At 37.2% G+C, this 144,179-nt stretch overlaps 1 protein-coding gene across 3 annotated transcripts; it reads right to left on the bottom strand.

The window, feature by feature from the left end:
- Positions 1-27,621: 27,621 nt before the first annotated feature.
- On the bottom strand, positions 27,622-143,933 carry FAM184A (family with sequence similarity 184 member A; the record flags this gene model as incomplete). Of its 3 annotated transcripts, XM_080806859.1 has the most annotated exons (18): positions 27,622-27,752; positions 29,320-29,522; positions 32,165-32,269; positions 34,802-34,919; positions 41,172-41,318; positions 41,760-41,944; positions 43,630-43,757; positions 47,669-47,822; positions 52,887-53,099; positions 70,694-70,844; positions 71,298-71,419; positions 73,945-74,106; positions 83,588-83,710; positions 92,444-92,641; positions 94,948-95,129; positions 96,528-96,663; positions 97,355-98,209; positions 143,775-143,933. In XM_080806859.1, 18 exons carry the CDS (start codon positions 143,931-143,933, stop codon positions 27,671-27,673), a joined length of 3,423 nt encoding a protein of 1,140 aa, XP_080662985.1. In that variant the 3' UTR covers positions 27,622-27,670. The 3 variants fall into 3 exon arrangements, with proteins under 3 accessions (XP_080662985.1, XP_080662986.1, XP_080662987.1); XM_080806860.1 differs by lacking the exons at positions 41,172-41,318; positions 143,775-143,933 and having other exon boundaries at positions 97,355-98,008; XM_080806861.1 differs by lacking the exons at positions 32,165-32,269; positions 41,172-41,318; positions 143,775-143,933 and having other exon boundaries at positions 97,355-98,008.
- Positions 143,934-144,179: the final 246 nt, after the last annotated feature.

The following is a 144,179-nucleotide window of genomic DNA, read 5'->3' as shown; positions in this document are numbered from 1 at the left end:
CATGACTGAGGCTGTCCTTTGGCTGTTGTGGACGATGTCCACAGCTGCTTTGAAAGTGTTCCAGCCAAAATTATTTCAGCTGTACTTTACAACATGGAGCTCTGGAATTCCAGTAAAAAGTGATTTTAAGAGATAAAACAAATTCAGTTAAAATCTTACTGATGAAAATTTTCATTTTGCTCAAAATGAAATAGAGGAGACAGTCATAACACAGGTTATCTTAGATTTCATGATTTGATGTCAATTCTGCCATTTCCAAAGCATATGGTTCTATCATCAGTTAGAAATATAAACTAGCAGCATTCCAAATCTTGTCATTAGTAACTTGTCAGATTATAACCTCTTCCTGCTAGCCAAGACCCTAGCTGAGAGACATGGTATTTGAGGAACATTGTCCGAGGGACTTTTCACTCTTACATTCTCAATTCTATCCAAGGATCAAGTTATGCACTAGAAAGCTACTATTTAGTCTGGCACTTTTTATGGAATTTTTTACATTGAGTTATTCTTAAATATTGTAATTTTCCTTTTTATCACAGTTTACTTAAAACAGCTTTGTGAAATTCACCTGTTGTAATAGTGGAGAATACCATTTGCTGCTTTATCCAGTTGTCTCTTAAAATGAAGTTTTGTGAAAATTCCTTCTACAATTCAGAGTTATGAAAACTTTTTCTTCTCCCTAAAAGCCTTCCTCTTTTCTGAATAATAAGAATCAAATAACCATATATTTTTTCAGTCTAGTTTAAAGATGCCTCAGGCAAGCACTGAAGTGTAAGGCATTATGCTGGCCTTCAGTTACATGTTTCTATTCTTCTTTCAGTTATTCTTGATTTTCTACAACATAATTAGTAACTCTGTCTATCTACAGAGAGAGAGAAAGAGAGAGGAAGAGTGCAAGTAGAGGGTGGGTAGAGGGAGAGAGAGAAACTTAAGCAGGATACCCAACAGGGGACTCGACCTGAACCAAAATCAACAAGAGCCAGACGTGCTTAACCAACTAAGCCATTCAGGTGCCCTTAATTAGTAACTTTAATAAAGAATAAATATTTTTATTGTATGTCTCCTTTTAAAAAAGATTTTCTTTATTTTGGTGGGTGGGGGGAGAGAGCATGAGCATGAGCTAGAGAGGGGAGGGCCAGAGGGAGAATCAGACTGAGCTGAGCATAGAGGCCAATTTGAGGCTCAATCCCAGGACCCTGGGATCATGACCTAGCTGAAGGCAGACCCTTAACTGACTGAGCCACACAGGTTCCCCTGTATGTCTTCTTTGTAGTCACTTTCAATCTTTTTTAAATGAAGCAGTGTGTGTATATATTTAATGAATATATAAATGAAGTATAAAATGGCAATGAATTTAGAATGTAAAGAATTTCTGTGTATGTACAGTCACAAGTGTGTGAACATGTGGACACACACAGAGTCAGTTTCTTTTAAAGATATCGACCTATTTCATTTAATTCATTTTATAACCTACTAAGAGTTTGGCACTGTATCAGTAAGGAAAGTCCAAAAATAAATTACATGGTAATTGACTTTAAGACCATCTGGGGGGACAGAAAACCTATCTTTGCTCTTATATCACCTTTTAATGGGGGCTTACTTGGACTATTCTGTTTAATACTGCACCATGCCCATCTTTTCTCACCCCTGCACTGATACCCTAGCATCCTTTTTCTCTTTTCTGAATCACTTATCTCCTTTTAACATTCAGTGGATGTATTATGTTTATTGTTCATTGCCCATTTCCCCTGATTCTAATTTAAGTTCCATGAGGACAGGGATATTTGTACATTTCGTTCAATGACCTATTTATTCCAACTGCCTTAAGGAATGCCTGGCACATAGTAGCTACGTAATAAATATTTGAATAATGGCAATTTAAGTGCTATGGGTACACATAGAAAAGAATGACTAGTTCATTGGGAGGGCATTAAAAAAAAAAACTTCATTGAGGAAGTGACAACAGAGTTCTGTAGATGGCAACAGAAAGGTATTTCAGGCACAAGCCCAGAAAACTCAGGGACAAGAAGGATCAATGCCTTGGTAATACTGAAGGTAGAACCTTGGGTTTGTCTGCGTATGACCTTCTAGCATCTGAGGCAATCTTCGGTCCTTCCTCTCCACTTCTCTCACCACATATTCCAAGCAGCTTCAATTCAAATGCTGAGACTGAAACATACACAGAGGCACCAAAGAGCAGAAAATAGTATGTAAAGAAAAAGGAAAAGGAATGAATCTTTAAATATTTTTATTCAGAAAACAATTTAGAGCCACTGGGATAGTACTGTTCTATTAGATTAAAAAAAAAAATTGAGGGGCACCGGGGTGGCTCAGACAGTTAAGTGTCTGACTCTTGGTTTCCACTCAGGTCATGATCTTATGGGTCATGAAATCAAGCCCTGCATCTGGGCTCTGGGCTCTGTGCTCCACAGGAAGTCTGCTTGGGGATTCTCTCCCTCTGCCCTCCCTGACTCATGAGTATGTGCTCTCTCTCTCAATTAAATAAAATAAACCTGTAAAAAAAATGAAATTGAAGTATAATTTTCATATAACATTATATTAGTTTCAGGCATATAACATCAAGTATTTGATATTTGTATATATTGGGAAATGATCACCATAGTAAATCTAATTAAGATCTGTCTTCTTACATAGTTAAAAATTTATTTGCTTAGAACTTTTACTTTATTTCAATTTTTAATTTAAATTCTAGTTAATTAACATGATAAAATTGGTTTCAGATGTAGAAACTAGTGATTCATCATTTACATATTACACGCAGTGCTTAACACAAGTGACCTTCCTTAATACCTATCACCCAGTAGCCCATCTCCTGCCACCCTTCCCTACAGCAACCCTTAGTTTGTTCTCTATAGTTAAGAGTCTCTTATGGTTTGCTCCCCTCTCTTTTTCCCCCCTCCCCTATGTTCATCTATTTTGTTTCTTATATTCCACATGCGAATGAAATTACATGGTATTTGTCCTTTTTGACTAATTTCAATTAGCATAATAAACTCTAGCTCCATCCACATCATTGCAAATGGCAATACTTCATTCTTTTTGATGGCTGAGTAATATTGCTATACACACACACCACCTCATCTTTATCCATTCATCAGTTGATGGACTTTTGGGTTCTTTCCGTATTTTGGCTATTGTGGACATTGCTGCTATAAACATTGGGGTGTATGTGCCCCTTCAAATCAGTACTTTGTGTCCTTTGGGTAAATACCTAGTAGTGCAATTGCTAGGCCATAAGGTAGTTCTATTTTTAACTTTTTGAGGAACCTCTATACTGTTTTCCAGAGTGCTTGCACCAGCTTGCATTCCCACCAACAGTGTAGGAGGGTTCCCCTTTCTCTGCATCCTCTCCAGCATCTGTCATTTCCCGACTTGTTAATTTTAGCCATTCTGACTGGTATGAGGTGGTATTTCATTATGGTTTTGATTTGTATTTCCGTGATGATCAGTGATGTTGAGCATCTTTTCATGTGTCTGTTAGCCATCTCTACATCTTATTTGGAAAAATATCTAGATGTTCATGTATTCTGCCTATTTCTTAACTGGGTAATTTATTTGGGGGGTATTGAGTATGCTAAGTTCTTTACAGATTTGGGATATTAACCCTTTATCAGATATGTCATTTGCAAATATCTTCTCCCATTCCATAGATTGTGTTTTAGTTTTGTTGATAGTTTCCTTTGCTGTGTGGAAGCTTTTTATCTTGATGAAATCCCAATAGTTTTTTTTGGTGTTTTTTGTTTTGTTTTTTGTTTTTTTGTTTCCCTTGTCTTTGGCGATGTGTCTAGTAGGAAGTTGCTTCAGCTGAGGTCAGGGAGGTTGCTGCCTGTGTTCTTCTCTAGGATTTTGATAGTTTCCTCTCTCACATTTAGGTCTTTCATCCATTTTGAATTTATTTTTATGTATAATGTAAGAAAGTGTTCTCATCTCAGTCTTCTGTATGTTGCTGCATGGTTTTCCCAACAACATTTGTTGAAGAGACTGTCTTTTATCCATTGGATATTCATTCCTGTTTTGTCAAAGATAAGTTGACCATACAGTTGTGGGTCCTTTCCTGGGATTTCTATTCTGTTCCATTGATCTACATGTCTGTTTTGGTACCAGTACCATACTGTCTTGATAACTACAGATTTGTAATACAGCTTGAAGCCTGGAGTTGTTATACCTCTTGCTTTGCTTTTCTTTTTCAAAATTACTGTGGCTATTTAGGGTCTTTTGTGGTCCCATTCAAATTTTAGGATTGTTTGTTCTAACTCTGTGAAAAATACTGGTGGTATTTTTTTTTAAGATTTTATTTATTTATTTTAGAGAGAGAGAGCTGGAGGGAGGGGTGGAGGGAGCGAATCTCAAGCAGACTCCACACTGAGCATGGAGCCTGATGTGTGGCTCAGTCTCACAACTCTGAGATCATGACATGAGCCAAAATCAAGAGTCAGATGCTTAATTGACTGAGCCAGCCAGGTGCCCCAAATACTTGTGGTATTTTGATAGGGATTGCATTAAATGTATAGATTGCTTTGGGTAGTTTGGACATTTTAATATTGGTTCTTCCAATCCCTGAGCAGAATGCTTTTCCATTTCTTTGTGTCCTCTTCAGATTCTTTCGTAAGTGTTCTACAGTTTTCAGAGGACAGATCTTTTACCTCTTTGGGTAGGTTTATTCCTAGGTGTCTTAGGGTTTTTGGTGCAATTGTAAATGGGATCGATTCCTTGATTTTTCTTTCTGCTGCTTCATTATTGGTATACATAAATGTAACAGATTTTAGTACATTGATTTATATCCTGTGATTTTTGCCGAATTTGTGTATTCTAGTAATTTTTTGGTGGGATCTTTTGGGTTTTCTACACAGAGAATCCTGTCATCTGTGAATAGGGAAAGTTTGACTTCTTCCTTGCTGATCTGAATGCCTTTTAGTTGTTTTTATTGTCTGATGGCAGAGGCTAAGACTTCCAGTACCATATTAAATGGTAATGGTGAGAGTGGACATCCCACCTTATTCTTAATGATAGAGAAAAAACTCGGTTTTTCCCCATTGAAGATGATATTACCTGTGGGTCTTTTGAATATGGCCTTTATGATGTTGAAGTATGTTCCTTCTATCTCTACTTTGTTGAAGGTTTTTACCAAGAATCAACATTGTATTTTGTCAAGTGCTTTTCCTGCATCTATTGAGAGGATCTGGTTCTTATCCTTTCTTTTATTAATATGGTGTATCACATTGATTGATTTGCAAACATTAACCACCCTGCTACTTGATCATGGAATAAATCCATGGTGGATAATTCTCAAACTCTTCCAAAAAATAGAAATGGAAGTAAAATTTCTGAACTCCTTCTATGAGGGCAGCATTACCTTGATTCCAAAACTAGACAAAAATCCCACTAAAAAGGAGAATTACAGACCAATTTTCCCTGATGAACATGGATGCAGAAATTCTCAACAAGATATTAGCAAATCAAATATTATGGTAACTTTGAAGATTTACTCTCAGCAACATTAAAATATGCAATACAGGAGCACCTGGGTGGCTCAGTGGGTTAAAGCCTCTGCCTTCGGCTCAGGTCATGGTTCTGGGGTCCTGGGATCGAGCCCCGCATCGGGCTCTCTGCTCGGCAGGGAGCCTGCTTCCTCCTCTCTGTCTGCCTGCTTCTCTGCCTACTTGTGATCTCTGTCTGTCAAATAAATAAATAAAATCTTTAAAATATGCAATACAGTATTGTTAATTATAGGCAGCAAGCTGTACATTACATACCCATGACTTATTTATTCTTATAACTGGAAGTTCTCACCTTTTGAGCTCCTTTACCTATTTCTCTCCCTCCACACCTGTTTCTCCACCCTTCTCCCTCTTGCACCACCAGTCTGTTCTCTGTATCTATGAGCTGGGTTTTGTTTTCTGTTTTTGGTATTTTAGATTCCATATATAAGTGAGAGCATGTGGCATTTGTCTTTCCCTGTCCAACTTACTTCACTTAGCATAATGCCATGGAGGTCTGTCCATGTTGTGACAAATGACGAGATTTCATTCTTTTTTATGGTTGAATAATATTCTTTTGTGGAGTGTGTGTGTGTTTGTGTGTGAGACGTTTTCTGTATCCATTTGCCCATGGTTGGAGAGTTAGGTTGTTTCCATGTCTTGGCTATTGTAAATAATGCTGCCATGAACATGGGGCAGGGGGTGCATATATCTTTTTGACTTTGTGTTGTTATTTCTTTTGGATAAATACCCGAGTGGATTTGTTGGATTATATGATAGTTCTATTTTCCATTTTTTTGAGGACTCTCCATACTCTTTCTGTAGTGGCTGCACCAATTTTTAAAAAAGTTTTTAATGTGATAAAGTATATATAACAAAATTTATTTTTTAACAAGTATACAATTCTTTGGTATTAAGTATATTCACAATGTTATGCAACCGTCACCACTATTGATCTCTGGAATTTTTTATCATCTCAGTCCATACCGATTAAACAATAGATCTCTTTTACTTCCTTCCCTGATCTTCTTTCTGTCATTATGAATTTGTCTGTTCTAGGGTATTCACGTAAGTGGAATCATACAATATTTTTTCTCTTGTCTGGCTTATTTCACCTAGCATGTTTTCAGGGTTTATCTGTGTTGTAGCATGTCAGATTTTCACTCCTATTTAAGGCTGAATAATATTCCATTATATGTATATAGCACATTCTATAACTGTAAGATAATAGAAAATATGTATTGGTCTCTGCCCCCGATTCCTGGGCACAAAGCTCCTAAAACCCTTGTAATTTCCTAAGTTATAAGAACACTAGGGACAATCTTGGTTTTTTTTGTTGTTGTTGTTTGTTTTTTGTTTTCATTTTTTAAGATTTTATTTATTTATTTGACAGGGAGAGTACAAGCAGGGGAGTGGCAGGGAGAGGGAGAAATATGCTCCCACTGACCAGAGAGCCCTATGTGGGGCCCAATCCCAGGACGCTGGGATCATGACCTGAGCTGAAGGCAGACGCTTAACTGACTGAGCCACCCAGGTGCCCCAAGGGGCAATCTTGTTTTAATATTCAGTTTTTGACCCCATCCCTGACAGAGGGCTCCTAAAACTCTTCTAAATTCCTTAGTGATAAGAGCACTAGGAGCATCTTTTGTTCTAGTGAGGTAACTCTAGGTGGGCTCCTGGATAGGGGACTGGTCACCAGAAAGACTAAGCCATGATTAGAGGCTTAGAATTTTCAGCCTTATCTCTATCCTCCAGAGAGGCAAGAGGGGTTGGAAATGACATTAGTAATTGACCATGCCCATGTGAGGAAGCCTCCATAAAATCCCAGAAGTATGGAGTTCAGAGAACTTCCAGGTTTCTGAACACATCTATACTGGGAGGACAACTCCCTGGGGACAAAATCTCCTTCATTCAGGATGTCTGAGCCTTTATCCGACACATCTCTTCAACCGGCTGTTTACCTGTTATCATATCCTTCAATAATCTGGTAGATGTGTTTCCCTGAGTTCATTGAGCCACTTTGGCAAATTAACGGAACTCAGGGTCATTAGAACCTCCAGTCTACAGCTGGTTGCTCAGAATCCCAGCTGATCATCTGAACCTGCAGCTGGCTTCTGAAATGTGCATATGCATAGGGGGAAGTGGGTAGAAACAGTCTGTCTGATGAAACCCTGAAACGGTGGGACCCAGTGCTTTCTCTGGGTAGATAGTATCAGAATTGAGTTAAATCATAGGACACTCAGCTGGTGTCAGAGCCTTGTTGGTTGTTGAGGGGAGAAAAAACCTACACATTTGTTGGCTGCAAGTGTCAGAAATAAATGTGTATGAAACTACAGAAGATACACAGGAGGTAGACTGAATTGAGGTATTCCCTACAACAGAATGTAAAGACTGGGTTTTTTTATTTTAGTTATCCACTTGTCTGTTCATGGACATTTTGATTATCTTTCACCTTGTGGCTATTGTGAATAATGCTCCTGTGACCATTGGTGTGCAGGTATTTGTTCGAGTTGCTGCTTTCAGTTTTGCCTTTGTGTATGTAGCCACATGAAAAGTAGCTATGGAATGACTATGGGATGACAGCTACATGGAATGACTGAATCATATGATAATTCTCTTTAGTTTTTCAAGGAACAGCCAAACTATTTTCCACAGTGGCTGTATCATTTTACATTCCTATCAGCAGTGCAAAAATGTTCCAGGTTCTCAACATCCTTGTCAACACTTATCCTTCCCATCTCTTTTCCTTTTTCTCTTTTTAAAAATTCTTGTATAGTTAATATACAGTATTATGTTAATTTTAGGTGTACAATATAGTCTTTCAAGAATTCTATACATTACTCAGTGTCCATCAAGATAAGTGTTCTCTTAATCCCCTTCATCTCTTTCCCTCACCCTTCCACCTCCCCTCTGGTAACCATCAGTTTTCTCTATAGTAAATGATCTGTTTTTTTGGTTTATCTCTTTTTTTCCCCTTCATTTGTTTTGTTTCTTAAATTCCACATATGAGTGAAACAACATGGTATTTGTATTTCTCTAACTGATGTATTTCACTGAGTATTATACTCTTTAGCTCCATCCATGTTGTTGCAAATGGCAATATTTCATTACTTTTCATGGCTGAATACTAGTCCATTGTGTGTGTGTGTGTGTGTGTGTGTGTGTGTGTGTGTATTGATATATTGCTATATTGCTATATATATCTCAGTCACATCTTTTTTTATCCATTCATCCATGGATGGATATTTGGGCTGCTTCTGTAGTTTGTCTATTGCAAATTATGCTGCAATAAACAGTAGTGGATGTATCTCTTTGAATTAGTGTTTTGTATTTTTTTGGGTAAACATGCAGTAGTACAATTACTGGCTCATGGATAGGGTAGTTCTATTTTTAACTTTTTGAAAAAACTCCAAACTTGTTTCCACTACATCAGTTTGCCTTACACTGTGTTTGTCTTACACTGTGTTTGCCACCAACAGTGTAAGAGGATCCTTTTTTCTCCACATCCTCCCCAAAGCTTGTTTCTTGTGTTTTTGATTTTAGCCATTCTGACAAGTGTGAGGTCATAGCTCACTATGGTGTTGATTTGTGTTTCCCTGGCAATGAGTGATGTTGAGCATCTTTTTGTGTGTCTATTGGCCATCTGTGAATCTTCTTTGGAGAAATGTTCATATCATCTGCCCTTTTTAAATTGGATTATTTGGGGTTTTTTTGTGTTCAGCTGTAAAAGTTATACACACACACACATGCACACACACACACACTCTCTCTCTCTCTCTTTGGGGGAACACAGAGGGAGAGAAAGAATCTCAAACAGATTCCACACCCAGTGCAAAGCCCAACATCAGCCTCAATCTCACATCCCTGAGCTCATGACCTGGGCCAAAATCAAGAGTCTGACACAACCAACTGAGGCACCCAGGCACCCCAGTTCTTTATATATTTTGGATACTAACCCTTTATTGGATATGTCATTTTCAGATTTCTTCTCCCATTTAGTAGGTTGTCTTTTAGTTTTATTAGTTGTTTCCTTTGCTGTGCAGAAGCTTTTTTTTTTTTCCCCCCGATGTAATCCCAGTAGTTTATTTTTGCTTTTGTTTCCTTTGCCTCAGGAGCTGTAGCTACAAAAATGTTACAGCTGATGTCAAGGGAAATTACTGCTTGTACCCCTTTCTGGTATTTTTATGACTTCAGGTCTCATATTTAGGTCCTTAACCCATTTTGAACTCATCTTCATTTATGATGTATAAAATAGTCCAGTTTTTACATGTAGTGGTTTAGTTTTCCCATACCATTTGTTGAAAAGACTGTCTTTTTCCCCATTGCATATTTTTTTCTCCTTGTCAAAGATAAATTGACCATATAAGTGTGGGTTTATTTTTGAGCTCTTTGTTCTGTGCCATTGATCTGTCTCTTTTAATGCCAGTATCATACTGTTTTGATTACTACAGCTTTTTAGTATAACTTGAAATCCAAAATTGTGATACCTCCAGCTTTGTTTTTTTTGTTTTCATTTTCAAGATTGCTTTGGGTATTTGGGGTCTTTTGTGATTTCATACAAATTGTAGGATTGTTCTATTTCTGTTAAGAATGCTGTTGGTATTTTGATAGGAATTGCATTAAATCTGTAGATAGGGAGTATGGATTTTTTAATGTGAAAAATAATTTTAATTTTTTTACATTTATCATCACTAATATTTTTGGAAGAAAATACATTCAAAATTTGTACACTTTACATACAATTACATTTTGACCATGTACCTGTATTACTTTGAATTAAAAAATAAAAAAGAAAAGGGATGCCTGAGTGGCTCAGTTGGTTAAGCAACTGACACACTTAAGTTAAGCTCAGGTCATGATCTCAGAGTCCTGAGATCAAGCCCCACATCAGGCTCCATGCTCAGGGAGGAGTCTGCTTGAGGATTACTTTCCCTCTGCCATTTTCTGCTCCCTCTACCCTGTCCCCACTCTCTCTCTCTCTCTCAAATAAATAAATTAAAAAAATAAAGTTAAAAAGAAGAATAAAAGAAGTCCATGAAAAATAAAAATAATTTGGCAAATTGTGGGTATTCAGTAAATATTAGGGACCTCCTAACGTCACCCCATCTTCTTTCTCTAGCTTTTAACTTGACATCATAAAGCGCACCCTACTAAAGAATAAATGGGTCAACCAAGAAATTAAAGAAGAGTTTAAAAAATTGATGGAAACAAATGAAAATGAAAACATAACTGTTCAGAATCTTTGGGATGCAGCAAAGGCAGCCCTACAAGGAAAGTATATAGCAATACAAGCCTTTCTCAAGAAACAAGAAAGGTTAGGGGCACCTGGGTGGCTCAGTGGGTTAAAGCCTCTGCCTTCGGCTCAGGTCATGATCCCAGGGTCCTGGGATCGAGCCCTGCATCGGGCTCTCTGCTCAGCAGGGAGTCTGCTTCCTCCTCTCTCTCTCTCTGCCTGCTTCTCTGCCTACTTGTGATCTCTGTTGAGTAAATAAATAAAATCTTAAAAAAAAAAAAAAAGAAACAAGAAAGGTTCAAATATACAACCTAACCCTACACCTAAAGGAGCTGGCGAAAGAACAGCAAAGAAAGCCTAAACCCAACAGGAGAAGAGAAATTATAAAGATCAGAGCAGAAATCAATGAAATAGAAACAAAACAAAACAAAAACCAGCAGAACAGATCAACAAAACTAGGAGCTGGTTTTCTGAAAGAATTAATGATATTGATAAACCCCTGGGCGGACTTATCAAAAATAAAAGAGAAAGGACCCAAATTAATAAAATCATGAATGAAAGAGGGAAGATCACAAACAACACCAAAGAAATACAATTATAAGAACACATTACGAACAACTATACACCAGCAAATTTGACAATTTGGAAGAAATGAATGAATTCCTAGAGATGTATAAACTACCACAACTGAACCAGGAAGAAATAGAAAACCTGAACAGGCCTATAACCAGTAAGGAAATTGAAGCAGTAATCAAAAATCTCCCAACAAATGGGTAGATGGATATTTTACTAATATTTGTTCCTCTTATCCATGAATATGGACTATCTTTCCATTTGTTTGTGGCCCTCTCACCTTTTTAAAATAAAAGCCATTCAAATGTGTGTAAAGCAATATCTCATTGTGGTTTTGACTTGACTTTTCTAATGACTAATGATGTTGAGCATTTTTTCACATATTTATTGGCCATTTATATATATTCTCTGGAGAAATGTTTAAGTCCTTTGCCCATTTTTGAATTGGTTTTTATTGTTGTTTTTGAGTCTTAGTAGTTTATTTGTATGTTCTTGCTATTAATCCCTTACCACAAATATGCTTTGTGAATTTTTTTCCCATTTTGGGTGATTACCCTTTCACTTTGTTCATAATGTCTTTCGATGCACAAAGGCTTTGAATATTGATGAAGTCCCATTTATCTATTTGTGCTTTTGTTACCTATACTTTTGGGGTCATAGCCAAGAAATCATTGCCCAATCTAATGTCATGAAGATTTACCCTATGTTTTCCTCTAAGAGTTGTATAGTTTTAGCTCTTAAATTTGAGTTTTTGATCTGCTTTGTGTTAGATTTTGTATATGGTGTAAGATAATGGTCCATTTTCATTTTTTTTTTTTCTTATTGATATCTGGTTTTCCCAGTGCTGTTTGTTGAAAAAGCTGTCCTTTTTCCACTGAATGATCTTGGCACCCTTGTCAAAAATCATCTGACTATATGTGTGAAAGTTTCTGGGCTATTTTATTTCAAACAGATTTTGACTACTAATAAAAGTAAAATATTGTTAATTAAATATGACCACATTCAGATTATATTCCAGGGATTACCAGAGGTGGTTGATAGGTACTAATCTTCCAAACCAAAATTAATATGATATAATCCATTTTCACAGTGGTATCATATAATAGGGAATGTTAGAAACTTTGTGATAACATGAAAGAAGTTATGCATATCATTATTTCAAAGAATAGGTCTGTGGCAAAATATGCTATTCATTTTGTTTTGTTAGATAAAATAAGTTTCCCACTTCATATACAAAAATAATACTTAAGATACTTCTATGGATAATTTTTAGTTGGATTTAGTAGGATCTCAATATTTTTATACACTTTTATCATTAATATATTCTTCAAATCTGAATACTTAACTCAGAAACATTTTTGTTATATATTTCCAAATATCTATTTGTATTGTTTTTCTTACAACATTTTCCATATGGTTTCTGTGGACATGAATAAAGTCTTTCCAAACACGTTATGTCATAAATTTTTCTTTCTCCATCCCCTAATCCTATATCTTCTTTGTGATTCTCTCCTTAGGGCCTCTTCCTTCCAGATTTAAAGTTAAAGTGTTGGGGAAAAGCTAAGAGCTAGAAACTTACCATTTGATGATGAAAAGTCTTAAGTAAATATGTGAAGATATGGTGTTAGGAAGAAAAACAAGAGTTTTAATCATACCTACATACAGACTGGTTATGAAGGAGGTGACTTAATGTGATAAAAACTAAATATCTCAACCTCTATGTAAAAATCCACTTGACATCTTCCAAAGTAAGAGTGATATTGTGATTTATAATAAGAAATACATATTGAAGGGTGCCTGAGTGGCTCAGTGGTTAAGCGCCCGCCTTCTGCTCTGGTCATGATCACAGGGTCCTGGGATCAAGCCCCACATAGGGCTCCCTGCTCACCACGGAGCTTGCTTCTCCCTCTCCCTCAGGCTGCCACTTCCCCTGCTTGTGCTCTCTCTTGTCAAATGAATAAATAAAATCTTAAAAAAAAAAAAAGAAGAAGAAATACATATTGATCTTTCCTACAACCATTGGAATTTCCTAAGTGAGGAGAATGCTCAAGGTGTCTTTTGTTAGGTGATTCAGCTGATTTTTGGACCTCACCTAAGGATTTGTGCTCTGAAAGGGATGCCAATCTTGTGACAAGAGGGTTGGAACTCCTGGGCCTCCAGGGAGAGAAGAGGGACTTAGAGATTGGGGTCAAGCACTAATGGCCAATAAATTTAATCAGTCATGCCTGTGTAATGATGCCTCAATAAAAACACAAAAGGTTGGGATTCAGAGAGCTTTTGGGTTGGGGAACTAGAACACTCCGTGTGCCACTGTGCCAGGCCCCCAACTCCAAAAGGATAGAAGCTCCTTTGTTTGGGATCTTGCCTTTGTACCTTTTCATCATGTTCATCTGTAACCTTTAATATCCTTTGTAATAAATCAGCAAGCTAATGTGTAAACAGGTTTCCTGAGTTTCGTGGGTGGCTCTAGCAAATTAATTGAACCCAAGGAGGGGATTGTGGAAATCTCTGATTTATAGCCAGCTGGCCAAAAGCACAGGTAACAACCTAGGCTTGGGATTGGGGTGTAAAGTAGAGAGCAGTCTGGTAGAGTGAGCACTTAACCTGTGGGATCTGATGCCATCTCCAGGTAGTGTCAGAATTGAGTTGAATTGTAGGACACACAGCTGGTGTTGGAGAATTGCTAGGATATGTGGGACAACCCCACCTCCACCCTTGACACACATCGGAAATTGGTGATCAGTACCATTAGTAAGCTAATTAAGTGGTAGTATACATTCACTGTGGTTTTACTTCTAAAATCCTAGCATAAATATAATTATGTTAAAGATGGTAAATAGCATTTTTATCATTGTTATGCCTCTGCAAATACTCACTCTTCTGACCTCCCTCATTTGTCATATTTACCTAACAAAATCCTAAACCTGGTGAAGTATAACTACCCATTGATATAAACCTGCATCCAAGTAGCTGAAGATGGGCAAAGAGCACAGTTAGGCTGATGGGTTTCAATGTAAATATACAGCCTCCCATGTCAGTCACTGCCTGACAATCCTTTTACTCTTCTCTAGTAACTTCCCTCTTCTACTTTCCAGGACAACTATTTACTCACCTAGAGTAATTTATATCTTTCCCAAACTATCTCTTTTTATCTTTGTAGGAAGGTAGGGTCGAAGGTGTCATTTTATTACACAGACCTGGAGACTGAGTCACAAGAGGTTAAGATTTTGTTGGTGGCAGAGCCTGGTCTATGGAGCCTCAGAGGAAGTGAGCTTCCTATCACTGGAGTATCTAAGTTGTCAGGGATGTTCTAGGGGAGATTAAAGCATTCTATGGGAGTTTAGAAGAGTTTGTTTGTTTGTTTGTTTTTAAGATTTTATTATCCATTTGAGAGAGAGCACATGAGTAGGGGGGAGGGGAAGCGGGAGAGGGACAGTCTCCCTGCTGATCAGGGAGCTGGAGGATGTGGGGCTTGATCTCAGGATCCTGGGATCATGATCTGAGCCAAAGGCGACACTTAACCAACTGAGCCACTCAGGCACCTCTAGAAGAGATGGCTTTGAAGGATTCTTCTAACACTAAGATTCTAGGATTCCATGTTGCTTTTTCTATCAAAATGAATGTTTTTGCTGAAACTATTTTTCTCCAGTTACAGTGTTAACCATTTATATATGACTCCTTTGACCATTTGTGTGTATGTGTGTGTGTGAGAGAGAGAGGGAGAGAAAAGCAGAAAGGCTTTAGTCTCATCCTAGGGTTCTATCACCCCAGAGGCCTCAGTTGTCAGAGCATCATGGTGGCATAGATAAAGCCTCAAAGTATAGGATCAGCAAGAACATTCTCACTGCAGGTATCTTAGGCAATTCAGCTCAGGTTTCCTAAAGCTGCAGTCTTCTTTATTTTTTATTTTTATTAGTATCCATGGAAAATATTTATTTCTTTTTGTATTGATGTATATTTGACACACAGTGTTACATTAGTTTCAGGAAAACAACATTCAATAAGTCTGTATATTATAGTTTGCTCACCATAAGTGTAGCAGCCATCTGTCATACAACACTATTACAATATCATTGACTATAACCCCTATGCTGTACCTTTCATCTCCATGACTTACTCATTCTACAACCAGAAAACAATGCCCCCTCCCCTTCACCATTTTGCCTAAGCCCCTACCCAAATCTCCCCTCTTGCACCCATCAGTTCTCTGTACTTATGGGTCTGTTTCTGCCTTATGTTTATTTTGTTAGAGTCCACATATAAGTGAAATCATATGATGTTTGTCTGACTTATTTCACGTAGCATAATACCTTCTAGGTTCCACCCATGTTGTCACAAATGGCAAGATCTTGTTCTTTTTTATGGCTGAATAATATTCCTTTATATATAATGTGTGTCTGTGTGTATGTGTGCATCACATCTTCTTTATTCATCTATCCATGGACACTTGGATTGCTTTCATATCTTAGCCATTGTAAATAATGCTGCATTAAACTTGGAGTGCATGTATCTTTTTGAATTAGTGTTTTTGTTTTCTTTGGATAAATACCCAGTAGTGGAATTACTGGATTACATGGTAGTTTTGTTATTTTTTTGAAGATGCTCCATACTGTTTACATTCATATTTCCACCAGCAGTGCAAAAAGGGTCCTTTTCTCTCCACACGTTCACCAACACTGGTTGTTTCTTGTCTTTTTGATACTAGCCATTCTGACTTGTGTGAGGTAATATCTGCTTGTGGCTTAAATTTCCATTTCCCTGATGATTTGTAAAGTTAAGCATCTTTTCATGTATCTGTTAGCTATCTGTATGTCTTCTTTGAGAAAATGTCTATTTATTTATTTATTTTTTTTAATAAAGATTTTATGTCTTTATTTGACAGACATAGATCACAAGTAGGCAGAGAGGCAGGCAGAGAGAGAGAGGGGAGGAAGCAGGCTCCCTGCTGAGCAGAGAGCCCGATGCGGGGCTCAATCCCAGGACCCTGGGATCATGACCCAAGCCGAAGGCAGAGGCTTTAACCCACTGAGCCACCCAGGCGCCCCGAGAAAATGTCTATTTAGATTCTCTGTGGGGTTTTTGGTGTTGGGTTGTATTTTGAATGTTATGTTCTGTTATATTTTGAATGTTAAACCTGTATTGAATATGTCATTTGTAAGTACCTTCTCCCAATCAGGAGACTGCCTTTTGGTTTTGTTGTTTCCTGTGCTATGCAAAAGCTTGTTTAATCCCAATAGTTTATTTTTGCTTTTGCTCCCTGCCTGAGGAGACCTATCTAGAAAAATGTTTCTAAGGCCAATGTCAAGGAAATTACTACTGATGTTTTCTTCTAGGAATTTTATGGCTTCAGGTCTTACATTTAAGTCTTAAATGCATTTTGAGTTTATTTTTGTATATGGTGTTAAGAAAGTGGTCCAGTATCATTCTTTTGTATGTATGTAGTTGTCCAATTTTCCCAGCACCATTTATTGAAGAACCTGTCTTTTCCCCATTGTATGTTTTTCCTTTGTCACAGATTAATTGACCATAGAGCACGGATTTATTTCTGAACTATTTATTTCTGAACTATTTCTGAACGGATTTATTCTTTTCCACTGATCTGTGTCTGTTTTCGTGCTAGTACTGTACTGTTTTGATTACTACAGCTTTGTAGTGTATCTTGAAATGTGGGATTGTGATACCTCTACCTTTCTTGTTCTTTTTCAAGATTGCTTTGCCTATTTGGGGTCTTATGTAATTCCATACAAATTTCAATATTATATGTTATAGGTCTATGAAAAATGCTGTTGCTATTTTGATAGGGCTTGCATTAAATCTGTAATTGCTTTTGGTAGTATGGACATTTAAACAATATTTTTTTTTTAAGATTTTTATTTATTTATTTGACAGACAGAGATCACAAGTAGGCAGAGAGGTGGGCAGAGAGGAGGAAGCAGGCTCCCTGCTGAGCAGAGAGCCCGATGCGGGGCTTGATCCCAGGACCCTGGGATCATGACCTGAGCCGAAGGCAGAGGCTTTAACCCACTGAGCCACTCAGGCGCCCCTAAACAATATTCTTCTAATTCATGATCATGGAATATCTTTCCATTTATTTGTGTTGTCTTCAATTTCTTTCATCAGTATTTTACAGAGTTGCTCCACCTATTTGGTTATGTTTATTCTTAGTTTTTTGTTTTTGTTTCATTTTTAAGATTTTAGGTAATCTCTATACCCAATGTGGGTCTCAAACCCATAACCTCGAGATCAAAAGTCACATGCTCTACCAACTGAACCAGGCAGGCTAGTAATAAAGCCCCTATTTTACTCTTTATGTTGCTACTGTAAATGGGATTTTTAAAAATTCTGTTTCTGCTATTTATAAGGGCATAGAAACACAACAGACTTCTTTGTATTTTCTATTCTGCAAATTTGTTGAATTCAACTATTCTAACTTTTTGGGGGGGGTCTTTAGAATTTTCTATATATAGCATCATGTCATGTGCGAAGAGTGAATTTTATCAATTTGTATGCCTTTTATTACTTTGATTGCTGTGGCTATGACTTCCAAGAGTTTATCAATGTGGCAAAAGTGGACATCCTTGTCCACTGATGAACATGATGTTAGCCGTGGGTTTTTCATATATGGTATTTATTCATTTGAGGTATGTTCCCCTCTAAACCTACTTTGTTGAGGGATTTTGTCATGAATGATGTTGTACTTTGTCACATGCTTTCTCTTCATCTATTGAGATGATACAAACTTTATCCTTTGCATTGTTAATGCAGTGTATCACATTGATTGATTTGCTATTGTTGAACTACCTTTGCATTCCTGGAATAAATCCTACTTAATCATGGTATATGATTTTTTTTTTTTTTTTTTTACAAATATATTGTTGAATTTGGTTTGCTCAAATTTTGTTGAGGATTTTTGCATCTATGTTCATCAGGGATATTGGCCTGTAGTTTTTTTGTTTGTTTGTTTTTTCATAGTGTCTTTGTCTAGTTTTGGTATCAGGGTCATGCTGGCCTTGTACAATGCATTTGGAAGCTTTTCTTTCTAGTTTTTTGTAGTAGTTTGAGAAGAATGGGTGTTAACTGTTCTTTTAAATGTGTGGTAGAATTCACCTGTGAAGCTGTCTGATCCTGGACTTCTGTTTGTTGGGAATTTTTTGGTTACTGAGTCAATTTTGTTACTAGTAATTGGTCTGTTCAGATTTATTATTTATTCCTGGCTCAGTTTAGAAAGATTATGTTTCTAGGAATACATTTCTTCCAGTTTGTCTAATTTGTTGGCATAGAATTTTTTTACATTATTTGCTTACGATTCTTTGTATTTCTGTGGTGCCAGTTCTTTCTCCCCGCCCCCCCTCCCCCCGCCCATCGGATTTATTTGGGTTCTCTTTTTTTTCTTGAGGAATCTGGCTAAAGGTTTACCATTTTTTTTTTTTTTTCTTCAAAGAACTAGTTTCTGTTTTCATTGATCTTTTCTGTTGTGGGTATGTGAGAGTATGTGTATCTATTTCATTTATTTGTGTTGTGGTTTTTATTATTTCTTTCTACTAACCTTGGGCTTTTTTCTTCTTTTTCTAGTTTCTTTAGGTATAAGTTTAGATTGTTTGAATTTTTTTTTCATTTAAGCCTGTATTGGTCTAAATTTCCCTCTTGGAACTGCTTTTGCCTGCATCCTAAAGATTTTGGACTATTTTATCTTGTCTCTATGTATTTTTTAAATTTCCTCTTTGGGTTTCTTTGCTGATCTATTGGTTGTTCAATAACATGTTATTTAACATCCATGTGTTTGTGGGTTTTTGTTTTCTTGTGATTGATTCCTAGTTCCATACTGTTGTGGCCAGAAAAGGTACATCATATGATTTTAATCTTAAATTTATGTGATTTGTTTTATGGCCTAACATGTGATCTGTCCTGAGAATGTTCCATACACACTTGAAAAGAATGTGTATTCTGCTATTTTTGGATGGAATATTCTGTATGTATCTGTTAAGTCCATCTTGTTTAATGTGTCATTCAAAGGCATGGTTTCCTTATTGATTTTCTACCTGATCTATGTATTCATTGATATAAGTGGGGTGTTAAATTCCTCTCTAATTGTGTTACTGTCAGTTTCTCCCTTTATGTGTTAATATTTGTTTTATGATTTAAAGGCTCCAATATTGTGTGCATAGGTATTTGTTTTTCTGTGTTTCATTGGAGTATCATTATGTAATATCCTTTTTAATTATCTCTTGTTACAGTCTTTGTTTTAAAGTCTATTGTCTGATATATGTATTGCTATTTTGGTCTGTTTTATGTTTCTTCCACTTGCATGGACTTTTTTCCATCCTTTCATTTTCAATATCTATATGTGTCTTTAGGTCTAAAGTGAGTCTCTTGTAGGCAGCACATAAGTAGGTCTTTTTTTTTTTTTCAGCCAGTATGGTGATCTAAAAATTTAAATCTAATCATGCTATTACTTGCTCAAAATTCTACAGGATCAAGCTGAATTCCTTACTGAGCATCTCAGGCCCTTTGGAGCATAGGTTTTAACCTTTACTACTTGTACATTTGTACTCTTCGAATTGTTAATGTGTTAAAAATATTAAATTCCAATAAAAGGCTAGGTGCTCTAGGAATTGTTGCTGTCTTAGGCCATATTCTCTAGCCTACACACTGATCCCATAGGATTGCCCTTAATTCTCTGGATGTAGCTCACCTCTTCTATCTTGATACTTGTTCCAGTTTGTGCCTCAAACAGCTCTGCCCCTGTCTGGTTAATTCCTACCCATACTTCAAAATTATAATTGGGTACCATTTCCATGTCAAGCTTTCCCTGACACCACCTAGGTAGAATTAATCACTTCCTTTCCTCTTTTCTCACTGTACACTCCATAAATCTAGTGTCCCTTCTGATATTGCTCTGATATTGAAAAAGTTTGGTCCTTGGCTATTTCAGCAAGTATGTGGTTAGCTATTGAGGACAGGTGTTCATCATCTCTGTATGTCTGTGTCAAGTCAGTCACCTGCATGAGTACTAATCATCAAATCCTTGGTAAGTAATCTCCAAATTATTAGGTAAAATAAAAATCAGGGACGAGAATATGTGCTAATAACTAGATTTGTTTTCTGAAATAAGAATTAACCACTTAGGGGGGAGGAGTCAAGATGGCGGAGAAGTAGCAGGCTGAGACGACATCGGGTAGCAGGAGATCAGCTAGATAGCTTATCTAACCATTGTGAACACCTACAAATCCAACGGGAAATCGAAGAGAAGAAGAGCAACAATCCCAGAAACAGAAAATCGATCACTTTCTGAAAGGTAGGACCTGCGGAGAAGTGAATCCAAAGCGACGGGAAGATAGACCCCGGGGGGAGGGGCCGGCACCCGGCAAGGGCCGGAGCAACAGAGCACAAAATCAGGACTTTTAAAAGTCGGCTCCACTGGGAGACATTGCTCCAGAGGCTAAACTGGGGGGAAACCCAGGCGGGGTCAGCATAACCCCAGGTCCCGCGGGGTCACAGAAGGACTGGGAGTGTCTGAGTGCCGCAGAGCTCGCAGGTATTAGAGCGGGGAAGCCGGCTATAGCGACAAAGCCGAGGAGTGAGCTCTAAGCCCGGGGTTACCTTGTGCCGGTCGCAGGCTGGGTGGGCTCGGAGCGCGGCCAGAGGCCACAGAGACAAAAGCGACCCGGCGCTTTTCTCCAGCTCCAACAATTGACTGCTATCCTCGAGGCATGACCGCAAGCCAGGGAGGTGGGGCTGTTGGGCGCTTTGCTCTGAGAGCACACTGAGGAGCGGAACCCCAAGCTCTCGGCTCCTCCGGGCCGAGAGATTGGGAGGCCGCCATCTTCATTCCCGTCCTCCGGAACTCTACGGAAAGCGCTCAGGGAACAAAAGCTCCCGAAAGCAAACCCGAGAGGATTCCTTAGCCCGGCCCCTGGCAAGGGCGGTGCAATTCCGCCTGCGGCAAGGACACTTGAGAATCACTACAACAGGCCCCTCCCCCAGAAGATCAACAAGAAACCGATCCAAAACCAACTTCAGTCACCAAGAACAGCAGAATTCCACAGCAGGAGAAAGCAAATCCTACCTGGACAAAATGACAAGGTGGAAAAACTCACCTCAAAAAAAAGAACAAGAGGCCGTACCGAAGGCTGGAGACCTAATCAATACAGACATAGGTAGCATGACAGATCTAGAGTTCAGAATGACAATTCTCAAGGTTCTAGCCGGGCTCGAAAAAGGCATAGAAGATATTAGAGAAACCCTCTCCGGAGAGATAAAAGCCCTTTCTGGAGAAATAAAAGAACTAAAATCTAACCAAGTTGAAATCAAAAAAGCTATTTATGAGGTGCAATCAAAAATGGAAGCTCTCACTGCCAGGATAAATGAGGCAGAAGAAAGAATTAGTGACATAGAAGACCAAATGACAGAGAATAAAGAAGCTGAGCAAAAGAGAGACAAACAACTACTGGAACACGAGAAGAGGATTCGAGAGATAAGTGACACCATAAGACGACACAACATTAGAATAATTGGGATTCCAGAAGAAGAAGAAAGAGAGAGGGGAGCAGAAGGTATATTGGAGACAATTATTGGAGAGAATTTCCCTAATATGGCAAAGGGAACTAACATCAAAATCCAGGAGATGCTAAGAACGCCCCTCAAAATCAATAAAAATAGGTCCACACCTCGTCACCTGATAGTAAAATTTACAAGTCTTAGTGACAAAGAGAAAATCCTGAAAGCAGCCCGGGAAAAGAAGTCTGTAACATACAAGGGTAAAAACATTAGATTGGCAGCGGACCTATCCACAGAGACCTGGCAGGCCAGAAAGAACTGGCATGATATATTCAGAGCACTAAACGAGAAAAACATGCAGCCAAGAATACTATATCCAGCTAGGCTATCATTGAAAATAGAAGGAGAGATAAAGAGCTTCCAGGACAAACAAAAGCTGAAAGAATTTGCAAACACCAAACCAGCTCTACAGGAAATATTGAAAGGGGTCCTCTAAGCAAAGAGAGACCCTAAAAGTAGTAGATCAGAAAGAAACAGAAACAATATACAGTAACAATCACCTTACAGGCGATACAATGGCACTAAATTCATATCTCTCAATAGTTACCCTGAATGTTAATGGGCTAAATGCCCCAATCAAAAGACACAGGGTATCAGAATGGATAAAAAAACAAAACCCATCAATATGCTGCCTACAAGAAACTCATTTTAGACCCGAAGACACCTCCAGATTTAAAGTGAGGGGGTGGAAAACAATGTACCATGCTAATGGACATCAGAAGAAAGCTGGGGTGGCAATCCTTATATCAGATCAATTAGATTTTAAGCCAAAGACTATAATAAGAGATGAGGAAGGACACTATATCATACTCAAAGGGTCTGTCCAACAAGAAGATCTAACAATCTTAAATATCTATGCCCCTAACATGGGAGCAGCCAACTATATAAACCAATTAATAACAAAATCAAAGAAATACATCGACAGTAATACAATAATAGCAGGGGACTTTAACACTCCCCTCACTGAAATGGACAGATCATCTAAGCAAAAGTTCCACAAGGAAATAAAGGCCTTAAATGACACACTGGACCAGATGGACATCACAGATATCTTCAGAACATTCCATCCCAAAGCAACAGAATATACATTCTTCTCTAGTGCACATGGAACATTCTCCAGAATAGACCACATCCTGGGTCATAAATCAGGTCTCAATCGGTACCAAAAGATCGAGATCATTCCCTGCATATTTTCAGACCACAATGCTCTGAAGCTCGAACTCAATCACAAGAGGAAATTTGGAAAGAATGCAAATACATGGAGACTAAACAGCATCCTTCTAAAAAATGAATGGGTCAACCAGGAAATTAAAGAAGAATTGAAAAAATTCATGGAAACAAATGATAATGAAAACACAACAGTTCAAAATTTGTGGGACACAACAAAGGCAGTCCTGAGAGGAAAATATATAGCAGTGCAAGCCTTTCTCAAGAAACAAGAAAGTTCTCAAATACACAACCTAACCCTACACCTAAAGGAGCTGGAGAGAGAACAACAAAGAAAGCCTAAACCCAGCAGGAGAAGAGAAATCATAAAGATCAGAGCAGAAATCAATGAAATAGAAACTAAAAAAACAATAGAACAAATCAACAAAACTAGGAGCTGGTTCTTTGAAAGAATTAATAAGATTGATAAGCCCCTGGCCAGACTTATCAAAAAGAAAAGAGAAAGGATGCAAATAAATAAAATCATGAATGAAAGAGGAGAGATCACAACCAACACCAAAGAAATACAAACAATTATAAGAACATACTATGAGCAACACTATGGCAATAAATTTGACAACCTGGAAGAAATGGATACATTTCTAGAGATGTATAAACTACCACAACTGAACCAGGAAGAAATAGATAACCTGAACAGACCCATAACCAGTAAGGAGATTGAAACAGTCATCAAAAATCTCCAAACAAACAAAAGTCCAGGACCAGACGGCTTCCCAGGGGAATTCTACCAAACATTTAAAGAAGAATTAATTCCTATTCTCCTGAAACTGTTCCAAAAAATAGAAATGGAAGGAAAACTTCCAAACTCATTCTATGAGGCCAGCATCCCCTTGATCCCAAAACCAGACAAGGATCCCACCAAAAAAGAGAATTACAGACCAATATCCTTGATGAACACAGATGCGAAAATTCTCACCAAAATACTGGCCAATAGGATCCAACAGTACATTAAAAGGATTATTCACCACGACCAAGTGGGATTTATTCCAGGGCTGCAAGGTTGGTTCAACATCCGCAAATCTATCAATGTGATACAATACATTAATAAAAGAAAGAGTAAGAACCATATGATACTCTCAATAGATGCTGAAAAAGCATTTGACAAAGTGCAGCATCCCTTCCTGATTAAAACTCTTCAAAGTGTAGGGATAGAAGGCACATACCTCAATATTATCAAAGCCATCTATGAAAAACCCACCGCAAATATCATTCTCAATGGAGAAAAACTGAAAGCTTTTCCGCTAAGGTCAGGAACACGGCAGGGATGTCCGTTATCACCACTGCTGTTCAATATAGTACTAGAAGTCCTAGCCTCAGCAATCAGACAACAAAAAGAAATTAAAGGCATCCAAATCGGCAAAGAAGAAGTCAAACTATCACTCTTTGCAGATGATATGATACTATATGTGGAAAACCCAAAAGGCTCCACTCCAAAACTGCTAGAACTTATACAGGAATTCAGTAAAGTGTCAGGATATAAAGTCAATGCACAGAAATCAGTCGCATTTCTTTACACTAACAACATGACAGAAGAAAGAGAAATTAAGGAGTCAGTCCCATTTACAATCGTACCCAAAACCATAAGATACCTAGGAATAAATCTAACCAAAGAGGCAAAGAATCTATACTCAGAAGACTATAAAGTACTCATGAAAGAAATTGAGGAAGACACAAAGAAATGGAAAAATGTTCCATGCTCATGGATTGGAAGAACAAATATTGTGAAAATGTCTATTCTACCTAAAGCAATCTACACATTTAATGCAATCCCTATCAAAATCCCATCCATTTTTTTTAAAGAAATAGAACAAATAATCCTAAAATTTATATGGAACCAGAAAAGACCTTGAATAGCCAAAGGAATATTGAAAAAGAAAGCCAAAGTCGGTGGCATCACAATTCCAGACTTCAAGCTCTATTACAAAGCTGTCATCATCAAGACAGTATGGTACTGGCACAAAAACAGACATATAGACCAATGGAACAGAATAGAGAGCCCAGAAATAGACACTCAACTCTATGGTCAACTAATCTTCGACAAAGCAGGAAAGAATATCCAATGGAAAAAAGACAGCCTCTTCAACAAATGGTGCTGGGAAAATTGGACAGCCACATGCAGAAAAATGAAATTGGACTATTTCCTTACACCACACACGAAAATAGACTCAAAGTGGATGAAGGACCTCAATGTGCGAAAGGAATCTATCAAAATCCTTGAGGACAATGCAGGCAGCAACCTCTTTGACCTCAACCGCAGCAACTTCTTCCTAGGAACATCGCCAAAGGCAACAGAAGCAAGGGCAAAAATGAACTATTGGGATTTCATCAAGATCAAAAGCTTTGGCACAGCAAAGGAAACAGTTAACAAAACCAAAAGACAACTGACAGAATGGGAGAAGATATTTGCAAACGACATATCAGATAAAGGGCTCATATCCAAAATCTATAAAGAGCTTATCAAACTCAATACCCAAAGAACAAATAATCCAGTCAAGAAATGGGCAGAGGACATGAACAGACATTTCTGCAAGGAAGACATCCAGATGGCCAACAGACACATGAAAAAATGCTCCACATCACTCGGCATCAGGGAAATACAAATCAAAACCACAATGAGATACCACCTCACACCAGTCAGAATGGCTAAAATTAACAAGTCAAGAAATGACAGATGCTGGTGAGGATGCGGAGAGAGGGGAACCCTCCTACACTGTTGGTGGGAATGCAAGCTGGTGCAACCACTCTGGAAAACAGTGTGGAGGTTCCTCAAAAAACTGAAAATAGAGCTACCCTACGACCCAGCAATTGCACTCCTGGGTATATATCCTAAAGATACAAACGTGGTGCTCCGAAGGGGCACGTGCACCCGAATGTTTATAGCAGCAATGTCCACAATAGCCAAACTGTGGAAAGAGCCTAGATGTCCATCAACAGATGAATGGATCAAGAAGATGTGGTATATATACACAATGGAATACTATGCAGCCATCAAAAGACATGAAATCTTGCCATTTGCGACGACATGGATGGAACTAGAGGGTATCAGGCTTAGCGAAATAAGTCAATTGGAGAAAGACAACTATCATATGATCTCTTTGATATGAAGAAGTGGAGATGCAAGGTGGGGGGGTTTTGGAGGAGGTAGGAAAAGAAAAAATGAAAAGATGGGATTGGGAGGGAGACAAACCATAAAAGACTCAATCTCAAGAAACAGACTGAGGGTTGCGGGGGGGAGGGGGGACGGGAGAGGGTGGTGGGGAAATGGACATTGGGGACGGTATGGGCTATGATGAGTGCTGTGAAATGTGTAAACCAGACGATTCACAGACCTGTACCCCTGGGGATAAAAATACATTATATGTTTATTAAAATAAAAAAATTAAAAAAAAAAAAGAATTAACCACTTAGAAAATTCAGTCTCAGTTGAAGAAAAAATTCATAGCAAGTATTTTATATACTTTTTTTTTTCCAGGATAACTTAAAAGAGTTTGCTGACTGTGCAAACTCATATACAATGGTTTGTTTTTCTAATGCCCCTCAGCATAGTGACACATAATAACCACTAAAAAAACTGGTCTTTATTGTTACAATCATTCATAGATCAGGTGTTTGTATTCATCTTGTTCACCCAAATTCTTCTAAAATCTACACTGCATGGTCAACTAAATTTGGCACTAATTGTTGAATAGTAGTTGATATATCAATAACAAACTTTTTTTCTTTCTAAATTTTAATTTAGACTTAATTAACATATAGTGTATTAGTTCCGGGGTAGAGTTTAGTGATTCATCAGTTGCATATAATACCCTGTGCTCATTACATCAAATGCCCTCCTTAAAACCCATCACCCACTTTTTTTTTTTAAATTTCTTTTCAGCATAACAGAATTACCCACTAACTTTTAAGACAAATTAAGACAGACCTGTCTCTTTACCAAATAACTTTTGGCCATAAATCATATTAATCATAGATACTAACTATATTAGAAGTCCTAGACCCTCAACTATCAGAATAACAAAATACACTATAAATAAGTCAACAGTATTTTTATAGCTGGAAGTTTATAATTTCCACAAGTGTTTTCATTATAGACTTATAGAGGACAGAGCTTATAGTTATAGTTATACATAATGGAACAAAGTAGATTATTTATCCTGTATTTATCCTGATTTTGTTATGATTATAAAAGTCAAATAATATTTTATTATGCAGTAAAACGTTTTTTTAGAAAACACCTTTTTAGTAAGACTTATCTAGAATTTAAAAATATTTAAAATGTCTAACAAGCTTACTAGAAAAAAATGAAAAGCACTGTTTGTTCTAACAAAATTTATTATGCAGTAATTACAAAGGTTAAAGACTCTTCCATCTCAAATAAAAATAACTGTTATAATTACACACATAATATAGTAGACTGATTCCAATAAATATCACAGGAAATAGTGTATTTTCAAATTGGAAAGACAAATACTTTCTCATTCACAGTGTTTGACATAGGAAAGCCTGTACACGTAATGGTCTGTATAAGGTCATGCTCTTAGTAATTGTCCATACAGAGCTAGCTGTTGCCAACAAAATTCTTTCAGAATGTGAAGTACCGGGCAAACCACTCCTGGCGCTGGGGATCTGGAGAAGCCACCGGGGAAGCTTCACTCTGAGGAGGACTGAATTCATAAAAAAAGAGAGACATGTAACCCAGCATTAAGCTGTTTTGCAAAACGAAGGGAAAAGCACAAAAAACATCAGCATAGATGACCACAATATGTTCCCTGTGTTAGATGTGTTCTGTAGATCCCTCTACACTAGATTGGTTTCTCCACTCCATGAGAGCATGAGAGTGCATCAGCAGCTCAGATGAAGTCAGTTAAGGAGGAGCCACATCAAAACAATTACAAAAAATTATAAAAAGACAAAAATCAGACAGCTGAGAAAAACTTTGAATAAAAAAAATTCAGGAGGAACTATCAGAAATAAGAAGGTAACATTCCTCTTTTTCAGCACCTTTTTACTTAATTAAAATTTCAGAATCTGACACAAGCATTTGATTTTTTACAGATGTGTCCTCAAATATAACTAACTAAACCATGGCATAGTATTTTTACTATATGTATAGTTATACTGTATATTTATATTAAACTTTCATAATTCCATAAACAGTCTAGGGCGAAAGGAGTACCTTAAGAAGCCCATTTCCCCTCCATCTTCAAAGTTATATCATTTATACTTAATTATAACTAAAGATTCTTTGGGCTAGTTGAGAAAATAAAAGAATCCCTACCGTCTTTGGGGGAAATTACAAGGCACGCAACAATGTGTAATGGAAACTCCAGTGGTCAAGTTCCTTGAGCTCATGCACATGCATCTTACTGATACCTGAACATACCCATGCACAAGGGAAAATAAGCAACACAAAATATTTAGCAGGAAGCACATTCAAAAGTGTATGTGACTATTTTTATTCTTGCTACTTTTTTCTATTTAAAATAATTAGTCATTAACTATGTCATCACTTACCCTAGAAAAAGACTGTGTCTACCTGTAAGATTAGTACTAGTGACATTGCTGAGACTTAGTAGGAATAAATTAAAAAAATAAATTTAAAGCAGCACAGACTCAGTAAGGCAAACCTAAAACAACAATACTTTCTGACATTATTTAATGGATAAACAATTGGGTTTCATTTAAATTCTCCTTGTTAATACATTTAATTAAGTCTGAGGTTAACTTCAAATTGGAATATCACTTGTAAAATTTTTTTTCTAAATTTATTTTTTGCTTATATCTATTGTTAAATTCCCAGAGCTTACATATTTTTTTATTTTGGCAGTAAGCATATATATTTGTAAATAAGCCTGGTAAACAAGAAAGTGAAAAAAATATACAAGAAAAACAAAAAAAAATTTAAAGTTCTGTAATAAAGATGGATTATTAGTGAAAAATTTGCTACAATACTCAAAATGAAGCAGGTATCAATAAATATCAAAATTCTAAGCATACAAATTACATTAGCACCTCTTTCAGCATATAGAAAAATTGACAAGAAATTAGAAAAAAATCTTCAGAGCCAAAAAGGAGTTCTCTAGAGAAGTGATAAATGAATTTTGAAAATCTTTCACAGTAATATTTCTTTTCCTAGGCTGGTCTTAAAGTAGCGAATTTCTGCAATGTAAGAAGGTAAATTTCTCAAGTTAAAAAAGAAAAGAAAAAAATCGCTGGTGAGACGGGGCTCACCTCAAAAATGTCTTGGGCTCTTTAGGTGGCACTGGCTGTGGAAGTGGTTTGCTGCTGTTGAACTCAATATCGTGGACTGGAGAATTAGGAATGGGATCCAGGCGGTTAGGATGTCCATTGCCCACTCCACCAGATTCCAGAGCACTTAGATTGGGAACACTCACAAACCTGTTTGTTGGTGACTTATCATTCTTCTTCTTTTGCTGCATTAAAAATAATACATGTGAGGATAGTCCCTGCATAAGGACAAATGAGAAAATAGGAATAGTAGAAGATATAATTTGGCACGGGAAGATTTTGGAAACTTTATGTTAAATTGGATGTTAAAATGAACCAGTGTTACCCAAAGTGTGGTCTGGGGATCCTTGGAGGTGTTCTTTATCTACATGGAATCCTTAGGACAGACATGCTGCTGGGCCAGAAAGAATGAGGAAGAAACACGGAATGGTCTTCATGGGGAGGGGAAGAGATGGAAAGAATGTCAAAGGGAAAAGACTACTTAGAGGAGAGGGGAAGGAGCAGATCTTGCAGATACCATGAGGTTAAACAGATTTAGGCTAAAATTAGGAGAAGAAGGTTATAAAGTTAAATAGTTTTAAAAGGGAGGTCGGTGAACTTTAGCCTTCTGTCAAAGGGAGGCATTCCTTGCCTGAAAAAAAAAAAGGGAATGGAAAAATTCTTGGCGAAGTAGTTTGAAACATATCCCACATTCCTACTTAAGACCTAAAGCTGACTCAAGTAACTGGTTTCAAATTTGCTGCACCATCTTTTTGAAGAGATAAAATTAAATCTGCATAAATAGGTCTCTTTTCCCAATTGGTGGTATCAATAATTGGATCATAATCTTTTAAAAACATTTAAATGTTATAAAACAAAAGTGATCCATTTATTAAATTTCTTAGTTGGGTCTTTAAAATTAACAGCAAGAGAAATACAATCAGATTATCAAAACCCATCAGGCTTGCAAACCATTAAGTCTATTTTATTCACACCTCTAGAATCAATGAGCATTATCTTGCTGTACACAGTAAAATTTTACATTTGCAAGATATTTTTAATACCATCTTTTACAAGTTAAATGTGTGCTAATTAAATTTATGAAATATTTTTCTGTAAAATGATTCAAGTGTTTAAAAAAAAAACAATAGCCTAATTGGCCTTTTTCCTTTATTTACAAAGTAATGATCTTACTATCTAGACATTGCCCTCTTTCTCTACGTCATATTCTGTGAATCACAGAGTCTCTGACAAAAGGTCTATTTTGCATAACTGAAAAAACAAGGGAAGAATAATGTCTTCTAGAATCACAATTATTAAAGCTGAAGTATCTCAGAATTGAACAGATGTATCTTTTGCATTTTCTTATTCTAGTCACCAGAGGGCGTAAATAAACCTACTGTAGGTTTCTATTTGAAAGAATCAAAAGTCTCGTTGGTAAAGTTCTACAGGAATGGTTTTGGAGCTAAAAATTTAATTACAAAAAATATATTAGAAACATTTTCATTTTATTGGGGCACCTGGGTGGCTCAGTTGTTAAGCATCTGCCTTCGGCTCGGGTTATGAGAGTCCCAGGATCGAGGGTCCCAGGGTCCCTGGATCCAGCCCTGCACCTGGCTCCCTGCTTGGGGGGAAGCCGCCTTCTCCCTCTCCCACTCCCTCTGCTTGTGTTCTCTCTTTTGCTGTCAAATAAATAAATAAAATCTTTAAAAAAAAGAAAATATTTTCATCTTATTTGTTTCATCAAGTCTCGTAATCTTGCTTTATAATTAAAAACTTATTTCACCCTAAAATATGAACTTAAAAACTAACTATATTAATTCATTCACCAATTATGAGAGCCTTCCATGTGCCAGGTAGTATTTTAGGCTCTGCAGAATCAGCTATAGGCATCCCTACTTCAGTCGTTCTGTTTCATAAAACATTAAGTCATTCTATGTTAAAGGCTTAACCTTAAAATTTGGAGCAGTTTAATTTGTGAAGGGAAGATAGAGTCCATGTTCTTAACAGAGAAGTTTTTATGAGCACTGAAAGTAAAAATTTCTGGCTAAGGGCTCAATAGAAATTAAGCATAAGGGGCAAATTAAATCTGAATCCAAAAATAGCTTTAGTACTAGTACTTTATTTCTACTACTGATTTCTGCCAAAAGATATGTAATATCTTTAATATTAAATTAATATGTAATATCTATAACAAAGCCAATATACATAATTAATTCATTATTTGCTTTATTCAGTTATTTGTGGCCACTTACAGAAAATGTGATGAAATTTGCAACTGAATACCTACCATACCATAGGAAGCTATGGTACAAAGATGTGTAAGACTTAGCCATGTCCATTTCACTTGCCTATAATGCTCTTCTATCTGTCCTGAGTGAGTAACAAAGTCTCAGAATAGACCATTTTCAATTTTAAGTGTCAAGAAATGTACTAAGACTGAGAGAAGTAAAGCACTTCTCCAAAGACTGGTAAGCAACAAGGCTCATTAACATGGCAGGCCTAAGGCCTTAAGTTAGGGAGCGCTGTTAGGTATACAGGGCTAGAGTACCTTTCCGGACCCCATAGAGGATAGTGAACATCAAGAAAACGATGTTAGTTTTCTTTGGAGAAGTGAAAAACCAAATGACAGAAACCAAGGTTTTACAATAATGTCTTAAGGAGTATGAATTCTCAACAAAAAATATTAATCTCAATCTGTGAAAATATATACATAAAAAATTCATAGATTTTAATCCTAAATACTAAATTTAAGATTTGGAAGGTTTATCCTATGCTGCTCTGAATATTAAAAATTTTAAACAAGTTTTAAACTACATCCCTGTTTTATAGTGTTTATAGCACATACCTTAGTCAATGGATTAATAACACCAACAGTAGGGCTTGAGTTAAACACTTTGTTGAAGTTAGTTTCTCGATTGACTAATTCCAGCTGATAAAACTTATTATCCTCCTAAGCAAAAGAATTATAAACACCACTTAGACATTTTCTATTGAAAATTTAACACTGTTTAAATGCCATTTCATTCAGAATTTACTATAAAAACTGAGTGAGGATTTATATACCTCGTTCATCAAAGATTTCTACATTTGACTGCTAGTGACTTAATGACTGCTGGTGGGAAGGTTTTCAAAACTTTTCAAAACCGTATGCTTTGGGGTTCTTCTCTACCCATTAATAACTTTTTTCTCCAGGACTGGATCTAAATATTTTATTTGGCCCTATTCTCTGTTCCAAAGGGCTGACTATGCAGTTTGAGCAGCTTAACTTACATTCATGGAGTTGTGTATATGGTTTCATTGTTTCTATAAAGGTGACACTGATTACCATTATTCTTCAGTACTGGAAATACGTTTGACCTTGCCTAATCTCCTCTCTGAGACCTCAATGTTGACTTTTGAACAACAAAGGTTTGATCTGCATGGGTCCACTTACATGCCGATTTTTTTTTTTTTGGATGAATGAAGTACTATAAATGTTATTTTGTCTAATGATTTTTTTAGTAACATTCTTCTCTCCAGCTTACTTTACTGTCAGAATATGGTATATAATACATATAATATAGATAATAGGTGTTAATTGACTTTGTTATCAGTAAGGCTTCCAGTCAATAGTAGTTTATTAGTAGTCCAGTTTTCGGGGAGTTAAGTTATATGCGGACTTTCAACTATGCAGGGCGTTGGTGCCCCATAACCCCTGCACTGTTCAAGGGTTGACTGTACTACAGCAGTTCTAATCACTGACCAGAGAAAAAGTGACTACATACAGTTAAATCCTTTGCCTTTTACTTCACCACCAACATGTGTCAACTGAACAGACTGTAAGAAGTAAACACATGAGTGTGAAATGCACGACTGTGCTCCAGTAGAACCAGATACTTCATCCCCTTCTTAGTTACCACTGTCATTTGCACCAATCTAGCCCATGTGCTTCAGAGTCCGCAGAATTGGTGTGTAGTAGGAAGAGTGTAGAACAACCCTTACCCGGATTTCTAATCTGTCACCAACTAGCTACGTTGCTTTGTGTTTGCTTTATTCTTTGAAGTCTAATACCTATCCTGTTGTGAGGATAAAATACAACTATATCTTTAACATCTGTTCACTAAAAACTGGAAGAGCTATTTCTAGCATAGATAAAATAAATTACATTTAATCCCTCTGCTAACTTCATGTGTGGAATATGAGGTAATCAGAGGAATCTATGACTGTGCTCATGTTCACAATGCCTGGAAAATCCTGCCAATGTCTGCTCCTGGGTTCCATAAGGAACCCCAATTGATAACCGGCTGCTTTTAGCAGGAACTTAATAGTCCCAGCCAACAGGATGACTTTCCTAAATGCCAAAAAAGAGAAGTTAAAGAAAAGACTTCAGAAATAAATGCTCCTAGGCTCTCTTTGCATGCTAACATCCATAGTTTTCAGTTGAAGAGATCAATGAACCAGTAGAGTGATTAGCATGCTATTTTTAGTTTTACCCTGAAAAAAAAATTTTTTTTTTTAGTGACTGTAAAAATTATTTTAAGTATTGATCAGGATATATAATTTTAGAAAACCCTAAAATGTTTTATGAGTTATTAAGACATTTGCGTATTTCTTATTCTTCTATCCAAGTACTAACTAGGCCCGACCCTGCTTAGCTTCCGAGATCAGATGAGATGAGGTACGTTCAGGGTGGTATGGCCATAGACTGTATTTCTCATTCTTAAAGAATAATGAAGTCAGTTTATTTATTGTTAAAACTGTATTTCCTTCCTTAATGGACTGCTCAGAGATCCTAACACCTCATTGGACCAAGATTCTCAAGAGAGGGGCGCTGGGTGGCTCAGGCGTTAAGCATCTACTTTTGGCTCAGGTCATGATCCCAGGACCCTGGGATTGAGCCCCATATCAGGCTCCCTGTTCAGCAGAGAGCCTGCTTCTCCCTCACCCACTCTCCTTACTTGTGTTCCCTCTCTGTGTGTCTCTCTCTGTCAAATAAATAAATAAAATCTTAAAAAAAAAAAAAGACTCTGAAGAGAGAGCCTGTAGCTTCTCTTAGTTAGAACCCTAAGAAAATGGATCCCTTTCCCCATGGAGTATCTCCTTAGATCAGGGTAAAATAATACGACTAGCTGGAAGTACACAGTGCAGGCTAATGTATGCATGTGTTCCTTCCTATCCAATTCTAATTCTACATGAACAATACATACCTTCAATAACATATTAACTGTATGTTGCCAATGACATTATTAAACATAAAATAAGTACTAAGGACTTTTCAAAAAATACTGAAAAGAGGCACAATCCTCTTACCTAATACCAAATTTAAAATTACTTTATATTTCTTACCCTTATTCATGAACATTTTTAATAAACTTTTAATCACAATGCACATATCTTATACTTTCAATTTTCATTTAGCATTACTTAATACTTAGCCAATAGATTGCTGATTGGCAAACATGGTAACTAACATGGTTACATCCCTGCCACCCCCAAATCTTACAATTAGTTTCTTTATGACTTGGTCTCTTTCTGTAAGCATGGCTTTTAATTCTGTAATCATCTGTATATCTTCTGGTTTTGATTCTCTCATTAGATATTTTTCTTCCATTTCTTCTAGTCTGAAAACAAGAAACCTTTTAGTTCATTGACAGGATTCAGACACATTCTTCTGTAATATCTACATTATTCAAATTAGTCCAATTGAACACATACAAAATTTAAAAGCAAACTTTTTTCCTTAAAATTTTTCAACATAATAACATGATTGTCTCAAATAGCTGTAGTGTTATTAAAGGTTCTAAGGGGGTAGATGATGTTATTAAAGACTTTACAGATTACTTTCAGAAGAATTCACCCATTGTAAGTCATTCAACAGTATGTCAGGTGAGGTAAGCTCTGTAGAAGGTGAGGTAAGATAAGGTAAGAAGATGAGGTGAGGTAAGCTCTGTAGAAGAAATGATATACTGAATAATACTAAGCTCTAAACATAGGTATGATGCTGGAATTGTGGTTTCACCATCAGGAGAACTTACCAAAAATACACTCCTGTGTGATGACATAAGGCTTGGTAACATATAGAAAAAGGACAAGAAAAGATACAGAGGAAAGGGAAACAAAGGACACATACACGACATCATTCTTTCCTGGTTTATGGGAAACACAATTTAAAAATTCTGTATGATCAGCTAATACATAAACACTGTAAAAAAGATTCATCAGATAAGATAATTATTTTCTAGGCTGCTTCTGCCCCGAATGAGATGAGAAGGCAATAGGCCTGAATGCCATTTTAAGACTCTAGAACAACGAAGTTTCAAAAAAAAAAAAAAGACTCTAGAATAGAGGCCACCTTTTATGAGCAGAGGCACCACAGGCCCTGCAGAGTCTAAAAATATCGATATCGGACAGGGCAGAATGAAGAGGATGCAAATGGAAACTGCTGGCTCAACTGGGGGTTTGGGCGGGGGGAGCAGAAAATTTAAATAATGACAGCAATTTAAAAATTTACTGTTTTCAAAGTAAAAGGACAATGTAAGCTCGATAAAAATCATGGTGAATGAAGATGTACAGAGAAATGTATTCAACACACACTGAGTAACTTCTAGACAATCTATCATCTAGGAATCAGTGATCTACTCCCACTCCCCAATTCTAGAGGGGTACAAGAATCTCTGTATTTTAGGAATTTTAGTAAAAAACTCCACTAACTTGGCCCAACCTAAAGATCTCATCTCTTGGGTTCGGGAAGATATGTGGGTAAAGGGAGGTGTGGGGTTGGAAGTCAATGTCTCAGGGTCAGAGATGACTTTGTCAATTCAGTTTGAGGTTAGTTTCACTATCTTTTATTCTTTTGTGATAATGCAGGCTGAGTGAAAAATCTGCTTCACTGTTTCACACAGAGGGACCTTGCATTTTATCATGGTATGGCGTTTTACGGGCAAAATTTTAAGAAGCCTGAAAAACGACGATCTGGTTAAGGAAGAAGGCATTGGGTTTATACCAGAGTCGCCACAAGATGTCACTGTGGTACTTTATCATTAAAAGCAAAAGAAGATTTTTGAACTGCTTCCTATAGCTGAACAAACATACTTGGCGGTAAGTAAATAGCTGCTAAAAAGCTCAATTTAATGCCTTATTTAAAACTATTTATTTTTTATTTTGTTTAATAAACTATTATTTCTATTCTTTTGTTCTAGTACAATGAGAAGTTAAAGTAAAGGGAGTCTAAAACAATCACTTAAAATCCCTGAACCACCTTTTTTACTCTGGTGTATGTTCTACATACATTCTGCATACATATGTTCTACATAAACCTCAATTCTAGTGTATGTTTTCATTTACCTACAAAATTGTTATCAGTTAAATATCACCAAAAAAAAACTTTAAAAAGATACCTTGATATTAAAAGGGAAAAAATAATTGATCACACTGAAGAAACAATCCATATAAACACAAATGGGAAAGCATTAAAGGAGAGAACAAGTAATATGATCTAAATTTAAATTGCAAATATACTTCCAGAATTGCTAAGTCTTTCAAAATTCTAATAGAAAGAACACGTGGTATTACTCTGATCCATTTCAAGTCAAAGCCTGGTCCCTTCAGCTGCCCCCAGCAGCTCTCTAGACCTGCCTGGTTTCCCGAAGATTAGGTGTGAACAGCTGGTGCTATAGGGAATGATCTTACTTTGTTCTCCTTTAATCTTTCTGGTCACAAGAAGGAAGTGTCTTAGTGTGGTTCTGTATCTGAAATGGCCTTCGCAACATTTGCTTATCACCTTATTTCACAGGGTTCAGGCTGGCCTGCAGCATCAACAGCTAGCTAGAATCTAATAACACTGTTTTATTGTCACAGAATTTACATATTTATAATTATGGCCTAGCTTCTGTTTAGAAAATGGATACAATTTTTCAGTAGTGATAATGGTTTTACTGCAGAAATAATCAAATCTTCCTGTTAAATTTTTAAGTTACAATGAATCAATTAGAAATATGAAAACAGGGACGCCTGGGTGGCTCAGTTGGTTAAGCCGCTGCCTTCGGCTCAGGTCATGATCCCAGCGTCCTGGGATCAAGTCCCACGTCGGGCTCCTTGCTCAGCAGGGAGCCTGCTTCTCTCGCTGCCTCTGCCTGCCTCTCTGCCTACTTGTGTGTACTCTCTCTCTGACAAATAAATAAATAAAATCTTTAAAAAAAAAAAAAAAGAAAAGAAATATGAAAACAGTATTAAAGATAGTCAGAAATGACCAAATTCTGAAAGAATAAAGCCTGGAAAACACTGTTTTGAGGGAAACATAGAAGTTCGTCTTTTACTCAAAATATAGATTTCCATTAAAAGAAATACAGAGAGAAAACACAAGTAAAACACACATAAGTCTAATTAGGTCACTGTTGGATTCTCCCTGGGCATGCATGCCCTGATTTTTTTTTTTTCTCTAACAATATATAGGTCAATGCTAGGGTTCGTGAACAAGGCAAACCAAAAATATGAATACCTAAAAAAGTTGTATGAAATGCATAAAAATGTTTTCAAGGTGGCAGTTCTCCTGTGTTTTTTTTTTTTAAATAATTGACAAAGTCAGTAAATTGAGATTCTAGGCCAAACAACAGTATTGGCACAGAGGTATTTTAGACTAATTGCATAAGGATAAACTCTATTATACCATCCTCTCTGGAATTTAAGAAAAGAAATATATAACTGAAGAAATTTAATGTTGCACCTTTCTTTCCCCATAATTTATGGGCATGGACTCTGATGCATGACAATAGAAATACTTTTTCCTTACCTCACAAAGTTTATGAACACACCAGGATGGTAATTTAAAAATCAAACAACAACAAAGAACAATAAGGTATTATGGATAAAAGAACTCAAAAAACTTTCAAAGAGTAAGTCATTCTGGCATGGTAGAGTGTTACTTTTCAATTAGGATTCCTGACCTACTTAACAGCCTGTACAGAAAATTTGATGTTTCCCCCAAGAAGAAACTATCTTTTGTTCCAGTACAGTGAGAAGTTAATGTAAACTTAGACAATCAATAATTATCTCTGAACCCCCTTTTCTGCATAAAAAGGATCTATAATGATTCCAAGTTCTATATATGTTTAGATTTAGCTTAAGTTCTTAAAACCGTTCATTCTCTCATTTGTTTCTAAAACAAAAACTGCGACATATTAGACACAAGGTTTTTACTACAGTATCACTCAAAAATAAAACTATTTCTATAGAATATCCAAAAATCTAAGACTTTAGTACCCAGCATTAGAAAAGAGGCTTTTTAGTAATCATTCCATAAGAGCTACAGAACTCATTACCATTTCTACAATGTTTAGAGGATACTTTCTGGTCTTTAAATTTCTAGCCCCCTCTTCCCTGATGTCCGAACAGGATTTGGGGTGGGAACAGAAGCAAGAAGCTTCCAGGTGCCCCAGAGGCCCCTCCACTCCAGGATTCAGCCTGACCCATGTTCCAGTCCTTCCACGACCACCCACTTCCACAAATCCACAGGGTTTTTCCAATTTCAAAGATTTAAAGTCAATCTGCAGTTGGTTAGGAACTTCAGTAAGGTGCCCTTAGTCCTTTGCAACAGGCTGAGTACATTCAAGTCTTGTCCCCCAACCCAGCTCCTTAAGCTGGGAGGCACTCTCCTTGCTCACCACCTCTGATCTAAGCTATTCAGCAGATTCAAGCAGGCTTCATTTAGGGATACGGAACAGAAATATCCAGTTGTATAAAACTGTGCTTTCCAGTATGGTAGCCAGTAGGCCATATGTGGCTATTTACAGTTGAATTAAAATTAAATAAAAAATTCAATTCCTTGGTTGTACTAACCAAATATAGGACATTTTCATTACCATAGAAAATCTACTGGACAGCGCTGGTCCAAATACATTGGTATGTATGTTTGGCTTCAACTAAAAGAATAAATACCTAAGCTAAAGAATAGTTATATGATAGTGGTAGTTTTCTGTTGAAAAAAGAAATACAGTCAGTTAGCATGGACCTAATCTAACCTAGCATAAAACAAATGGTAGATCTAGAAAAGCAGATAAAATATTTGACTCATGAATAATATTAGTTCTTTGATCATTAAAAAAAATCACAATATAAAAAAGTAATTTGTTATCTACTGAAAATTCATAATGTGTAAAACCACATAAAACAGAATAAAGTAGAAACAAACTTTAATCTTTGTAAATTAACATTCCTTAGGAGACAGGACACATGGACAGACAGAGGTTATTCTTTTTGTGAGCATGTTTTTTCAGACTGTGAAGAGGAGGATGCCAGGACTTCAGCCTCTGTCCAATGAGGCCAAGAAAAGGGAAAGTAAACAGTAGGGTTTATTCTAACTAATTTTTGCAAAATGCCCAAGATTATGAGCACTTACTGTGGCTCAAAAGTATTTAAAAATTACCTCCCAAACACCAAACACTAAAGAATCACTTTGACTGGGAAAATGATCTCATGAGTCTCCTCAACATTTCAAGTGTAATGTCATGAAGTGGTACATGCAATAGGGAATCCTCAAAAAAATTCATTCAGGAAACATTCGAGTGCCTATTAATGTGAAAATTCTGTGTGTATCCAGGAGAGGGTATCTCACTTCAGGAGCTGCTGAAGTAAACGCCAACCACTCGGGGCTGGGGGAGCAAGGTGAGGGGAGCATGGTAGGGGGTGTCTGTTTTTTGTTTCAGCTTAAGTGAGTGTGGGTATATATACTACATATATGTAACAAGATTTACTATGAGGCTTAATTAGTTAAATGGGTAAAATGTGAGAAGATGAGTTTGAGATTGGGAGAAGAGAAGTTTGAGATTGGGGGAAGGTAATCAGGTAGTAATGACATAGATTATTCTAGGCTGTAAATACAGAATCTTAGAAGGAAACTGAGGTCGGTGTGGCTGACATGGGAGGATAAGGCACAGTGACACTAGGAGTTTTAAGTTTTACTTGGAGACTAAGGTTAATGGGATTAGTCACTATTTTGACTTTACTGAAGTATGTGGAGATATCTGTATATTTTTATGCAGCTTTTTTAACTGGTTAGAAGAAGAGAGATTAAAGCTGAATAAATCATTTGCAGCAGCAGCTTAGAATAGACTAATTCTGAGATCATTTAAGTTGAACTAGAGTTCAGGTCTCAGAGATGGGAGTGAATGCTATTTGCACAGTGGCTGTTAACAGTGTGTAGGAAAGAGAGGGGCTGTTAAATACTTCCTTAAAACATTAAGCAATAATTAGAAATCTTGGTTTTAACAATATTGGAGTTACTATATATGAATAACTATTTCTGATGTTTTATTTTCATTAATTTTTAAAATCAAAATTAAATGCTTGTTTGTAGGAACTCCAACAATATCTATATAGAGTATAAAAAATAAAAAGGAAGACTTTGCTCTTCCCCACCTCTAATACGGTGTAATCTACTTCCTAGAGGGAAGTACTATCATTACAATTTTGTATTTGTTTTTTAAGCTCTTTTGATTATTTGTATATAAAACATGTATTATTAGTGTATGTATAGGATCATAATATTCCTATTGGCCACAATATGCTCTTTTTCCTTAACATTATACAACGGACATCTATAGAGTTTTCAGCATAGCGTTAACAGCTCATGATTCTGAGGGACAGGCTTTAGGCAAGGCTTGTCCTAGTGGAACTGCAGCCGTGGCAGCTGAGAGCCACTCAACTGCCTTATCCTCGTTAATGAAAATATCACATTACAATTACCATCTGTAATACAGCACTTAAGTTTTCTTTTTAAAGTATCAATTAGATTTAAAAGAGTAGCTAATCTGAGGTTAGACACAGTCTCCTCAGTTTATTTCCCACATATGAATTTTCTTTAATACAATATGACTTACGACACTTGTAAAGCTGCATTTATTTCCTTGAGTAGCTCGTTAGTCTTATTAAAATCTGCCCGCATGATATTTTTCTCTCTGAGATGGTCTGCTGTCATGACATCCAGCTCTTTTTCAAGTCTCTTGTTTAAATCTTGTTCATGCAACCTGTTTAATTTATTTTTAGTTAAGAATATGTTATTCTGAGGTCAAGCTTTCAAAACTTTCTATACTCTACCAAATTTGAAATGGTTTTAGGTATAATATATAGAAAATTAATGGAAACAGCCTAAAGTAAGTTACTTACTTACTTGCTCTAATCTTCTAGCTTGTTAAAGTTGTCTCCTTTAATGCTTTTTAAATTCTATTTTATAAAGAGTTTAGTTAATAATACAATTTCCAAAGTTACTGAATGCATACACATTGTTCAAAATACAAACACTTCATCTATGTTCTAAATTATAGCAGTCAAGAAAAAAAGTAAGTGGTCTTCAATATCTACTAGAAGACAGTCTAGTCATAAAAATAGGCTTGTATTTCTAACTACTATACATAAAACAGTCTTTTAGATAATGCTGTATATTCCTTCTATTGTAATTAATGGCATACCTCATCTGTTGGTTAGATTCACTTCGTATTCTGAGAATTTCTTTCCCCTTAAATTCCAGTTCTTTGGTTAGGGCACTTATGTTTTCATGAAGGTGCTGCACCTCCTTATCCAAGTCTGAGATGTGATGCTCTCTGTGCCTTAATTCCTCTTGTAGATCTGTTATTCTACACATATGTTCCTTACTCTGCAAAGTACAAATAATTTCTTTTAAGTAACCTCTATGCAGATTAAGAGTCACATGCTCTACTGACAGAGCAAGCCAGAAGCCCTACAAATAATTCTTAAAAGTTTCCTAATATTTGCTTTCTGCATTTATCTAAGGGAAAGAAAATGACATACTGGAATGCCAAATGTAATGACACTGCTTTAAAACCAAAGTGCTAAAATAAAACCTAAAGGCCTCTTCTCTTCCCATCTGTAAGAAGTGTTTATACGGATACAGTTTATATGGATAATATCAGGGTGACAAGAAGCCCAAAAGACCATAAAAGCACATCTCCTACACACTTTACAGATGAGGAAACAAATACCCAAGAGATGTCTGTCCAAGGTTGATTTATAATGAACAACAGAGCTGATATTAGAATGCAGGGCCCCTACACACTCACCAAGTTATATGGGCTTACAATAAAATGCTGGCACCATTGTCCCTCCATTTAAAAAGGCCCTGCATCATGGAGGCTAGGCCAACACACACACACACACACACACACATCCTATGGCTCAGGAAGCAGACTTTCTGCTTAGTGTTGATGTAGCAGTTACCTTGTCTGAAAGATAAGCTCCCTTCCGTTTTCCTAGAAGTTACCATTTTCTACAATGTCTATCTACACATTATCAATTCCAGTGTTGGCCTAGTTGGGAGAAAATAAAACTTCCCTCCATGGTTATAAAGTGCCTCATTTAAAACTTCATAGCAATGAAGAGAAAATTTGAGCCGATCATTTAATATAGCTAAAGACTAACAAAGTCAAAGTTTTAAGTCTAACAAATGAGGGCCTTCATTGCACTATGCCTAGAAATCCATCCATCCATCCAGACATTTAAGATCATAAACTCTCTAACTGAAGGAAGTACACTTGGCCAAAGAGTAAAGTTTAAAAAGCATAAGCAGTACCTGTGTTAAAGTGATATGGAAATACCAGTTATCTTTTTTCTTGAGCACCTGCTACCTCTATAGTTATGCTATCCAGTATGACTATTTAAATTCAAGTTTAAATTATTTAAAAATTAAACAAAACCAGACACATAGTCACACTAGACATATGGCCATGTGGCCAGTGACTACCATAGTGGATAGAACAGAAATAGAACATCATCTTGGAAACAGAAATATCATCTTGGAAAGTTCTATATACGATGCTGTTTCATAGTGTTCTGTCTTCACTCTTTTTTTTTTTTTTAAAGCTTTTATTTATTTATTTGACAGAGAGAGATCACAAGTAGTCAGAGAGGCAGGCAGAGAGAGAGGAAGGGAAGCAGGCTCCCCGCTGAGCAGAGAGCCCGATGCGGGGCTCAATCCCAGGACCCTGAGATCATGACCCGAGCTGAAGGCAGCGGCTTAACCCACTGAGCCACCCAGGCGCCCCTGTCTTCACTCTTCATATTATTTATATTCCATCCACTTTCTCAAAATGCAAGTAAAACTCAAAATATTCAATTAAAAATTCATAAAATAAAATGAATTTTATGACCAATATGCTAAAGTCAAGTTATCAATTTCCCTTTAAAAATAAGACTCTTCAATATAGATGTTAAATAATAACTAGTGAAAATACTAGTTATTACAAAATAATTTTCAGAAAACTGTCAACATTCAAATCTATTCACATTTAAGGAATTATCACATAACAGAATGTCCTCCTTTACCTGTCTTCTGCTGATGTCTATGCTTCGCTCTAATTCCATTTTAGCAGCTGCCAATTCTTGATGATGACTATGCCGTAACAAATCAATTGCAGCTGCATGTTGATGGTTTAATTCTGAACGTAAGGAAGCTGGAATACAAGGGGAATAAAAACTGTCCATGTATTTTAGAAATATTATTGATACTTCACATAAAAATTATAGAAGTCACAGAATATTATTTTTTTAAATTAGGACACTTGTGTATGCCCATTTAGATATCCTAGACTATCACAGAATATCATGAATTTAAAGGTCATCTAGTTTTGGTAAGGATAAGAAAATTTTCAACTGCTCAAATGGATCAAGGTGTTTCATATAGGCTTTTGATTTGCCAGTAAGGTGTAAAAGGAGACAAATTTTTTTTTTTTAACTTTTCTCATTCACTATTGGAATACTAACATTTTGGAACTGAACAGTACTGTAATATATGTTCATTTAGGAAGCACCTTCCCACCCAGGTAAGAATTCTTCCACATAGTTCTGAAAGATGTTAAACACTGGCTGGTGAATGCTTTGATTTGTAAGTCATGAGTTTTATTTGAATTTGAGATTATTTGATACAATCCACATTTATTGCATGCCAGGTATTACACGAAGGGAGAACAAAATATAACCCTGTCCTAATAACTGCACAGGTTAGAGGGAAAGGCATCATGCCAGGAATTAAGTGGAATAGCAGAGATGAATATTAGCTATAATGAAAGCACAGTGGTAGAAGAATCCAGATGTCCTAGGAGAAGGAAATTGGGAATGCTATCACAAAGGAACTATCACAGTAACTCACTCTAAATCACTTGAGTAAGGTTTCTCCCAAGTGGAGAAAGAGAAAAGCATTAATGAGGAAGGGATAACATATGCAAAAGCAGAAAACCAAATCTACGAGGTAAACTGTAAAAAGATTGGTATGCTGGGTGCCCACAGAGCACGTGGTCAGAGTAGAAAGAAAATGGAGCCCAGTCTGAGAGAGTTTTAGCACAAAATGCTGTTGACTTTGAGTTCATGGTTCTCAATCTGGGATATATGTGGCAGTACATCTGAGGGAATTTTAGAGTACACATGATCATCTTCTGAAATATGAATTATACTTGAAGATTTTGAGGAAAGCCATTACTTTCACGTTAATACAAAAGAGATGTGAATAAAAGGCAAATTGTACATTTTAAAGCTAAAACATTAGACAACTTCAAAGAAATGCTGTGCTTGGAGCTAGTCATGTTAGGCTCTTCCTGAGACCTCCATGTAGGTTCAGTCTCCCTGGTGTTAAGGGCTACTTCTTTGGAAAAACTTGACAGGCACTGAGGTAGGACACGGGAGTCACTGAAAGATTTAAAGTTGGGAAGTCCAATGGTGAGATTTGAGTCTTAACAAAGATTAGCCAGATGGGAGTCTGGAGGGTGAACTGCAGGAAAAAGATCAATGAAAAGGTTGTGGTAATAACCCAGGTGAAAAATGATATGACCATGAACTGCGTATGACAAAAGGACTCAAGAAGAGAGAACAGATATAGGGAATATCTAAGTGAAGGAACTAACAGGATGTGGCAGCAGAAGAAAAGAAGTTAAACGCATCTTCTATCTTTCTGGGTTGGGCAACTGGGTAAACAGTAATACTCTAAATTAAAATGGGAGCCATAGGAATGGCAACACATTTTGGACCTGAGGGAGATGGTAAGCTAATATTTAAAAATGTAAAATTAGAATATCTAACTTCCTAATATGCCATAAGAAACAGAAATCTAATTCACAAGGAAAGCAGTTTGGTCTTAAATACATATTTGGAGTCACTAGCAAAACAGATGGTACTTAAAAGCCATAGCTGTGAATCCAAACAACCAGGAAAAGCCTGAAAACCAAAAAATGGACCGGAGCGCTGGGAACTAAATCCTGGGAAACTGCAATATTTAACAGATGCATGGGAAACAGGACTAGCACATGAGATTAAAGAGTAGGGAACAGAAAAGTGGGAGTGCAGTGGAATTTTGAAGTTCAATGGTGACCTCAGGGAGGGTAATTTCAATGGAATAATGGGGGCAAAATTAGACCTGAAGGATCCTGACAAAGGACTAAGTATCCAGAATACATGAAGAACTCTCAAAACTCAACAGTTTTTATAAACAATCCACTGAGAAAATATATACAGATGGCAAATAAACACATGAAAACATGTTCAACATCATTAGCCATTAGAGAAATGCAGAGTAAAATACACAACACAGTGACATCAAATGCTGGTGAAGATGTGGAAGAAAACTGTCACTCATTCACTGCTGGTGAGGATGTAAAATGGTACAGCCATTCTGGAAAATAGTCGGGCAGTTTCTTAAAAAAACAACAACTAAGCCTACAATCATCATATGACCCAGCAACTCCACTCCTGGGCATTTATCCCAGAGAAATGAAAATTTACACTTACACAAAACTGGAAACACCAGATGTCCTTCAGTGGGTGAAGGACAGCAACTGTCCTTCAGCAATAAAAAGGGACAAACTGCTGATACATACAACAACCTGGACCAATCTCTAGGGAATTATGCTGAGTGAAAAAAAGCGATCTCCAAAAGGTTACACGCTATTACATTTAATAACACTTTTTAAATGACAAAGATACAGAAATGGACAACAGATTAATGGTTACCAGGAATAAAGGTGGGGAGGAAAGGGAAGTGGATGTTGCTATAAATGGGCAACAGGGATCAACACAGTAATGGAAGTATTCTATGCCTTGATAATGTCAGTGTCAATATTCTGGTAGTGATAAGAACTATAGTTTTCGGGAAAATGGATAAAGGGCTCAGAGTTTCTCTTTGTATTATCTCTTACAAGCTGATATGAATCTATGACTATCTCAAAGTAAACTTTAATTTAAAAAAAATCATAAAAAGTCCTTTTGCCTGTAAAGAGGCATTGAAATCAAGTTTCAGTGGACTAAACAATAGTGCTAACACTGGGCCTGTTTTACTTCTCCTCACACAGCTGTGGAAAGTCTGTGCTTCCCATGGACAAGAATTTTATAGACTACCTCTACATTTGACTATAAGCTGCTTCTTTATAAAGATAGAGCAGCAGTTCATTTTTTAATTCTTTTTTGCTTAGCAGTTTCTGTAGCATGTAAAGAGGTATCCCACAAATGTATGATAGTCTCACTATGATTTTCACCCTAGCTATCTCAGTGGCTTGTAAAGGAGGAAAAGGAGAGAGCTCTGATGACTTGGCCTAGGGCTCCCAGCAACAGTAGAGACAATGAACTGGGTCAAATGGTTTTCCTTTTGGGGCCCAAAGTATCCACAACACTTTGTCTTTTTTATTTCCAATTCCTACTTGGAAAGGGTACACCACTGAAATGTGACAACATACAATAAAAACTCTTAAGAGAATTAGGGGAAAAAAAACAAACAAAAGGAAAATGAGATGGTAGGAATAAAAAGTTCTTGAACAACACCAAAACAACTCTTTAAATACATATGCAGTTTTCCTTCAAATCTCAACTGATCTCCTTATAAAAAGGGCAGTGATTTGATTACTTCAAAGATTAAAATCCCATTAAAGAAATATCTGAAAAATACCTAGACAAAAAGTCAGACCGGAACATGAGTTTTCTTCTAAAAACAAAATCCTGAAGTGGAGAATACCCATACGACCATCAAGTCTAAGGACATGTGGCTCCATGCCTATTTACTCCTTTCAGTCACTAGAGAATGGAAGGTCTGAATGTCCTGACTCCGTTTAGTCCCTTAGGGTAGGTAGAAGCACCAGTGAGTGTTGCTTACACAGCCAGAGTATGGGGAAAGTTGAGGGGACCTCACCTCACTGTTTCTGTTCTATCCATTCTACTCCTCCATACTCCCTCCACACTCACCTCTTCATCTGGTAACTTCAAATATACAAAACACTTAGATATTCATTTTGGTGTTTCAAAAATTAAAAAAAGCTGTGATTTCATACTGAGTTTTAAAGTAGAACATGCAAATAAATATGACAAGATTATAATCCTTTCAAAATACCAAGCATAGCCTTTCCTTCATCTTCTAATTCAAACCGAAGAGTCTGAAGTTCCTGTTCCATTTCTATCCGGAAGCCCTCCATTGATTCTCTGTGTGCATCTTTTAATGACTGAAGCTCTGCAGAATGTTTTTGTTGTAAATGATTTTCAAGAGCCTAAAACAGGAGAAACATACTCAAATTATTCAGGAAGGAAATGCAAACAAAATAAAAAATTACTAAAACTCAGTTATTAACATTTTTTTTTAATTAACATATAATGTTTTATTTGTTTCAGGGGTACAGGTCTGTGAATCATCAGTATTACACAATTCACAGCACTCACCACAGTACATATCTTCCCCAATGTTCATAACCCAGCCACCCTATCCCTCCCCCCACCCCAGCAACCCTCAGACTAAAAGAAATGCCTTAAGAAAAGGCATTTGTAATTCATTTTCAGGAAAATTAGATAAAAGATAATGGCCTTTAGAAAATAAATTAGTAGGGTCACTTCAGTAGAACAAGCCTTATGAAATCAGTTTAATTCAATATAGCATGTCTGAATTGGGATATGGGTGGGCCCCTTACCTAGGTTCCTTTTCAAATAAAGTCATTGTCTGAAGTTACCCGAGGTGGGTAAGCCACCTAAATTAATGCATAATTTCTCTGTGTGCACAAACTTAGGAAAAAGGAGAGGAGAGGGGCATTGATAAGAAAAGATCTGTTGATCAGAAAGAGATGGTGATGAGATGGCGATGGCTTTTACAACTGCAACCTTATCAAATGTTTTGTAGCACCTTTCTATAGGCATTTACAAACAGAAGCAAAGGTGTGAAAGTAGGTAACTGGAAAAGTAAACAAACGTCTCATGTGATTAGTTCTACAAGACTGACCAGAGGAAACATACCGCATGTCGCTGAGACTAAGAGAAGGTGTGTGGTCACAGGAAAAAAACAGAGCTCAGGGTACTTCAAATTTAGAGACTAATCTGTGCCAGGAAGGGTTTTTCTTAGCATAATCAGCAACATGACAGGTTTCTGAGAAAGATAGGGTTATATTTCTTTAACCATTACTCTAAAATACTGTTTTATAAATTAATATTTGGCTACTAATGCTCACTATTTCTAAAGTGTTTTATTTCTGAAAAATAAAGCCTAAGTTTCTTCAAATATAGCAATATAAAGGGCTTTTAGTTTAGATGTTAGCTTGGCTACCTAATGACAATAAAATTGCAGGTTCTGATTTCTTTTGAAACAGGATTCAGGTTTCAAAGAGACTGAATATATAAAATTAAAGTACTGACACAAGAGCTGATGTGTTCTAATTCACAAATGTTATCAATGAATAGGTTATTTACCATTGAGAGCTTATTGTGTGTTTATGGTCCATACTGAAGAACAGTTGACATAAAATATTAGGTTCAGCTATACAACATAGTGATTCAACACTGATGAACACTAGGAAATAATCACCATGGTAAGTCTAGTTACCATCCATCACCATGCAAAGTTATTACAATATTATTGACTACATCCCCATATCTTGTCTTATAACTAGAAGTTTGTACCTCTTAATTCCTGTCACCTTTTTTGCCCATCCCCCCACCTCCTCCCCTCTGGCAACCACCAGCTTGTTCTCTGTATTCATAAGTCTGTTTAGATTTTGTTTGTTCGTTTGTTTTGCTTTTAAAATTTTCTACATATAAGTGAAATAATGCAGTATTTGCCTTTCTCTAACTTATTTCACTTAATAGCCCCTAGGTACATCCATGTTGTCACAAATGGCAGATTTCACTTCTTTTTAATGGCTGAGTAACAGTGCATCACTCAGATTCCACAGCTTCGTTATCCATTCATCTATCGATAGACACTTAGGCTGCTTCCATATCTTGGTTATTTTAAATAATGCTGCTATAAATGTAGGGCTCCATGTATCCCTTTGAATTAGTTTTTGTATTCTTTGGGTAAATACGCAATAGTGCAACTGCTGGATCATAGAGTAGTTCTATTTTTAACTTCTTGAGGAAACTCCATACTGTTTTCCATAGTGGCTGCACCAGTTTACATGCCTACCACCAGTGCAAGAGGCTTTTCTCCACATTCTTGCCAACGCCTATTGTTTTCTGTGTCACTGATTTTAGCTATTCTGATAGGTGTTAGGGGATATCTCATTCTAGTTTTGGTTTGCATTTCCCTAGTGATAAGTGATGTTGAACATCTTTCCATGGGTATGTTGGACATTTGTGTGTCATCCACGGAGAAATGCCTGTGCATGTTTCCTGCCCATTTTTAATTGGATTATTTGTTTTTTTGGGTGTTGATTTATGTAAGTTCTTTATATATTTTGAACATAAACCTTTTGTCAGATATGTCATCTGCAGATATCTTCTCCTATTCAGTATTTCCTTCATTGTGCAGAAGCTTCCTTTTTTGATGCAGACTCAAGAATTTATTTTTGCTTTTGTATCCTTGCCTAAAAGGAACCTAGCTAGAAAAAAGTTGCTATGGCCAATATCAGAGAAATTACTGCTTGTGCTCTCTTTTAGGATTTTTATGGTTTCAGGTCTAACATTTAGGTCTTTAATTCACTTTGAATTTATTTTTGTATATGGTGTAAGGAAGTGGTCTAGTTTTCCCAATATCACTTGTTGCAGAGACATTTTCCCATTGGATATTCTTTCCTGCTTTCTCAAAGATTAATTGACCATATAACTGTGGATTTATTTCTGGATTTTCTATTCTGTTCCATTCATCTGTGTGTCTTTTTTTGTGCTAACAGTGAAATGTTCTGATCACCACAGCTTTGTAATATAACTTGAAGTCTGGAATTGTGATGCCTCCAGCTTTGCTTTTCTTTTTTAAGAATGCTTTGGCTATTCAGGGTCTTTTGTGGTTCCAGACAAATTTTAGGATTGTTTGTTCTAGCTCTGTGAAAAATGCTGTTGGTATTTGATAGGGACTGCATGAAATGTGTACTTTGCTTTGGGTGGTATAGCTATTTTAGCATTATTTGTTCTTCCTACCCATGAGCATGGAATGTTTTTCCATTTCTTTGTGTCATCTTCAATTCTTTCCTCAGTGTTTTAACGTTTTCAGAGTATAGGTCTTTCACCTCTTTGGTCTGGTTTATTTCTAGGTATCTTATTATTTTTGGTGCAATTTTAAATGGGATTGTTTTCTTAATTTCACGTTCTTCTGTTTTGTGATTAGTGTATGGAAATCAACAGATTTCTGCATATTAATTTTGTATCCCATGACTTCACTGAATTCATTTGTCGGTTCTAGCAGTTTTTTGGTGGAGTCATTCAGGTTTTCTCTATACAGTATCATATATATCAAATCATATCCTCTGCAAATAGTGAAAGTTTTACTTCTTTCTTCCCAATTTGGATGTCTTTTACTTCTTTTTGTTACCAGACTGCTGTGGCTAGGACTTCAGGACTATGCTGAATAAAAGTGGTGAGAGCGGACATCTTTGTCTTATTCCAGACCTTAGGGGAAAGGCTCTGTTTTTCCCCATTTTGGATGATATTAGCAGTGGGTTTTTCTATGTACAGCCTTTATTATGTTGAGGTAGGTCTCCTCTAACTTTGTTGAAGATTTTATTGTGAATCAGTGTTATACTTTGTCAAATGCTTTTCTAGCATCTACTGAAATGATCATGATTCTTATCTTTTCTCTTTTTGACATGATGGGTTTTCTGTATAAAATATCATGTCATCTGCAAATTGTGATAGTTTTACTTTTTCTTTATCAATCTGGATGCCATTTATTTCTTTTTCTTATCCAATTGCTGTGGCTAGGACTTCCAATACTATAATGAATAAAAGTGGCAAGAGTGGGCTTCCTTGTTTTATTCTTGGTCTTAAAGAAAAAGCTTTTTGCTAAGTATGAGGATAGCTGTGGGTTTGTCACATATGGCCTTTATTACATTGAGGCATGTTCCATCTATACTAATTTTATTGAGTTATCATAAATGAATGCTGGATTTTGTCAAATGCTTTCTCTGCGTCTATTGAGATGATCATGTGATTTTTATCCTTCATTTATTAATGTAGTAATTACTCTGATTTGCAGATATTGAACCATCCTTATATCCCTGGAATAAAACCCATGTGATCATGATGTTCAGATTTTTTTCAGTGTATTGTAGAATTTGCTTCATTAATAATTTGTTAACAGTTTTTGTACCTATACTTATCAGGGATAATGGAAATAAGGCCTAATTTTGACTAAAGAAACTTCCTTAACTTTCTGGACCAGACTGAGAGACTACAACTTACTGTATAGGCAAATTAATGGTTTTTAAAGGAATATGACTTTTTTGTTTTAACAATTTCTTTATAGCCTACCAGTTCTTAAAATTGTTCCACACCCAAATAAAGGATTAAGAGCAATCTATATCAGTAACAGCTACATATGGTGAAAATCATTGTTAGTAAAACTTCATTTTTCTATCAAATATTTATTTTAATTATCACAAGGTCCTTAGAAGAAACTGAAAAATATGGTATAAAGAAAGAAACTGAACCAAAATTAATTACACTAAGATTATGTCAAACTAGTGTTTTCATAAGAAGGAAATAATGGATATGGGGAGATTCTAGCATACAATTTAATTACCCCAATAATGTCTCTATTTGATTTAAATCTCTTTTGCATGATCTGTCCGTATCACTGCTTTTCACATAGCCTTTGGGGCTGTATATAGGGAAAGGTATCATTTTAAAAATGTCTCCAAATTTAATTTCATTGTGAATTTTGTATATAAGGGGGAAGAAGTGTAAGGAAAAAAATGCAGTATTAAAAAAAAATAAATCCTGGATTATGTAAGTGTCTTTTGTAGATCCAGCCTGAAAGAGGAAAATTAAAAACTTGATGAAAAACTATTATAAAAGTTCAAAATTATACTAAGTGATTACTGTGGTTACAGCTCAGTAGGACCATGCTATATTTATTTAACCGCTGTTAACTATATGACAAAGCAGATGGTGTATTAGTCTCATCATGAACTCAGCATTATGTTGGGAAACAGAAATAAAATGTTGGCCTTATTTTAACTGTGTAACTGGTGTGTATGTTTAATCATTCTGACCCCCAGAAGAAGTCAGATTCTAGAAAACACAATGAAATAAAGCAATATATAATTTGGAGGCAAAAAATGAATTCTTAAGAATTTGAAGGCTGGTAATTATTAGGCTGTTGGATTACCCTTGAACATATATCATATTAAACTTACTCTTTGTTCCTTTTCTTTTTCTTCTTCCATAGTTTGAAATGCAAGGACATGTGCTTCTTTTAAAGATTTATGTCTCTGTTGATGTTGTTCCTCTAACTCTTCAAGCTCTTGTGTAAGTCGTTGTCGTTCTTGTGTAAACTGGGCTTGCAGTTGCTGCAAAGAAGTCTGAGACTGGGAAAGCTGCATCTCCAGGTTCTGTTTCAGCAAGGAAATCTATGCCACAGAATGGTACACAATGAAGAATAAGTATAAGGCATATTTCACAAACTGCCAGTCTAAGGGAAAAAAGCATGTCAAAATATTAACTACGGTAAAATAATTGCCTTAAATAAGTATCCACTTAAAATGTTTAAAAATATTTCATAGACACTTAATATTTAGGTATCACCACTTTAAAATCGATCTTTAGTAATTATCCTAAAATATAGACTGTTTTAGTGGTATTAAGTTTGTGGACTCTCTAAAGAACACTGTAGCCCATGTTTAGGAATACACCTATTTGTTACAATGAACACCTTATGTTACATTGCAATAAAAATTTATAATATGAAATAAAAACGGGACAACAAATGTTAATGTATTTATTAGGTTATGGTTACCTCAAAGAGACAGTATAAAAAGCTAAACTGCTTATTTGTGAGGTGGTAAGTAAGGTTGAGTAGTTAAGAATGTGGGCTCTGAGTTAAAATCCTAGCTCTGCCACTTGCTCTATTAATATTTCACCAGGCTGCTTGAGTTGAAGAGTGTTACTATACACATAGTTCACTTAGAATGGCCCCTGACATGTAGTAAATGCTCAATAAATATTAACTAAGATTATTTGGGAATTTAAAAATTACTCTTTAACAGATTTATCCATTTATAACTTAGAATCCTTATGTAAACAAAAAGTATTTTCACTTTTGAATTCTGATTTAATTCAAAGTATCTGCAAACCTTCAAGCTTTTTTAAAAACCACAAACATCCCCAAATCCTCTATTTATAGCCTCGCAATGAGAGGTACTTTTCTTTAACTAAGGAAAACTAATCTGTTACTCCTTTTGTACACAGACATCACCCTTAAAATGTCTGCATATTATGTGAATATGCAGAATCAAAATATGAAACACTTGTATATGTATGTGTGTGTGTGTGTGTGTGTGTGTGTATATTTCACGTATACATTTGATATAACCATTTAATTTTATCTATTTCTCTTCTCATAAACAGGAAACTGTAACTTGGAATTAGATTACTCAACCATATTCTAATAGAAGTCTGAAGCTAAGGAGGACATAGGAGAAGCAGATAAAAGTTGTCAAATGTGTTCCAGTCAGTAATTTAAGATACATGTTTATACACAAGTAAAACAGTTTCTATGGCCAAGAAGGCTAAGGGAGAAAGGATACTTATAAAGTGAGTATATGTAAAGGGGAAAAGATTTTTTGATTGATGGAAGGCAGATATAGGATGCTTCAGATGTTTCACAAAGGAGAAAGGGTCTGGGTAAGAAAAAGGGGGAGAATCACCACAGATGCAAAAAACAAGAAGGAAAAATAAGGACAATATTACAGCAACAATTAAGGTCATATCTGTACAGCTGGAAGACTAAGACAAATAATACTATGTGACTTACCATTTTATGCAAGGAAAATCAGAATGAAATGAATATTAAGAACAACCCAGAAAGAAAAAGTAAATCATAAAAGGGTAAAGGGCAAAAAAAATGTGTGTTTGTGAACACTAATGTGTAATTGGTAGAGTCATTTTCTTCCCAGCTAGCTGGTTCTTGAAATAGAAAAGGCACCTGCCTACCCTACTCTCTTCCCAAGTTCAACCCTTGTCACAGACCCAGCATGGGGACCCATGTGACTGCTTTGTCTGTGGTGAAAACTTTTAAAAAACATATATGGGAACATCAGGAAAAGACTATGTTACATGTAGAATAATGACTGATATTGTCAAAGCTACTAATTGGCCCCTGGCTAAGTAGGGACTAAAATTCAGCCAGTGAACAAACTGCTCATGAAGCTGTCTACCCTGACACGCATTTGCATCGACTCAAAAGGGAAGGGGCATGTTTCTCCAATTTGCACACAGTGCTAGATGCACTAGTAGTAGCCCTGGGTCCAGTACTCTAGTTAAGTGTGCACTGAGGGATAAGCCAGTCAGTTCATAGCAGTGTATCTGCTGCAATACCCACTTCAAAAATTCACTGCATTTGTGGAATTTGAGCAAAGGCTGAGGATCATAGGGGAAGAGAGGAAAAATGAAACAAGAAGAAACCAAAGAGGGAGATAAACCACAGAGGACTCATAATCTCAGGAAACAAACTGAGGGTTGCTGGAGTGGAAAGGGGGTGGGAGAGGTGGGGTGGCTGGGTGATGGACACCGGGGAGGGTATGTGCTATGGGGAGTGCTGTGAACTGTGTAAGACTGATGACTCACAGACCTGTACCCCTGAAACAAATAATATGTGTTAATAATAATAAAAAAGAGCTCTTATATGTTAATCTGACTACAAGTGACTCACACTTTAACTATTTAAGGATGAAAGTTATGAAGAAATACAACATTTAAAATGAGGTACTATAGTTGTATAGTTATATATTGAAAATCAAAGCACACTTTCAAACCTCTCTAGCTTAAATAAAATATCCTTAAATATTTTACTTAATATTTTATACTTAATATACTTTACCGTGAAAGAATTCCAAAGTATATTTTTTCATTTTAGGATATAAGATTAATCTTTGCAACTATGCTGGATAAAACACATGCAAAAAGACATTATCATGCAATGTAGTGTTCAAATATACTTAGTTTAGATATTCTGTATTCTTAACTTTGAAAGCACACCAAAATAATATTAAGGCTATCTAAAATCTCTGGATTCATGCTCAAGCCCATTACATGAAGTATATGCAGAAAGCCTTTATCATGCAATACAGCATCAAAACTTCTTTGTTCACTTTATAAATAAATTAGTAGCACTGCATTAAATAGTCAGCCTTTATTCAACATGAAAATTACATGGCACTTTAAAACAGAAATAATGAGCAAAGCAATGTAAAATGAACTAATGTTTTATAGCTGTAATTTAAGCAGCTGAATTTAGTATATTTTATGGAAATACATATTAATATACAACTTCATTAATTCGAATAAAAGAGAACAAAAATAGACTATGTGTCAAATAGTTTGGGCAATCTTGGTCAGTACTTTTCTTACAAAATTATAGAAAGGGATTTGCTGACTAAATGAAAATGGTTGTTCAAATTATATGTTCAAAGTACGTAGTATATGTATTAGTTTCTATACATTTGTTCTAATTTTAAATGTTAATGTTTTTTATTTTGTTGGTTTTAAATAAACCAGAAGAATCTTTATTTCAAAAAAGAATTTTAGTCCTCTTTTAAAAATTCTTACCACAGGTGTTTAATATAAATTTTATAACATATTCTACTGATTGACAGATATGAGGTACTTTGTAAATAATTTTAAAGGCCAAAAGTAATTGCCACTCTGTAAAACACTGATGTCTTTTTGAAAATAGTGTTGTAAAATTTTCAAAAAGATGAAAATTAAAATTAAAAACATATGGATACATTTTTGTAGAGAAAGGAAAGCTTTACCTATTTCCTACAGTCAGTTTCACAAGGATTCTGTCCCTTCACAGTGGTGCATGAAAAAACACCCTCAAAATAGACAATGAATCAAATCTGAGTTACTGGATCTGACAGGATGTCAACATGGGACATGGAATTACGTTAAGCCAAAATATTTATCATTTTTGACAAGAAAGGTCAACGCAAATTCTTAGAAAGTCTAACCATATGATATTCAGTTCAATACTTTCAAATATATAAGGCAACATTAAAAACCACTAACAGAGGCTTGGAGGACAGTAAAGATAATTTATTACTATATCAACAACTTAGATAAATGTTCACGTAAAATGTTTGAAGGTCCCTGAATATTTTTATTCCTTTTTCCCCCTTTTGAACCACTAATTTGCTATTTTTAAAGAGTCTAGCTAAGAAAATAAATTTAAGTGTAGGGTAATTATGACCATTCTGAGAAAATTCTGAATTGTTCATAATTTCTTGGTATTTTTCTAAGAAAACCTATGAAGTGAGTTTATCAATTAAGAACCACAACAATGCCTACTTAATGTCTGTAAGCTATTTTGGTAATATGTTCCCACTCACCCCTTCATTCTTCGTTGAAAAAAATTAGAAAACTTTTATAAAGGACAAAGGTATCCATAACCACTTGTTTTTTAGAACAAGACAGTCTGTAACAGAAAACTTGCATGGAAGGCTGGGAAAGAATGTGTGGAAGGGGTGGGGAGATGCTCACCCTGCTCAACAACACTGACAAGATGGTATTTAGTTTGGATGATGACAGAGTAGAAGAACCGATCCTCAGTGACTATGTTACAAAAGGAAATTAATTAATGGGGATTTCATTGTGTCACCAACTCCTTTTACTTTTTTTGTAAGAGATGATTCTAGGTGTTCCCATTCTAGTTACTAACAATTAACTTCAATTTAAGGTTGTTTTTTCATTTATAACTACTCATTTATAACTATTTAAGAAAATGTAACTATGTTGTCACAAGTATTCTGAAATACAATTAATTCTGATAATAACCTTATTTAGATTCTTACTCCTACTCCAATTAGTACATATGGTTTATATACAGTGGTTCTGGTTTAATATAGTGATCATGCCCAAATTGTTACTATATGTGAATTTCTTTTTTTTAATATGTGAATTTCTAAATGTAGCCTTATGTCACCAACATTGAAATATCTTTGCTGCTTATTTTTAAATATATTTTTAAATGGTGTTAAATGTATTCATGTATTTATTTTTTAAAGATTTTATTTTTTTAAGTAATCTCTCCACCCAGTGTGGGCCTCGAACTCACAACCTCAAGATCAAGAATCCCATGCCCCACTGATGGAGACAGCCAGGTACCCCTTTGTTCATGTATTTCTAATTATTTTTTACACAGAAAACAAGGTTTAATATTAAAAGTAGATAAAATGTTTTCTTGTATAGTAGAAAGAATTTAGAAAGGTATGACAAAATAGTTTCACTCCATAACATCTCCCAACTCAAGCTTTGATTCTCCTAAGACAGGAGTTGGCAAACTGTAGTCTGTTTTTGTAAATTGCTACTGGAACATGGCCACCCAGATTCACTTGCATATTGTCTATGGCCACTTTCATCCTACAACAGCAGAGTCAGTAGCTGCCAGAGAAACCGTGCGGCCCACACTGCCAAAAGTAAGTACCATCTGGCCCTTGACAGAAAATGTTTGCAGACCTCTGCCCCTGGATATCAAGAAAAATATTCAAGGATGTTCAGCTCTGTTATTTTTAAAGAACAGCTTTGGGTATGGTAAAAATAAATCTCGGGGCGCCTGGGTGGCTCAGTGGGTTAAGCCTCTGCCTTCAGCTCAGGTCATGATCCTGGGGTCCCGGGATCGAGCCCCACATCGGGCTCTCTGCTCAGCGGGGAGCCTGCTTCCCCTTCTCTCTCTCTGCCTGCCTCTCCGTCTACCTGTAATCTCTGTCAAATAAATAAATAAAATCTTTAAAAAAAAAAAACCAAAAAACTTTCCTCTCTTCCTTTGTTAAAAAAAAATCTCATTTTCTCTCTTCATATTGCATATGAAAAATTTTAAATGCGTGTTTACATTGGAATATTACTTTGAAGCTTAATTTCTACATATTTAAGGACAATAGCTTTGCCAATTCATAGAAAAGGGATTTGCTTCATTTCACTTAAATCTCTTAATAGTTACAACTCAAAATGTAAATTATGTTGGGAAATCACATGAATCTTCTCAACTAACACCTGTTTGATACTACTTTCTTAAAAAATAGTTCAACAAAAGAAAAGCAAATGTACATTTGCATTGTTACAACATTCAACTAGTTTATAGTTTTCAAAAAATATTTTTAAAGTAAACATTTAAATAATGAATTTTTATTCATGAGAGGTAAAATCTTGCTTGGCTCTATAATAAAAATATACTCATTAATACAATGTGGTAGATGTATGGGCATACACAAACGAATGGCTGAAAGCTTTTGTAACCCATATACAAAACATGACTTACTGAATGCAGAAGTGTATTTTTTATATCATAAGTTAAAGCTTTAAAGCAGTGATGATATTTATGCAAAATCAAAAGTGCAACATGCCCTTGTGTACAAATTGTAAGTGTCGCTCACTTACATTGTTGATAGATTTATGCAAAGCTTCACCCAGAGAGTGCCGCTAGGAAGAAAAAAAATCAAAGGAATAAAGGGAAACATTCAGAAATCAACTAAGTGAAAGAAAGAGGGATATAAAAGGGAGAGTACAACACAGGACATTATTTATAATATGCTCAAGAAAAAATAAATTGAAAACAGTTCCGAGAAAGGAATTAGACAAAAAAAAATTAAGACACACAATCTAAATTATCTGTAGTCCCTTAAAACAGTAGCTGATGTTTGTGGGATGGCAGACTTACCTATGCAAAATACTGAAGACCAGTACATATAAATCAGAGTTCAGTTGAAAAGATAATGGTTATTGAAGGATCTAGAAGAAATATTAATGTTCAAAGTTGCTCCCAGAAATCTAAAGCTTTATCCTTAGTACTGATATAGTATGCTCATGATAGATTTCTCAAGAGAAATGAGCAGATGAGAACTCAAACACTAACTTGATTGTCTGCATAATTTGGAGGCCAAAAATATTTAATCATTAAAAATATATGAATATTTAATAATACTCTGATTTTATACTTGGGGGAAAGAAAGAAGAGATGCCTCTATAATCCTATTTTCTAGGATATATTTGGCAAAATTATTTATGTTCTGGGTTTATTTTTCAGAAGTTCATTGCAATTTTGAGTGTTATAAAACAACTGGGAAAACCCACACCCTCTCTTTCCCCAAATATGGGGGGAAATGTGATTTCACTTTTAATTGCCTCTTTTTTTTTTTTTCTTCCCAAAAATAGAAAATAGTATTTTAAAGCTATATTAGTAATTTAAGTAGAAAAGTTCCTGTGAAATAGTTTTTGCTTTGGACATTAATCAAACTTTCAGACAGAAAATAATCCTTTTTTTCATAATGTGATTATTCCTTGGTGTGTTAGAAACTAAAACTTGTTATCTGGTAAATAATTTTTTACTAATAATTTAGACTAATATAAGATGTAACTTAGGATATAGTATACTAGTTATATAATTTGAGAGAAAAGATTAATTTCTACCTAGTTATTCTAAAAGTGCTCAATTTAAAGTTTCTCATATATACTACATAAAATTATGTAATGCATAATGTACATTTTATATATACATACACTTTTTCTTTTATATATATTAGTTGTATTAATTCTATGTACTTTCTCTTTACGCTTTCTCATACTTAATATTCTTTATATACTAATAAAACACTTCTCCAGACTTCGCAAAATTTATGAAAACCTAAGGGATTTTTAGTTGTGTTTTTTTGTTTTTGTTTTACCTCTTTGTATTTCTCAGAACTGATGTCCTCATACTAGAAGTTAATTTAAAATGTATGGCATTTACTTATGAAGCAGATTTTATTTTTCATTCTTTAAGTAAGGTACCATCAGACAAAAATATGTGTGTTACTTAGGATTCCTGAACTAACTGATGAAACTAGGTTAATATGACAGATCATAAAGTGGCATGCCAGGTCTTCCCTTAGGAATTCTAGATCTTAGATTTAAAACAACAGAAGTATATTAGAACAATTGGAATCTAAACTCACAGGGGCACTGCCTCCATCAACTCACTGTTACAAGCTATGGAAATAGCTAAACCAAAAGGAACGGTCCTTGAGTGGTGACCTGGGGTGACTCACATCACAGACCTGGCTGTGGCAGTGGGGAAATGCACTAGCACTATGGGGTCATGACCCTTATTGGTTAATATATAAATGAAGTAAGATTTTTTTCATTTAGGAAGATCTTTATTGGAGTACTACTAAATTGCAGGAAATATCTTAAGTAGATACAGAGTGATACAGAAAGTTGAATAAGACAATAAAACAAATATACAAAAAACAATTAAAAAATAAAGAAATAGTTGATAAAAACTATGATGGAAAAAAAGATTGCTTTGATAGAAAAATGACTAGAAGTGATACTGGGTTAATCGTAAGAAAACATCTGTTGGAAGAAGTGACATTTCAACTTGGAATCAATGAAAAAGCCAGCCACAAAATGTGATGATCCTGGGTAAAGTGTATCCAGGCAAATGGATTTGCTAGCACAAAGACCTTGAGGTAGAAGTGAGCTGGGAGTGAGTGGATGTACGTGTGTGTGTGTGTGTGTGTGTGTGTGTGTGTATGTGTGTGTGTGTGTGTGTGTGTTGGGGAGGAAGGTTTGTGAGGATGATGATATGAGATGGGTGATTTTTGCAGGGGCCAGATGGCTCATGGTCTTAAAGGTCCATGAAAACAAAAAGCCTTAATTCAATGAAGTACCTTGAGAGCATTTTAAGGAGGGGAATGGCAAGATCTGATCATTCATAAAAGATTACTTTGAGTGCTATGAAGAAAAGTGAAGGGAGACTATGAAAATGGTGTCTTGGCCTACTGTTTACTATGGGCGATGGAGGCAGATGAAGCTGGGGTGTTTTGGAGGCGGAATAAACAGGATTGAAGGATTACATGAGAGAGAAAGGAAAGAGAGAAATCAAGGATGATTCTTCAGTTTTTGTTTTGGTAAAACAAGCAGTGCCAAGAAGTGAAGATGATGGGTTGGGGGATGGTGACTAGGAATCAGTATTTGAGTCAGACATGCAGAATTTGAGATGCCTATTAACCAGCCATGTGATTCTGAGTTCAGGTGAAGATGTCAAGGCTAGAGATTTAACTTTGGAAGTCACTAACATTTGGATGGTATGTATGTCACAACTCTAGATGGGATCCCCTAAGTTGAAAGAATACTTGCTGAACTAAAAATCTGAATGCAAAAATATTATTTGGCAAGCATTCTATATGAGCAAGATCCATGTTAGTAAAAACCAATGCCCTATATAATAGTCAATTTGTTTCAAAACATCTTAAGCTTGTCAGTTTCTGAGATGAGTGAAAAGGGCCTCAGCACATCCTCTTCAACTGACAGCGCTCAGATACCTCAACATAGAAGGCTTACTGAATGTGTTTCAGGATTTTTCTTGAAGGATGAATATAATCAGACTTTCACATAAGTTAGAAAGCTAACTAAAAAAGTTGCTGCACTTAATTAGAAATTTAGAGCTTTGTTTGGAAGAAACTATGCTCTTAGGAGTCATCTCACTGTTCTAAACTTGAGTTTATTCATTTAGAAAATAGCACAGGGTTTTACATGTTTGCAATTTGTAAACATATCAGTATATACATATTGAAATCCATTGAATTACCAGCTTTTAGAGAACAAAAACTATATCTTATTCAGAGTTTGTATCCAAAGTGCCTAATGGTATGTGGCAAAAAGTAAATAGGTCAATAAAGGCTTATTTCAAGACTACATGAATGATACAGACTTTTATTTAGTTTTTGCTGCTCCCTACCTTACTTTTCCTCTCCCCCATAGTAACAGAAGCAGCAAAGGGAAAATTTCAGTTAAAAAGAAAAAAAGTTATTTAGAAAAAATACATACATCGGTATCATGTAGAAATTCTGTAGACAAGGCCAATAGATTTTAAGGCTTAGAAATGTATTCTCAGAGAAATGAACTAATGAGTATACCAAATATACTAAATATTTATCCAGAAAATAATCTGAACAAAGATTGCCTAGAGGGAAAAATATTCATTGAATGGCACCTAACTTGTCCCAGTATAGTCTATTCTCCATACTGTAACCAGAGTTCTAAAATTGTAACATTTGAATATTTCACACTCCTGATTAAAATCTTTCAATAGCTCCTCACTGCTCTTAGACCAAGTCTCAGCAAAACCCCAAGTGATCCAGTCTGCCTACCTCCCCAACCTCGTGGCTCTCTGCTCTCTAAGCAAAGGTATTTGGGGGCTGGGCTGCCTGAAGGCCTTGCACATATGTCCCCTTCTGCTCAGAATGCTATCTCCTTCTCTTCTTGGCCTGACTCCTGCTTCTCTTTCAGGTCCTAGGTAAAGGATCCCACAGTCAAAGAAACCTTCCCCAAGTTCTCATACTGTGTTAGATCCCCAGGGTACACACGCTGTGTACCACAGTTGTAATGAGTTAATGTGTCAAACTATTATTTCTATTTGCCTTCCTTTCTAGATTATAAGCAATGAAAAGGCAGAGATCATTATGACTCCATTATTGGTTTAGCACACTGTATGTCAAATCGGAAGCACTAAATTTTTGACAAATGTCAGATGCCATCAAATGTCAACAGAATAAAATTCTCATTACTAACACAAGAAATGTCATTTATTAAATTTTTAATTTCCTTGAAATAATATTACACTGATCTTACACTGCAATTAAGGTAAAATATGTTAAAGCTTAATAAAATGTTCTAAAATTCAATATTTAATATATAATATGGTAATTTTTAAAAAGATTTTGTTTATCTATTTGAAAGAGACAGACATAGCAAGAGAGGAGTGGGAGTGAGAGAGGGAGAAGCAGGCTTCCCACCGAGCAGGGAGCCCGATGTGGGGCTCAATCCCAGTACCTTGGGATCATGACCTGAGCTAAAGGCAACCGCTTAATGACTGAGCCACCCAGGTGCCCCTATAATATGGTAATTTCTTAAAGCAAATGATGTAGTCTTTTTAAAATATTAATTACAAGGTTTCCTAATATCTACAGAAAAGTAACCAACAAACCTAAGTTTTAGAAGTGAAAAATCACAATTTAAATAATTCTCCTAAAGACAAAAAAATTCATGAATAATTGTTCAATATTTAAACTAAACTAGTAATAACAGGCATATAATAAATGAAATTAAGGTGAAGACAAACTAATATGTTAGATAATTCTTAATGCTTTTCTCAAATAACTTTATAATCATATACCCAGTGAACCCTTTCAGATCCCCAATGCTTTTTTTTAGTATTTTGTCATTTGAAATTAGGAATATGCTAAGTTGATTTGTTACTACAATGCTATCTAAATGTTTGTAGGTATTTTTCAGGTGTGTTCTGGGTATTACTACTTTTTTTTTTTTTTTAAAGATTTTATTTATTTATTTGACAGACAGAGATCACAAGTAGGCAGAGAGGCAGGCAGAGAGAGAGGGGAAGCAGGGTCCCTGCTGAGCAGAGAGCCCGATGTGGGGCTCGATCCCAGGACCCTGGGATCATGACCTAAGCCGAAAGCAGAGGCTTTAACCCACTGAGCCACCCAGGTGCCCCTGGGTCATACTACTTCTGAAGGCACAAACTGTTACCTACAGTATTTTGCAGAACAGATATATACTTAGTACACATTAATAATTCCCCAGTATTTTAAGCATCTCTTTTTAAAGCCAGTGTAGATATCACTGTTCTATCTCTTCACTCTCTTCTCCTAAAGGTACCAATTTAAGAACTGGATAAACTTATTCTAAAAAAGGAAAATTTTTTAGATTTTTAGATTTGCAAATAAATTTAGAAAACAATTTAGTGCTGTTAATCTTGGGGGAAAATCTCAAGAGCAGGAACTCTAACAATATTAAATCTGATAAAAGAAGATAAAATACAGTTAAAGTAAAATAGTATCATTAAATTTTTTTGACTGTAGATAATTTAAAAACAAGCTTCCATATTTACTGAGGAAAACACTGCATATTAACTTTGAATCCAAGAACGGAAGTATGAAGAATAATGGATGTTGGCTGGTTTTTAGTAGACTTTAATTCCATTCCACATTTTCTGGGGTCCTATCTGCAATTCCCACTCTCTGTTCTAGCCACTTTCTCTCTTTCTCCATATATCATTTCCCCTCAGTCTTTCTGCTTTTTCTTTGACTTCTCTTTTCCTTACTCCAGTCATCTCTTTTCCCAGGGCTGAGGCTGGATCTCTGATGTTTGTTCTACATGGTTTCCTGCTCTCCTAATTTCTACAGAGATGATTCAGAACTGGAGGTCAGCTTCATTGATCTCCAGTCACTGCTCAGGGCTCTGTCAAGGTCTTTAAGTTAGCTGGGAAGAGCTGATTATTCCAGCTTACTTTCTAATCCCTTTACCTCCGAATGCATCTATTCTTCCATTAAAAAGTATTATTGTTGGGGGCACCTGGGTGGCTCAGTGGGTTAAGCCTCTGCCTTCTGCTCGGGTCATGATCTCAGGGTCCTGGAATCGAGCCCCGCGTCGGGCTCTCTGCTCGGCAGGGAGCCTGCTTGCCCCCTCTCTCTCCCTGCCTACTTGTGATTTCTCTCTCTGTCAAATAAATACATAAAATCTTTAAGAAAAAAAAAGTATTATTGTTATTCTTTTAAAACAAACATAAAAACTGATGTACATATCATCTTCTTTCAGCAGGTACAAATGCAATTTCTAAAGAGAATTCCTTCCTTCCTAACATCAAACTTAATTTAAGAGTTAAGAGATGGAGGTAGCAGAATGAGCACTGAACCAAATTTACTCCGAATTTTTGTGACCTAAATAGTGTAGGCCAGTGTTATTGAATAGAATTGTAATTGAGAGCCATGTGTGTAATCTAAAAAGTTTTTAGTAGCCACATGTTTTTAAAAGTAGATTTTTAGTCATATATTTTACCCAATATATCCAAAACATTATCATCTCAACATGTAATTATAGCTTATAAGTATATTAGTGAGACATTCCATCTATGTTTCGTACTAAGTATTTGAAACCCAGCAGACATTTCACAGTGACCTCTCAATTTGGATGAATCTCATTTCAAGTGCTCAATGGTTGTGTGTGGCTAGTAGCTATCGCCTTGGACTGGTCTAGAAATCAGAACACAGTCTGCAACAGCCTGAAGAGGCAGGCTTCTCAGCTGCTCTTGACCAACAGCACTTATTTTAATCTCTAGTGCTTACTCATGTCATTGCCCTTTCCAACTGAGTGTGAAAATTCTAAAATCTCCTGTGATGAAGAATCAGTATGTCTAAAACCAAACTTACCATCTCACCACCCCACTTGCCCCCAGTTAAGTGGTTCATGACCTCCCTGTCTCAGATAATGCTCTTCTTTTGATTATTCTGGCTTTAAATCCTGAGTTAATTTTAACATTTCTTTCTCCTTTAGCAAAGTATTCCATCAAATCCCGTGATTTGTTCCTTTATAGTTTCTCTTGTAGTCTCAGTGAAATAAACTTAATTCAGGTCCTAAATGGGTAGAATTATTTGTACTTCATGTATTTGACAACTTTGTCTTCAGTAACTATGCCTCAGTTTTCATACATTCCATTCAACAACTACTGAGTGCTTACTATATGCCAGGCAGTTTAAGCAGCTGGGTATGCAATTGTGAACAGTACAGACAGAGATCCATCTTTCACGGAACTACATTCTAATAGGGAAAAGTGTCAGTATGAGGCTATGTAGAAATATATGTTTTGAAGAAACACAATGCAGAATAAGAGGACACAGAGTGATGGAGGGTGCTATTTTAGAGAAGGAGGCTAGGGAAGATCTTTTTGAAGAGTTAGGATTGAGCAGAGAATTGAACAAAGTAAAAGAACAAGCCATGAAGATCTGGGGAAAGTGGATTCCATGTGGAGGGACTGGCAGGTGCAAAGGCCCTGCGATAGATTAAGTTTGGGGTGTGTGTGTGTGTGTGTGTGTGTATGTGTATGCCAGGAACTCCAAGTCTTCCAGTAGGATTACAGAAAAGGAAGGAAAGAAGTGACAGGAGATGATGTTGGCAGGGGACAAATCATAAGGCTACTATAGGCCATAGTAAAAGTATGGATTATAACCTAAATGTAAAAGGTTGAAGCAGGAGAGTAACATGATCCAACTTAATATTTTAAGGGCATTACTCTGGCCGGTTGAGAAACAATATGTAGGTGGGCAAGAGAAGAAGCAGGACGATCTGCAAGTTCCATCTGCAGCGTGGGAGAGAACTGCAAGTAGCTTGGATAGGGTGATAGTGGAGGAAGTGCTGGAAATGGGCAGATTCTGGGTGTACTTTGAAAGCAGAGCAGCAGGAAGTGCTGATGGACCAGCTGCACGTTGTGACAGAGAGGAGTCAGAGAAGGCTGAGCAGTAGACAGAGGGCAGTGTCTAGGAGGAGCAGTCTAGCTTAGGTTGAGGGGTGATGATTGGGTGCATGATGTATATTCACGAGTTCTGTTCAGACATTTTGGATTATCTAATTGAGATGTCTCAATTTCAACCTCACTTCAATATCACAGCCATATTAAGCTGTGATAAAATAAAATAAAATAAAAATTTCAACATGTTAGTCTCCTATCCATAACCTTACTGAGTGAACTCTCATCTCCTATGATTAGAAGCAAAAATTTTTCACAATAACCTATCTCCCCAACTGCCCCACCTCATTTTTTCTGTATTCCTCATAATGCCTGGATTATGAGTATATTCAATAAAATGTCAAATGAATGAGAATATTTATGTTTGTCCTTTACCCTATTTGAAAGTCACACTGAAGTTGACCTCTTTAATAAAATTTTTCCCAATCACATTGGCTATGTCACTCTTTCTCTACTCTATACTCCCACCCAGTGGTATGTTGGTAAGTACGTAGTAGCTCTCTGAAAAATAAAGCCCTGTTGTGCAATAAGTACTGGTACTGTGGTGTAAATACTCCCACCATCATAACTTCTCGCCACCAACATGTCCCAGAATATGGAGTTGAGAAAGCCTGCATACAATCAGGGCTATGTGAGCTGGCAGGAGCCAGAGCCAGCACTTCACTGCTCCTAGAGTACAAACTGTCCAGACCATTTATGGTCACTCACTGCAGAGTGATTTTTACTGCAGGTAAAATCCTAACAGATTGCAGATAATGTGGAGGCTAAAAACTGTGTTACATACATACACAGTGGCTATAACCAGCTAAATAACCTCTGGGGCCTCAAAGTTCAAAATGAGGAGTCAGACCCAAACTACAGAATCCCACAGTTCTATATGTGAATGTTGTATGTCTCCCAAATTGCTCAGTCTACTGCTCTGAATGAGGGAATTAGAATATTAAGTCATCAGACCAGACCCAAAATAAAATTTGCCTTGAAAAAGGTGAAATAAAGGAATATATGATATTTTAGGATCATAAATAGAAAATACGATCACAGAGCACTCTCTGAGAGTATACTCGCTTTTCTTTAGAAGAGTAAAAATGTAGTTCTTTTGCTCTAAAGGAATTCAAAGATACACTGGTTAGCCCAGGAAGTGTACCTAGTTTTGGACTAAGGGGTAGTCATTGGACAGAAAAAAAGAACACAATGAAACATTAAAAGAAAACTAAAAATATGAAGTTAGACTCTGATCAGAGCACAGAATAAAAATAATAGCTTTGGGACATTTTGATAAAATAAAGAACATCTGATTGAAGAAAAATGAAACTGTCGTGCCTTTCTTTGCCTATTTCTTGATAGGTAAGTTTAAATCAAATTTAACTCTCAAGAGATTAAGGTCACATGAAAGATAAATTATTTCTTCTTTGCTCTAAGCAGAATGAAATACAAGTAAACCAAGGCACAAAAATAGATGTGTTCAGTTTACTCAGAAATAGTTAAAATCTGTGAAAACACAGATCCTCTGATACTTTTCACAATACAGGTTTTTGCCTAAAGCCTGGCTGTTCCAATTTTGTTCTCCACTCTTACTCCTTAAACGTCCCAAAGTCCAAGGTAGATCTGTTTTCTCTAAGGCCAGAGGAGTGCTGGCAGTGCTAGGAACAAGAAGATGAGTGAGGCCAGTAGTAGCAGTAAATAGAATGAGATGGTTGTAGGGCTTGGAGCTGGGGGTAGACAGCATGAGGACCAAGATTCAGGAGGAGTCAGGCAAGTGGAAAGTAGGAGAGCAGGTACAGCGCACCAGCTCTAGGAATCCATCCACAATAATCAAGAAAACAAGATCCAAAGGGCCAAGAAGGATGGAGAGGTCTTTTGTCCATAACAATGTTCCATTAAAAAGACTGCTAGTCCTGCTGGAAGTTTCTGTCCTCTGACATACTTGGAAAGAGTGCAACTTTGATCACATAATACCCATTTTCACTTCAGTGTGGAATCATTTGTTCAACTGTTTTCCTAACTTTCTTCAGGTACAGAAAATCCCGAGGTGTAACAGCTATTTGCCAGTTTATCTATGGGAATGTGTATGTCTCCTGGGTTTTCGAAGTGGGGAGAGGGGAAGATATTGTCATTTTGAAAATGGGACTGATGGCATAGAGCAGAACAGAACAGCTTCATCTTTGGAGACAATTCCTGGTTATATGTACGGTTAATCTGCTTTGAAAACTGATCAAAAATTATTTCTGTAAAGTTGGCAAAATTGGAACTATTATGTAATAAATTTCTTTATGACACAGAACTAAATAATAAGCAAAACATTATGTCCTCTCAGGAATAATCAATGCAGAACAGATACTGGAAAAAAAAAAATATCAGAGAAGCATGGATGAAATCTGACAATTTATTATAAGAGAGATTACATGAGTAATGAAATAATTTAATAGAAAATAAGTGGGAGAATTTGTAGGTCCTCTTTAGAGTGCCAAGTTCAGCCAAAAAATGTCTATGACAATACTTTGTGATTAAAAAACAAGGCAGACTTTCAGGGGTGTTTTTCATCTTTATCATACAAATGAAATAATCTTTTTAAGTACAGAACATCATAGTAGAGTAGGACCGCTCTACCCAAGAAAATATGTCCTTCTAGGTCTCTAAATAGGAATGTAAAATAAGTATACAGAAGGTAACCAATAATCAATGCGAATCTGGTGCCCAACTTCTAGTGAGAGTTGTTTCCTTTTTACTTTTCTCTGAATTTCAAAGGTTTCAAAAATTCATGTATATATACTTCCTTTCCAGGGTAACATTAACTATTATGAAAGGCCAGACACAAATCGGCAGGCCCCAAGTACTCTTGAAAGATAATGCATATATGTACCCTCTGTAATAAGTTATCTTACAGAAAGCCTATCCTGTTTATTTTGAAATTCATCATGATCACAAATAGAAAGATAATAGTAGATTTCTCACACTAAATTACAGAGCTGCTTCTTGTCCAAGTTCTGCACTTGCTTATCAACTAGTGACTCACGCAGTCAGTCTTATTTAATAACGGGCTTTGCAGAAAAGTGCTAAGAACTCAAAATTTAGAAGTTGTGTAAATGAGTGAAAATTCTTTTAATTATAGTGAACATGGAAATAAGTGAACCTGACGTAAGAAGACAGATTTAGGACATAAGACAGACTTAGGAATATCACTACCTTTTGTTTTGATAAACATTTTGAAGTGTAACAGGCAACACCCTTTTGCTGAGAAAGAAGTAAACTGCTCACTTCTGGTATGGCTTTAGACAATCAGGATGCATTTAATAAATTTTACCTTCTGGGGCCCAAGTGATAGCTAATGGCTTGAAAAAAGATTTTATACTTTCAAAACATGGGTAACTTTTCTATTTAAAAATCTCTATAATGTGTTCAGTTCAAATATTAAACCAAAAACTTATAAATTCTTCTCAGAATTTAGGACTGCATATGAACATTATTTAGTACAAAGTTTTTGCAAGTTAATGAATACACCTCCTTGATTTTATACATTTTTAAAATTTTAAATTTGCCCTATGAAAAATAACATAACACAGTGAATTAACGCACAATGTTTTATAACGTTTTCTTGGCTACAGAATGTCAAGGAAAATGAACCTTCAGAATGTAAAGACTATTAATTACCTGGTTTAAGAGATCTTCTACTTTCTTCTGCCATGAATCCCTGGCTGCATTTTTCTCTCGCTCCTTTAACTGCAAAAGTTGAGACATGGCTGACTTTTTATCCTCTTCATGTTGAAGTCTTAACTCTTCACGAAGTTTAGAACACTCCTGTCTAAAATAAAAGGAATGCCTTTATTTTTAAAGAGAATTATTCCTCTCAGTAGCTATCATATAGTTATTCACGGGTTTTTTAAGTATCAATTAATTCTCCTAAAAAGTCAACTCAGAATAAAAGTTGATTATTTTTTTAGTCAGGCTTATAGTACTATAAGGTAAGTTGGTAACGTACCTAAGATCATTTGTTCATCAGTTATTAATGGCAGAAAAGGTATTAAAACAAACAAATCTTCTGACTTGAGGTTAGTATTTTATAAAGAAAATAAAATCAGAAAAAGTATTCAAGCAGAAAAAGAAAATAACCATTTCTCTGCATCTAATCAGGAAAAAAATTCATTAAAAATGCTGTCACTATGATTTTAATGATAAGACAACACATACCATATAATAGAAAAACATTTTTGCACATCTGTATTGATAAGATTACATTACAGAGCACAAAAAGTACCTAAGGTTTTCAGTCCATTTTATTTCTAAGTCATGGGCCATTCTGTCCACTCTGTGCTTCTCTTCCTCTTTCATGGCAGCAAGTGTTTCTTCATGCTGTTGCCTTTCTTGTTCTAGCTCACCCTGAAGAATAAAAACTTTTCAATGAAAACAAGTCTTCAAAAGCAAAGTCATTGCTGGTTATTTCAAATAAGCAGAATGCTTGCATTATAACTTAAATTCCTATATCATAATAATTGATAGTGTCATCTACAATGATTACTTGAGATTTTTGGACAATACAGGGCACATATTTTATATTTTAAATGTCCTTTTGCAAGCTATGTTTCATTAAGACTTCCAATTTTACAAATCCTTTTAAATAGTTTAAAGCTAGCATAATTAATAATCTTAACTTTCCATATCATGGGTATCTATTATCTTCATATATATATATATACATATACATATATATATATACACATATATACACACACACACACATATACAAATTACATAGATATATTATTCAAATTCATTCATATTTATATACAAAGGTCTGCTATTTATTCAGAACCGAAGCATTATAGCTATACCTCACTGACATGATTAAAATAAGTGATAATATGATATAGATGAAAGGCCTGTAGATTAGCGTAAATCAAGTGGCTCTCTGGAGCCCAGGGCTAGAGGTCACCTGTTTGGACAACATGGCAACCTTCGGTCCCTGCCAGCAGTGGAGCTGCTCTTCGGCTACAGCAAAAGAGGAACAGTTGTAACAATGACCCTTTCTGGATCACCCACTTTCTAATAGCATGTGTTGGAGCATTGCTGAAGGGCATATGCAGATTACTGGGAGAGAAGAAAGTCTGTTCAAACTGCCATTCTACACTGCGGATCTGACTATAAGCCATAAATTCTGAAAACTGGATCTGGCCATCTTAGCCAACTGTCCTTTTCACTAAGTATTCTGCCTCTAGGAACTACTACTTTTTCTAACACAGGCAGCATTAAATGGGGTAGAATTTCTTGAAAAGTATTTCTTTTATTGAATGCAAAGTACCTTATGAGACATTAGTGGGGTAAGAAAAGAGGTAAAGAAAATTTGCTCTTTTTTTTCTTCAAGTGTTTCCATATCCATCACCTCCTGGGATCCTCATAAGATATGGAGGGTATAGTGAGGAAACAGCCTCAGCAAGGTTTTAGTAATGTCAGAAACTATAAACTCCACACTACAGATTTGCAACTGTTAAACCAGTATTACCATCATGGTCATCAGCATCTTACCCCTTACTTACCAAATCTGACCTAAGAAGTCTTAGAGGGCAAATGCTGCCTTGCCCGTGTCTGGATCCCCCAAAGGTACCAACAAGGTGACATACAGTCAGGGACCAATATTCACTTGATGGCAGGTTCAGTTATATCACCCACAACAGAAATTCAGCGGGGAGGAGGGAGAAAAGCTCCTATCCAGGCAGAACACCTGTTAAGGAGCCTTCCTAAAGTTGTGGTAAACCATGATGCAGTACCCACATTTTCTGGATTAAAACTGCCCAGCAGAACAAAAGATGAGCAGTTGCTAAGGTTTTGCTTATAGTTTTTATTAAGTTCTACTACTTGATAGGAGAGTAATGTAAATATGTGCAAGGACCCTAAAGAAATGAAACTGATTCCAATTCTAAGCTAAAAAAATTAAATTTGAAATAATATAAATAAAAGGCAACACCTCCTAAGTGCTTACCATCTTACTAAGCATTGTGTTGTAAATGGTTTATCTCATTTAATTCTTACAATGGTGGTGTGAAGTGTATTATTATCCCCCGCCACTCCTGCATTGTGCAGGTGGGTAAATTGAGGATAAGATTAAGTAACTTGTCGGAAGTGACACATTAAGCAGTGGATCAAGAATTCACACCCAACCAAGCTGACTTCAGGGCCCACACTCTCATATGCCCCTCTGAAGGAAGAGTAAGAACTCTCTGGATACTATCCTCTTAGTTCTAAGGGATGCTTTTCTTTATTTTCTGAGGCGATGTAAATATTTGCTCTGCTCCCTGAGAATGGAAGACCACAGAGCCTTTCGAAATTTGTAGGTCACGGAGAATTGTTTTGTTGCTATACATGAGAGTTCAAACACCTACCAATAAAAGAATTGTGCATCTTAACTTTTATGGGTTGAACTGTGATCCCAAAGAGATATATGGAAGTCCTAACCTCTTGTACCTCAGAACTTATTTGGAAATAGGGTCAGTGAAGATGTAATTAGTTAAGAGGAGGTCAATAGGGTGAACCCCTAGTCCTATGGGAAGGGTATCCTCCTAAGAAGAAGTGAGGACCCAGGAAGAAAGCCACTGACCACTGAGGAGGAAACTGAAATGTGCCACGAGCTAAGGAAGACCTGGGGCTACCAGGGGCTGGAAAAGGCCAGGAAGGATCTGCCTCCTAGGTTTCAAAGGGAGAATGGCCCTTGATTTTGGACTTTCAGCCTCCAGTCTGTGAGAAAGTAAATTCCTATTGTTTTAAGCCACTTAGATTTAGTACCTTGGTAGCAAAGCCCTACAAAACTAATACACTCCATACAATGTGATATGTACAATAAACCTTAAGCAAAGTAACTAAATATTTTTACCTTGCTGATGTTTAGATTACAGTAGGTATTCTAAAATTACCTCAACATTTAACAGAGCATCTTTGGTCTCCTTCAGCCTGCCTTTCGTCAGGTCAAGCTCATTCTGAAGTCTCTCCTGGGTGTCCTGAAGACTAGCAATGAGGCCTTCTGCAGAGCCAAGACCTTGTTCACTTTTCCTCACCAGATCTTGGAGACGGCCAATCTGCAAGGACATACAGCACCTTTAACATACTTCACTGTTATCGACCAGCAAAACAGCCATGTTTGTTTTCTTAGTCTTTTCTTTAGTGGTAATTTTACTGAATGGATCTTTTTTGATGAATTTGGAAGAAGCACTCAAATAATAACGATAGCTTTCATCTGTTCCCCCCCATCAAAGACCTCCATATTTATGATTTTCCTCTTTCATGACAACCATGTGAATAAGTGGGTAACTCAAGCCCCCATTTTAACAGAGAATTCCTAGTTCCACCAAATAATCAAATACCTACAAAAAGAAACTAGAACAAGATGAAGATTATATCAAAGACAGAGAAAAAATATTATTTTAGATAAAAATATTTTTAAAACTGCTTTTTAAAATGGAATCACTTATACTTCCTTTGAGCCCAGTTTTCCTGCTGGTTATAAAGGCGACTGATTTAGGTCAATATTGATGAGCTGTAAAATGCACATTACAATAAGTTGTGATTTCTTCATTTCCATACAAAATTTCCTCATGAAATTGTTAAGAGTTGAATTTATAGGGGGCGCCTGGGTGGCTCAGTCATTAAGTGTCTGCCTTCGTTCGGCTCAGGTCATGATCCCAGGGTCCTGGGATCGAGCCCTGCATCGGGTTCCCTGCTCAGCAGGGAGCCTCCTTCTCCCTCACCCCTTCCTCCTGCTTGTGTTCCCTCTCTTGCTGTGTCTCTCTCTGTCAAATAAATAAAAAACCTTTAAAAAGGAAAAAAAAAAGTTGAATTTATACGCTCTTGAAATTAGGAGCTAATAAGACAATTTGTTGATTAGGCAGATTCATATCTTCAAATTATGAGAACTAAAACCAATATGTGAAATACTTTATCTAGGAAAGTGCTATGTAATAAAAATCTCCTTTTTATAAAAGCCAAGTTTATCAAAACCATATAGAAATGAAAACTTCTAATTTTAAAATAACACCTGAATATTTCTCATTGTAAATACAGGCATCACAAGGAAAACTGCAAACATTCTCTTTCAGCCTCCTCTCAAATGACCACCCCTTTCCTGTCCCCTTTCCATGCAGATGTTTATGTACTGAACAATTCTGGTGATGGTAACATTTTATCTTGTTACTATCTTTAAAGGGATGCGAGCCTGATACACTGAGCTGGAAAGCTTCCAATTTTTCTGTGCTCTGAAATATTTTCAGTTAAAATTTATCTGTTTCTCAAAATTTTAATAAAAGTCATCCATTAAAATCCTCTGGGCCTAGTGCCTCTCTAGATACATGTTGGGAGTATTTATTTCATGGTTATAACTGGTTCTATCAGGTTGATCAACTACTTTGAGTCATTCTAGATATTTAAAATATTATACAAAGACATCTTTTTTCCCTAATTTTAAAAATTTAATAGCATATTTACATTTAATATTCATTTACGATGTCTTAGAATTTTTTTTTGTCCCTGAATTTATGCCCCCTTTCTCTAGTCTATCTAGCTTATTTGTATCTTCCCTGCTTTTTATGTTGCTCTGGCTTGCCATAAATGTGTCACATGGGTGAATGAATACTATAAGAAAGGTGTAACAGAGTTCAGGAGTATTGAACCTGGGGCTCTGCTAGCTCAGTCTGTGGACCCTTGGAGTTTGAGCCCTACCTTAGGGGTATACTTAAAAAAAAAAAAAAAAAAAAGTACTGAACTTGGGTAAAAAATCGAGTTTCAAGTTCTTGGTCTGCCACTATAAAGTAAGAATAATGATACCTACTTCATAGTTATTATAACATTTAAACTCAAGGATATATGGGAAAAGATTCTTTAATTAGAAAGCAACATGCAAATACCAGGTACCAATCAGTAAGGAGGGGACGACCAAATTTATCAACATGGAGAAAAATCTTGTTCCACAATCCAGGTAATTTTCAAATAAATAAGATTATATGTACAAATGGAATACATGAAAAAACTTACAAAGAACAGTATTCTAGCTATTACACAAAGAATTAAAAGAGAAAGTCTGTTCAAGAAACTAAGTAGAGACAGAATGAATGTTTAAAAAGAAAAAAAATTTAACATGCTGCAGAATTAAACATAATAAGCAAATCATAAGTAACGAACACAACCAATTAAACTTTGCTTTCTAAAACATAATGAAAGTGGATATGTAAGGAACACATCTGTTGTCATATCAAAATCTCTTTTAGTCATGTGCAGCATCTACCTTTCTTCTCTATGGGTCCACGTCAACCCAAACCCAGGAATGAAAGTGGCATTTCTCTGAAGCATAAACCAGTTCAGTAATCTCATTCTGTTGGCCATGAGGACTGGATCAGAAGCAGGCACATGGTATAAGTTCATCTTTACACAGTGATCTCCAGACTTTTAAAGGAGTTCCTAAAAAAGGTCTTTTTCCAGTTGCACATATAACCTAAGAGAATGTGTATGACTGAAACAGGAAGTCAACACAAAAACAAATCCAACTGGAGGAAAAGAGAAGCTGAGTTCCAGTGTAAACAATTTCAGTTCTGAATGTGGTCATGCCTGATGCGAACATTCCCCCTGGGACTTTTCCAGTCAACATGATTCAATAAATTTCCTTAGGCTGGTTTGAGCTGGGATTTCTGCCACTTGCAGTAGAGGTCAATCCTCTGATTCCTCTTAACACTGAAGGAATACAGTATGTAGAAACCCCTTCCCTGGAATATTCACTCATGCATGCTCTTCTCTGATCCAATCTCCTTGCAGTGCCTGTGTCATTTTTTTATAAATTACAAATACAGACATGAGTGTAAGCCCCAAGACCAAGCAAGCATCCACTTATTTGTACTCAGCATCCTCCAAATTCTTCATGTTTCTCTTAAAATAACATCCAAAAATCTTTCAAGGGGTTACAAGGCCTCTGAGGCATAGACCCTGCCTCAGTCTCCAGCTTTCTCTTGCCAACTCCCTTCCTCGGTCTTTACGCTCCTTGGGTTAAGAACTGAATTCTGAAATCACACCACCAGGATTAGAATTCTGGCTTTACCCACTTACTACGTGACTTGGGAAAGTTCCACAGCCTTTTTGTGACTTGATACCTAGTAATTACAGCATGGGGTTATTGAGAGAATTAAAGGAACAAAGAGTATAAAGGAGAGACTATATAAAACAACACCTGGGACATAGTTAGAACTAAATAAATATGAATTATATTATTATAGTTGTGATTACAGTCCCACCCACACTGGCAACCTTCAATTCCTAGAAAATTCTTATGCCTCAGGGCCTTTGCAGATCCTTTCCTCAGTTCATTCCTGTTAATCAGCAACATTTTGTAATATTTGTCAGACTTGTTGTTTCTAAATTTCTTCTATAAACAATGATGAAATCTTGTCAATAATATTTAATTATTTGCTTCAGTTAAATACTGTGAAATTCAGGAGTCAAAGGACATGCTCATCTTTAAGACTTTTAATAGTGCTAAATTCTTTCCAAGAAAATTACATTATTTTATATTCCCATCAGCAACTTTTTGTGCTTATTTCTTTGCCCTTATCAACACTTCATGGTTTCAATTTTTATCATTAATTTTATGGTAATGGGAATGACATCTCATTAATTTCATTTCCCATTTTTAAATTACAGCACTTAAAATTATCTTTTTCATGTTCTCCTTTAGCTCATTAAAAAAATTTGGGTATCTGTATTTTTTAATATTTTGTATATATTTTAAGGTGCTAAAGACACGAATTTTGTTACTCATACAATTTGCCAATCACTTATTTCACCCCTCCCCAATTTTTCTTCTCTCATAATTTTACTTATGGTGTATCTCGATATACAAAAATTATAGCTTTCACTGTATAAATATTGTGTTTTTAATTTGTAACATTGCCATCATGTGTTGAAAGGCCTTCCTAGTCCTAAGCTTTGTCACTTGCATTTTCCTATTTTATTTATATTTATATTCATGATTTGATATGACATTTCAATCTTAGCCCATCTCAAACATCTCTGGTATGAGGTTGAAGAACTTCATTTTCTCTCTTCTTTTCATTTTATAGTCCTGAAAGAGTACTTTCAGATTAAACCTATTAAATCTAACTTTTGTCCCACTTTTCCACTGCCATTGTAGGAAGGTCGTCAGAGAACCCTTGATTGCATGACCTTTCCAGGTCTCTTGAAAGTATCTGTTTTCATGTTGTTCTCATATCCATCAATTCTCATTGTCATGCTTTTGATTTCTCCTTCTCCATCTCTTTCCCTGGCTCTGTTAATTCAGTACTGGTGCTCCTCTTTGTTACCAGCAATCTTCTGGTGAGCTCTTCTGTGTTAACGGCTTTAGTGACTTCCTAATCTTTAGCTCTAAGCCTGGCCTCTCTACTTAGTTCCAGCCTAGATGTCTTACAATCCCTTCAGGTCCGAACAATTCATTATCTTGCCATTCTTATGTAGCTTTCCTCCTGTAATACCCATCTTCCCAGAGTGGCATAATTACCTGTCCAAACACCTGAGCTAGATACTGGAGTCTTTTTCTACCACTTATCACATCAGGTCCTGTAAATTTTACTTTTGAATAATCTTCTCCACTCCCATGTTTTGCTCTCCTAGTCAAGAAGATAATCAACTCTTGCCCAGACTAATGTAATAGCATCTTAAGTCATCTACCCAACTCTAATGACCAGTCCCCTTCCCATACAACTCATTCTCCTACTGCCACCAGAATTCTTTTCCTGAGATCATCTGAGAGTGTCAGTTTCTGGTCTGCTGCTAGCACTCTGTCATTAGGACACATTCTGAAGCTTTGCTATGGCACAGTCACAATTTAGCTTCAACTTCCTTTTCTACCACATTTCTTGACAAGTGCCATATTGTCAAGTACACTGATTCTCAACCAGGGTCAATTTTGCCCCCAAGGACAGTGTCTGGAAACATTTTTGCTTGTTACAACTGAAGGGGAAACACTGTGGCACACACTACTAGTATCTAGAATGTAGAGACCAGGGATACTACTAAACACCCTAAAGAATTATCTGCCAATCAGGAGTGCTAGGGTTGAGAGATTGGTGAACTGAACTTCTAGAGTTCACCAAGGCATTATAACTTGAGTGCCAACATGATCATACTTACACTATTCCTTGTACCTATATTATCTTTCATCATTCCTACATCTGCAAATTTCCATTTACCTTTGAAAGGCCACTTTCCATACCACATTTAAAAATTCTCTAACATCACATTCTCCGGAGCTTTTCTGAATGCTTATAGTAGAGAAGCACTTCCTCCCCTGGAATTTAAAAAATGCATTGTATTTATCACCAGTCATAACAGCCACTTGAAGCTATGAGTTCCTTGACCTTTTGTCAAAGTATCCCTACCACCTAGAAGATACCATGCAGTCAATAAACGTTTCCTAAATCATAAAAGATATGTAACTACTACTAACTTTTCTGGAGACCAATTTAGTAATAAGTGTCCGTCATACAGCCACAAATTAATTAATTCTGACAAACAACTGACAAGCTTGAAAATGGACCCTGTGCCTCACATTGGACTGCAGTGTGGCTGTCACTTTGATTTCAACTTTGTGAGATCCTGAGCAGAGGATCCAGCTAACCTATACTTGGACTCCTGACCCATAATGCTTTGAGGTAATAAACCTGTGCTGTGTTAAGCCACTAAGTTTTGTGGTAATTTGTTACACAGCAATAGAAAAACCAGTAACACTCTTATTTATAGAAGTTGACTTAGTTTTTAAGGATGAGTTTTACTCATTCACAAAATATTTCATTTATAAATACTGATCTCTTACCATGTGTCAGGCAGTGTATCAATGGTGATAAAACATTTTATAATAAATAAATCCAAATGATTTTTAACAAAATACTGAACTCTCTAAATATGCTTAAAAAACTTACATCCAGAAGAAAATCTACAACTTAAATGTTATAAAAAATTTCAAAAGACCATAATAGTTAGATTTATTGACCATTCAGCCTAGTATTTTGTCCTCAGAGGTGATCCCAAATAACATTTGATGGGATAATAGGATTATCCTCCATCTGAGATTTTAAACTCATTAGCTTCCTTTAATATCCTAACAGGACTCTGGCTTTCATGAATTGATCATTGAAATCCACAGTTGACCTACTTATGTTTTTGGTTTTATCATTTATAAGAGTATCAAGATCTATCTTATGAAGATAATCATTCTTTAATTTTTTCTAAAATAATCATTTTCATCTTTATGAAGTACCCCCTAATTCCTTCCTCCTGTTTTTCCATATACTTACTTTCTATCCAATAAATATAAATGGAATAAACTCTATTTAAAAGGAAAAAAATTCAAGGGCACCTGGGTGGCTCAACCGGTTGGATGTCTGACTTTTGGTTTCAACTCAGGTCATGATCTCAGGTGCTCTGCACTTGGTGCAGAGTCTCCTGAAGATTCTCTTCCTGTCCCTCTCCTCCCTCTCTGCTCCTCCCCCCACTTGCTCTCTCTTAAATAAATAGCAAAACCTTCAGACTAGATAAAGTGCAGCTATATGTGTTTGGCAAGAGGCGCGTGTAAACATAAGGTTGCAGAACAATGAAAGGTCGGTAGATGGCAAAAGATATAACAGTCATATCAAACTAAAAGAAATCTGGTTATGCAGTATCAAACAACACAGAATAAAACAAAAGGTATGATCCATTAAGTAGTTAAAGAGTTTTATATTTGTATGGATATACAAAGCTTCTAAATAGTCAAAGCAAAAATTGACAGAATGTAAGAAGAAATAAAGAAATCCACCATCATAGTATAAGGTTTTAGTAAATGATGGGTCAAAAAGATAAAAGTCAAAAAGAACACAGAATATTTGAAGAAAATAAGTTAAAATCTTGATTTAAGGGACTGGCATACAAGACTACACTGAACAACTGGACACAACCAGAGTATTAAATTTCTTTCATGTGTCACACTAGACTTAACAAGTTTTAAAAATTGTTTTCATATTATGAATTTCACAATTCATAATTTTAAATTTAAAAAATTTCACCACTTTTAACAATGATGCAGTTAAAGTTAAAAAACCATGTCAATCTCACACAACTCTCCCAGAGAACAGAAAAAGAAGTAAGTCTTTTTTCATTGTATGAGACTAGTATAACCTTGATTCCAAAACTAGAAAAGGATGATATAAAAAGGGAAAAGTACAAAGCAATCTTACTGAACCCAGGCTCAAAAATACCAAAATGAGTATTAGGAAACTGAATCTAGTTATTATATAAAAAGATATATATAATCTATTATGGCTAAATAGGACAGAAAATTAGGGACATCTAGGTGGCTCAGTCAGTTAAGCGGCTGCCTTCGGCTCAGGTCATGATCCCGGGGTCCTGGGATAGAGCTCCTCATCAGGCTCTTTGCTCTGCAGGGAGCCTGCTTCTCCCTCTCCCTCTGCCTGCCAGTCTGCCTGCTTGTGTTTTCTCTCTCTGACAAATAAATAAATCAAATCTTAAAAAAAAAAAAAAGAAAATTAATCTAAGGTACCACATTAACAAAGAAAAAAGTATGATCTCAATAGATGCAGAAAAATCAACATCAGTTTGTGATTTCTTTTTAACTTAAGAAACTAGAATTATAAGAGAATTTCCTAAACTTGTTAAAGAGCATTTACAAAATAAAACTTTAGAGAAGCATAATATTTAACTGTAAAATGTTGACATCCTTCACTTTAAGAGCAGGAAACAAAACAAGAAAGCTTCTCTCCAGAGATCCTACCCAGCCAAGTAGGACAAGTAAAAAGATGTCCAGGCTGAAGGAAACAGCAGGTGCATGTGGAGGGATGAGCCAGCCAGATTCTTGGGGAGCAATTCTAATATGGCACCAAAACATTACCAGGGTGCTAAAGCATAACTGAGAACATATCTAAAAGGAAAATCAACTATGTGTTTCTTAGAATTCTTCTCAGTGAAATTACAGTGTGTAGATTGGAGAAATATTTAAACCATTTCAAACAGAGAGTAGACCCTGGGGGACCTTCTTGAGAAACACAGATGGTTGCTAAACTGCCTTTTAATGAGAGTGGGACACCATAACTACAAGGATCATGTTCTGCTGGGAGAGGTGTGCAAATCTGGGGCCAGTGGTGAATTATCTTGGACAAGAGGAGAGAGGATGAGCCAACACAAATATAGCTATATCCCTTGCTTTTTCAAAGTTCATGTTATGCCACTTCACTTTCATAAAAGACCTATGATAGTACTTTTTGCTAACCAAAAGTAATCTGGAGAGATTTTCACTTTTACAGAAAAAGGCAAAAAGTAAAATTGCAAGCGCTTATAGAGGCAGTGCAGTGCGCATCGCAAGCAGTGAAAGCAGCCCCGCCAAGTTCCTATCCTGAGAACACTCAGCATCTCAGTATTGTGCCACCATAGTTGTGAACTCTGTCTGTGAGCATCTTTGCATCTGTTAGCAAGAAGGATCCTAAGGTATCAGAAAAGCCCAAGAGGTTAGTTTTGGAGTTTTGGAGTGCTCAAAAGTTTTTCTGTATAAATTAATGGTAACTACTTATTCATTTTATACCATTTCAGCTTACAAAAGTTTTCACAGGGTGCTCCACTTAAAAGCGGGGGCAACCTCCAACAGTTTTAATCCTATCATTTCCAAATGTGATGATTGGTGCCTTCCCTGGATAAACATTTAAAGATAATTAAAGAAGGCTGAATGCAAATGATTAGCATGCCCTGAAGCACTCATGGTTTGGCGTGGTTTTCCTGAGCAGAAGCAGAGTAATGAGAAAGCAGGATTTAAAGACTTTGGGCGAGATGATGCTAGTGAGGTAGGAACAGTCGACAAGATGAGAAATGTCCAGACACGGACTTGTTTTAGGAAGAGCACGCTACAAGACAAGACTGTCCACATGAAGGATGAACTGGAATGAAGGACAAGAAGACAACAGGGAGGCTATTCTAGGGCATAGGTGAACTTGGCAGTAAAGAGAAAGGAATAGAACAAACAATATTATAGTTTTTAAACTGTCTTTACATTTATTTTATTCACAACTTCTTGATTTATAACATTCTTATTATACTCTATTGTTAGTCTTTCCTAAGCTAAACAATACTATTTTCTTATGGCATTTAAAAATTATTTTAATGTCACTCTGTAGAACTTATAAAGTTATAAATTATAAATTTATAAAGTCTCTTTTTAAAATAGAGATACAGTGTAGAGAACAGTAAGTCACTGTTTTACAAAAGGTAGATAAACCTCTTCTGTTTTCTTTCTTACAAAGTTATGTTATCCTTTGTTTTGCTTTTTCCCCACAAAGGCACCTTGGTCTGATGTTTTGAGTAGTAAATTTTTACCTGGTGAGATACAACCAATGTATTATGAAAAACTCAGCATCAGTGAAAGCATGTGATTATTTTTATTCTAGATATTTTACCATCAGTGAGGCTCACCGACATATACAATGTTACCAAATAAGATATTACCGATAAGATATAATACAGGTGATAAACCTAAAGAATTCTTGCCTCGTGATTGGCTGTATTTAGCTTCTCTTCTAATGCTTCCTTCAGGTTTTCCAGCTCTTGTTGAAGTTGACTTTTATCCTCTTCCAGGTTTAGTTTCTCCTTTTTATATTGTTCCTCCAATTCCTTAGGAAAAGACAATAACAAATATTATATACTTCAAAGACTCCAAGAAAAAAGCCATTCTGTTTTATATTTTGATACTTAAAAAAAATTTTTTTTTATTTATAAATATATAATGTATTATTAGCCCTAGGGGTACAGGTCTGTGAATCGCCAGGTTTACACACTTCACAGCACTCACCATAGCACATACCCTCCCCTGTGTCCATAACCCCACCACCCTCTCCCTACTCCCCTCCCCCTGGCCTCCCTCAGTTTGTTTTGAGATTAAGAGTCTCTTATGGTTTGTCTCCCTCCTGATCCCATCTTGTTTCATTTATTCTTTTCCTACCCCCCAAACCCCCCATGTTGCATCTCTACTTCCTCATTATCAGGGAGATCATATGATAGTTGTCTTTCTCCGACTGACTTATTTTGCTAAGCATAATACCCTCTAGTTCCATCCACGTCGTCGCAATTGGCAAGATTTCATTTCTTTTGATGGCTGCATAGTATTCCATTATATTATATTTTGATACTTTGCTTTTCGAATCAGCCTTATCTTTAAACAATAATATTGGAGTTATTATTCTAATTAACCCTAAGGCTTAGAGTCTATCATTCTGAATCACTTATGATGTGGTTAAATAATTATTTTAAATGGTAAGAATATTTGACTTCTCTAGATCAAACTGAGCCAGCAAGAGAAATATATGATGTAAGTGATAATTGGGGAGGTAAAAAAATTCTATCTATCTCTTGAATAGAGAATTCTTTTATATTTACATAAAAAAGCAAAAATCCAGGAACAGTTCTGGAACACTGGAACATAGTCAAGAATTACCAAGTACAGTGGGAAGTTGGGGAGCCTGGTGGTGGGTATTATGGAGGGCACGTATTGCATGGAGCAGTGGGTGTGGTGCATAAACAATGAATTCTGTTACACTGAAAAGAAATTAAATTTAAAAAAAAAGAGTTATCAAGTACAAAATTAAGGCATCAAAAGAAGCAATACCAGTAAAATAGATACTTACTGAAGAACGCCTACTATTTGGCATGCTACTTAATACTTGGGATACACAGCAGTAAAACATGGGTCTGTCCTTAACCAGTTAAAGATAACAAGCAACTGAAGAATACGTGATGAAAGTTAAATGAGCATAAGGACTACAAGGGTATAAGGATGGAGAACTGCTAAGTTCTAGCTTGGTGAGGAAATCTGCACAGAGAACACAATCCCTAAGTCAAGCCTGAAGGAGTGCATCAGTAAGAAAAGGTGGTGAAGCAAGAGGGAAATCGAAGAGAGAAGAAACCTGTGCAAAAACCATGGCAGTACAAAGACCTGGTATGTTACACATGGCTCAATCTTTCTATTGGGTAAGGTAAGAAGAGGAGTAAACAGTGCTCTGCGGTGCTCCAAGGCAAAGTCCAGGTTTGATGATTTGCTGGGATGACTCACAGGATTCGGCATCTAGTCGTACTCACTGCTATAGTTTATTATACACAGCAAAAGGACCCTAAGCACGATCAGCAAAGGGAAAAGGCAACGGGGTGAAGTCTGCAGGAAACCAGGCATGAGTTTTTAAGAGTTCTCTCACACAGGACTCTCCAGAAAGTTGTGACAAAAATGTAAAATGCTGTCTATCAGGAAAACTCATGAGTGACTCAGTGCCCACGTTTTTCATTGGGGGCTAATGACATGGGTACCCTCTGACTAGCATGTGCCAAACTTCCAGACTTCAAGATGGAAAGCAGATGTTCAGCACAAACCATATTGTTTGCATAAACGCTTTAGGCAATGAGCCATTCTTACCAGGGAATGGTGGAAACCCTCCTGAAATTCAAGTTCCCAGACACTAGCAAGGGCCAACACTGCCCCTGCCTTTCTAAGGAAAGCAGCTTCAGGCCTGCTATGTTAACTCTTTTCTGCATGGATTCTCTACATATTCAGTTTCAAACAGGGTGGATAAACTGGAATTATGAAAGAAAATATAATCCCTTTTGATACTAATAAGGAATGGAGAATTCCCCTTTCAGTAAACGTTTTTAAAATTTTTTAATTTATTATTTTTTTATAAACATATAATGTATTTTTATCTCCAGGGGTACAGGTCTGTGAATCACCAGGTTTACACACTTCACAGCAATCACTATAGCACATACCCTCCCCAATGTCCATTTCCCCACCACCTTCTCCCGACACCCCTCCCTCCAGCAACCCTCAGTTTGTTTTGTGAGATTCAGAGTCACTAATGGTTTGTCTCCCTCCCGATCCCATCTTGTTTCATTTATTCTTCTCCTACCCCCCTAACCCCCATGTTGCATCTCCACTTCCTCATATCAGGGAGATCATATGATAGTTGTCTTTCTCCGACTGACTTATTTCACTAAGCCTGATACCCTCTAGTTCCATCCACGTTCGCAATTGGCAAGATGTCATTTCTTTTGATGGCTGCATAGTATTCCATTGTGTATATATACCACTTCTTCTTTATCCATTCATCTGTTGATGGACATCTAGGTTCTTTCCATAGTTTGGCTATTGTAGACATTGCTGATATAAATATTCGGGTGCACGTGCCCCTTCGGATCACTACGTTTGTATCTTTAGGGTAAATACTCAGTAATGCAATTGCTGGGTCATAGGGTAGTTCTATTTTCAACTTTTTGAGGAACCTCCATGCTGTTTTCCAGAGTGCTTGCACCAGCTTGCATTCCCACCAACAGTGTAGGAGGGTTCCCCTTTGTCTGCATCCTCGCCAGCATCTGTCATTTCTTGACTTGTTAATTTTAGCCATTCTGACTGGTGTGAGGTGGTATCTCATTGTGGTTTTGATTTGTATTTCCCTGATGCCGAGGGATGTGGAGTACTTTTTCATGTGTCTGTTGGCCATCTGGATGTCTTCTTTGCAGAAATGACTGTTCATGTCTTCAGCCCATTTCTTGATTGGATTATTTGTTCTTTGGGTGTTGAGTTTGCTAAGTTCTTTATACATTTTGGACACTAGCCCTTTATCTGATATGTGGTTTGCAAATATCTTCTCCCATTCTGTCAGTTGTCTTTTGGTTTTGTTCACTGTTTCCTTTGCTGTGCAAAAGCTTTTGATCTTGATGAAATCCCAATAGTTTATTTTTGCCCTTGCTTCCCTTGCCTTTGGCGATGTTCCTAGGAAGACGGTGCTGCGGCTGAGGTCGAAGAGGCTGCTGCCTGTGTTCTCCTCAAGGATTTTGATGGATTCCTTTCTCATATTGAGGTCCTTCATCCATTTTGAGTCTATTTTTGTGTGTGGTGTAAGGGAATGGTCCAATTTCATTTTTCTGCATGTGGCTGTCCAATTTTCCCAACACCATTTATTGAAGAGGTTGTCTTTTTTCCATTGGACATTCTTTCCTGCTTTGTCGAAGATTAGTTGACCATAGAGTTGAGGGTCTATTTCTGGGCTCTCTATTCTGTTCCATTGATCTATGTGTCTGTTTTTGTGCCAGTACCATGCTGTCTTGATGATGACAGCTTTGTAATAGAGCTTGAAGTCCGGAATTGTGATGCCACCAACTTTGGCTTTCTTTTTCAATATTCCTTTGGCTATTCGAGGTCTTTTCTGGTTCCATATAAATTTTAGGATTATTTGTTCCATTTCTTGGAAAAAAATGGGTGGGATTTTGATAGGGATTGCATTAAATGTGTAGACTGCTTTAGGTAGCATAGACATTTTCACAGTATTTGTTCTTCCAATCCAGGAGCATGGAACATTTTTCCATTTCTTTGTGTCTTACTTAATTTCTTTCATGAGTACTTTATAGTTTTCTGCGTATAGATTCTTAGCCTCTTTGGTTAGGTTTATTCCTAGGTATCTTATAGTTTTGGGTGCAATTGTAAATGGGATTGACTCCTTAATTTCTCTTTCTTCTGTCTTGTTGTTGTTGTAAAGAAATGCAACTGATTTCTGCACATTGATTTTATATCCTGACACTTTACTGAATTCCTGTACAAGTTCTAGCAGTTTTGGAGTAGAGTTTTTTGGGTTTTCCACATATATCATATCATATCATCTGCAAAGAGTGATAGTTTGACTTCTTCTTTGCTGATTTGGATGCCTTTAATTTCTTTTTGTTGTCTGATTGCTGAGGCTAGGACTTCTAGTACTATGTTGAATAGCAGTGGTGATAATGGACATCCCTGCCGTGTTCCTGACCTTAGTGGAAAAGCTTTCAGTTTTTCTCCATTGAGAATGATATTTGCGGTGGGTTTTTCATAGATGGCTTTGATAATATTGAGGTATGTGCCCTCTATCCCTACACTTTGAAGAGTTTTAATCCGGAAGGGATGCTGCACTTTGTCAAATGCTTTTTCAGCATCTATGGCATATGGTTCTTATTCTTTCTTTTATTAATGTGTTGTATCATATTGATTGATTTGCGGATGTTGAACCAACCGTGCAGCCCTGGAATAAATCCCACTTGGTCGTGGTGAATAATCCTTTTAATGTACTGTTGAATACTATTGGCTAGTATTTTGGTGAGACTTTTCGCATCTGTGTTCATCAAGGATATTGGTCTGTAATTCTCTTTTTTGATGGGATCCTTGTCTGGTTTTGGGATCAAGGTGATGCTGGCGTCATAGAATGAGTTTGGAAGTTTTCTTTCCATTTCTATTTTTTGGAACAGTTTCAGGAGAATAGGAATTAATTCTTCTTTAAATGTTTGGTAGAATTCCCCTGGGAAGCCGTCTGGCCCTGGGCTTTTGTTTGTTTGGAGATTTTTGATGACTATTTCAATCTCCTTACTGGTTATGGGTCTGTTCAGGCTTTCTATTTCTTCCTGCTTCAGTTGTGGTAGTTTATATGTCTCTAGGAATGCATCCATTTCTTCCAGATTGTCAAATTTGTTGGTGTAGAGTTGCTTGTAGTATGTTCTTATAATTGTTTGTATTTCTTTGGTGTTAGTTGTGATCTCTCCTCTTTCATTCATGATTTTATTTATTTGGGTCCTTTCTCTTTTCTTTTTGATAAGTCTGGCCAGGGGTTTGTCAATCTTATTAATTCTTTCAAAGAACCAATTTGTTCTTTGATTTGTTTCGTTGATTTGTTCTATTGTTTTTTTGGTTTCTATTTCATTGATTTTTGCTCTGATCTTTATGATTTTTCTTCTCCTGCTGGGTTTAGGCTTTCTTTCTTGTTCTTTCTCTAGCTCCTTTAGGTGTAGGGTTAGGTTGTGTATTTGAGACCTTTCTTGTTTCTTGAGAAAGGCTTGCACCGCTATGTATTTTCCTCTTAGGACTGCCTTAGCTGTGTCCCACAGATTTTGAACTGTTGTGTTTTCATTATCATCTGTTTCCATGAATTTTTTCAATTTTTCTTTAATTTCCTGGTTGACCCATTCATTCTTTAGAAGGATGCTGTTTAGTCTCCATGTATTTGGGTTCTTTCCAAATTTCCTCTTGTGATTGAGTTCTAGCTTCGGAGCATTGTGGTCTGAAAATATGCAGGGAATGATCCAATCTTTTGGTACCTTTTGAGACCTGATTTATGACCCAGGATGTTGTCTATTCTGGAGAATGTTCCAAGTGCACTAGAGAAGAATGTGTATTTTCTTGCTTTGGGATGAAATGTTCTGAATATATCTGTGATGTCCATCTGGTCCAGTGTGTCATTTAATGCCTTTATTTCCTTGTTGATCTTTTGCTTAGATGATCTGTCCATTTCAGTGAGGGGAGTGTTAAAGTCCCCTACTATTATTGTATTATTGTTGATACTCAGATAAGAGTATATGAAGGAGCAAATAAAATACAGAAAGGGTGGCCAAGACCCCAGGAAAATGCGTTTTAACCAAATCAGAAGAGACCCCAAATCGTGGGGGGGAGAAAGGGGATAAAAAGAAGTCCAGGAAAAAAAAAATTAAAAAAAGAAAACAGAAAAAATATAAGAAAGAAAATATATATATATATATATATATATTAGATAAACTAGTTAAAAAACATTAAAAAAGAAAAGGGTAAATGTTAAAAAAATTTAGAAGAAAAAAAATTAAATTAAAAAAATTAAATTAACCGCAAGACTGAAGAATCATGGGGAGAAAGCCATGAGTTCCGTGTTTTGCTTTTTCCTCCTCTAGAATTCTGCTGCTCTCCTTGGTAGGTGAACCTAGTCTTGGCTGGATTTCTTGTTGATCTTCTGCGGGAGGGGCCTGTTGTAGTGATTCTCAAGTGTCTTTGCCTGAGGCGGAATTGCACCGCCCTTACCAGCGGCCAGGCTAACTAATCCACTTGGGATCGCTTTCGGGAGCTTTTGTCCCCTGAATGCTTTCTGTAGAGTTCCCGAGGACGGGAATGAAAATGGCGGCCTCCCAGTCTCCAGCCTGGAGGAGCCAAGAGCCCGGGGCCCCACTCCTCAGTGCGTCCTCAGAGAAAAGAGCCCAATCACTCCCGTCTCCCTGGCCTCTGGCCGTGCTCCGAGCTCACCCAGCCTGCGACCGGTTCAAGGTAACCCCGAGCTGAAAGCTCACTCCTTGGCTCTGTCTCTGTAGCCGGCTTCCCCGGTCTAATACCTGCAAGCTATGTGACACTCAGACACCCCCAATCCTTCCGTGACCCCGCGGGACCTGGGGCCACTCTGACCCCACGTGGGCTTCACCCCGGTTTAGCCTCTGGAGTGATGTCCCTCAGTGGAGCAGACTTTTAAAAGTCCCGATTTAGTGCTACGTTGCTCTGCCGCTTGGCGGGAGCCGGCCTCTCCCCCCGAGGTCTATCTTCCCGTCGCTTTGGATTCACTTCTCCGCCTTTCAGAAAGTGGTCGATTTTCTCTTTCTGGAATTGCTTTTCTTCTTCTCTTCGATCTCCCATTGGATTTGTAGATGTTTGCAATGGTTCGATAAGCTATCTAGCTTATCTCCTGCTACCTGATGTAGTCTCAGCCTGCTACTTCTCCACCATCTTGACTCCACCCCCTCAGTAAATGTTCTTTAAAAGATAATTTGACATTGGGGAAAGACTATTCTAAAAGGAGGGTGGTCTGAGCTTATGCTCAGAAATGAGCTAGCTAGGCAAGAGAGGAATGAAGCAGCAAGTGGTAAGTTATTTTGAGAAAAGAGAACGGTACAGATAAAGCTATCATGAGTTTTGAGTATGTTCACACACAGGAAATTCATGTCATCTATTTTATAGCAACCACATTTTAAAGAAAGATTACAAGAAATGTAAATAGCATAAAGCAGATTTTTAAGAGGCTCAGAAATTGAAATTCAACAGGCAAGGGGGATAATTAGGAGAGAAGTAAGAAGGCAAAAGTGATATTGATGAAAGATGCCTTGATTCTAGTACTTAGAATATAATACAGAGGAATAAAGAGAGACAAAAAGCAGAACACCTGCAAGTTAAATACTACAAAAAGAGAGGAAAAAGCTAAGATAAGGGACGTAGAAATGAAAAAATAGTAACAAAAAATAGCTATGGAAGAGCTAACTGAAGCAGCATTTACCAGTAAATACTCCCTCTAAATCCCTGAGCACTTGGCACATATGTATAGTCAGTGAGCACGCACATGCACCACGTAATTAAAGCTGTACAAATTTGTTCTGGAATAGCGACCTGGCACAGAGAAAATGACAACCACAATTTTGAGAAATAACGTGTCATTAAGTTTTGTCTCCAGCTACATAAACATAAAATAGTAAGTTTAGATAGAAATAACACTCTAACAGGAAGTTTTATCTGAATTTTTAATTAAGTTCAGGTGTTGAATATTCTTTCCAAATAGGTGAATCATAAAAGGAAGAGATATAGAGGCAAAGATCTCAATTCATATCCAACCTCTTCTATTTACTAGGTTAGTGGTACTGAATACATCATTTAGGTTTACTAAACCTATTTCACCACCCACATACTAAAATGACATTAATCTCCAAGTCTAAAGTAATAAGAAATATACAATAAAGCTTGGGAAACTGTAAAATGCTATCCCATAAAATAATGCATGCCTATGTGTGGGGGTTAAATGTCTTAGGATTTGATATCTGAGACCTGAGTTCAAGATCTGACTGATTCTTACTAGTTGCATGTGTTTGCACAAGTGTTTAACCTCTCTGTCCTCCACCTCCTCTCCAGGAAGAAAGGTAAAGCAATTAAGCCTATGAAGAGTGTTGTGAGGATTAAATAAAACAGATGGAAAACATCCCTGCAGCGCCTGGCACACAGTAAGAAGGACTAATAACATTTATTTGTCACTATATGCTAGGACTTGTCTGAATTCTCAACATTTTATCTCACTTAACCCTCATAAGAACATTACAAGATGGATTTTATCTTCCTCTGTCCACTGAGGAGCCTGAGGCATGGCTTTTGAGACCCAGGATTAGGCAACTATAAACCAAGAGCTCAGTGTAAGGCCCACATCTGTCAGACACCTCGCTTTTTCTACTATGCAACAGGAAGCAGACATCTACAGGAGACTAAGTGCTCCAAGCAGCCGAGGCTTCCTGAGGAGCACACATCGAAGATGCTGTCTCACGAGGAGACAGCTCAAGATCAAGCAAGTGTTTCTGCTACAGCTTATACAAAGTAGGAATGCTTCCTATCAATTTAATCAACTACATCCCATGTCAACAATTTTTAAGTTACTCTTTGAATCATGATTTACAGAGTGATTATGACAGAGCAGCCATCAGAATGAAGCAATTCACTTACTCTACAGTATGGGTCACACCGGATCATTACAGAAACCCCTCCAGTTTACCAATGCAAGGCTACGTTGAATTTGTACTCACCACCTGCAGTTTTTTCTTATCCCTAATTGCATTACTGTGGACAGCCTCAATTGCCACGTGGTGCTTCCAAGCTAATTCTTCCAAAGTCTTAGAATGAGCCTCATTTAATTGAGCTACCTCCCCTTCCAGTCTATTTTGCAGGTTTTTGAGCTCCATCTCATAATATTCTTGCTGAGTTTTCTTTGCTTCATTTACTTTCTAAAATTAAAGCAAATAAAGATCAATAATTGCACCTGCTTTTTTCATTACTGCTATTAGTATTCTGGATACTCAATAAATACATAAACTTGAAAGAACTGAGGACTATGGGATTTAGACTTTGGACATGAGATTACATCATCAGTATTCTCAGAAAATGACAGGGTGGCACAGGCAAAATGAATAATTTTAACACAAGTGATAAAATAGACTATTATTAGGTTAGAACTAAGTACAAGTTAGCACATCTGTGAGCTTAAGAAAAAGGCTTCCCGTGTGTCAAAGCTGCACACAAAATGCCTTACCAATTTACCCACTCAGATGATATTATTCAATGCAATCTTATTGAGTGCCAGTTACATGCCTTTTAAGCAGTCACAGACTAATGATGGGGAAAAGGCAATAGACAGTGGCAATATAATTTTATAAATTCTATGAAAGGAGTATATATCATGTGTTGTAAGAATATACAGTAAAGGAGCCTAACCTGGAACAGGTGAGAAAGGATGTACATCAGCATGTGCATGTGTGTGTGAGAGAGAGAGAGAGAGAGAACCTGGAAGGGGTGGGAGAGGATGTGTGTATGTGTGAGAGACAGTGACACACACACACACGCACACATACATCAGGGAAAGCTTTCCAGAAGAGAAAACATCTGAGCTGTTGATGACACATTCTCTCATTTAATTCTCACAAGCCCATCAGGAAATGAAAGATGAGAAAGTTTCAAATCTAGATCTGATGTCAAAAGCCTGAATTCACAACCATTTCCAGCATTTTGAAAGATGGTAGTCTGTCAGGTGGTAAAGTTCAAGTAAGACAGGAAGACCATGGAGCTGAGCAGTGTGGACAGAACAGAAGATACATGGCTAACAGTGGTGAGGGATAAGGCTCAGCAGGAGGCAGGAGTCAAATGATGTGAAAGGGTCTTTTATGCTAAGGAGTCTGCATTTCATCATGATAGGAATGAGAATCATTGCAATTACATAACCAACATATTTTTGACAACAATCACGTCGGCAGTAGGCTAGGAAATTGTAACTGAAATCCAGGCCACAATGACCTAAACCTAAACCTAGAATCTGTAAAAGGGTATGAAGGCAGATGATAGAATAGTACATTAAAGGAGTAGAAAACCAACAGGACGTGGTAACAGATAAGAGGTTAAGGAAACAGTAATCAACAATGACTGATTTACCAAACTAGATGGACTGTAGGGCTACTGGTTGAAAAAAGGAGTAAAAAAAAATTTAGTACTTTTGAGGGAAGAAAGTTCTAGATATGCTGATTTGAAATGTTTGTGAGAAACCAACATATCTTGTGGGAGTCAGAGACAGAGGACTAACTAACTCTTTCATGTCTTAAGTTTAGGGAAAAGATTGGGCCTAGACCATCAGATTTGGGAGCGATCCCTGAACAAATTTTATGCTACTAGAATGGATGACCTGTAGAATGAGGTGAAAATGCTGGGGAGCATCAATGATTAGGGAACAGATGGAGAAGGGAAGCTGCAAAACAAGACTGCAAGGCCAGGGAGACAGGAGGAAAACATGTGAGTGTGTGAAACACCAAAACAGGGATGCTGTAAATCAGAGAGGAGTAAGTACCACAGTAGGACAAGATGCACCAAGTCCAGCAACCAGGATGTCACCCGAGGCTGGGACAAACAGATTCTGTGGAGTGGTGGTAAGAGAAACCACATGACACTTGGGTAAGAAGTGAGTGGGAGGTGAACAAGGGGCAAGGGTTTGAGTATGCTTGGTTGTTGAGGAAAGAAAAAGAAGTATCCAAAACTCCCACTAGGTATTATGAATATCTGAAAAACTGCAATAAATATTTAGCAATTACTCTACAAATGTTATGTCTTATTTGTTTAATCTAGAACTTCAATATGTTGGTATATGAATTTTCAGAGCTTGATGCTTTTTGTTCTTTTGTTTTATAGAAATTCCCTAGGTGGATATGCAATAATATATTTCATTTGTACAAAAACATACACGATTAAGCACAAATGTACATGCCACTGGAATAAGAGTTTATTCAGCTTCTGGATGAAATAGGTTGACATGTCTTAAGTTTTTACATTATAAACTGGTAATATTCTGAACATATACACAATATGGGATAGTCCAGCTGTATACCATTTTTCCTCAAAAACAAAAACTTACTAGAATTAGGAGGTGGACTGTTATTGTCAATTAGAAGTAAATACTTTAAATCAGATTTGAAAAAGATGAAAACTGAACTTTTTTTTCTTTTCCTTTCTTTGGTGGGGGCGGGGGAAGATGGATTCCACTGCTTTTTACCTTCTCCAGTTCCAAAATCTGCTGCTTCTGCTCTTCATCCAGACTCTGAGTTTTGCTTTGCAAAAAAGCTCTTTCTTCTTCAAGCTGAGATAACCTCTCATTGGCCCTTGATTTTTCTGATTCTAGATCTTTAATTGTAACCTCCTGGGTCATTTGAGTTGCTTGAAGCATTCCAATATGACCTATGCCCCAAAAAGAAAACCTTCACTTTAAAATCTATTACATTGTGGTATAAAAGAGTTTATATTTAATGACACAATTGTACTTACTACCTGAGGAAAATAAATAGTATGAATAGTACAAAATAGTACAAAATAGTACAAAATAGTACTTTGATTTCTTCACTGTATAAAATAGAAATACTTGCCATGAGAATACTTATCCAAGTAGACTAATTTAAACTAGAAAGAAGTTCAGTTTCACATTGCTGATGTTGTCCCTGCCCCATCTACCGTACCCAAGAATCTTTTTTTAAGATTTCCAACTAAAAAGTTTAAGTGGAAGCAACTCCTCAGGGGTGTATATAAAATCCTCAGGAGTAAAACAAGGAGAGGATGTACTGATTAATACTATGGCGCTAAAATGAGTAATCTGTTCTTTTCTAATCTCTTTTTTCAAATTCTCGTAAAAGACAAATCTGTATGTAGACAGTAAATATGGCAGGGAGCTATTTGGTTGAAACTGAATTTGTTTTAAACAAGAGAAGTGATAAAGAACTAAGGTGGATTAAGAGACAGATAAGGACAGCGAGGTTATCAAAGAAGGAATAAATGGCAACAAAAAAAAAGCAGAGTGGACGATGAGAAAGATGAAAAATGAGAATGAGAAAAAGGGTCTCAGAAAGCTTGTGTTAGGGCAGTGATCCTCAATGTGCTCTGGACCAGGAGTCCTGGAGCCCTCGCTGGCAGTGAAGAACATCCCTGACCTACTGTCTCAGAAGCTCTGAAGCTGGAGCCCAGCACCTGTGGTCGCACAAGCACTTTGGGGTGATTTTGTACACATTAAAGTTGAAAAACTCCTACTTAGGGGAAAGGTTGTATGGCATTCACTGATGAGCCAATCAAATGGCATCCTCAGAGAACTAGTTCAAATGGCTTTACCTGGCACCATAAACATGTGGGCATACGACATGGGTCAGCACTTCCTCTAGTAAGGGCTAAGAAATGAGCACATTAGCCATAGTAGAATGGACAACTCAGCTTTTATATGTAAAGTGATCCCTATTAATAAACCAAATGAAATGAGACACTGTGATTCACATATAGGGTCACTAATTTAAATACATATGGATTTTTTTAAATGTATGTTTTTAAAAAATAAAAAGCCCTTAGAAAGAATGCTTCATTGTTCTTTTAGTGAATGATTTATTGCTGCTAACTCTTAATTTTTTACAAATATATATTCCTAAAAATAAGTTATTATTTGCTTATCATACTTATGATTAAGAAGAAATTAGAGACCTTCAACATGTTTAGAGTCTAATTTTAAAGTATGAGTAGGAAAGGCAAATTTTGTCTTGAATTAACATTTCAGTGTTGGTTTTAGCTGAGGAATATACCAAGAACTGTGGTCACACATACTAGCTTTGAGGACAAGGTCTGAAGCTTGTTGTTGTAAACGTTCTCTGGCCGCTGCTAGCTCACTTTCCACTTCCTTGTGTTTGCTCAACAAGGCCATCTCTCCCTCCTTGGCATCATCAAGCTGTTTTTGAAGAACCTAAGAATGATCAAATAGCCATTATTAATATGCAAGAATGATGCTGAGCTAATTAGCTAAGCTAATGATACGAATTCACTTAAATTACAAGCATCAACTTTCTCTTATTCAAAAGTCACAGTTAATAATACCTACTTTTAAATCTGTTTTGGTAACACTTTTAACTTATCTTCATAAATCATATGATGTAATCCTGAAAGACTATTCTACCCCTTCTCATCCACTCAAATACTGTATAGAAACAGCTATGAAATTTTCTGTGCCAATAAAACAAAATTTGTAGGGACTTCTTGGCTTTCTTTTCAAATGTGCCATATGCCTATTTAATTCAGGTTTATAAAGCAATCAATTTTTGTTCATTGTCTGGGCAGACCATTATTAATGAAGTAAGGAAGAAAACACAACTAAACCCAAAGCCCAATATTTTAACTCTCCCAAGTCACTTGTGAAAAATATTAACATGATATTTCAATAAAATCCTATCATAATCAGTAAGATTTTAAGTGTTCTTTATATCTGAAGTTCTAGTTGGAAATAATAACTACAGAGTAGTACAAATTACCCCTTTATTGATTTTCTCACAAAGCAAAAGTTAGAGAAAGCAAAATGGAAAAAAAAGTTAAAGTAGTCTAATTGGAAAGATAAAGACGGGGTAAAAATCCGTATGTTTAATGTGACATTCTTTACTTACCTGAACACTGTTCTCTGCTGTAACAAGCGCTATCTGAAGCTTTTGGCATTTGTCACGAAGACTTCCAGCTTCATCCTGTACCATCTGTAACTCCGTCTTTAACTTTCCTATGGTTTTTCGTAAAATTGCTTCTTGTCCCTGAAATTCTTTTCTAAGATCAGCTTCCTTTTCTTTGCTAGCCTGTAGGCTTTCTGCTGTAAAAAGCTGTGACCTTTTCAAAGTATCAAGCTCATGCTCATAAAAAGACTGAGCTTTATTCAACTTGCCTTCATAATCCTCAATGAGCTTTTTCCGTTCAAGTCTTAGCTCTTCCAAGGTTTGGTTTAAGGTCTCCACCTCCATTCTGTGCAGCTCCTCTGCCTTCTCCTGCCCTTTACTGACCGAGGCACTGTGATTCTGTTGTGACTTCAACAGCTCCTGGATCTCCCGTCTGTGAGCAGTTCGCAAATCTTCCAATGCCAAGCGTTTGTCTTTTTCGAACTGTACCTGGAGTTGTCCAAAACTCCGTAATCTTTCCTCAAATTTCCTTCTAATCTCTTCAACCTCTCTAGACATGGTTACTATGCGTTGGACATGCTGGGCTTCTGCACAAAGTTGCATGTCCTCAACTCTGTGCTTATAAGCTTCAAATTCTGTCAAAGCCTGCTGCTTCATTTTTATGTGATCTTCTAATGATGCTTCTAAAACCTGAATCTTTCTCTTAAGGTCTAACTCCTCTGTTACTTTGCTTTTATACTGCAGTATTTTTTCTCTTGTTTCTGCAAGAATCTGTTGGATTTCTTCTTCATGAGCATCTTTGAGGGCTTGGATTGCAGATTCATGCTCATCATTTTTAGTGTTTAAAGCATATATTACCTGCATGGTTTTGAAAAAGGGAGAAGCAATTCAGCAAACCACATTCTTTTCTTACTGGAAGTTAATTCTTTCATTTGGGCTGATATTTTTCAACACACATAATATTGGCTACGGTAAATACTAAATACTGAAGCTTCATGTATTGTTTTGGATTCATAGATTGATTTACTTGGCTACTTTTACCTTACCCCAACCTTAAAAGTTGCACCTGAAGACTTTGCTACAAATAAAACAGCAAAGAGAAAAGAGACAAAGGAGGCCCTGTGGCCTAGTAGAAAGGACTTTTCCACATGGCCCTGTCTAGCTTGGGGGTAAGGATCAGGAGAAAAGCCTCAGAGTAAGTGTATGCCCTACATGAGTGTCCCAGAGGAAGAGAGGCTTTGCATCTAGGCCCTAACTTTTCCTAAAGGCCACTTTCATCTGTTTAATGTCTGGCAGGTTCTCAATTTAGAGAGTTTCTTTTCTAATTCTCCTATGGTCTGTTTTTGAGGCTAATCCTCTTCAAGCTCGTAGTGGTCTCCTTACAAAATCCAATTCATACTTTTCTGCTCAACATCAAACACTGTAGTTTTACTCACTCCCTAATTCTTCCTCTGTCTCCAGGCAAGCCAGGTCCCTAGAGCCAGAGTGTACTGAGTACAGGTCTTTATTTTCATTTTAGTCCTTAGATTTTAATGATTCCATTAAGATTTTCCCAACCTTAATTCCAAATGACAACACGGTCCCTTTATAGCAATGCTCCCATTCTTGCATGTTCTTTGATACCCTCCATCATACCATTGTGGTCAAATAGTTTAATATTCATGACTATTACTTAACGCTGAGATGCACCCACTTTCTTCTGAAGTAAAAAGAAATGAACACTACACAATCTGACCATCCAGAAGCTAAAAATCAGTGTCCTAGAGCTTTGCTCATTTTAATGTGATCTTATTCTGGCTTTAAAAATGAATCCTAGCACCAAGAGCCAGAAACTGCAATGAAGATGCAAAAGCACTGCCATTTTTGTAGAGAACTTGTTTACATAGCCTGAGGTTATGGAGACAGACTCCCTGGCTCTTCAGATACCCTAATAAGGCTAGAACGTACCGCTAAATCTAGGTGGTCACCTGCCTGGCCTATAGCTATATTTATGCAAGGAGAAGACACATTGGAGACTTACCCCACTCCACGGGCTTCACTCTCTCCACATAGGGCCCTGTCTTCCAGAATCAATCCCTTACCCATATACTCACTTGGTCTGCTATATTTTGTGAGATGTAATCATAACAGAGGCAAAAAGATTGAGAGATGGCAAGACCCCATTATTGTTGCCAGCTACTTCTCCTGTTAGCTAACCTCCAAAAGGAAAATATACGCAACAGGAGGGAAATAAATGCTCATTTATAGTTTCTCTCTCTCTCTCTCTTTTTAAAAATATCTCTAATTCCAAATCCTAGGTTATGTCCCTAATGAGCTAACAAAGATCCCCATGGAAGACTCTTTTCATTTATACATTTAAGCTTAAAGGTAGCTTAAAATCCAGGAAAGTTGGTGGTCTCCTACAACACTCCCTCAGGGTCATACCTGCCTGGCATGTGGATGCCCAGAAAAGGCTAAAGGAGGCACTAAGGAAAAACACACCATCCAGATGGAGAGAAGTCCATTTGCCAGAGTGGTGTAGAGCACAGCTCTAAGACCTTCCCGGGGCAGTCTGTGTGCTTCCCTTATCTATCACATGAAGCAGGTAGAAGGATGAGAGATAATGCAAAGAGAAGGAATCCTTAGACAATGAAACCTGGAACACAACATCAAAAACTAACGATGTACTGTATGGTGACTAACATAACTTAATATTAAAAAAAAGTCACACTTTTCATCATTTTAACCCAGGAAATGATCTTGAAAAGGACCACTCTGTGGTGGGATTCCATATAACTAGGGATGAAACAGTATGGGAAATGGGAGCTTCCCTTTGTCAATAATTTATTTAAATACTCTTCTTTAGGGGGGCACCTGGTGGCTCGGTCAGTTAAGTGTCTGCCTTTGGCTCAGGTCATGATCCCAGGGTCCTGGGATCAAGCCCCACATCAGGCTCCTTGCTCACCATGGAGCCTACTTCACCCTCTCTCTCAGACTGCCACTCCCCACTGCTTGTGGGCTCTGTCAAATGAATAAATAAACTCTTCTAAAAAAAATAATACTCTTCTCTTTTTACTTTTTTTTTTTAAAAAAGTATTTATTTAAAGAAAGGGAGAGAGAGAGAAAGAGTGTGTGTGTGATAGCATGAGCAGGGAGAGAGGAAGAGGGAGTAGCAGGTTCCCCACTGACCAGGGAGCCCAATGCAGGGCTCGATCCCAGGACCCTGCGATCATGACCTGAGATGAAGGTAGAGGCTTAACAGACTGACCACCCAGGTGCCCCTAAAAATTTTTCTCTTTTTTCTAATACTTAATTTCCCTGTGGTCTTTGAAGAATCAGCTCAAGTTCTATGTCCTTTAATAAGTTCCAAGACCACCCAAATCCGTGGGAGTCTACCTTTTCTTTAAATCCAGTACCTCGGGGCGCCTGGGTGGCTCAGTGGGTTAAATCCTCTGCCTTTGGCTCAGGTCATGATCCCAGGGTCCTGGGATGGAGCCCCGCATCGGGCTCTCTGCTCAGTGGGGAGCATGCTTCCTCCCTTCTCTCTCTGCCTGCCTCTCTGCCTACTTGTGATCTGTCAAATAAATAAAAAATCTTAAAAAAAAAAAAAAATCCAGTACTTCCATTCCCTTACCACCACTTGTTCCTGAGACTCAGTAAATGTTCAACTGATGACATTTAGGGGTCTTGACAACAATGTTGGAAAGCTATGTATGGATGTTAGAAAGCCTAGAAAAGTAGCTGACAATATAAAAGCACAGTAGCATGCAAAATGAAAGCATTAAGTTAAAAAGAATAGAATTTAAGTAATAAAACAGCTGACAAATAATAGGGAAATATTATGGTGAAAAGCTGTATTTCACTTGAAATTCTAATCCAAGTGTCAGCAAACTGGAACCTGTAGGCCCAATATGGCTGTTGCCTGTCTTTGTAAATTGTTTTACTGGAGCACAGCTATGCCCCTTTGCATATGGAGAGCCTACAGTTGCTTTCCCACTATAACAGCAAAGTTGAGAAATTGTGAAAGAGACCTTACTACTAATTCCTGTTCTGATATACACATGCCAAGCCATCTTATCAGCCCAAACTGGCAGCCAAAAATAAAAAATAACTGAATTTGCGGTGGCTTTGTTTAGTATCAAAGAGTCCACGGTTCCAACCGCAACAACTCACATGTTAAGAAAACCAATTATTTGATTCTGAAACTATATTATATAAAAGAAATATAATATTCTACTGGTCATACATCCTACTGGCTATATAACAGTATCCTGCAGGACAACAATGTTAAAATAAAGTTTCTAAAAACTTAAAAAGGAACAATAACAGGATGCCAAGCATAATAACAAATTAATAGTGCTTTTATTTTTCAAAAGGATTTTATTTATTTGAGAGAGAGAGGGAGAGAGAGAACACAAGACGGGGAGAAGGAGAAGCAGACTCCCTGCTGAGCTGGAATCCCAAGACAGGACCCGATCCCTGGGATCATGACCTGAGTCAAAGGCAGACACTTAACTGACTGAGCCACCCACGTGCCTCAATAGTGCTTTTAAATGACCATTTAAAATATACCATTATTTAACGATATTATTTTTAAATAAGGATGCTAATATGAATTTTCGAATTGACATTAACAAGACGTATCCTCTAACTGCTCCCTTTTCTACATAATTACAAAGGTAACCATCTTAAAGTATCTTTCTCTGATTACCATTTCTCAGACCAAAAAAATAGATTCTTTGAACACACAGAAGATATGACTTGAAGTAACAGAACTGATCCAAACCGTATTTTTGACCCTAGGTAAGATAACTTTATTTCTCCAAGCTTCAAGTTTCTCAATATTAAATAGAGATCATATTTATTCTATTCTAGTGACATTGTTATAAGATCAATCTATTACTGACATTTAAAAAATTATGTTATACAAAGGTTTTTCAAAAAATATAAAGCACTATAAGATGGTAAGCCTTTTTTTTTTTTTTTTAAGATTTTATTTATTTATTTATTTGACAGAGAGAGAGAGAGAGATCACAAGTAGGCAGAGAGAGAGAGAGGAGGAGAAGCAGGCTCCCTGCCAAGCAGAGAGCCCGATGCGGGGCTCGATCCCAGGACCCTGAGATCATGACCTGAGCTGAAGGCAGAGGCTTAACCCACTGAGCCACCCAGGCGCCCCAGATGGTAAGCCTTTTTTATTAGTTGTATCACTTATGGACAGAATGAGACTAATCTTAAAAGAAACTTTGGTAAGTGATAATAATCACCCATAAAATTGGCTATTATTTTCCACACAGGAAAAGGAAACTCTCTGATGTCTCTTCTCATAAAAGACATTAAGAGCCACTTGCAGTTTTTCTGGAACTATGAACATTCAGAGAACAGGACAATACAATCATTTCAGCAATTTCATGTAATTTCACACCTCCATTTTATGCCAATAATGCACAATTTAACTATATATTCCATGATGGATAAGAAATAGTTAGAATTTTTACTTTTTCTATGAAGATTTTTGATAATCTTACCCATGGATACACTGAAAACAATTCTATGTCCTAGTTTTTAAAATGTTACTTAGGGAACAAGTAGTTTCTGAAATAGTTCTCACTGTTGGCTGCTATGGACCGAATTGTGTCCATCTCCTTCCCCAAACAAAATTTATCTACCGAAGCCCTAACGTGCAATATGACAGTATTTGGAGACAGGGCCTTTGGGATATAATTAAGTTTAGACAAGATCATGAGGGTGGTATCCTCATGATGGGATCAGTGCCTTTATAAGGAACACGGGAGAGCTTGCTTCCTCTCTCTTTCAGCCATGTGAAGATACAGTGGGAAGGTCTATATGGTTCTGTGTCATGGCAGACTGAACTAATATATCGGCAATATATAAATATGTTCTCACTAAAATCTAACTCATTAGTAATAAAATATTTTTATTGATGAGTATGTGTATATTAGCTTAAAATATGCTAAGCTATTATACCAACAGTTTTAATACCATTAAAGTAACAGAGTTATTGAATAAATGATGGTAAATTCATACAATGTAATATCATAAAGTCATTAAAACGCACATCTCATTTAGGAGAATACTTCATAATATAAGCAAAAGCCTGTAAGAGACCACAAATATGCAATGTTGTATCAATGAGATCCAATCTTATAGAGGGAAAAATGTGAGTGTGTATGTGTGTGCAGATACATATTAAAGGTATATAAAGAAATAAGCCAAATTTTAACTGGGGTATTCAGTATTTATGAACCTTCAATAATGAATGCATGTTACTATTACAGTTAGAAAACATTAAACACTTTTAGAAGTTAACATTAATTATGCTAAAATAACAATCAATCTTCAAAATGCTTTCATTTTTAAAAAACCTAACAATCAAAATAGAGAAAATTAAAGGAACGCTCATTAATTACCAACAGATATCCTGAAATTTTCCTTAGAAATCAACCACTGAGGGTACTTGGGTGGCGCAGTGGGTTAAGTCTCTGCCTTTGGCTCAGGTCATGGTCTCAGGGTCCTGGGATTGAGCCCTGCATCAGGCTCCTTGCTCAGCCTGCTTCCCCCTCCCTCTCTGCCTGCCTCTCTGCCTACTTGTGTTATCTCTGTCAAATAAATAAATCAAACCTTTAAAAATTTTTTTTTAAAAAACACAGCCCTTAAAAAAAAACCACTGAAATAAAACATTTACAAACGTCATTCTTAAAATCTTCAAAGAATATTGAATGTTAATCATTTTACTTATGAAAAAGAACATATATTTTGAGAAAATTTCTCAAAAATCCAATTACCTAGTTAAAATTTGATAACTTACTGGCAAATCTTTAATGGTCATTTCCTACTTCATTTATTCTTTCCTACAGCAAAAATATATTGCACACCTGTTATGTGCCAAGACCCATCCCTGGCACAGTAAACATGACTGTGAACTGGATGCATATACGAGGTATTTGTTCTCATGCAGCTTAGTGGAGACCAACCTTAAAGAAATATTTACTTCATTAGTCAAAGTAAAATTCCAATGAGTTATACAAAGGAGAAGAAATACAAAATGAGTCTTTTTAAGGGGTAATGTAGGTGTTTCCCATTATTAACTGAATGAAATGCTTACTTTATCTCAACCAGGATCTCTTCACTTAGTCAAAATGATAAAGGGAAAGCTACACAGATAGAATACTGGACCAAAGGCTCGGTAAGAGCAGAAGGCACAGAGATGGAAAAGCCTATGACTCTGTGAAGGGAAAAATGGGTTCCAGAGCTGGAAATGTAGACATGCTCATGCCGCAGAGGTACTTGTAGCAGTTGGGCTGAATGGGATCCAGAGGGGAGAAACTACTGAGAAAGAGTGAAAAAGACTGAGGACAAGGCCTTGGACAGTGTTCAGGGGCAGCAGGGAGGATGAGGACCCACAGACAGAGGTAATGTGCTGGAGAGATGAGGACCCTTAGATGGAGGGCCAAGGTCTAAGATGTGAGGGATGGACAGTAGCTCTTGTCAAAGGCTGCATAAAAATCAAGAAAAATGAAGACTCAAACTCTCTGCATTCAGAACCTAAATCTCAGAAGTAGGTCTTTGAGAGCACATTTGGTAGAATGGTGCCAGAAGAGCTGGAAGACAAGTGGCAAAGTGGGTGAGTGGATCGTAAGTGAATGAAATAAATCCACTGATAGAGAAAAACTCCAAGAAATTGTGGGTAAGAGAAACAACTAGGGAGAACTAGAATGATAGCCTACGATGCAGCAAAATCCAGGGAGAGTGCTTTTTTTAAAAAGAGGGTTTGAAAATGTGAACCAGGAAGGGTCAACTACGGAACTGAAGTCATGGAGAAAATCTGAAATCAGGCTTCCCTGGCACAGGTGGAAAGACTGATGTTGGCTCTGAGTAGGAAAATGTCCTCCCAAGAGAGCAAGTCTGAAGACTGAGGTTTTAGGAAGAGAGAGAGAATGGACAACTGCTTTCTGATGGCTTCACACTCCTCCATAACACGGAGATGAAATCATCTCCCTAGTGTGCAGGAGCCATCAGTACCTTCTCTCCATTGGCCATAAATGACGCCACTAATGTTAGCTAGTGAGGCCAGTCCCAGCCTTCCCAGCATGCCTCACTGAAGACAGACTCAGACACACAGCAACCATTAGCAGATCCTTCTCATCAATTCTCCTCTAGATGTTTTCCTGCTTGTCTCAATCTCTATTTTTTACTTATTTGAAAATTCTGGAAACGTGTTCACTTTTCCTTTCTTATCAGTGTCAGAGACAGAAAACATATGAACAGGAGAGGGAGGAAGGAAGGATTTACCCTCAAGCACATAAGCACTGTATGAGGCACAAGGGAACTTAATAAGTAATAAAGGAGCAATCTCAGATTAATTTTAAAAAGATCCTATACATCTTAAACAAATGAAGAATTTTTTTTAAAGATTGTATTTATTTATTTGACAGAGAGGGATCACAAGTAGGCAGAGAGGCAGGCAGAGAGAGGAAGGGAAGCAGGCTCCCTGCTGAGCAGAGAGCCCCATGTGGGGCTCGATCCCAGGACCCTGGGATCATGACCTGAGCTGAAGGCAGAGTCTTAACCCACTGAGCCACCCAGGTGCCCCAAAGAATATGTTTTTATCATTAAACACTCAGTTCTTCTAATTGAGCTACTCACCAAAAAGTTACTTTGGGCCTTAAGGCACCAAAGTTAAAGAATGCTGAAAAGAGACCCTCAAACTTCTCAAAAATAGTGGATTATTTAACTCTGCCATGTAGTTTCTATTCTCTCTGTTCTGGAGTGATAACACAGACCATTGCTCTATACCACAATTTATATTCCAAAGTATTCCCAGACCTGCTGTATAAGTAAAATTTTCACAAATTATCAAATATTACCAATGAGTTCTAGGTGGCTTACTTAGGGAATCTAATGTTTCTATGAAATGGCTCATCTTTTGAAGCTGGTATATTATTAGCATACTCACTATATAAGAGCATGCTAATAAAATGTGTTTATGAATTCTCAGGATCTTGAGCTCACCTTCTCCCATGGACACTCTGATGTAACAACTACAGATATGCAGCTAACTCTGAAAATGACCTGAAGACTGGCAGAACAGACCTTCCATGACTAATCCTAGAGAGGAAGCCACAATGAAAAGGGTATAAGGGGCACAGACATGGCTGGGAACCAAACCCCTCTGTGAAACTAACCACAGCAGGATGGACACCACAAAGTAGTGAAAGGATCAGACCCCATGCCAAGCACTCTAGGCCTAGGGACCTATACTAGGAATATGAGTCCCCATAAAACCTGGCTTTGAAGACCAATGAAACTTAACTTTGGGAGTTTTAAAATTCAGTGGGCTAAGGGTACCTAGGTGGCTCAGCTGGTTGAGCACTGACTTTGGATTTTGACACAGAACATGATCTCATGGTTGTAGGATCAAGCCCTGCATCAGGATCTGTGCTCAGCACAGTCTGCTTCAGATTCTCTCTCCCTCTCCCTCCTGTTCTCTCCCTCTCTATAATAAATGAATAATAAAAAAAAAGTAAAAAAAAAAAAGTAAACAGATTTTCACAAACACACAAGAAAATTTGTTCACAAATGTTCATAGCATATTTATTATTCATAAACTGAAGCTGGAACTAGTGACATAGATAAACAAAGTTCTTTACTTGTACAATGAAATGTCGCTCAGTGATTAAAAAAAAAAAAAAGAACAAACTAATGATAACAAGCAACAGGGAAAGATCTCAAAACACTTGCACAGCGGGAGAAGTTTCCTACAATAGGTACATACTTTGTGATTCCACTTATATGAAATTACCAAACAGGCAAAGTTAATGTGGGTTGGAAAAATCAGAACAGTAGCTGGCTCAGGGAGGGAGGGTGAGAACAGGGCTTGAAGGGGATGGGCGTGAAGGTGATGGCAATATTCTACATCTTGACAGTGGTCTGGGTTAAACCCCCAATGCATGCCCTTGTCAAAATCAGTAAGAGTATCATAACATTTACTCATTTCATTGAATATAAATCATATACCTAAAGACAAAACACTCTAAGCAAATATTGAACAGTAGTTAATAATAAGCATTTTGCCATATTTAGGGGCATGCACTCATGTGTCAACACTTTACTTTGAAATGCATCAAAGAAAACATGAGTTAATGGTTGGATAAGGAGAAGAACAGATGCAGAAATGTGTGATAAATAGAATAAAATTCTAGTGATGGGATCAAAGTAACGTGCATGTGGTATGCACCTTAAGTTTGATCAGTTGTATATATGTTAGAAATGTTTACAATAAAATAGTGGAAAATTTCAAAAAATAAATAAATAGATAAAATCTTTAAAAAAAGGAAAAAAGAAAAAAAATCAGTGGGCTTAGCTCCAAGAGAGCTGAAGGGCAACAGGAAACCCAGTCCCCATCTTTAATGAGCCAGTATAATAATTACCTCAACCAGAGACACATACCTATGGTATACATGAAGATTTATTTACTAATCTCAGAGTGTGCACTGGAGGGGGAGGGATGTTCAGATTTCTCCAAGAATAATAGCGCTGACAGACAGCATTTATCTTCCCCTCCCCCAGCCTCAATTGCTGGACACTTGCTGGAGCCAGAGCTAACACTCTCCATCTATGTTACTGTATACATTCCCTGTAAACCTACCTCAGCAGGCATCCTCCAAAACAGCTTCTACTCCAACACTCCCCGCATGCAGCCCCAGCAGGGACATGTACCACTCTAAAGTGACTCCTACTCAGGGGAGAAGGGAAGATGGAATCCAACACACCAGCATGTCTGCAGATCCAGCAGCTGAACATTTTAGCTGCCCACACAGGAAGCAAGTCCTGTTATCCTATATGCCTGTAGTTATAGTAGAGAGACTAACTGTAGATAAATAGCCTGACCCCAACTTCACCCACCAATGAACTCTAGGCAACCTCAGAGAGGCCTTTCAACTGTGTAGGGACCAAACCCTGCCCAATATGCCTACAGGAGGAAAAGCAAGTCAGTGCAGCCACCTGGGCTGCAGGTAAATATGGCTTAGTCACAACAGTAGGAGGCACACAGCCCAAACAGGAGACACTCAGTGGAAAATCTGATTTTGTACTGGGGTATTGCATTACAGGACACCACAGACCTCTTTTACACAAAGTCACTACTTTCACGACCAGGAGACATAGCTGACCTCCTTAATACACAGAAACACAGAGTTAGACAAAATGAGGAGACAGAGGAATACTTCCCAAATAAAAGAATGAGACAAAACCAGAGCAGAAGACCTAAGTGAAATGGAGATGAGCAATATGACTGATAAAGAATCCCAAGTAATGGTCATAAAGATACTTGGTGACTTGAGAAAAGAGTGGAGGGTATCAGAACTTCAACAAAGAGATAGTAAATATAAAAAATAACCAGTCAGAGAAGAATTCAGTAACTGAAAAAATTCGCTGGAGAGAATCAACAGCAGACTATAGGAAACACAAGTTGAACAGCAAAAACAAAAATAATAAAGAATGAAAACAGGTTAAAGCAACTCAGTGAAAACATCAAACATAATAACATTTACTTTAAGGGATCCCACAAGAAGAAAGAAAGAAAGAAGGGGACAAAAACTTATTTGAAGGAAGAACAGCTGAAAATTTACCTAATATGGGAAAGGAAACAGATACTCAGGTCCAGGAGGTATAGACAGCCCCTAACAAGATGAACCCAAAGAGGTCAACTCAAAGACACATAATAATTAAAACGGCAAACTGTAATGATAAAGAGAGAATTTTAAAGCAACAAAAGATAACAGTTACATACAAGAGAAACCCCATAAGGCTACCACCCGGTTTTTCAGCAGAAATTTTGCAGGCCAGAAAGGAGCAGGGTATTCAAAGTGCTGAAAGAAAAAAAACCTGCAACCAAGAATACTCTACCCAGCAAGGTTAAATGTAAATAGATGAAATGCTATAATCAAAAGACAGAGTGACTGAATGGATTTAAAAAAAAAAAGAAGAAGACCCATCTATATGCTACCTACAAGAGACTTCAGACCTGAAGAAACAAACCAGACTAAAAGTGAAGGGATAGAAAAATGGAAGGGGAAAAAAAAAAAACCCAAAAACAAAAAACCCAACACACAGAAAAAACAAAAGTCAGGGTGGTAATACCTATATCATACAAAATGGACTTTAAAAGATAAAGACTGTAAGCAAGAGACAAAGAGAGGCACTACATAATGATAAAGGTATCAATCCAAGAAGAGGATATGACAACTGTAAATGTCTATGGACCCAAAATAGGAGGACCTAAATAGAAAACAATTACTGACAGACATAAAGAAATTGACAGCAATAAAATAATAGTAGGGCATGGTATTTACATCAATGGATAGATCATCTAGACAGAAAATCAATATGGAAATAGTGCCTTTGAATGATACATTATACCAGATGGACCTAACAGATACAGACAGAACTTTCCATTTCCAAACAGCAGAATCCATATTCTTTTCAAGTGTTCATGGAATATTCTCCAGAACAGAGGACATGTTAGGCAACAAAATAAGCTTCAGTAAATTTAAGAAGACTGAAATCATATCAAGCATCTTTTCCAACCACAAAAGTATGAAACTAGAAATCAAATTATCAAAACAAAACAAACAAAAGAACAGTAAAGAACACAAACACATGAAGGCTAAGCACATACCACTAACGAACAAATGGGTCAACCAGCAAATCAAAGAGGAAATCAGAAAATACATGAAAAACACATGAAAATGAAAATACAATGGTCCAAAATCTTTGGGATGTAGCAAAAGCAGTTCTAAGAAGGAAGTTTATAACATGACAGGCCTGCCCCAAGAAATAAATTTCAAAAAAATAGTCTAACCTTACACCTGAAGTAGCTAGAAAAAGAAGAAAAACAAAGCCCAAAGCCAGTAGAAAGAAGGAAATAATGATTGGATCAGAAAGAAATGAAATAAAGTCTATAAAAACAACTGAAAAGATTAATGAAACCAAGAGCAAGTTCTTCAAAAAGATCAACAAAATTGATAAACCTGTGGCCAGTCTCAAGAAAAAAAGATAAATAGATAAATAAATCAGATACAAAAGAGGAAACTGACACCACAGAAATACGAAGGATGGTAAAAGAGTATTATAAAAAAATATATGCCAACAAATTGGGCAATCTAGAAGAAATGGATAAATCCCTAGAAACATACAATCTTCCAAAACTAAATCAGGAAGAAATAGAAAATCTGAAGAGACGAATTACTTATAACAAAATTGACTTGGTCAATTTTGCCAACAAACAAAAGTTCAGGACCAGATGGCTTCACAGGCAAATTCTATCAAACATTTATGGAAGAGTTAATCCTAGTCTCCAACTATTCCAAAAAATAATAATAAAAAAGGACAGAAAAGTCCCAAATTTTTTCTAAGACCACGTTATTCTGACAGCAACACCAGACAGACACTACAAAAGAAGAGAACTACAGGCCAATATCTCTGATGAACACAGATGCAAATATCCTCAAGAAAATATTAGCAAACCAAATTCAACAGTACACTAAAAAAAAAAAAAAAATCATACACCATGATCAAGTGGAATTTATTCCACATAAGAGAGGTTTAATATTCGCAAAATCAATATGATATATCACATTAATTTGAAGAAGGATAAAAACCTCAACAGATTCATCCCAATAGATGCAGAAAAAGCATTTGACAAAATTTAACACCCATTCATGATAAAACAAAACAAAACAAACAAACAACCTCTCAACAAAGCAGGCTTAAGAGGGAATATACCTCAACAGAATAAAGGTCACATATGACATCCACAGCTAACATCATACCTGATGGTGAAAAACTGAACTTTTCCTCCAAGATCAGTAACAAGACAAGGATGGTCCACTCTCACCGCTTTTATTCAACATAGTATTAGAAGTCCCAGTCACAGACTTCAGATGAGAAAAAGAAATAAAAGGCACCCCAACTGATAAGGAAGAAATACAACTGTCACTGTTTGCAGATTATATACTATATAGAGAAAGCCCTAGATGCTCTACCAAAAATATACTAAGACAAATATGTGGATTCAGTAAAGTTGTAGGCTACAAAATTAATACACAGAAATCTGTTGCATTTCTACATTCTAATAACGAAGTAGCTGAAAGAGAAATTAAGAAAAGGGTCCCATTTACAATTGTGCCAACAAGAATAAAATATCTAAGAGTAAATTTAACCAAGGAGGTGAAAGCCCTACACTCCGAAAACTGTAAGACACTGATGAACAAAAATAAAGATGATGCAAACAAATGGGAAGGTATACTGTGCTCATAGACTGGAAGAATATCATCAAAATGTCCATCATACTCAAAACAATCCATAGATTCAATGGAACCCTGTCAAGATACTAGTAAGCATTTTCACAGAATCACAACAAATACTACTAAAATTTGTAAAGAACAACAAAAGATCCCAAATAGCAGGGCAAACTTGAGAACAAAGAACAAAGTTGGAGGTATCACACTCCCAGATTTCATGATACACTCAAAGTGACAATAATCAAACAAGTACAGTACTGGCACAAAACCAGACACCTAGAATAACAGAACAGGACAGAGAGCCCCAAAATAAACCCATACCTATTATGGTCAGTTAGTACAGGACAAAGGAGGCAAGAATATACAATAGGGAAAAGATAAGTCTCTTCAGTAAATGGTGCTAGGAAAACTGGACAGCCATATGTAAAAGAATGAGACTAGACCACTTTCTTACACCATATACAAAAATAAACTCAAGATGGATTAAAGAATTAAATATAAAACTGAATCCATAACACTCCTAAAACAAAACAGGCAGTAATCTTTTGGACATCAAACTTAGCAATGTATTTATAGATATGTCTCCTTAGGTAAGGGAAACAAAAGCAAAAATAAACAATTGGGATTACACCAAAATTAAACACTTTTTGCACAGCAAAGGAAACCATCAACAAAATGAAAAGGGAACCCAGTGACTGGGAGAAGATATTTACAAATGACATATCCCTTAAGGGGTTAATAACCAAAATATATAAAGAATTCATACAATTCAACAACAACAAAAAACAAGCAATCCAATTAAAAAATGAGTAGAGGACCTGAATAGACATTTCTCCAAATAAGACATACAGATGCCCAACAGACACAGGAAAAGATGCTCAGCCTCATTAATCACCAGGAAAATGCAAATCAAAACCACTATATCACCTTACACCAGTCAGAATGACTAATATTAAAAAAGATAAGAAATAAGTGTTGATGAGGATATGGAGAAGAAGGAATCTTTGTGCACTATTAGTTGTGAATATAAACAGGTGCAGCCACTATGAGAAACAGTACAGAGTTCCCTTAAAAATTTTAAAATAGAGGGAGGTGGGGGGGATGAGGTAACTGGGTGGCGGTATTAAGTAGGGGACTTGATGGAATGAGCACTGAGTGTTAAAAGCAGGTGATGAATCACTAAATTCTACCTCTGAAACTAATAATATACTATATGTCAATTACGTTGAATTTAAATTAAAAAAATTTTAAATGAAAAATAGAAATATCATATGATCTTTTAATCCACTACTGGGTATTTGCCTGAAGAAAACAAAAACATGAATTCAAAAAGATATACAAACCCCTATGTATATCACACCATTACTTACAATAGCCAACATATAGAAGTAACCCAAGTATCTATGATAGATGAATGAATAAGATGTGATACATACACACAATAGAATATTACTCAGCCATAAAAACAAATGAAATCTTGCCATTTGTGACACAAATGGACCTAGTGGGTATTATGCTAGGCAAAATAAGTCTGACAGAAAAAGACAAATACCGTAAGATTTCACTTAAATGTGCAATCTAAAAAAAACAAAACAAATGGGGGCACCTGGCTGGTTTAGCTGGTAGAGCATGCAACTCTTGATCTTGGGGTTGTTGGTTCGAGCCCCACATTGGGTGTAGAGATTACTTAAAAAAATAAAACCTTAAAAAGTAATAAAAAAATAAAAAACAAAATAAATGAATGAACAAACACACAAAAACAGACTCTAGGGGTGCTGGATGGCTCAGCCAGGTGAGTGACCAATCCTTGATTTCAGCTCTGGTTGCGATCTCAGGGTCATGAGATGGAGCCCCACATTCGGCTCTGTACTGAGTGTGGGGTCTGCTTGAGAGTCTCTCCCTCTTCCTCTCACCCTTGCCCCACTTACATGTCACATGCTCTTGTGCTCACTCTCTAAAATAAATAAGTAAAATCTTAAAAAGAAAAAAAACAACAACAGGTTTTTAATACAGAGAACAAGTTGACGGCTGCCAGAGGGTAGAGTGTTAGGCGGGTGGGCAAAATAAAAGAGATTAAGAGGTACAAACTTACACTTATAAATAAGTCCTAGAGATGTAAATTACAGTAAAGGGAATATAGTCAGTAATATAAAAATACTGTATGGTAATAGACAGTAACTACACTTGTGGCAAGCACTGAGTAATGTATAGAATTATCAAATCAATGTTTGTATACCTGTAAGTATTTAACATATTAATTATATTTCAATTTTTTAAAAAAACCTTTCTTTTAGGGACATCGGGGTGGCTCAATCAGTTAAGTGTCTGCCTTCGGCTCAGGTCATGATCCCAGTGTCCTGGAATCAAGTCCCACGTCGGGTTCCCTGCTCTGCTGGGAGCCTGCCTCTCTCTCTTTCCCTCTGCCCCTCCTCCCTGTTTGCATGCTCTAATAAATAAAAAAAACATTGGCAACAAAAACCTTTTTCTTTTAGAGGTGATGAAATTACACAAATCCTTCTATATTTTCCAACCTATTCTATGGGTGATCTATGACAGAATTTATTTTCACAGCCTAGATTACAGGCTTAATCACTGCAATGTAAGAAACAGTTTAAAAATAAATGACAGGTTTATAGAATTAATTCAAGGACTAGTCCCAAGTAGCCCATGTAGCAGAATGAACACAAGGAAAAAAATAAAAATTAAGAAGTCACAAATAAGCATGCATCCTAAAGGAGAAAAAAAAAAAAGCAAGAAGCAAAAAAAGAACATCACTTAGTGTAAAATAAATGTCTGAAGGAGAAAACCCCTAACTCAGCACCAAGCACATGCTCGCATACGTGTGCATGCACACACATGAACACACAGACATACACACCATACACACATTTTCTTTTTCTGAACCATCTCAAAATAAGTTGCAGATATCAGGACTAATCACCACTAAGTACTTTAGTATATATTTCCCAAGATCAAAGACAATTGCGTTATTATACCTAAGAAGTTTAACCCAATGGTATAGTATCTAATACACAGCCTGTACTCAAGTTTACCAATTATTCAATAGTGGAATTTATAGCAGCTTTTCTCTACTGATGCAGATTCAATCAAGGATCCCATATGGTACTGAACTGTCATATTACTTCAGTCTCCTTTACTGTACTGAAGACAAAAAGCAAAACTAAGCCTTTTTTCCCTCATGACATTGACATTTTTTAACAGACCAGGCTAAGGTTGTCTTGTAGAATGCATATGATAAAGATTTTTATAGAATTATGTCAAGTTCTGTTTGTGGAAATTTTATGTTGTGTTTTCTCAACCCATCCTGTTAGTTTTGGGGATAACTAATACTCAACATAAGGGCACATTTATCAGTCTGGTTTTCCAATATAACTCTCCTCCCAACTCTGCCTTCTTCCAACCAACTGTCCCTCCTTTATGATGTCCTACTCAGTTTAAAGCCATTTAGAAATGAGGACAAAAATTACAAAATGAATTTAATTTTGTTTACAAAAAGTTTAGTCCCTAAGAAAAAGCATCCTACCTTTGTTTGGCAAGCCCTCTGAGGGGGATTGTCTGAATAATAATCATCCCTGTCCTTTCTTTTCCTAAGTGGAGTTTGTAAGCCAAAGGCCAGGCTTGAACTGCTCATAACCATGGAGGGGATTTTTCTAAGTCTTTGAGAGTGGTGAAGAGACAAGCTGTCTGGGTATTTAGAGAGGATCTTAACACCCCTTTATAATATGATGTGAGATGTAAACCCTCTTAACCCATATTCTCACAAAATACTCAGCCACATAGCATTTGCCACTAATGACTGTAGAACTAGGGAGATACACTGAAGATCTGGAGTTTAAGGTGAGCAGAAATGGAAAAATAGAGTAGTTTAGCCTGGCAACAAATCACTTCCATATTTTTTCTTTTCTTAGTCCAGGTTCTATTGTTTTAAGTTAGATAGAAAAATTTAAAAAAAAAGGCTGTTTTTATACATTATGTAATCTAATTAATTCCATCAATAGACTTACGTCCAAAGGAAACATTTACAAGGTGGTTAACAAAAAAATGGTCATTTGGATTTACTTAAGCCAAGGGCACTATAAAACCCTAATTTAAAAAGAGTTTTAGGGGAATCTGGGTGGCTCAGTGGGTTAAGCCTCTGCCTTCAGCTCAGGTCATGATCTCAGGGTCCTGGGATCGAGCCCCACATCAGGATCTCTGCTCAGCATGGAGCCTGCTTCCCCCTCTCTCTCTGCCTGCCTCTCTGCTTATTTGTGATCTCTGTCTGTCAAATAAATGAAATCCTAAAAAAAAATAAAAATAAAAAGAGCTTTAAAGTCCAATTGCTTTGAGAAAGAATTACCTTTAGAGATACATTTGTTTTCTATATCTATAATTATTGTTGGAAAAGTACACTGGACATATCTTCCTCTATAATAATGTAGAATACCTCTGTTTCCCCATAAGATTTAACTTGACTTCTGAGATAGCAAACAAAAATCCTATTATAAGGTTTATTATTTAGGGTTTGAGCAGCAGGGTCTGTACTACTGGATTTGAACCAAAAAAACTTAAAAATCAAGACTTTTACTAACTACCTTCCTATGTGCTCAGTGTATTTTTATATGCATTCTGGCAAAGAAAAGTATACATGTTCTTACTTAAATAGAACTACTTAAAACGTACATAAAGTAATGGCGGACAATTTTAGATAATATATATTCAGTGTCAAGCTGTAGAGCACAAAATACCACGTAGAGCACGAGAAGTTTTCAGTGGAGGGGTTTCACTAGATGAAGACTGCAGTTACTGTGAAGAAAGCAGCCTGAGTTAAGGTATAAGACAGAAAGGATTCTGGTGGTTGGTATGGTCAGATAATCCTGAACAGAGAGAATGGTGAGTGATAGGGAAAGTCAGTTAAAGTTAAAAATAAAAAAGTTCAGGGTGCGTGGGTGGCTCAGTCATTAAGCATCTGACTTTGACTCAGGTCATGATCTCAGGGTCCTTAGATGGAGCCCCGTGTCAGGCTCCCTGCTCAGAGGGGAGCCTGCTTCTCCCTCTCTCCCTGCTTGTATTCTTGCTGTCTCTCTCTCTGTCAAATAAATATATACAATCTTAAAAAGAAAAGTTCCCAGTGATTAATTTTGTCCCTGTTATTTAATTGGGAAACCGATCTCTCTAGTAACATTAAATTTAGATCTACACATATTTTCCTGTTTGTATGCTCACTATGGTACTGGACAAAGATTTTTTTTTTTTTAAAGATGTTAATTATTTGAGAGAGAGAAAGAGAGAGTGTGAGGTGAGCACACTAGCAGGGGTAGAGGGAGAAACAGGCTCCCTTGCTGAGCAGGGAGCCAGATGCGGGGCTCAATCCAGATGCGGCCCCTCAATCCAGATGCGGGGCCCTGAGATCGTGACCAGGGCTAAAGGCAGATGCTTAAATGACAGATACCCCAGCAGCCCTGGATAATGATTCTAAGACATACTTTGTTTTTTTCCATACTTAAACATCTCTTAAGTTTGGATGAATCTTGCAATAAATTGTGTATCATTTGGACAGCACTTTTCTCCCTCTTAGTGGTACATAAGACAATGATGCATCTTAAAAATCAACCACTATGAATTGAGAGTGCTGTGAAGTCACCAGGAAGAGTAGATGAGAGGAAAAAAGTGTTTTATGTTTAAAGCAGAACGGAATCAATTCCTAACTCTATAAAAAAACTGCCTGAACCTCTTGCCCACAAGAAACAGAAATGATCAGATGGTCTATGGCAGGAAGGGGCAGGAACACATCTAAATTGAGTCCTTATAGAAAGTGAAGAGTTGAGACCAGAGGACAGAAAGCAAACGAAGAAATGGTAAATTATTTTTCAGAGTTTAAGTTGTAAAGCCTGAGTTGAGAGAGAGAAATGCCATTTCCAACAGACCTCTGGAAAGCAGGGGTAAAATCAGGGCATGATGAAATGGGGGTTGTTCTCATGTCAAGAGCAGTTAAGTCCCCAAGTCACCACTTGGATCAAGCAGAAAAACAGTTCACTGGTAAAAATAAGAAGGAAAGTGAGCTGGGAAAAGTGAGCTGAAACAGCTCCAGGATGGGTAACACTGGGCACAAAAGAGCAGGGATGAGGCATGGGACTAAGAGCAGAGGATTCGGTGAAAAATCTAACAAGCCGCCAACCGGCAGACAATATTTGCAAAAGACATACCTGATAAAGAAAGGATGATTATCCAAAATATACAAAGAACTCGTAACAAACAATAAGAAAACGAATAACCTGATTAAAAAATGGGCAAAATATCTGAAGAGATACCTCAGCAAAGAAGATATGAAGGAAGTAAACAAGCATTTGAAAAGATGCTCAACATCACATAACATTTGGCAACTGCAAATTAAACAAGGAGATACTACAACACACCTGTTAAAATGACCAAAATCCAGAACACCAGTAACATCAAATGCTGGTGAGAATGAGGATCAACAGGAACTCTGACTCATTGCTGGTAGGAATGCAATATGGAATAGCTACTTTATAGGCTGTATAGACTTAGTATATATATACTTAGTGTAAATGTAATATAGTTTACTATAAACTTAGTATAACTAAGTTTATATAGACCTGTGGAATCACTATGTTGCACACCTGAAACTAATGTAACATTGTGCATCAACTATATATTTTTTTAAAGTTCAGCAGTTTCTTACAAAACTAAATGTGCTCTTACCATATGATCCAGCAACTTGCTTTTCAGTATTTACCCAAATGAGTTTAAAATATGTCCACCAAAAATTGCATACATTATGTTTACAGCAGATTCATTCATAACTGCCAAAACTTGGAAGCAACCAAGTTATACTGCTCTAGGTAAAGGGATAAACCGTAGTACATCTAGACAGTGGGCTATTACTCAGTGTTAAAAGGAAATGAGCTACACCTACAAAATCACAAGGTTTCTTGAAACTTTCAGAGAGCTGAGGTCACTCTAACAATGCTCTTAACAGTTTTTCATCTCACAAATAGAGAAAAGAAATCCTTTTTGTGACCTTCAAAATTGTACCTGATTTGGTCCTCACTCCTGACCTAAGTCATTTTCCCCAAATGAATCTACAAACATATCACCAGAGCCAAGAGAAGCAGCAGCACTAGCTGGGAGACCAGTACTGCACAGACTGTGTTGAGAGGCAATGTGTGCAAAACTCATGAAAAAGTTGAATTTTTATGTATTGAATTTTCTTAAAGAAAGTGCTACAATACAATGAATCAATCAAAGGTCAAGGTACCAGCACCTTTTAAGAAATTCAACAGATACATCCTTTTTTGTAAGTAATGGGAAAATTAGTGAGGGGTTTCAAGCAGAAAAATAACAATCTGACTGGCATTTTAGAAAGTAAAATTCTGACTGCACTGTGGATACATTAGATGGGGTAAGACTAAAAAACAGTCAAAATGCATTAAATTAACTCAGGAGACCTTGTGAGGTTCCTAACATAAACCTTGGCAGGGAGAGATGATACTTCATTGTTGCAAGCTATTTAGGAAGTCATACACAGCAAGAGAACCAAAGTGGGAGGAGAAAGAGCTTCTCCCAGTGTTCAAGCTGAAAGGGAGGTTATGCACCTCTACAAATTTCATTCTATCTTCAACCATGGCTCATATGTGATGCATTACAGGGGACTTGTTCAGCATCTACTAAATGAGATTACCCTCCCCTCTGCTACTCACCCCCACCCCCAGTGTCCTTGTTCAGATAGACCTGGGCCGGAATGGATAGAACTCGGAAGCCTCTGGCTCCCAGGTCCACAGTTCTGTATTTAGCTTCTACCTTCCCAGCAGAGCAGGCACTTGTAAAAACACATCATTCCAAATTTCTCAAGCCTTTCTAAGGCTATTTGTCCTTAACCATTTTTCTGCTCAACAACCAAGGGGATATTATACTCCCATTAAACTTTTGATCACTATGGCAGCTGTTATTACTTTGATGTAGGGATAAGTTGCAGTATAAGAAGCACCAAGTGGCCTTTTAAAACTACATACTCATTCCCCTCTCCCTTTCTGATGGCTACCAACACACCCACGGAGCGGAGGGATTAAGTAGAAAAAAGATTGAGAACCACCTACTGCTTTACTAACCTATTTTATAAGGATAAGAATTCAGATATGTAACAGCAGTATTCCAAATTGAATTCTGAGAACTTACTCTGTATTTTTGATATACTTTTTCTGTTGTTTCCTATGGTGACAAACATTCTCAGGTCTCAATCTACTTCTCAGCAGGAACTACACATAGTTTAATGAGAACGGTATTATGATGCCCTCCCTACTGAGAAAAATCTCAGTGCCATTCCAAAAGGATCTGAAGTTAAGAAAGGTAATGAAATACTAGGAAAGCTTTAAAGTTGTCCATATTAAAATTCTTTACAGAAAAAAATTCATATTTAATTTAGTAACTCAAAACAAAAGAAACACATATTCCTTTACTGACTCATCTCTACTTTAACAGAATTTTTTTTTTTTTTTAAAGATTTCATTTATTTGAGAGACAGCACAAGCAGCGGGGAGCAGCAGAGCGAGAGGGAGAAGCAGGCTTCCCACTGAGCAGGGAGCCCGATGTGGGGCTTAGTCCCAGGACCCTGGGATCATGACCTGAGCCTAAGGCAGACGCTTAACCAACTGAGCCACGCAGACGCCCCTTTAACAGAAATTTTATGTAACTCTGAAAGGGAAGCTAAGGTAAATGAGTGAATTACAATAAAATAAAGCACACTAGCTTGGCAACTGCATGCAATGATTCAGATTTTCCCAAAATGTGGCACAGGAGATGACTTCAAGCAATCAATACACTTACCTTAACAGTCACTAAAATAACACAAGTAGCTCATCAAATCTGTGAAGTCACACATTATTGTTTAGGGGAAGATGAAAGTAGGAGGAATTCACAGATTTCTTATCTTAGAGGCCCTATGCTCAAAAAATGCTCTTGTTGAGCCTTAAGTAAACGTGACTTTAAAAAAAAAAATAACAGCTTTGACATATAATTCACATATCACAAAATTTATCCTTTTAAATTATGCAATTCAACTGTTATGAGTAAATTCACGAGGTTGCACGACCACTACCACTATCTAATTCCAAGAGACTATAACCATTAGTAGTTACTCCCACTCCCCTCTCTGACCTCTGGCAATAGCTAATCCACTTTCTGTCTCTATGGATTTGCCCATTCTGGATACTTCAGGGAGATGAAATCAACAATATGTGGCTGCTTTCACTTAAATGTTTTCAAGGTTCATCTGTGTTATAGCACGGATCAGTACTTCACTCCTTTTTTACGGCTAAATAATATTACATCATAAGGCCATGCCACATTTTTGTTCACCCACATCAGCTGATGGACATTGGGGCTGTTCCACTTTTTAGCTATTATAAATAATGCTGCTATGAACACCCATGTACAAGTTTTTGTGTGGACATATTTTCAATTTTTTTGGGTATATACCTAAGAATAGAATGATGGGTCATGTGGTAACTCTACGTTAACTTACTGATTAACTCTACGTTAACTTACTGATTAACTATTTTCCAAAGTGGCTGCATCATTTTTGAATTCCGTAAGCAATATATAAGGTTCCAATTTCTCCACATCTTTGCCAACATTTTACTGTCCATTTTTAAAAAATTATTATACCTGTATTAGTGGGTGATCTCATTGTAGTTTTGATTTGCATTTCTCTAATGACTAGTGATGGCAACTAATTCTTTGTATGTCTTAGTTACCTCCCCAAAAGCCATGTTCCTTATCTATTAGCCTACTCTCTTCTTCCTCCTACAAAGCCTGCAGTCTCCACTTCATCTCTGAGACCTAGATCCCCTCATGTTCCTGCTCCCACCTGGACAACCCATACTGAGATTTCCTTCATACAGCCTTGCCCTTATCCCAGCAGCCTCTCTCAGACCTACCTCTATAGACTTTAGCTTTTCTCTTTCTCTCAGTTCCCTCTTCTGTTTCCCAGTCTCAAGTCCCACATTTCCAAAGTCCTTCTTAATCTTCCCGTATTCTAAACCACCTCTGCCTTTGACTCTAGGCTCCTCTCTCTCCCTCCATGTCCTTCCTTCTTAATATGCACAGGCGACAAGCTCTGCAGACCTGGTCCTTTACCTACCCTTTGTCCTTGGTACTATTAAATGTTATCCCATTCTTTCTCTATTCCCCAGTTTCTCACTAGTCTGCAGTCTCTCTGCCATTTGATTTGTGAGTAAAAGCAATGATGGAAGAAAACCATTCCAACTGAAGAGCTGTGATGGTGAATTTTATGTGTCAACTTGGCTGGAACATGCGGTTCCCAGGTATATGGTTAAACATTATTCTAGGTGTGTCTATGAGGATGTTTCTGCATGAGATTAACATCTGAATTGGTAATCTGGGTAAAGCAGATTGATAATCACATAAAAAAATTGGCAAAAGACATGAACAGACACTTCTCCAAAGAAGACATACAAATGGCTAACCGACACATGAAAAAGTGTTCATCATCATTAGCCATCAGGGAAATTCAAATCAAAACCACATTGAGATACCACCTTATACCAGTCAAAATGGCCAAAATTAACAGGACAGGAAACAACAAGTGTTGGAGAAGATGTGGAGAAAGGGGAACCCTCTTACACTGTTGGTGGAATGCAAGTTGGTGCAGCCACTTTGGAAAACAGTTAAAACAATTAAAAATAGAGCTGCTCTATGACCCTGCAATTGCACTATTGGGTATTTACTCCAAAGATACAGATGTAGTGAAAAGAAGGGCCACCTGTACCCCAATGTTCATAGCAGCAATGGCCACAGTCGCCAAACTATGGAAAGAACCAAGATGCCCTTCAACGGACGAATGGATAAAGAAGATGTGGTCCATATATACTATGGAGTATTATGCCTCCATCAGAAAGGATGAATACCCAACTTTTGTATCAACATGGACAGGACTGGAGGAGATTATGCTGAGTAAAATAAGTCAAGCAGAGAAAGTCAATTATCATATTATTTCACTTACTTGTAGAGCATAAGGAATAACACGGAGGACATTAGAAGGAAAGGAAAAGTGAATTGGGAGAAATCAGGGAGAGACAAAGCATGAGAGACTGTGGACTCTGAGAAACAAACTGAGGATTTTGGAGGGGAGGGGGTTGTGGGGATGGGTGAGCCAGGTGGTGGGTATTAAGGAGGGCATGTATTGCATGGAACCATGGGAGCAGTGTATATACAATGAATCTTAGAACACTGGAAAAAATAAAATTAAAGACTAAACAAACAAACAAACAAACAAGCTATTGGTTCTATGTGACCCAAATAGAACAAAAAAGGCTAAGAGGTAACTTCTTCATCCTGTTTGAGCTGGAATATTGGTCTTCTCCTGCCCTGGGACTAGAACTACATCATCAGCTCCCCTGGGTCTCTAGCCTGTGGACTACAGACCTTGGGACTTCTCAGCCTCCATAATCATGTGAGTCAATACTTCATAATACTTATATTTATTAATATTTAATTATATTTATTATATATTATATTTATTATGTAAAATATAATATTTATATATATTAAATAAGTAAAATTCACACAGAAGAATTTAGATTTGGTTCAGTGAACAAAAAAGAGACAATGAGTCTTATGTAGGGGTTATGTTTGTTAATAGTACAACATCACTAAGCAAGACAAATTGAAATAGGGAGAGTACAAAAGTTAGGAGACTACAAAAACAAGGCCTACACAGATTCCTGCCTGGGGCAAATGCAATTGAAAATCTTAAAAAAAAATCAGAGAAACAAAAAATGCAAGAACAAAGAAGAAAATTTAATTCCAAAGTTCCACTCTAAAAGAAGAGTAGGGTCAGACAGAAATGCTACGGTTGAGAAAGGAAACTAGGTTTTTTGGTTTATTTCTTTATTCTTTGGCATGTGGGAGAGGTCCGATGGAGAAGATGATTAATTGCATTTTGGACATGTGGCATTTGAGGTGATGGCAGACATCCAGGTACAGATGACAGTCTTAAAAGATGAAATGGACAGAAGCTTCCTAAAATTAATTTAGGGTTCTAGCATCCCACAGCAACATTTTATGCTCAGCAAAATATATCCCTTGTCTTATTCAAGGGCATCCCTGGGCATTGGGCATCAAAGTAACTGGTTACTGAACCATGGTTCTACTGTGCAGTCAGTTTATCATCTCCATCACTAATATCTTCAAATATCTCCTAAACTGATGCCATTCGTATGATCTACTGAGAACTTCCTTTCCAAAGTGATATAAACTTGGGCACTCACACATGCTGAGCATTTTATTTATGTAGTGATAAAAGGAAACCAAGAGATTAAAATTATCAAAAATATTCAGCATTCAAACCACAAGATCACTAACCCTCTTAAATCCTCCTAGATAGGACTATGTCCTATGTAACTCTGGTCTGGGAGGCACCCACCAGTGTTTTAAAGATTTGACTTTCTTTCTTCCTGACACATCCACTACTTGTGTCACCATCTGCCCCTTTCTCAAAGGGGCTAAGAGGACAGAAAAAAGAGCTTAGTCCGATTGAGAACTTCATTCCACAATATGGTTAAAGATTAATGTAGCATAACTTGAAACTAGTAAAGGCTGCTGCCCAAATACATACACAGGCACTACTACTACTGAGATAAACGATGCAAAATCTCAAAGACCTCAAGTCTAACATCTCAAAAAGTCTTCAAATTATGGTCCTCTTGCTTATTGTCCCAATAGGCAGAAAACTGACAAGTGGTTAAGGAGTGACAATATCCAAACCACATGCCATTATATAGTGTAAGCTCTAACTCTCTGCTATGCTTATAATAAAAAAGCCTCTCTTATTACCATAAATCTAATAATGCCTTTTTAAAATGCTGCCAGAAAGTGTCTCTGCTAATCTGAGGATTCTATATTTGTGTTCAAATGGCAGCAAGAGCCCTTTCCTAGTAACTTATATTAGGTTACTATCTTATTTTTTTATTTTCTTAAAAGTCTGTGGCTAATCACTGAAAAAGCTGTAAATGAGGTTAATTTTTCCCCCTTTCCCATAAAGTATACATTTTAGCAGACTGTGTTTTCCCAAAATGCTCACAATATTTCCCATCCCACAGGCTCTTCTGCAATATGACCTTTCCAATACCCCAATAAGGAGTCCAATTCTCTCGACTCTAGCTGGCCTTAATGATTTACTTGTAACCAACAGAATGTGGCAAAAGTGATAATGAATGATTTCTGAGCCCAGATCAGTAGAAGCCTTGCAGCTTCTTTCTCAGACTCTGGAAGACTCAGTCTCCAGACACTGCCATGCTATGAAAAGCTAAAGCTACACGGAGTGGGCATGTAGGTCCTCTAGCCAACTGCCCCAGCTGAGCCCAGCCTTCAAGTCACCAGAGGAAGAAAGAAGTCATCTTGCAAGAAGAATCTCCAACCGTGTTGTTTCAATTCCCCGTAGAGCAAATCACACCCATCCATTCCAGTCTACCCACCTGAAAACCCAGACATCATGGAGCAGACAAATTAGCCCCTCTGTCTCTGAATTTTTGGCCAAAGAATTTGTAAGAATAAACTGGTGGTTGTTTTTGCAAGATTTTTGGGTGGTGTAAAAGGCAGCAATGAAAAACCAGAGCAGCAACAGCTAATTGGAATGTGTATGATGGGTAACATGCCCATCCCTTCATTTTAGTGACTGCATTTCACATTTTTCTTCCCCTTCACTTTACTGAAAACTTTTATTTTCAAAGAAATTTTACTTGCCAATTTTGTTAATTTACCCATTTATTTTGACAGTTCAACTTTAGAAACCATCATATCCAATAAAATCATTTCCCCAGGTTTGATTTCCAGCTTATTTGTTTTAAAAGCTTGCTTCTAACATTCTCTCCATTTATTGGAATTATTTCAGCCTTTTTCACCCTTTTATTGCAATCTACATTTGAATTAGGTCGTGACTAAAGACATAATTACTTGAAGCAAGATGTTGTGCACCCAACTATAACCACGATAAGTAAACATTCTGTCAGGCAGGCGTAAGAATTATTCACCACTTACCGTAAATAAAGTGCTATACCAGCACTTCACATTTAATCATTATAAATGCTTTATTATTGCGTTAGCCATATTGAATTCTATATACCTACTCTCGTCCACAAGTTGTATTTTGTGAGGAAAAGCTCATTTTCCTGTTTAATGAAAAGGGTATTCTTGTTTAATATATAATCTTAATATAAACCCTTTAAACCATTGCATTTTTATAAATACAGTCAATTTTATAACTTGCTATTATATTTAATAGGGACAAATTGGTCCCTCACAAATCATTGCATGAAAAATCAAGGTCTTCGTTTTTCTGAGAGAATTTCGTTTTCTTTATGAATCTTTATAACTACTTGGCAAAGAAAAACTTAGTCCTGTTGTTTCTGTTTAGTTACTTCTAATTAAAGTTTAGACCTTTCAGAAGATATTCCATTAAAACCAAGTATTATCATCCCAGTAACATTCCACCCCTGGAACTCACTCAGTTCCAAGCATCCCCACCAGGGTCCCTTCTGCTTTCACCCTGCTCAGCTGGGCCCTTCTAGAGGTGTCTACAAGGACATTATGCTCACTTACTGATATGTGCTAGGTTGAACAAGCTGCACATCTGGCCAATATTGTCCTCTTGCTGGTCTGGAAAGTGTAGTGGAAAAACACTGGGCACGACAGTGGCTGCAGTGATAGTGCAAACAGTCTAGGACAGATAAAGAATGAAGTGAAGAAAGAATGGGTTCATGAATAGGAAGAAAAAGAAAGGGGGGCTGGAGAATGGGTAAAATGTGAAAAGGAAGGGAGAGATGAAAGGTTAAGAAGTTCATTAATTTAATCAACAAATATTTATAATATCTCCCATATGGTTATTCTGGAGTTTAAGATTTAGAGGAAAATGTGTATGAGTAGCTTGAGTAAAGGAAAAGATCACAGAATTTGCAAAGGTCAAAAACTGTGAGACTAGAGTGTTAGATAGGCCACCCGTAGACAGCGACTCTGCTGAGCATGGGAAGCAACAAAGAGAGAGGCGCAGGAGGAAGACACGGTTGGCCTAAATCTCAAGAACTGTACTTACAGAAGAGTCCAGGAGCAATGGTTTATAAGTTGCAATGAGAGCTAGAAGAAAGATGTCTCTAGGACCTCTGACTGATGCAATGTGTGAAAATGAGTAGTGGTCACCTGCAAAGACAGCAGAAAAAGCAGCATCCTGGGGAGAGAGCCAGGTTTTCAAATGATAATAAGCAGATGGAGTACCTGATGAAGAGATGCGGCTGCAGAGGACTCTGTTCAGCAGGAGCAAGAGCTGTAGAGAGCAAGTATAAAAACTCCAAGCACACAGGGGAAGGAAGGAAATCTGAGGATAAGCTAGATGACGCAGGGCCCAGAGTTTGCAGCCAGGGCCCAGGGACAGAGGGATGAGGTAAGACAGATAGACAGAATGAGCTGACTTGAAACTTCCAGATGTTCTCTGATCTTATCATTCTGAACTTAGCAGGCTATGGATTTTATACAGAAGCCCAAGTATGTTAGTGACAGGTGACCAAGGTTAGCCTTACTCACAACCATATAACTGTGAGAAAGTTACTTTGAACCTCTCTAAACCTTGGTTTTTTTTTTTCTTCTGTAAAGTGAACAGTATCTAGTTTATGAAGTTATGACAGTGAAACAACATAATGTATATAAAGTACTTAACACAGTGTCTGACACACAGTACTGCGCAATACACTTTTTGGTTTAATTGCTTTTGCTTATTGATATGGTCCTTCCAAGGAATTGTAACCAGGTATGCATGAGACAAGCCTGCTGTAAACCCTCAGCCTCTGGGCATTATCTACATTCACAGCAGTGGTCCTCTCAATTCCTCTCTCCCATCTTGTGGCAGAAGCAGCTCTACTCAGTAGAGGAAATGAAAAGACTCAGGAGGCTCTTAGTGATCTGGCCAGAGTTTCATCCAGGTAACATGAAACATTAAGAGCACTGACAAATATTGCTTGGGCATACTCTGGTATTCTCAGGTATGTTCTGTCTTGTACATCTGTTAAATTGCAAAGTCCTGAAGGATGAGCTCCAGGACTTATTTATGTTCCCCCAACCCACACTCTAGCATTTATTAGACACTCAAAATGGCTACTGAACAACTATCCATATAGGAATTACGTAAAAAGAGCAAAGTTCCATACCTCAAACATGTTAATTCCAGAGGCTGTATTTGGCACAATACTACTTCTTTTGTTAAATAAATTCTAGACTTGTTTTCTAAAAGATGTTTAGATTTTATAAAATGTGACTTTCAGATTTAAGTATCAACCAACAAAAAAGTAAAACCTAAAAATATACCCATATATCTAATAAATAGAATATTGGTATTTTTATTCATGCTATTATTTTAAGGAAGACAAACTATGCAGAAATTTTCTATAAACATTAATAATCAAGTTAGAAAAGAGCATTTGATCAAATAATTCACAAATACATCACATTTTTCTTAAATTCTAAAACATATTAATCAGTTAGAAAAGACAGTTTGATCAAATAATTCACAAATATACCATGTTTTTCTTAGGAATTCTTGCTTCTTTTTTAAAAAAATATTTTATTTATTTATTTTTTAGAGAGAGAGAGAGACATCACAAGTAGGCAGAGCGGCAGGCAGAGGGAGAAGCAGGCTCCCCACTGAGCAGGGAGACTGATGGCGGGACTTCATCCCAGGACACTGGGATCATGACCTGAGCCGAAGGCAAATGTTTAACTGACTGAGCCACCCAGGTACCCTGTGGTTTCTTGTTTAATACGAATGAAGACTTAGAACTTTCTAGTTGCTAATTAAAAAGAAAAAAACTTAAGCAAAAAAAGATTCTGCATTCTAAGACAATATATTCCACTTTACTTAGCCACATGACTGCAGAACGGCTGCAAGTTAAATTCTGGTACCCATCTTCATCCCCTGGTTCCTCCACCACTGCCCCCCCCTCCACCCCCTTCTTATTACACTCTTTGCAATCTCTGAGCCAATATTTAAATACTAGATCAAACACCCACACAAATAAAACTCCTTACATCCTCAGAATCTCATTTTTGCCCCTCTCAGCCAAAGCCATGGATTCTCTTCCACCAGAAGCAACACTCTGTTTTGCACCTAACTTATTATGGGATCTGGAAGTGATTTGTGCATACACCTAGCTACCCAGTGCTGCCTTATAAAAGGCCCAGCATGGCACAGTTAAACAACTTGTTCTTTTATTTAGCTTTCTCATTCCACCTGCCTCATGATAGTAATAAACCAGACTTTTTTTTTTTTTTTTTTTTTTGGGCTATTGGGCACTCATTGCAAACAGAATATCTGAGGTATGAGAAGCTGACCTGGAACCCACGCCTGCCCTGGCTATGATGGGGCAGTCTCACCTCACCCTACACCAGGCCCCGGCACTATGGACCCAAAGCAAGCTGCTAAGGGCAGGGCCCCACCCACTGAAGTAGCTGCATCTTAAGCCCCACAAGTACAACTCCCCAGCCTTGCCCAACTCCCACACAGATCCAGTCGTGCAGGAGAGGAGGGGGGCAGAAGGCAGGCCCCTGACAAACACTGCAGCCTCTGAGAAAAGGCACTTCCTGCCTGCCCATCCCAGGGATAGCCCAGTGGGCAGTGCGGGGAGAGGGCAGCTGGCTGCCGGCCAGAGGTTGGTGGGGCAGGGATGGGGCAAGCCAGGCTTGGGCGGGGGGTGTCACTGCTGTTCCAGGCAGTCCTTGGTCACCCCCTGGGCACCACCTCTGCCAGCACATTCTGCAGGTTGTCAGGGTCAGTGTAGCTGTGGCCTGTCACACTGCCTACATTCAGTATAGATCTAGGCATTGGGATTCACAAATTTCCCGCCCGTCATTACCTTTGGAGATTTCAAAAATGCACGTAGACTCCAAAGTACCACACTTACAGTTCTTAGGGATTCTTAACTCTAACAACTGTCACTCTCCTATAAACATTCTCAAGACTGTATCCTGCATCTCATTTTAACTTACTCCACCTCAGAAATAGCCCCCTCTCATGTTACAACACCTTGATGTAAACCTCCAACCTCTTGGCATTACCTACATTCACACCAATGGTCCCCTCAATTCCCAGAGTTTCCTTCATCTGTCAGCTCCGTCCTAACCTCACTTCCTTACCCATGCAGCCTAAGGGTACATTAACCGAACTACCTATAGAAGTTCTTCAGCTCTCTTACTGCTATACCCAACAGACAAAACCCAGACTCTGGAATAATCCTTTAATAACTACCCTCCTCTCTCCTACATTTGGTGAACAATAATCCTTTCCATAGGACTTTTCAGAAAACTGTGAAGCATTTAAATGAAGATCAAATACCACATCTAATTTCCTCTTGGTACAACAACACAACTCTCTGCATCTTTTCTCTGAAAAGATCTGGTCCATGATTTCTCTTCTTTCATCTAGCAACTATATTAAATAATTTCCACTCTGTTTGAGGCCCCAGCCACTTTTAATTTTAATTATCACCTATATGCTAATGACTTTTACATTTTTATTCCTACTATTCTCTACTTTTGGCTTAAAATGAATATCTAAATGTTTGTTATTTCTACCTGGATATACACGGTCATCCTCAAACTCTGAACTCATTCTCTCTCTCCCATTAATTCTACTTCTCTTTAGGGATAACCAGCCTCTAAAATGGCCTACACTAATTTTTGTCTCCCGACAGTCAAATCTTTGTGTAGTCACTACCTCTAGTATACCATGGTTAGTTTGTGTAACCAATAGAATATGGCAAAGGTGATAATATGTCACTCTATATGATTATGAAAAGACCACAGCTTCCATTTTGGTCTTTTTCTTCCCCAATCCCCTCAGAAGACTTGCTGTAAAGAGGTCCACATGGTGAAGGACTAAAGTCTCCTGCTAACAGTCATAGGAGTTAACTTAAAAAAAAAAAAAAAAATGGCGTGTCTCGCCCTAGTCAAATCTTCAGCTTGACTGGAACTTCATGAAAAACCCTGAGCCAGAACCACCAAGCTAAGTGACACCTACATTCCTGAACCTCAGAAATTGTGAGATAATAAATGTTTATTGTACTAACCTGCTAAATTTGGGAGTAACTTGTTACACAGAAATGGATGTTCTTCCTATATTCCTATCTCGGTTGACATTAATATCCATCTAGTCACTAATTCATTAATGTTCATTCATGAGTACCTACTGTGTAACAAAAGACCTGTTATCCTCAATCTTCCACTACAACAGACTGTCACAAATTCCTGACAAGCTTATTTCCCATACGTTTCTTAAATCTGCCCCTCAAAATTTTCCAAATCTCGGGTGCCTGGATGGCTCAGTTGGTTGAGCCACTGCCTTCAGCTCAGGTCATGATCCTAGAGTCCCGGGATCAAGTCCCATATCGGGCTCCCTGCTTAGCAGAGGGGTCTGCTTCTCCCTCTGACCTTCCCCTTCTCATGCCCGCTCTCTCTCATTCTCTCTCTCTAATAAATAAATAAAATCTTAAAAAAAAAAATTCCCAAATCTCTCTTCTCTCTCCTACTATAGTTCTAATCCAGGCCCTCATAATCTCTCATCAATACTGTATTCTAATACCCTCACAATTAGTTTCCTTGATTCCTACCTGTCCCTGCCGAGAGTTAGCTATTTAAGACATAGAGAAGCAGCATATACATAAGAGTTAAGGTGAAAGGACCAGGAAAAAGTTCCCACAAGGAATGAATGGCCTCAGTATCTTTGTAGACAAGTAACAGAAGCTTGATAGTCTTGACAGTTTTAGTAAAACAGAAAGCAGCTTATTTACATGATGTGTACGAAAGGAAGCAACCAGTTTCTTCTTGCTGCTATAATAATATGTCACAAAGCTAGCAGTGTAAAGCAACACAGATTTATTAATCATACAATTCTGGAGGTCTCAAATGAGATTACAATCTGAAGGCTCTTGGGAAGGATTCATTTCCTTGCCTTTTCCAGTTCTTAGAGGCCACCTACATTCCTTGGCTCATGCCCACATTCCATCTTCAAAGTCAATAGTGGCTAGTGAAGTCCTTCTCACATCCCATCACTCTGGCACTGACTTACCTTCCTTACTCCCTCTTTCACTCAGGAGGATTCTTGTGATTACACTGGCCCTATCCAAATAATCAAGGATAATCTTTCCATCTCAAGATCCTTCATTTAGTCACATCTTCAAATGTAAGGTAACATATTCAAAGATTCCAGGGATTGGGATGTAGACACCTTTGGGGGTAAAGAAGCGAGGGGTGGCATAATTCTGCCATAGTCTAGTTCCATAATTTTCTCTGGCTATGCTTCACCATCCAGAAACAAGAGAAAATAAATAGCAAGAGAGACTCAGGATTGAAATTTAAGATACACGGGGTCCTAAAAAGAGCAATATCAAAGTGACAGGCTTGGCTTCAGATCAAAGTCTTTTTCTAGGCCAGTTAACCTTGCTAACTCCTTCAAGACCACAGAGTGCTCTTATCCAGGCTTCTTTTCACCAGCATTTTCTGATAATCACTTGGCGGGGGGCGGGGAGAGCTAAGAAGATACCAAAAGATATGAACTCTCTCTACCATTAAAACTGAAAGTACACATTCTTCTCGGTCATTTAAAAAAGGTATAGGTCAAGTCTAATTATATGCCAAAATATTCTCTATTTAAATATCTTAAGTTTTCTGTATGTTGCATCAAGTCACTTCAGAGACTTCCAACCAAATGTGCTGAACCCCAGAGTATAAAATTTCTAGTTATCTTTAGATACCTAGACAAAGGCTTTTAACAAAAACAACTCCCACACTGACAGTTTGTGTTGGGAAGGAACTGCAAACATATTTTAAGCAAATGATGAATATAAAAAAATAAGGCTTTATTTTAATTAAGTCAACATTGTATTTCCAAAGGTTTCACTCCATGCTGTGGAATAATTTATATATTTTATTCCTTCTGATCTAGGGCAATGTGGTAGATTCAAGTTCAGATTATGAAGATCACAGTTTATACACAAGGAGAGAATCATGTAATTCTGTCCCATGTTTATGATTATAGGGCATCTGCTTAGTGAATGGCAACTCACACAAAAGGTGAATATTCCTGCCCCCACTATCCCTTCCACCCCTTTCATCTGTGGGTGCTTAGTGAGATAATAAGAGTCGAAGTCACAATCATGTGAGGGTGTTCAGGGTATTAATAAGAGTCACAGAGGCCCATGACAACAGCTGAAAAACCAAAGCAGGGGCTAAGTAAACAGCAGATGCAAAGTTCTGTATCCATTTTTAGATACAGTAGATCCTCACTATTGTGGATTCCATATTTCCAAGTTTGCCTACTTGCTAAAATTTATATGTAACCTCACAATCTAACACAGCTTGTTAGATAAGCTTCATTCACGCATGAGCTGTAATGCTGTTGAGTTCACTTTTTTTTTTTTTTAAGATTTTATTCATTTGACAGAGAGAGAGAGAGAGAGAGCGCGAGCGAGCGCGCACAAGAGTGCCCAGCAGCACAAGCAGGGGGAGGGGCAGGCAGCGGGAAAGGGAGAGGCAGGCTCCCTGCAGAGCTGGGAGCTTGAGGCAGGGCTCCATCCCAGGGCCCTGGAATCATGATCTGAGCCAAAGGCAGATGCTTAACCAACTGAGCTACCCAGGTACACTCTAAGTTTACTCTTAATGAATAGAAAATATGTATTAAATAAGGTGCCATTAAACAGAAACACACATAAAACAAGGTTATGTATTTACTGGTTGATGAAAATGTGACCAGAGGGTATCAGGAACATAATCCTGTATTTCTTCTAGAACATAACTTGATAGAATATAACCATCTTAATGAGAATCACCTGTATTTTATTTGCTGTTAAACCTTTACTTCTGGTAGCTGTAGTCCCTAGTAATATAGAATATACCTCCATCAAAAGAGAAAATGCATATAAAAACATACTTATTTTATTTATTTATCTGAGAGAGAGAGAGACAGTGTGCATGAGCAAGGTGAGGAGCAGAGGAAGAGAAGGAAGGGAAGCAGACTCCCTGTTGAGCACAGAGCCTGACCTGGGGCTTGATCCCAAGACGCCGAGATCACGACCTAAGCCGAAACCAAGAGTCAGACACTCAAGTGACTGAGCCACCCAAGCATCCCGACATACTTAATTGCTAAAGACTTAATTGTAAAAGGCTGAACCAAGAAGAAGGGTCCTGGAAAAGGGGTAGGAATTGACATTTACTGACCTCTTCTCCAACACATATTATCTTATTTAATCTCTACAATACTTCCATGATACTGGCTTTGTTATTCTCATTTTTCAGATGAGAAGACTGAGGCTCTCACAGGTTAAAACTTATTAAAGGCTAAACACTAATAAGTGGTGAACCTGAAATTCAAACTGGGGTCTGTCTAACCCACTGAACCTATACCTCTGACATACATGATAGGCACTGCTGCCTCACTGGGTCATATGGCTCTGGGACTGTGGTTCTCTGGCCTGCCCAGGAGAGACCTACACCTAATACAGACCCATTAACTCCTGGGTTTCAGAAGACTGAAATTTCCCTTACCTCATTTATCCCCTGGACAAAACAGATTTATAACCAGAGAACGTGTCAATGTTATTCTTTAAATTATTATTAAAAACCTTATTGAAGAAGACACTGGAAGGCACTAGCTTCTTTATCTAAGAAAATTAGATATATAAATTCTACCCAAAACAAGCCAAACAGTTGTCCATAATTAAGCATTTAAACTTTGTCAGATTAATCTGTTGATTAAAATATTCATCTGCTTTATTCTGATATTTTCTCACAAGTCTACTGAAAAAACGAAAAACACATGTAGTTCAGGAGTGAAATGATAAATTACTAGAATTAAATAACTAACAGTGCCTAACACAGCACCTTTCAAGGACTAGGCATTCAACAAAAGTTTACCAACCATATGGATCCATATGCTCTATTTTAGTCATATTTAAGTATACCTACTTTTGTTACTCTGGGTAGACCATTATATCAAACACACATACATACATGTATGCATGTGTGTGTCTGTGTGTGCACGCACGCGCGCACACACACACACACACACACACACTCAACTTCCCTTCAAAATTATATGCACTTTGGCCTGGGTGGCTTAGAGGGTTAAGCCTCTGCCTTTGGCTCAGGCCATGATCCCAGGGTCCTGGGATCGAGCCCCACAATGGGCTCTCTGCTCAGCAGGGAGCCTACTTCCCCCTCTCTCTTTGCCTGCCTCTCTGCCTACTTGTGATCTCTCTATGTTAAATAAATAAATAAAATCTTTTAAAAAAATTACATGCACTTTGTTTTTAAACTGTTTCACTAGGAAACATTGGAATAGGAATGGGATACTATTTAGGGTTTCAGTTATGAAATTCTGTTATGAAGTGTTTCAGAAGGAAGAGAATGAAAAATGCAAATACCTGTGAGCACAAAGACATTCAACAGAATAAACTAAATCTTCCCAACCAGAAAGTCAATGTCTAGACTGTACATATTCAAACCTTGTGCTTCACTTTATAAGAGAGGGCAAATAAAATACGTAAAAGAATTTATTCAGAAGTAAAATTTTAGCCTTTGCCATAGGATTAGTACAGGTTTGGCCTAATTTTCAATGCATATACTGACGATCCTAACAACAATCCAGAGATAATAAAGGACTCCATGTAACTTATGAGTGGTATGGTTTAATATAAGTTTATTATTTTGGAAAGTGGAAAATTAAATTACTTATGGTAACTTCTAGTCAACTAAAATAACTCATTCTCCAATAATATTAGAGTTTATCCCAATATTTTACTAAAATTGTCAATTTTAGAGATGACTTAAATATTAGCAATGTACTTTGTAAACCAAATTTTCATTTTCAAACCCTTTAAACCTCAAAATAGAAATGGTACATATAAATTAGGAAATACAGATTCATAATTTTTAAAAGTCATTAAAAATACTATCTCCTTTATAAATAAATTAAGTGGCACATTAGGACCTGAGTCTAAGCTGTCCAAATCCCAAGTATTCTGGTTAATCATGAAGTTTTTTGCTTTTCCATCTACTATAGGTCCTTCGGTAGTTTTAACCTCCTATTACATCTCAAGATGAAAGTAAATGATGTAGGATGAAAAATTTACATATTCAACTTCGCTAATTTTGTACATTTTGTCAAAGCTTTAGTAGGAAAGATGTAATCAATAATGAAGTCTAAGAGCTACAAATGACAGTACTCACCACTGTAGTTTAATAGAAAGCTAAGAATAAAAATTTATCTTCTAAAATATTTGTTTTGATCTCAAATGTTAAGTATACCAAAATACTGACTATAACTGGCAATCCCCAACCTGCAAAAACTGGTATTCCCCAAATTCACTTTAATATATTAATTAATTGGCAGTCAGAGGCTATTTTCCAATAATACTTAAAGAACTGCTAAGCTCCCAGGTCAATCTAACAGGCTTTGTGGCTCAGGTCACACTTGCAATACAAAATAAAATTTGATAGTAGTATTTCCCCCACATCAAACTACCATATGTAACACTTTTTATTTACCAAAAAAAAAAAAAAAATTCTGAATTCAGTCAGCAATTGTCTCCCACCTTTCCTCAGGTGTTTATCTCCAAAAAGGACTAGGTAGTAACAATTCTGACAGACTTACTGTAAATGTCCTTCTCACTCATAAGTGGTCTACAAAATAGAAACTTCCTACAGTGAAAAAACAAGTAAGCCTTTAACAAATATCTATTATTCCCATCAGTTCTATTTCATTATGTAATATCCAAGTTTATTTGAATGCTCAAAGATTAGAAACTTTCTAGATTAACTGAAAAGACAGAATATCATTTTTTAATTCCTCCTCCCTTCCCCACCCCAAATACTTCCTATTGTCATTCAGAATTAAAGCGAACAGATTGCAGGGCACTTGGGTGACTCAGTTCAGCAGCAGACTTGATTTCAGCTCAGGTCCTGATCCCGGGGTCCTGGGAGGGTCCTGGGATGGAGCCCCACCTCAGGCTCCTCGCTCAGCCGGGAGTTGCTTGAAGATTCTCTCTCCCCCTCTGTCCCTCCCCATGCACACATGCTCACTGTCTCTCTCTCAAATAAATGAATATATCTTAAAAAAAAAATTACCAGATGGCTTCACTCACATTTTGCTGAACCTTCATCTTTCATACCACTTTTTAAGAGGTTGGCAATTAGATCGAAATGGATTTTCATAAGCAAAAAAATACAAAGACAGGGATGGAGGGAGAAAAACGGGAAAACCTCCAACTTCCTGCCTTTGGGAAGGAGACCTAAGCAATAATCCAATCAAGAAAGCAAGAGTCAAAGGAAAAACATTTAAAATAACCACCCAGTAGCAACTCTGACACCAAGAATAACAGTCTCCAAATCAAAGTAATTAAAACATTTTTTAAATCTGGAATGACTAAAGCTGTTAATAAAAACATAAAAATATTATGACATTCATCTGAGAACACATAAAAATAGCAGTTACAAATTTACCAAAGCCACAGTTACATACTGTACAACCTATAAATCCAGAGGTTGTTCAGTGTATGGAAGGGGTGGCTCATGGGTTCACTGTCACCAGAAGTCTGTGATTCAGATGGTCAACAAAACATGGTTCCAGTGTGAGAAAAACACCACCAACTCTGTGGCTTCTTAGGAAATGAATGAGTAGTATTAGAAAGAAGGCAGATACAGGGAAAAGAGACCTGCTAGCACAACTGCCCTTCTCTTAGACCAATCCAGAGACCTGGGTTCATGTTCCGGTTCTGCCAGTGACAAGATGTGCAATCTTCAAATGACTCTGGGCCCTCAATTTCCACACCTATAAAATGAGAGCGTTAGGCTGGTCAGCATCTGTGGTTTCTTCCAGCTCTAAACCTTTCCTAAAGGCAGTCCCTTTATAAACATTTGGACAATTGACAAACTGTATATTAAGTTTTTGTGCCCAATGGTAAAATACAAGAAATTAATTCAAACCACTCAACTACAACTAAGAGATCACATCCAAGCTACTACATAAGAGAACGGCAAAGCTGCAATGAAACGAAGGAGGGGAAAAAAGACGCCACATTCAGTACGTGTTAAACCAAAACAACCCAGGTCATAACCAAAACTAAATAGTATTATAAAACAGTATCTAGGTAATTCAAACTAGTGAAAAATGGGTTGTATTTAATGTACAGAAAAAACAAATGTTTGAAAATTTCACTAGTATATTAACATAGTCTGGTTTGAGATACAGTAAAGCAGTAAGTATTAAATGACTGATCATAACACTATTTTTTTTTTTTGCTAAGAATCTGTTACCTACCCTTGCAATGACAAATAATATTTATATTTTATATATTTTTATTTTTGCATCAAAAATATATTATGAATATAGGATTTGAAGCAATGTAAGAGGAAACCAATAAACATTTAAATACAAATACTTAAAAGTAATTTAATCAGCTGAAATGATCTAACATTAACCCAGAAGAATAGCAGATATAGTCCCCAGAACTATTTACTAACCCTACTGTATAACAAAATTACTTGGTACAGCATCATTACCATCACCACCACCATCATTACCTTCAGTATATATTTATTAAGCTTTTATACTATGTGTAAGGTATTCATACTAAAGTTACATGAAAATTAGTCTCCACAGCTGAGGAAATTACATTCAAGTTACAGAAACAAGATATATTTACAAACATTTCACAAATCTGTATTACTAAGTACCAACAAGAAGTACAGACAATAAATGTTATAGTAATTCAGAGTAAGACAGCTTAAGGGGGACTGGGTTGGTCAGGGCAGCTTTGGGGCTGAGATGGGGTGGGGCAACTAAAAGAAGACTTTTAAGAAGGACTTGATGCTGAGGACAGAGAATGGAAAGAAACTACTCCTGCTATTTGGAACCATATACCCTACCTATACTAGTTATGTCAGTTAGTGATTCCTAGACTGAACAATATCGAAAGCACAATCAGTTAAGGTGGCACTGGAAGAGCAGCTAACATAACAAGATATTAAAAGAGAAGTTTCTATTGAGAACCAAAGACAACTGACAACTCAAACAGGTGGCAGAATATTCTCAAAATTTCCAAAAAAGAAAGAAAGAAAGACAGAAAAGAAAAAAAAAGTCAGTCTAAAAAGAGGGATTTTGAGATATGCTACCTTCTACACCCAATATTAGTGAGAAAAGCCTCAAAGGGGTTACAGAGCAGGGTTTTGGAGAAGGTTTCCTTGGGGAGAGCTATAGGAACAAGTGCCCTTGCCTTCAAGAGAAAGGACGATTGTCACTCACCTAAAGCCTAGAGGAAAAGGCTTTGATGGGAGCACTTGAAGATCTCGATATGTGTTTCAAGCACTTAGAAGAACATACTGAAGTGGCACCTGATTCATCCTTGGAAAATCGAAAGGATCAGAAACTGGATGAAGAGGTATGTGAGAAAAAATGAGAGATGCTGAATTGGGACCACTACCAGAGTCTGTCTGGACATAGAATGAATGTTCCCTAAGGACCAAGATGGGCGCTGTCGGGGGGGGGGGGCAACAGAGTAAGCTGGGGTAGGGTCACCGGGTCTATCCAAGAAGGTTACCTGAAGCTTGAACAGGCCTCCGCAAAATAAACATGAAGAGGCTGAGGAAGGAGTATGCAACCGGCCAGAATATAGATGCATTCTCACTGTCAAGCAACCTGAGGTGAGGAATCCTGAGCAATGGAGGTAGGTGGTGGAAGATGCAGGAGTGAAAGAATGAGTTTTAAATGTGTGCGAAGTCTACAATAGCACTAAGGCCAGATTACCATGCACTATTCAAATAAAGTTTACTGCTAGTCCTTCCTCTCCTCCCTTCTTCTTTTTCCAATGGGGGAGAGGAGGGTGTTAAACTAGGACTGGAAAAACAAAGCAAGAAGAGTAGAAAAGCCTACTCAGAAGACAAAAGTTAGTGATGCCCCCCTTCCCTGATTATTGGCTAGGAATGGGCATGGGGGAGAAGCTCCATACTTAATTTAAGTTTGGAGTTTTTATTTGTGGGCACTGGACATTTTTATTTTTTTAAAGATTTTTTAATTTTTAAGTAATCTCTACACCCAACATGGGGCTCAAACTCACAACTCCAAGATCAAGAGTCACATGCTCTTCTAACAGAGCCAGCCAGGCATCCCAGCACTGAAAATTTTAAATAATCAAATTGAGACTTCTGCAATTTAGTTACTGAATTTGTATTACCTAAAAGCAACCAGAAAAGTCAAGTGTATATATGGGCAGAGGATGAGCCATCCTCGCAGGAGTAAACTGAAAGGGGCAGTGAGTAACACAAAAATAGAAGTTTTATAATTACTTTCCACAAGTCTTGCTTTTCACCCTAATGCACCAAAGAGGCAACAGTGTGGAGAGTTGAGACGTACACAAATGTGATCCTACTAAACATAACTCAACCCAACCAGCTTCTCTGCCTATCCTGAGATGGTTCAGCTATTAACAGTCCCAGAAATTTGCCATAACATGACTCAAGAATCCAACAGTAATTCTTAAAATTTACTAAAAGTATCCTAAATATAATAGATTCAGTTTAAAAGGCAGAGACTGTGTCTTGTTCCCTACTGTATCTCTAACATTTAGCAAAGTGTCCCTTATATAAAAGGTGCTTTAAAAACTATTGTTCTCCTTTCTAGGAGATAGCTGCTATGTTAGGTTATAAGAAAATAGAATCTGAACAAATATGTCTGCAGCTGAGATGGCTTTTTAGTTAAACATCTATTGAATACAAAGTTGTATGAAATTGTAATACAGATTACTTTCATCCTTATCCTTTCATAGCCAGCCAAGTATCAGGAAAATGCATGTATTTTCAATACTGTACTACAACAATGTGAGATACATGTGAAAATTTTACACTTTACTATTCAACTAGAACAATTACCGTATATATATTTTTAAAGGGTTTCATAGAAAACTCTTAAGAGAAATACAATATAGCAATACTATCAAATGCAGACTAGTTTAAAAAGACAGGAACACGGGAACCTGGGTGGCTCAGTGGGTTAAAGCCTCTGCTTTCAGCTCAGGTCATGATCCCAGGGTCCTGGGATCGAGTCCCGCATCGGGCTCTCTGCTCAACGGGGAGCCTGCTTCCTCCTCTCTCTCTGCCTGCCTCTCTGCCTACTTGTGATCTCTGTCTGTCAAATAAATAAATAAAATCTTAAAAAAAAAAAAAAGACAGGAACATTTAAAAAACATACTATCCAATATTTTACTAATACTTCATTGGCACAGATTCTCTTTTTTCAGCGACAGCCTGAATTAAGAGACTACTACCTTAGTTGTTGTATCATCACCCCTCTTTTAAACATTAGGAAGCAGGGGCTCAGAATTTAGTGATTTGTGCAAGGTCCTATTACTAGTAAGCAGTAGAACAGGAGTTTTAACTCAAGATAGATTCCCAAGACATGCTCACCATAATGCTGAAAAGGTGAGTACTACTGACTCATTACTAAAAGAAATAAAATCCTATTTTAACGATTATGATGTCTAATTTTGAAATATAAGCTAAGCTTCCAACCTACCTCTCCTGATGTGAATTTATTAATAAACTCTTCATGAGTGAAAATTCTATATAGTAGATACTGGTAGTTTCTAACAGTTGAAATATTACTCAGGATATCATTTTTATGATATAGTATTTACAAGAAGTACACATAATTGTAAAATTTGACAGTTTCCAAAATGGTACATAAGGGAAGCATGTCTTATTGTATGTTTCAGAAACTACATGGTGTTAGCTCCAACAGAGTCCTATTATCTAATTATTTCACTCTCACATCTTATCTTAGTAATAAATGCAGGAAACAGGTGGGAGAAACCCTAGATATTCCAGTATAAGTCAGTGCTTCTCAACACAGGATGAGTCCTCACACTTCCCAAGGAACATACAGCAATGTCTAGAGACATGTTTATTGTCATGATGGTGTGTCACGCAGGTGTGGGGTGCCACTGCAATCTACTAAGTAGCACCAGGAATTCAGGAATGCTGTTAAATATCTATAATGCACAGGACACCCCTGCCTGCTCCCAACAAGGAATTAGCCAATTCAAAATGCCAAAGTGCTAAGGTTGAGAAACTCTAGTGTAAGGGATTCAATGTCTGAGGCACTTAGCAGAGCAGGTGACAAGAGTGTTTAGAGATTGTAACTATAAACACTAAATCAGAGTCCAGGTAACACTCAGTAAAGATGAGGTATAGCACTCAGACCTTAATGAGCACTGATATGGGGGGCAGCATTCTGCCTCATTAGATTTAAGGTGGGTAAATAGAATGTGACAGCAGCTTCTATCAATACTCTCACCTTTAATAGTTCTTAATTTTTTTTCTTATAAAAGAACAGAAAATTGAAGAAGAATAAGTAAAAAGAGAAGTTGTTTACTGGAGAGATGAGAAATCTCATTAAGTGGCACCCAGTTCCCTACCAACTTAAGAGTGTTTTTATTACAGCAGGAACCTAGAGGGTTACAATCTAAAATCAGGACAATGGGTGTTGTGGACACACCATAAGAACGTCAGAATACATAAACATCCATGTGCTTCATTCTGAACATCGTTATTCTGAAGAACAAACATGATTTCAGGAAACCAGGCTTTGAGCTCCCAAATGTATAAATGCCCTGATGATACACTATTGTTTCTTCTTGATCCTTCCTTTCCCTGAATATGGGGAACATCTGTCAGAAAAGGAAACAGGAAAAACCGGGCACACAGCAAACTCCAAGACACTATGGATCAAAAACAAAAATCAGAAAACAAAATTTCCACCAGTATTGCCTTGTTCTGCATGGCTGAGTTTTACCATTAGGTACTTGTTCCTTTTTTTTTTTTTTTTTTTTTTGCTCTTCTGTTGGAGCACTCACTCTTCAGTCCTTTCCTGCTACTTTTCTTACTACCCTCAATCGTATTTCTTCACCAAAATCTTTTTGTTACCCTCTTTAGATCCCCATTTCACTCCCATTTCCTTTCTTCCAACTCTGTTTTACTTTACTCTCACAACAGTGTCAACTAGTACTAGAATTATATAATGTGAATTTTGGAGTTGAAAAGAGACTTCAGGGCTTACCTATTAGTAAACACCCAGGATGCCCACCTCTCTTCATCATACCCACACCACTAACAAGTGGTTAGTTGACTCAGCTTAAACATTTTAAGATCACCTCGATTACGTTTCAGACACCATGGATCACCTGTTCGCAATTAAGTGGTATCGAAAGATTGCTGGTGAGAGCTAAACAAAGCAATAGAACCAATCTATCTGAATTGCTCTTGCTTCCAGATACCAACTCCTTCTCATTATCAACATTAACTAGAAAAAGGCCCACCATCCTACACTACAGCTGACCAAACATGCAGGCTACGCTCTGAAAATTATGTTTTGATAGACTGAAATATTTAACTAAGTGCAGACACGTGAATCATCTAAGAAGCCTTGTTTGACATTGTCAGCAGAAGGAATGACTCATTAAATCCCCCAAATGCCACTCAAGGTATGTTTTACCCTCCTACATTGCTCAGGTTTATTCTCCCCTTAAGTACGTTAACAACAGAAGATACTGATTAACTGAGAAGATTCCGAGTTATGTTGGGTAAATACGGTACTGTACTTTCATAAAGCGGTGTAAAGGCTCGTGGAGTCTGGGCAGATGCATGAGCCCAAAACTAAAGTGATTTATTATTGTGCAATAAAGGAAGTAGTTCCTCATTTGTTCTGTGCTGGGTTACCCCTAAAGGGCAGCAGGATGTTAAGTCCCATAAACCCAGCCGTGCCGCTCAGTTGTCTAGTTTCAATGAACATCCCCAGCGTTCCACGGAAGTTTGAACGGTTCTTGGAGCTCAGTCTCCAGCTGTTGCTTCCCCAGAGGAGACCCCCCCCGCCCCGCCCCCGCTTCAACTCGCCCGGGGCGGAGGGCGCGCAGCCTCCCAGCCCGGCACCTCAGCCCGGCACCTGAGCCCGGCGCGGCCCGCACAGGGTCCCAGCCGTGGCGACCCCACCGCCGCGCCCTTACCTTGGTGAGCTGGGCGATTTTCTTGCTCATTTTCAGGTGCAGGTCCTGGCTATAGTCCATGCTGTGCCCCGCCTGCTGCGCGGCGGCCGGCGAGGGCGCGAATTTGGCCGCCGAGCTGCCGTAATAGTGCTGCTGCCAGCTCATGCCCGGGGTCGCCATCTTCCCGACAGACCCCGGCCGGGGCACCAGTCCTCGCGCTCCGGGGGCGGCCCGCGGAGCAACGGCGTCTGGGAGGCAAGAGCCGGGGCGGCCGCTTCCGGACCCGACCCCCGATGTCTGTCAGGTGCAGCCGCAGGCGCCCTCCGGTCCACAACCCTCCGGTAACCCCCGTCCAGGGACGGGGCAGCCCCGCCGGATCGAGGCCGCAGGCGACACCCGCGCGGGGCAGATGCCCGCGGTCCAGCA

The sequence above is a fragment of the Martes martes genome (assembly GCF_963455335.1).
Source record: "Martes martes genome assembly, chromosome: 6".
Taxonomy (NCBI): Eukaryota; Metazoa; Chordata; class Mammalia; order Carnivora; family Mustelidae; genus Martes; species Martes martes.
Note: the sequence above shows the minus strand (reverse complement) of the source record. Positions and strands in the feature narration are given on the sequence as shown.